The sequence below is a fragment of the Musa acuminata genome, chromosome BXJ3-11 (assembly GCF_036884655.1).
Source record: "Musa acuminata AAA Group cultivar baxijiao chromosome BXJ3-11, Cavendish_Baxijiao_AAA, whole genome shotgun sequence".
NCBI lineage: Eukaryota > Viridiplantae > Streptophyta > Magnoliopsida > Zingiberales > Musaceae > Musa > Musa acuminata.
In genome coordinates this window covers 14,038,330-14,182,508 of record NC_088359.1, presented here as the reverse complement: position 1 = coordinate 14,182,508, position 144,179 = coordinate 14,038,330, and the positions used below count along the sequence as shown (strand labels likewise).

The following is a 144,179-nucleotide window of genomic DNA, read 5'->3' as shown; positions in this document are numbered from 1 at the left end:
AGAGGGATGATGATGAGCTAGAGTAAATGAAGAACAAAACAGAATTTAAGAGCTTCTTAGAGAGTACCTTTGTGAAATCTTCAAGAGAAGGAAGGATTCTTGATGTTTTGCTCCGAAATGGGAGGTATTTGGAAGGCTTAGAGGAGTGAAATGGGAATGGAGGAGACTTGGAAGAGTAGAGGAGGAAATGGGAGTGAGTTGGGGTCGGTTCCATAGCCGGCCCTAGTGTGGGTTTAAAAAGGCAGAGTTGCGGGCGGTTGCACCTCTGGCTGGAGCGGTGCAACCTCTGGCAACTCGTGGCAGCCGGAGGTGCCACCGCCAGCTGGAGAGGTGCCACCGCCTGCAGCCAGTGAACACCTAATGTGTTTTGATCAGGGAGCCTTTGCCTTGAGGAGAGTTTGTTTCTTACGTGATTTCGTATGAGTTTTTATTTAAGGAAGAAGCTCTTGTATGATCAAAATAGATCTTTTAACGTGCATATGTCATATGTATGTTGATAGTTTGTTTGGTATCCCTTTTCAAGATCATGACATATTTAGTTTCTTCATGATACAAGAATTAATTCGTAGATGATAGTGTTGACGGGTTCGAAGATCAAAGGGATATGTGAATTTGGATATCATATGCTTCTAATAAGGTTGTATCCAAATCGTATTTGTGATTTCATAACTTCCACTTGTTACTTAAGCGTTGCGAGTTCCTTTTTGACTCTTGGTTTATGACTATCGAGAGTCAAGGAGCAGAACATTATTTCTTGCTCCAGCCTAAAATTTTAATGTTTTTATAGGAAGGGATGATTTTTAGGAACCCATTTGCTTTTGGGTGCCTCACAAATAGATCTATATTTTCTATCATGTTGCATAGAGTTTGTCATGGTTCCTTTAGGAACCCAAATCAATTTGTTTGGACTTATTTTCTTGAATGGACAACAATGTGTCTTGTGTCCAGATTTGCAACAAAAGTTGCACTTGGTTTGGTGTTGAACATGCAAGATGGGGCCTTTTATGAAGGTGGTTGGATTTTGGTGAGGACTTCTCACAAATCCAATTCCACTCCTTTTTGGAACGCGACCCTTGTTTGTAAGGATCATGTTCAATGACTTGCTACCAACCTCGAATTTCTTCAAGGTGTCCTTAAGTAGCAAGTTTTCTTTTTGGAGAGTTTCTAGATCATGGCATTTTATGTATGGGCTTAACTTATCATGATGTTCAGCATTTAACTTATCGAAATTACAAATAAGACTATCATGCTCCTTTTTTAGCAATTTGTATTTACTACTAATAGTCTTACACTCATCAAACAGTTCATGGAAAGCATTTAATAATTCATCGAAGGATAAATCTCCATCTATTGAATTTGTTACCTCATCTTCGATGGCCATTAAGGCGTAATGAGCAACTTGCTCGGTGTTGGACTTCTCTTCCTCAGATGCGCTCGAATCATCCCATGTTGCTTGGAGCGCCTTCTTCTTTGTTGTTCTTTTCTTGACTTGGGGACAATCACTCTTGTAGTGTCCCGGCTTTTTGCATTCATAGCAGATTACTTGGTCCTTTTTGGGTTCAAGTTTATTTTTTGCATCATTCTTAAACTTGTTTCTTTTAAAGAACTTTTTAAACTTTCTTGTTAGAAGTGCCAAGTCATCATCACAGTCCTCATCACTTGAGTTTTCTCTCAAGTGGCATTCTGAAGTTTTGAGTGCCATATCCTTCCTGTTCTTTGGAAGGATGTCTTCTTGCTCTTCATGAGCTTTACAAGTCATTTCGTAGGTCATTAATGACCCGATTAGTTCTTCAAGAGGGAAATTTCGCAGATCTTTTGCCTCTTGAATAGCGGTGACTTTAGGATCCCAACTCTTAGGAAGGGATCTTAGTATCTTATTAACAAGCTCAAAATCCGAAAAGCTCTTTCCGAGTCCTTTTAGACCATTGACGACATCCGTGAAACGGGTAAACATGTCGCCAATGGTTTCACTCGGTTTCATCCGAAAAAGTTCGAAAGAATGTAACAGCAAATTGATTTTTGACTCTTTTACTCTACTTGTGCCCTCATGGGTCACTTCGAGCGTGTGCCAAATATCAAACGCAGTTTCACAAGTTGAAACACGGTTAAACTCGTTTTTATCAAGTGCACAAAATAAGGCATTCATAGCCTTTGCATTAAGAGCGAAAGCCTTCTTCTCCAAATCATTCCAATCGATCATTGGAAGAGAAGACTTTGAAAAACCATTCTCGACAAGATTCCAAAGATCAATGTCCATAGAAATAAGAAAGATTCTCATTCGGGTCTTCCAATAGGTGTAGTCCGTCCCATTAAACATGGGTGGACGTGTAATGGAATGGCCCTCTTGGTTTCCGGCGTAAGCCATCTCTCTTGGGTTTTAATCCTTTTGAGAGTTAACCGGGCTCTGATACCAATTGTTAGGATCGAGAGCACTAAGAGGGGGGGGGGTGAATTAGTGCAGCGGAAATCTTACAACGATTTAAAGCCAAAAGCTGCGTTCGTTCAATAAAAACTATTATGATGCAAAAACTAATTCTCAGTTTGTATCTAAGTGCAGTTTGCGTCTAAGCGCAGATTGCGTCTAAGCGCAGTTTGCGTCTAAGCGCAGTTTGCGTTTAAACGCAGATTGACGTCTAAACGCAGTTTTACGTCTAAACGCAGTTTTACGTCTAAACTCAGTTTACGTCTAAAACGTCTAAACACAGTTTGGACAGTTTTACGTCTAAACGCAATTTTACGTCTAAACGCAGATTTACGTCTAAACGCAGTTTTACGTCTAAACGCAGATTTACGTCCAAACTCAGTTTACGTCTAAAATGTCTAAACACAGTTTGGACAGTTTTACGTCTAAACGTAATTTTACGTCTAGATGCAGTTTCAAAGGGAGCTGAACTTTAGAAACTGGTTCGTAAGAGCGCAGAAAACAGTTTTGCAGAATCAAGGCGTAAACGTAAACTGCAATGTAAATATCGTACGAAAACACTGGTTTACGTCTGAAAACAGATTCGGACAGATCAGCACTTAAAGACTTGTTCGTGAAGGCGTAGAAGACAGTTTTGCAGAATTACAACGTAAGCGTAAACTGTAATGTACGAAAACACTGATTTACGTCTGAATGCAGATTCGGAAAGAACAGCACTTAGAACTTGTTCGTAAAAGCGCAGAGAGCAGTAGTAATGAAGGAGGTTTGCAGTAAGGATAAAGTGCTCAAAAGTAAACGCAAACTAGAGATTTAGAGTGGTTCGGTCAGTCTTGACCTACTCCACTTTTGGCTTCCTCCACCGACGAGGTCACCGACGTCAACTAGGGGCCTTCCTTCAATAGGCGAAGGCCAAACTGCCCTTTTACAGTTTCTCTCCTTTTGACAGGCTTAGGAGACAACCTTTACAAACCTTTCTCTCCTCACTTTACAACTGAAAACTTGAAGAACAGAAGGAGGAGACTTAAAGGCTTTACAACACTTTTGAGCTCTTAGAATCACAGAAAAGATCAAGATTTCGGTGTAGGTCTGTATCTTTTCAGTGCTGAATGGGTGGGGAATTTATAGGCCCCAACCCAATTCAAATTTGGAGCTCAAAACAATCAAATCCCGAAATTCTGGGATCAGGCGGTTGCACCTCTTGACTGGAGAGGTTGCACCGCCTGGCAGAGCTCGAAGACCGAGCTCAGGCGGTGCCACCTCTCTGCCAGGGAGGTTGCACCGCCCAGTCTTGCTCGAAGACTGAGCTCAGGCGGTGCCACCTCTCTGTCAGGGAGGTTGCACCGCCCAGTCTAGCTCGAAGACTGAGCTCAGGCGGTGCCACCTCTTTGTCAGGGTGGTTGCATCGCCCAGTCTAGCTCGAAGACTGAGCTCAGGCGGTGCCACCTCTCTGCTGGGGAGGTTGCACCGCCCAGTCTCGCTGGAAGGCCTAGCCCAGGCTGTAATATCCCTCACTTTTGAAAATTATTAATAAAGATTTATTTATAAATCAGAGGACCTATATGTAAATATGGAAATTTCAAGGACTAAACTGTTAAGTTGTAAAAAGAAGAAAATAAAGAAAACCGAAAATTCGGTTTTATCCCACCGCCTCCCACGCTCTCTCTGTTTCTTCGAGAAACAGAGAGAAGCGGTGGGGCGTGGGGAGAAGAAGAAGAGAAGTAGAGGGAGAAGAGAAGAAGAGGGAAAAGAAGAGAGGAAGAAGAGGAAGAAGAGAAGAAAAGAAGAAGTAGAAGAGAGGGAAGATGGAGAGGAGAAAGAGAGGCAGCTGCAGCAACTAGGGCTGCAGCACCTCTGTTTCCCGTAGGTGGAAACAGAGGAGATGAAGTGTGGGGCGTTGAGGATAAAAAGGGAAGAGGAGAAGAAGAGAAGGAGAAGAAGAGGGAAAAGAGAGGGAAGACGGAGAGGAGCGAGAGGTGGCAGCAGCTAGGGCTGCAGCACCTCTGTTTCCTGCAGGTGGAAACAGAGGAGACGTGTGGGGTGTCGGGTAGGAGAAGAGCAGAAGAAGAAGAAGAGGAAGAGAAGAAGAAGTGGAAGCAGGAGAAGAGGTTGTGATACCTCTGTTCCCTGCAGAGGAAACAGAGGAGAGGGTGTGTGTGATGCCGGGAAGAAGAAGGGGAGGAAGGAGAAGAAGAGAAGAAGAAGAAGAGGAAGAAGAAGAAGAAGAAGAAGAAGAAGAAGAAGAAGAAGAAGAAGAAGAAGAATAGAGGAGGATAGCTGCGGCAAGGCTGCAGCGAGGAGATGTGTGGCCTTGGGGAGGAAAAGGGAAGAGGAGAAGAAGAGAAGGAGAAGAAGAGGGAAATCGGAGAGGAGCGAGAGGTGGCAGCAGCTAGGGCTGCATCACCTCTGTTTCCTGCAGGTGGAAACAGAGGAGACGTGTGGGGTGTCGGGTAGGAGAAGAGCAGAAGAAGAAGAAGAGGAAGAGAAGAAGAAGAGGAAGCAGGAGAAGAGGTTGTGATACCTCTGTTCCCTGCAGAGGAAACAGAGGAGAAGAAGAGAAGGGCAGGAAGGAGAAGAAGAGAAGAAGAAGAAAGGAAGGAGAAGGAAGAGGAGAAGGAGAGGCAGCTGTGGCAGTGGCAGTTGCAGCTGGGAAAGAAAGGAAAGGAAAGGGGGAAAAAGGGGCTGCGGACGGGATTGCGGCCGCAGCGGCAGCGACTGCGTATGCAGCAGTTATGTCTGCGAGAGAAGAGAGGAAGGAAGGTAGTGCGGTGGAAGGGGCTGCGATTGTGGCAGCGGCAGCGGCGGCGGCTGTGGCAGCTGCGTTTGGGAAAGAAAAAGAAGGAATGAGAGTAAGAGAGAGCAGGTGACTGTGCCTCGATGTTCGACACGTGGTGTAGTTGCGAAGAAAGGAAGAAAACGGGAGCACAAAACGAAACAGAGAGAGGACACGGAGGAAAAGTAGAAGGATTTGGGCTGGCACCTTCTTTGGATCTTCGGATCGAAATCTTTGAAAGGCAAGTTTCCCGCTTGTTTCGATCCTTTCTATTGCAAATGTTTCGATCCTTTCTATTGCAAGTTCCCTGATCGTTTCTCCTATAATTGCTCTGATATGTCTTATTGCAAGTATCCTGATCTTTCCTCACTGCCATTTTTATCTCTACATTTGCTTTGAATATGAGGAACTTTGAATTGTTCTAGCCTTGCATTTGTTATATCTCCTGTTTAGACGTAACGATTCGAATCTGTGCAACTTTTGAGATTCTGACCTTTTGATACCGAGCTGCCTATTAGTCTTTGTTGGAAACTCTGATTTGTTCAAAAGTGATTTCATTGGAAACTAAACTTGTAGACCTTTCTTTGATATATGGATTGAAAGATTTGGAATCCAAACACCTGGCCAGTTATCTGTTGAATCTGACATTATGAATTCTGCCAACAGAGATTTTGTTCTACGACTCTTGCTTACCAAATCATTTGTAACTCTCTCTGTTGGACAGCTCAATTCATATGAAGCCTGTCTTATCTGAAAGTATAATCCAATGATTATTTCTGAGTAAATTGGAGCACGATTGATAGTTTGAATCATTTGTTCAATGTGCCTTCTGTATTCTGCCAGAAATCGAGCTTTGGTCGATTTCTCATATTTTGGTTTCATTCCTTTGGAAATTGATATCCTTTAGCTTTCTCATTCAATTGAGCTTTATATTACTGCTTTGAATTCTTGTATGCTCTTGTCCTTAAAATTATTGCATTCTTGAAAACTGTTGTGTAACGTTTATGCTATATCGTATTGACTCATATAGGCACATGTATATCCTATTGTTCCGCATTTGCTTTCGATATGTGCCTATTCCAGTTTCATTCCTTTGGACATTGAATTCATCAAATCTTCTTATTGAATTGAGTTATATGTGATTGCTTGGATTCCATATGTGCCCTTGCTTTCAATTCCTTTCAAATCTGAATATACTTGTGAAAGATTATTGCTTACTTCGGATTGACTCGTAAAGGCACATGTACGCTTTGTTGTTCCGCGTGTGCTTCCGATATATGCTACTTATTGTTGAAATTGCCCTTTTGTACTCTGGTGTGTGGGATTGTCTGGACCTTTGCCAGAAATGGTAAAGGGTATGCGCTGATTTGCCCGCTTTGTGGGATATTCTGGTATGCGTTTATTTGCCCGCTTTGTGGGGTCCCGCTTTGTGGGATATTGCTTAGAGCCTGCGATGCTCTACCGGCCCCCTTTGACTTCACCTAGACGTGGGTGGATGGAGCTCCCAAACGTGGGAGACTTTTGTCAGGTGGTCATTCAGAAATGGATGAATCACATTCTGACTGAGATCCCACTACACCTTCTATATGTTTGATATGATATCCAGAGCTTTGGTTATGTGTTTCTGTACATGCTTTGGATAAGATTGATATGTTTGCAACGTCAAAGACGACGTTTGAGCTTCTGTACGATATTTGTTTTTGTTATGCTCTGAAATGCTTCATTCACTGATAATATGCTTCGAAATTTTCCATATGTCGTTGATATGCTCCGGAACATTTCATCTGCCAATGATATGCTTCAATTACCCTGTGCTCCATTTGCTATGAACTGATATGTTCTGAAATGTCCTATCTGCCATTGATAAGCTCCGATATGTTTCCTTTGTTACTGATATACTCCAATTACTCTGTGCTCCATTTGCTATGAACTGATATGTTCTGAAATGTCCTATCTGCCATTGATATGTTCCAATTACTCTATGCTCCATTCGTTATGGATCAAATATGTTTTGAAAGACATGATACGTATGATTTGGTATCTATTGAGATAGTATCCTTGAGAATTCTTGTATTCTGCCTTGCATTATGATACCTTACTCGTTTCAAACCATTCCTTTCGTTCTGAATATGCTTTGTCACTTGCTGAGCCGTTTTTGACTCACTCCGTTGTTATATAAATCTTTCAGGTCAGCTTGTCACTCTTCGAGATGTTTGATTTGGGCTGAGGCAGTGGATAGCTATTCAGAATGATGGGCAAGTCTGGTTGGTTATTATGATATTGTTGTATAAGTATGTTTTGTATGTAATGAAATGTTGTCGATGAACCGAAATGGATATACTGTGTCAAAGTGTTAGGAGATCTCTCTTATTTGGAATTTCTGAATGTTAAGTCTAATTTATGACGATATGAACTTGTGGTGAATAGTTGGAGTTCTGATTGTATAATTTATTTAGCTTGTGGATTTATAAATGTTGTTCGTGTTTGTCAAGTTGGCTTGGGTTGCCATAAATGTGAATTATCGAGTGATGTGATATATGATTTTAAAATGCACAGGTTTTATGGATGTGAATTTGATTGAATGTTTTTCAGTGTCCTCAAACGTTAGTTTGGATCCTGGCTGAATTGGTCCGTGATGAAAATTGTTTTTTTTTTAAATCATGGATATATTTGAGGGGCATGACAGAGGTGGTATCAGAGCATGGTTTGAGGATTACTGAAATATTTGATATGTTGACGTGCAAAATATTTCGAGGTCTAGTACACTATAGTGATCGGGAAGATTTTCCTTGATGTCTTTTAGGAATCTAGGATGACGGTGACATTTAGTCCACCTATTTCATCTGGTTTTGATTAATTAAGTGAGATGAAAGGATTGATTTGGGATATTGAATCAGAGTGGCGCAGCAGAAGCATGGTGGACCTAATTTCATTGGTGGCAAAAAAATGGATGATGCGAATAGAGAAGATATTCGATGTACAAAATTGTTCTGATGATCAAACGATTTCTTTTGCCACCTTATATTGGATGTAGAGGCTGATCATTAATGGGAAAAATGAAAAGAATTTTTGGAGATCAGTGGCAAGATGATAAGGACAAGTTACCAATAAAAATATGATTGGAAATGAATCAGAAAGTAATAACAAGAGGGTCAAGGCATTTGGATTTGAAATGGGAAATCACCATAAAAGACTTAATCATGTGTGAATTGCAGGTTAAATTATGAAACAAGTTTGTGTTTCCGGGTGACTAGAGTCTATTTTGCTTGTAGAAAGTTGGATCATGAAATAAAAGACTGCCCTTTGAACAAGAAGAAAGTGTCACTGCCTCATAAATCATCAGCCCATGTCAGAGTGTATGCTATCACTGAATATGATTCTGAAACTTATGAATTAGTGGTCAAAGGTATTATGCATGTTTATGAAAGAATGCAAATATTTGTTTGACCATGGGTCCCATCTATGATTTGATTCGGAATATTTTGCCTATCACTTGGGTATTCAACCTAGACCACTACATTATGTGCTATATGTAAGTACAATCATTGGAGATTCTTTGATAACGAACTTGAATCTGGTCCTCTTGTATGATTTTTGTTGGAGAACTTGAACTTTTGCTGATTTAGTTCTCCTAGAGATTTAGAGTTATGATATTATACTTGGTATGGATTGGCTATCTTCTTATCATACCAGTATGGATTGGTATATAACCAATGATCACTTTTTGCATATTTGATCAGCCGATCTTTTATTTTGAGAGTATTGGACATTATTTATCTCCTTGCCTAATGTATCCCAGGATGACTTGTTTGGATTATCTCCAAATGTGATCTTGCTTTTGATTTGGTCCTTGGGACAATCCCAATATCTAAGCCTCTCTACAGAAAGATATCATTTGAGTAAGTGGAATTGGAAAAGCAACTACAAGGATTATTAAATGAGGATTTTATTTGGCTTAATATTTCATCATGGGGTGCTCCGGTGTTAGTTAAAAAGATGTATGGAACATTGAGGCTTTGTAATGATTATAGACAATTGAATCAGGTGACCATAAAAAATGAGTATTTCCTGAAGTAACGAGTTGCTTGATTAACTGTAGGGTGCGCAAGTATTTTTAGAAATTGATTGAAGGTCGGGTTACCGTCTATTGAGGATCAAGGAGGAGAATATTTCGGTCACTCGTGGATAATTATGTAATTGTATTGTATTGATGAAACTATTTAAGAGCAGGAGGAGGAAATAAAGATATCATAATCCTCATCTTTTCATCGATTGAGCTATGATCAATTTAGAGGACTAAATTTTCTTTTAAGGAGGGGAGAGTGTAATATCCCTCACTTTTAAAAATTATTAATAAAGATTTATTTATAAATCAGAGGACCTATATGTAAATATGGAAATTTTAAGGACTAAACTGTTAAGTTGTAAAAAGAAGAAAATAAAGAAAACAGAAAATTCGGTTTTATCCCACCGCCTCCCACGCTCTCTCTGTTTCTTCGAGAAACAGAGAGAAGCGGTGGGGCGTGGGGGGAAGAAGAAGAGAAGTAGAGGGAGAAGAGAAGAAGAGGGAAAAGAAGAGAGGAAGAAGAGGAAGAAGAGAAGAAAAGAAGAAGTAGAAGAGAGGGAAGATGGAGAGGAGAAAGAGAGGCAGCTGCAGCAACTAGGGCTGCAGCACCTCTGTTTCCCGCAGGTGGAAACAGAGGAGATGATGTGTGGGGCGTTGAGGATAAAAAGGGAAGAGGAGAAGAAGAGAAGGAGAAGAAGAGGGAAAAGAGAGGGAAGACGGAGAGGAGCGAGAGGTGGCAGCAGCTAGGGCTGCAGCACCTCTGTTTCCTGCAGGTGGAAACAGAGGAGACGTGTGGGGTGTCGGGTAGGAGAAGAGCAGAAGAAGAAGAAGAGGAAGAGAAGAAGAAGTGGAAGCAGGAGAAGAGGTTGTGATACCTCTGTTCCCTGCAGAGGAAACAGAGGAGAGGGTGTGTGTGATGCCGGGAAGAAGAAGGGGAGGAAGGAGAAGAAGAGAAGAAGAAGAAGAGGAAGAAGAAGAAGAAGAAGAAGAAGAAGAAGAAGAAGAATAGAGGAGGATAGCTGCGGCAAGGCTGCAGCGAGGAGATGTGTGGCCTTGGGGAGGAAAAGGGAAGAGGAGAAGAAGAGAAGGAGAAGAAGAGGGAAATCGGAGAGGAGCGAGAGGTGGCAGCAGCTAGGGCTGCATCACCTCTGTTTCCTGCAGGTGGAAACAGAGGAGACGTGTGGGGTGTCGGGTAGGAGAAGAGCAGAAGAAGAAGAAGAGGAAGAGAAGAAGAAGAGGAAGCAGGAGAAGAGGTTGTGATACCTCTGTTCCCTGCAGAGGAAACAGAGGAGAAGAAGAGAAGGGCAGGAAGGAGAAGAAGAGAAGAAGAAGAAAGGAAGGAGAAGGAAGAGGAGAAGGAGAGGCAGCTGTGGCAGTGGCAGTTGCATCTGGGAAAGAAAGGAAAGGAAAGGGGGAAAAAGGGGCTGCGGACGGGATTGCGGCCGCAGCGGCAGTGACTGCGTATGCAGCAGTTATGTCTGCGAGAGAAGAGAGGAAGGAAGGTAGTGCGGTGGAAGGGGCTGCGATTGTGGCAGCGGCGGCGGCTGTGGCAGCTGCGTTTGGGAAAGAAAAAGAAGGAATGAGAGTAAGAGAGAGCAGGTGACTGTGCCTCGATGTTCGACACGTGGTGTAGTTGCGAAGAAAGGAAGAAAACGGGAGCACAAAACGAAACAGAGAGAGGACACGGAGGAAAAGTAGAAGGATTTGGGCTGGCACCTTCTTTGGATCTTCGGATCGAAATCTTTGAAAGGCAAGTTTCCCGCTTGTTTCGATCCTTTCTATTGCAAATGTTTCGATCCTTTCTATTGCAAGTTCCCTGATCGTTTCTCCTATAATTGCTCTGATATGTCTTATTGCAAGTATCCTGATCTTTCCTCACTGCCATTTTTATCTCTACATTTGCTTTGAATATGAGGAACTTTGAATTGTTCTAGCCTTGCATTTGTTATATCTCCTGTTTAGACGTAACGATTCGAATCTGTGCAACTTTTGAGATTCTGACCTTTTGATACCGAGCTGCCTATTAGTCTTTGTTGGAAACTCTGATTTGTTCAAAAGTGATTTCATTGGAAACTAAACTTGTAGACCTTTCTTTGATATATGGATTGAAAGATTTGGAATCCAAACACCTGGCCAGTTATCCTTTTGTTCCGCATTTGCTTTCGATATGTGCCTATTCCAGTTTCATTCCTTTGGACATTGAATTCATCAAATCTTCTTATTGAATTGAGTTATATGTGATTGCTTGGATTCCATATGTGCCCTTGCTTTCAATTCCTTTCAAATCTGAATATACTTGTGAAAGATTATTGCTTACTTCGGATTGACTCGTAAAGGCACATGTACGCTTTGTTGTTCCGCGTGTGCTTCCGATATATGCTACTTATTGTTGAAACTGCCCTTTTGTACTCTGGTGTGTGGGATTGTCTGGACCTTTGCCAGAAATGGTAAAGGGTATGCGCTGATTTGCCCGCTTTGTGGGGTCCCGCTTTGTGGGATTTTCTGGTATGCGTTTATTTGCCCGCTTTGTGGGGTCCCGCTTTGTGGGATATTGCTTAGAGCCTGCGATGCTCTACCGGCCCCCTTTGACTTCACCTAGACGTGGGTGGATAGAGCTCCTAGACGTGGGAGACTTTTGTCAGGTGGTCATTCAGAAATGGATGAATCACATTCTGACTGAGATCCCACTACACCTTCTGTATGTTTGATATGATATCCAGAGCTTTGGTTATGTGTTTCTGTACATGCTTTGGATAAGATTGATATGTTTGCAACGTCAAAGACGACGTTTGAGCTTCTGTACGATATTTATTTTTGTTATGCTCTGAAATGCTTGATTCACTGATAATATGCTTCGAAATGTTCCATATGTCGTTGATATGCTCCGGAACATTTCATCTGCCATTGATATGCTCCAATTACCCTGTGCTCCATTTGCTATGAACTGATATGTTCTGAAATGTCCTATCTGCCATTGATAAGCTCCGATATGTTTCCTTTGTTACTGATATACTCCAATTACTCTGTGCTCCATTTGCTATGAACTGATATGTTCTGAAATGTCCTATCTGCCATTGATATGTTCCAATTACTCTATGCTCCATTCGTTATGGATCAAATATGTTTTGAATGACATGATACGTATGATTTGGTATCTATTGAGATGGTATCCTTGAGAATTCTTGTATTCTGCCTTGCATTATGATACCTTACTCGTTTCAAACCATTCCTTTTGTTCTGAATATGCTTTGTCACTTGCTGAGCCGTTTTTGGCTCACTCCGTTGTTATATAAATCTTTCAGGTCAGCTTGTCACTCTTCGAGATGTTTGATTTGGGCTGAGGCAGTGGATAGCTATTCAGAATGATGGGCAAGTCTGGTTGGTTATTTTGATATTGTTGTATAAGTATGTTTTGTATGTAATGAAATGTTGTCGATGAACCGAAATGGATATACTATGTCAAAGTGTTAGGAGATCTCTCTTATTTGAAATTTCTGAATGTTAAGTCTAATTTATGACGATATGAACTTGTGGTGAATAGTTGGAGTTCTGATTGTATAATTTATTTAGCTTGTGGATTTATAAATGTTGTTCGTGTTTGTCAAGTTGGCTTGGGTTGCCATAAATGTGAATTATCGAGTGATGTGATATATGATTTTAAAATGCACAGGTTTTATGGATGTGAATTTGATTGAATGTTTTTCAGTGTCCTCAAACATTAGTTTGGATCCTGGCTGAATTGGTCCGTGATGAAAATTGTTTTTTTTAAAAATCGTGGATATATTTGAGGGGCGTGACACAGGCGGTGCCACCTCCTGGCCTGGGCGGTTGCACCTGCTGGTGCAATCAGGGTCCGAATGGTTCATTCCATTCGGCCCAATTTCAGTCTTTCAGGGGCCCAATTGCCCCAAGATTAAGCCAATGGGATCACCTCCCATTTTCCAACTTAATCAACGTGCTAACTACGATTAAATCTAAGACAATTTCTGCAGCTTTGCTTCGGTGCGTCAATCGCTCCTTCCGGCGAGTTTCCGGCGAACTTCCGTCGATCATCCGATGAACCCTCGGTGATGCTCCTGCGGACTTCCGGCAAACTCCTGGACTTTGCGACGATCCACTTGGCAAGTTCCGACGAGCTTCGCTTGGCAAGCTTCTGGACTTCTCGGATCTGTTCTCACAGAACCTCCGACGACCGTCCGAACTTCCGTCGAACTCTCGAACTCCCAACGTGATCATGAACTTGACTCCGGCGTAACTCCTGCTGCTTGTCTATCTTTCATCGTAGTTAATCCTGCACACTTATCTCAACACATAGATTAGACAACAAATGACAATTGACTTCATCATCAAAATCCGAGATTCAACAAAAGTAATCTTAGAATCGGCTTTCACACCGAAATCGCTTTTATCGTACGAACGCAGTTTTATTCGTAGAAAGATTTCCGCTGCACTAATTCACCCCCCCCCCCTCTTAGTGCTCTTGATCCTAACAATTGGTATCAGAGCGGGATTAACTCTCAAATGGATTAAAACCCAAGAGAGATGGCATACGCTGGAAACCAAGAGGGCCATTCTATTACACGTCCACCCATGTTCAATGGGACGGACTACACCTAGTGGAAGACCCGAATGTGGATCTTTCTTATTTCTATGGATTTTGAACTTTGGAATCTTGTCGAAAATGGATTTTCAAAGTCTTCTCTTCCAATGATCGATTGGAATGAATTGGAGAAGAAGGCTTTCGCTCTTAATGCAAAGGCTATGAATGCCTTATTTTGTGCACTTGATAAAAACAAGTTCAACCGTGTTTCGGTTTGTGAAACCACATTTGATATTTGGCACACACTCGAAGTGACTCACGAAGGCACAAGTAGAGTGAAAGAGTCAAAAATCAATCTTTTCTTACATTCTTTCGAACTTTTCCGGATGAAACCGAGTGAGACTATTGGCGACATGTTTACCCGTTTCACGGATGTCGTCAACGTTCTAAAAGGACTCGGAAAAAGTTTTTCGGATTTTGAGCTCGTAAATAAATTATAAGATCCCTTCCTAAGAGTTGGGATCCTAAAGTCACTACTATTCAAGAGGCGAAAGATCTAAACAACTTCCCTCTTGAAGAACTAATCGGGTCATTAATGACCTATGAGATGACTTGCAAAGCTCATGAAGAGCAAGAAGACATCCTTCCAAAAAATAGAAAGGATATGACACTTAGAACTTCAGAAGACCACTTGAGAGAAAACTCAAGTGATGAGGACTGTGACGATGACTTGGCACTTCTAACAAGAAAATTTAAAAAATTCATTAAAAGAAACAAGTTTAAGAATGACACAAAAAATAAACTTGAACTCAAGAAGGACCAAGTTATTTGCTACGAATGCAAAAAGCCAGGATACTACAAAAGTGATTGTCCCCAAGTCAAAAAGAGAACATCAAAGAAGAAGGCACTTAAAGCAACGTGAGATGACTCGAGTGCGTCCGTAGAAGAGGAGTCCAACACCGAGCAAGTTGCTCATTACGCCTTAATGGCCATCGGAGAGGAGGTAACGAATTTAATAGATGCAGATTTATCATTTGATGAATTATTAAATGTCTTCCATGACTTATTTGATGAATGCAAGATTATTAGTAGAAAATACAAATTGCTAAAAAAGGAGCATGATAGTCTTACTTATAATTTCGATAAGTTAAAAACTGAATATCATGATAGTTTAGGTTCATGCATAAAATGCCATGATCTAGAAACTCTCCAAAAGGAAAACTTGCTACTTAAGGACACCTTGAAGAAATTCGAGGTTGGTAGCAAGTCCTTGAACATGATCCTTGCAAACAAGGGTCACGTTCCCAAAAGAAGTGGAATCAGATTTGTGAGAAATCCTCACCAAAATCCAACCACCTTCATAAAAGGCCCCATTTTACATGTTCGACACCAAAGCAAACGCAACTTTTGTTGCAAACTTGGACACAAAACGCATTATTGTCCATTTAAGAAAATTAGTCCGAACAGATTAATTTGGGTTCCTAAAGGAACCATGATAAATTCTTTGCAACATGATAAAAAATGTAGATCTATTTTTGAGGCACCCAAAAGCAAATGGGTACCTAAAGATCATCCTTTCTTGTAAAGACATAAAACATCATAAGCTGGGAGTAAGAAATAATATCCTGCTCTTTGGATTTTCGATATTCATGACCCGAGATCCAAAAAGAAGTCGTGATGCTCTCTAGCCTAAACAACAGAAGGGGATTAGAAAATTAAAATTACAAATGCGATATAGATACAATCCTATTAGAAACCCATGATTCTCACTTCATATGTCCTCTGGATTTTCAAACCCATTGATGTCATCCGTTCGAATCCAACTATATCATGAACTTACTAAGTTTGTCATGAACTTGCAAGGCTTATCGACATGAACAATCTATCACAAACATGTGCACGACATTTAGAGTATGCACGTCACAAGATCTATCTTGATCATGCAAAATTTCTTATCTTACAATGAAAATTTTTACGTAATTACGTAAGTAAAGTTGATTGCTCTAAATGAAAATTCTTCTTAAGTCAAAAACATTCAAATCAGATCACATTGCAGTCAGAACAAGTGCTCACCGCCTGCAGGTGGTGGCACCGCCCCAGCTGGAGGTAGCACCTCCGGCTGTCACGTGTTGCAAGCGGTTGCACCGCCCCAGCCAGCGGTGCAACTGCCCGTAATTCTACCTCTTTTTAACCCGAGCTAGGGCCGGCGGTGGAACCGACCCCAACTCACTCCCTTCCCCTCTTTACTCTTCCAAAGCTTCGCCACCTCAATTTCACCCCTCATAGCATCCCAAATACTCCTCATTTTGAAGCAAAAGATCAACAATCTCTCCTTCTATTGAAGATCTCACTAAGGTATTCTCTAAGAACCCCTTAAATTCTGTTTTTGATTCATTTACTCTTGCTCATTACTATCCTCTTAAATAGCAGTAGTTATGGGATCTAGACGATCCTCAAGGGACAAAGGGAAGAGGAGATTAGTGGAAGATTTTGATCTTACCGTTTTCGATTCAAAATATCATGCTGAAAAGTTTTCCTCTTTCGAACTTAGGAGTGTCAATAAGGGAAAACATGTAGATTTAAATGAACTAAGAGACTTAGAGATAATCCAATGGTTTCCAAACTTAGATCTACTCCCTATTTTATAAATTAGTGAACCCATCTATCCAAGACTTGTTAGATTGTTTTACAACAATATACAAGTAGATGAAGAAGAAAGAATGTCTACCTATCTCTTAGGACAACACATCTCCATTACGGATAAATTCATTTACGACATGATAGGCATTCCCATAAAAAATAGATGACTTTACTTTAGAGGATCATGGGATGATGAAACTGTTGGGACAACATATGTTGAAGCCTTAGGAACAATTTTCGCCAATCCCAACTTAGCATTTGTTCCTAAAAGTTGTGAACATCTACTGCCACTAAACACTAAGGTACTTCATCATATCCTAACTAGCATCATTCTCCCTAACCAATACCATCATGATGAAGTAAGCCAATTAGAATTAGGAACTATGTATTGGATCATGAAAGGACATGATGCTTCCATATGGTGGTATAATCACTAGAATACTGAAAACCTACGATATTCCAATACCATCGGAAGAAGAAGTAATAAAAGTAGATATGTTTAGCATAATAAACAAAAATCTACTTCACCGATTAAGATGTGTTTATAGAAACGGTAACTGGGTTAGAATGCCTAGAAGAACCGATCCCCCTCAACCTGAACCAGAACCGGAAACACCAGTCTTTAGGGGTACTCAATCTCCTCCGATCTGTCTCTTTGAGGAAACACATTCATTTGAGCAAGCTATTACATCATCTGTCGAAGATATTGGGATTCAGATGGACCGATTTGAACAAAGACAAGAACGGCTTGAACATCGACAAGATCAAATCCTATCTGAGCTGCAGCAAATTCATCGACAATTTGACTCTTTATTTAGGCACTTTAATTTTCCACCCCTTGAATGAGCTTGTATGTGAACACAATCACCTATTGTTATTGTAAACTCTTTATATGCCCTTTGCCTTGATCCTTGATATGGTTACCTGATGTATTTATTTGTGAGCATATGCAGAGTTGCAGACATCTCTCATTGTTTAATCTAGTTATTCATTGTCGGATTTTACATTGAAACTAAATGTTTTTATAACTACTTTGAAAACCTTGTGCCTTGGTTTCCATGATAAATATGATTTGAGAAAATGATATACCAATGCAGTTGATGAGTCATGATATTGTCATGATATTATTATTGCCATAACACTAAACATCAACTAGCTGATATTTTTACAAAACCTCTAAGTGAAGAATAATTTGATTTCATAAGAAGAGAATTAGGAATGTTGATGTGTCCGAATACATAAACTTGTTGAAATTATTTTTCGGACTTTATTGATTGATTGATCAATTTCATTTAATTGCTATGATGATTTTACACAATTACATGTTAGAAATTATGTGTATGAATATAAAAATTTCTATGATGATAAGCATGTTTTGTCTTCATGATCATATTTGAAAATCAATAGCACAGTCTCGTCCGAATGCATGAAAGTCTTAATTTCGTTTTCGGATTCTCCTAAAAATCAGAGTTTCTCGATATATTATCCTCTTCCGGACTTAATAAAGCATATGTCATAACGAGTTTAATTATCATCATTGTTGACATATGAAATACATCTCTCATACACCCATGTAAAGAATATTATTTAAAGAAATGGATTTAATAAAATGATTCCTAATTATATGAATGATAGTGATTTTACTAACAAGGATTCATTTCTAATACATATCTTGATCCTTGTGAAAATGAAGCAAGATTTAATCTCTCATCAATTTTAACTTCATTTAAAGTAAACTCACAAATAGATGGTGGAGATGCGGGGTAAAAACAAAATTGATATCTCCATGTCATGGTTGCATAATTGACTCACTATTGAAAATGACATGAACCTAGTAAAGGCATCACACTTATGCTCAAAATTCGCTTTTATTGTTCTCCTAGTATCACAATTACCATGCTTTTTGTTGATGACAAAGGGGGAGAAATATATGAGTATTAATGCCATGCTTGCATCACCAAGAGATATATGAATTGATGCTATGATTGCTATAATTTACATTATGCCTTGTTTGTATCATTTAATGATATCAAAATCTTACTTCGCAATTTTACATGTTGATATATTACAATATGATGAATTGTTACTATTACCATAATTCAAACTTGTAATATAAAATTTGAAAATGAATGTCAAGCCTTGACATCATCTTCAGAGAGAAACATCATGATGGGAATCATGTGGGAGTATTGATAAGTTTAAATAATTTTAACTTATCAATATGTCTCTTGAATTCAAAGGTTTTGAATTCAAGAATGACTTATCTCAAGTGTGGCATATAGACAGGGGGAGTTAAGGTTAACTCCATTATCAATTGATTGTCATCATAAAAAAGGAGGAGATTGTTGAATCTCGGATTTTGATGATGAAGTCAATTGTCATTTGTTATTTAATCTATATGTTGAGATAAGTGTGTAGGATTAACTACGATGAAAATAAGATATGCAGCAGGAGTTGCGCCGGAGTTAAGACAATGATCAAGTTGGGAGTTCGAGAGTTCGACGGAAGTTCGGACAGTCATCGGAGGTTCTACGGGAACAAATCCGAGAAGTCCATGAGCTTGCCAAAGAAGCTCGTCGGAACTCGCCAAGTGGATCGTCGCAAGTCTAGGAGTTTGTCGGAAGTCCGTAGGAGCATCACCGAGGATTCATCGGATGATCGACGGAAGTTCGCCGGAAGTTCGCCGGAAGAAGCGATTGACGCACCGGAGCAAGTTGCAGTAAATATCTTAGGAAATATCATAGTTAGCACAATGATTAAGTTGGAAATGGGAGGTGATCCCATTAACTTAATCTTAGGGCAATTGGGCCTCTGAAAAACCCAAATTGGGTCGAATGGATCAACCCATTCGGACCCTGATTTCTGCTAGGCGGTTCAACCGCCTTGGTCAGGCGGTGGCACCGCCTGAGCTCAATCTTCGAGCTCTGGCAAGAGGTGCAACCACCCTTGACAAAGGTGGCACCGCCTGGGCTCGGTCTCCGAGCTCTGGCTGAGCGGTGCAACCGCCTCAGTCAGGCGGTGGCACCACCTGAGCTCGGTCTTCGAGCTCTGGCGGGAGTTGCAACCGTCCCTGACAGGAGGTGGCACCGCCCAAAGGCTCAGTCTTCGAGCTCTGCTAGGCGGTGCAACCGCCGCCCTAATCAGGCGGTGTAATCGCCAGATCCCGAAATTCCCAGAATTGACAGTTTTGAGCATCTTATCTTTGCTGCAAACCTCCTCAATAGATTACTGCCTTCTGTGCTTTTACGAACGTGTTTCAAAGTTCAATGCTTTCTGAATCGGCGTTTATACGCAAATCAGTTTTATCGTATTAACATCATATTTCTGTTTGCGCTTACGTTCTGATTTCCATCATAACTGCAAACTGCCTTTATATCTTTGCTTTAACTGCATCTCGCTTCATCTCAAGTCAAAGTGGTTTACGAATCGGCTTTCATATCGAAATTGCTTTTATCGTACGAATGTCGTATTTCAATTTGCGCTTATATTCTGATTTCCATCATAATTGCAAACTGCCTTCATAGATTTACTTTAACGTCATCTCGCTTGATCTTAAGTTAAAGTAATCTTAGAATCGGCTTTCACACCGAAATCGCTTTTATTGTACGAACGCAGTTTTTATCGTAGAAAGATTTCCGCTGCACTAATTCACCCCCCCCCCCCCCCTCTTAGTGCTCTTGATCCTAACACACACAAACTAATTTGGGTTCCTAAGGGAACCGTAAAGAACTTCATGCAAAATGATGAGTTGAGCTAATCGATTTTTGAGGTACCCAAAGTCAAATTGGTACATAAAAATTATCCTTTTTTTGTAGAAATAGTTACCATCACAAGCTAGGAGGAAGAGACGGTACTTTTGTTAGGATCGGAGTGGCATTAAGAGGCGGGGGGTGAATTAGTGCAGCGGATTAATATGTTGGTTTCGACAAATCTTTCATACGATAAAAATCGAACTTGAAAAGCTTAACTTGAATGCATGTTCGTAAAGGTGTGCAGCAAAGGTAATGAGGAAATAAAGCATGTAAGAAGGTTTGCAGTAATGTAAATAGCAATAAGAAAATGCAAACCAGAGATCAAGCCAATTTTAAAGTGGTTCGGTCAAATGACCTACATCCACTTGCGAGGCCCTCTTCGATGAGGCTCCCACCTTCCACTAGCAAATCTCTTACAACCTTTTACAAGCGTTTCACACTCTTACAAATTTTCAACAAGAAAGAAGGAGGTGAACACTCTAACAAATTGAAAACAAGACTTGCTAAGACTTTTCTAAGACCTTTTTCTCAATCTATTGCTTCTCAAAAAGTTGTAATCTCAGCTGAGAATTGAGGGGTATTTATAGGCCTCAAGAGGATTCAAATTTGAGCTCTAAATTTTGAATTCTCTTAGGTTTCCGAGGCTGGCGGTGCCACCGCCCAATCCGACGGTGCCACCGCCGGACCTCTCGGGTGCTGGGCGGTGCCACCGTTCAGTCTAGCGGTGCCACCGTTCAGGTCTCAGGTTCTAGGCAGTGCCACAACCTAATCTGGTAGTGCCACTGCCGACACTATTTCAGCTCACTAGTTGGGCTCCAAACTTGGCCCAAACCAGTCCGAACTCGGGCCCAATTGGTCCCTACTTAAGTTATAGGATTAACACCTAATCCTAACCCTAATTAACGTGCTAACTATGAATTTAAAGACATTTCCTAAGCCATTATAAAGTTCGCAAGTCAAGACTTCTTCCAGCGAGCTTCCGGCGAACTTCCGGCGGTCTTCCGATAAACTCTCGGAAACCATTCTGCGGACTCTCGGCAAGCTCCTAGACTTCACGATTTGATCATGGCGAGTTCCAACGAGCTTCTTCGACAAGCTCCGATCTTTCTCGGTGAGCTCCGCGAACTTCCCACGAACCTTCCGGTGAGCTTCCGAAAAACCCTTCGACAAGCTCCCTACTCATTCTCGGCTAGTTCCGACAGCATTCCCTACGAACCTTCGGACTTCCGTTGAACTCTTGAACTCCCAACGAATCCTTCGCGCTTGACTCCGGCACTTTGTTTTGCTTTATGTCTTCATCGTTTTTGTAGTTAATTGAGTCATTGCTCCTGTGGTATTCATTTGTCCGGAGTTCCAAATTCTTCCTGTTCTTTGGAAGGTGATTTTGTTCATCATGTTCATCATGTGCATTGTGCATCATTTTATATGTCATCAACGAACCAATTCGTTCTTCAAGTGGAAAAGTATTTAAATCTTTTATTTCTTTTATTGCGGTTATTTTAGGATCCCACCTTTTTGGAAGGGATCTTAAGATTTTGCTTATGAGATCAAAATTCGAAAAAGATTTACCAAGTACTCTTAGATTATTGACGACATCCGTGAAACGGGTGTACATGTCGCCTATAGTTGTCACGCCCCTCCCGAATTTAATTCTCATTCAGGAGGTGTGAACCTAACTCAAAATTGATAATATTATAATTCAACAAACAATCCAGGATCCAATCACACATTTGAGGTCACTAAGAAAAACATTCATGTCATTCACCTCTACAATCCACAATTCACAAAACTTGTACAGTTTATCATCATACATCATGTCATTAGATGATTCTTAAAATCCAAAGGCAACTTAACTAAACCATAACCACATCATAAATCCATAGTTGTGAGAATCTATACAATTACAAAACCAACATGTACCACATGTTTATATCATTCATTACATAATTTTAACTTAACATTCCCAAAATTATAACATGAGAGGTACTTTTCAAATATTTACAGGATACATCAATCTAGATTTGTCATTGATACACACAAAAGGAACTTATACAACATCAACATATCAAGTACGAAAGATTTGCCCAAAAATCTTCTAGCTTCCCACTGCCTCAACCCAAACTACATATTTTTGCGAGCGATAAGCTATCCTGAAAAATTTATATATCAACGGGGTGAGCATATAAAGCTCAGCAAGTGACTAACATATCCTTAGCAAAGAGGATAGGTTTCAAACAAATAAGGTATCAAAATACAAAGCAGAGATACAAGATGAAACAGTAGCATGTTTTGTTTGAATGCAGAATTACAATGTCATATCGTTCGAAGCACGTTTTGTTCATACAATTGAGAAAAGGTAATTGGAGCATATCATTGGCATAAGGAGCATATCGATGACATATGGTAATTTCAAGGCATAACAAAGACGTAAGGAGCATTTTGGATATCATGAATGCAGAATTACGATGTCATTTCGTTCGAAGCACGTTTTGTTCATACAATCGAGGAAAGATAATTGGAGCATATCATTGGCATAAGGAGCATATCGATGACATATGGTAATTTCAAGGCACAACAAAGACGTAAGGAGCATTTTGGATATCATGAATACAGAATTACGATGTCATTTCGTTCGAAGCACGTTTTGTTCTTACAATCGAGGAAAGATAATTGGAACATATCATTGGCATAAGGAGCATATCGATGACATATGGTAATTTCAAGGCATAACAAAGACGTAAGGAGCATTTTGGATATCATGAATGCAGAATTACGATGTCATTTCGTTCGAAGCACGTTTTGTTCATACAATCGAGGAAAGATAATTGGAGCATATCATTGGCATAAGGAGCATATCGATGACATATGGTAATTTCAAGGCATAACAAAGACGTAAGGAGCATTTTGGATATCAATGGCATATGAAACAGTTCGGAACATATCAATAGTGAATGAAATGCTTCAGACGTATCAATGGCATATGGAAATATTTCGGAAGCATAAGAAGCATTTCAGAACATATCAAAGAACAAATACGAAATAGAAGCTCAAACGTCGTACTCTAGCATAGTGCATATGAGGTTTAACTCAATGGTGGCTCCACGCCGTGATGAGTTCTCGACTCCATCCACGAGTAGCCCTTTCCTACTTGAGCCCTCTCACCCTGCCCAAGTGCTAGGTCGGCTCTGAATTTCATATCAAACAGATAGAAGGTGAAGTGGGATTCCAAACATAATATGGTCCATCCGTTTTTGAATGACCACCAAACATAATCTAGAGCATCGCGGGCTCTAAGCACATACCCTTTACCATTTCTGGCAAAGGTCCAAATAATCCCACAAACACCAGAGTATAAAAGGGTATTGTGAATAATGAATTGGGACATATCGGAAGCACATGCGAAACAACGAAATGTACATATGCCTTTCGAGTCAATACGATACAAACATAATCTTTCATAAATGTATTCGGATTTGAAAAAAAACAAAAGCAAGAGCATACAAGGATTTCAAGAAATCACATATAGCTCAATTGAAATAAGAAAGTTAGGTGAATTCAATGTCCAACGAAATGAAACTGGAAGAGGCACATATAGAAAGCAAATGCGGAACAATGGGATGCATGTGCCGAATCATTACGATGCAAACATGAACTTTAGATGATAGCTACAGATGTACAAATAAATAATGGACAAAAGTATACAGGAATTTATGATAATATTGTAAAGCTTAACTGAAGTAAGAGTTTTTGCCGAAATCGATTTCCAAAGAGAAGAAACAAGGAAAGCCGAAATCGACCAAAGCTCGATTCTAGCAGAATTTGATAGGAACATTGTATAAACTATTTGGATAACCAAGTATGCTCCAATTTATACAAAATAGGTATCATTAGAAAGCTTTATCAATCTAGTTTTAGGCAAATCAAGTTTTACAAGAATTGGAATTTACAATAGGGAGTTATAGATAATTTTGTAGCGAAAGGTCTGAAAATATTAGCTCTGTTTTACAAAAATTGGAATTTACAACAGGGAGTTGAAAACTATTTACCAATTGTTAGGATCGGAGCGGCACTAAGAGGGGGGGGGGGGGGGGGGGGGGTGAATTAGTGCAGTAGATTAAAATGTTGGTTTCGACAAATCTTTCAGATAATAAAAATTGAACTTAAAAAGCTTAACTTGAATGTGTGTTCGTAAAGGTGCGCAGCAAAGGTAATGAGGAAATAAAGTACGTAAGAAGGTTTGCAGTAATGTAAATAGCAATAAGAAAATGCAAACCAGAGATCACGCCAATTTTAAAGTGGTTCGGTCAAATGACCTACATCCACTTGCGAGGCCATCTACGATGAGGCTCCCACCTTCCACTAGCAAATCTATTGAAGGGGAAGGGCAAATACCCCTCTTACATCCTTTTACAAGCAGTTCACACTCTTACAAATTTTCAGCAAGAAAGAAGGAGGTGAACACTCTAACAAATTGAAAACAAGACTTGCTAAGAGTTTTCTAAAACCTTTTTCTCAATCTATTGCTTCTCAAAAAGTTGTAATCTCAGTTGAGAATTGAGGGGTATTTATAGGCCTCAAGAGGATTCAAATTTAGTCTCCAAATTTTGAATTCTCTTGGGTTTTCGAGGCTGGCGGTGCCACAGGCTGTCAGTGTCTGACATTGACAATATACTGGCAGTGCTACCGTTCAGTCCAACGGTGCCACCGCTTAGTTCTTGGGTTCTAGGTGGTGCCATCGCCTAATCTGGCGGTGCCACCGCCTACACTAATTCGGCTCACTGGTTGGGCTCCAAACTTGGCCCAAATTAGTCCGAACTTAGGCCCAATTGGCCCCTACTTGGGTTATAGGATTAACAACTAATCCTAACCCTAATTAACATTCTAACTACGAATTTAAAGATTTTTCCTAAGTTATTATAAAGTCCGCAAGTCAAGACTTCTTCCGGCGAGCTTCCAACGAACTCCCGGCGGTCTTCCGATAAACTCTCGGAAACCATTCTGCGGACTCCCGACAAGCTCCTAGACTTCACGATTTGATCTTAGCGAGTTCCAACCAGCTTCTTCGGCAAGCTCCGATCTTTCTCAGCGAGCTCCGCGAACTTCCCACAAACCTTCTGGTGAGCTTCCGAAAAACCCTCTGTCAAGCTCCCTACTCATTCTCGACTAGTTCCGACAGCATTCCCTACGAACCTTCAGACTTCCGTTGAACTCTCGAACTCCCAACGAATCCTTCGCACTTGACTCCGACACTTTGTTTCGCTTTATGTCTTCATCGTTATCGTAGTTAATCCTGCACACACAAGCCATGCATAAAATCATCAAATCATAGTATTAAAATATTAATATTTTCATTACAACTTTATGCATCATTAAGTATACAATTGTCAAGCATGACACTTCACTATTTCATATAAGCATGCCTATTTCATTTATGTCATTTCAAAACATACATCATTTTTTAAAGTCATTTTATGTCTAATCAAAAAATGCATCATTAAGCATGATCATTATGCATTACTTCAAATCAAACATGATTTCATTTATTTTCAAAATATTTATCATGATAGAGCATATAAGCCAAAGAAACTATTAAACATAAAGCATATTCATCAATGATGGTTTCATTGAGTATAAAGTATTTTCAACCAAAATCATTTGTTATTTGTTGTAGTCGTACACTTTTCTTTTTAGGTGAAGCTATCTTTTCATGCTTAGTTTGCATACAAAAGCCGTGCATCATTTTCGAAAGCAACTTTGATCATGGTATAAATCGATAATCCATAAATCATAAAAGATCATTATGGAAATCATCAATAATCAATAAACTATAAATTACCCAAAACTCATCATCATCATGCATAGCTTCAAAAAAAATAAATTTATTAGGCAAGATATCATATTTCATAAGGCATTTTTAATCAAAATCAATTTGTTTATCATAACATAAAATTTTCATGATTATTTTTATTAGAAAGATAAGCATGATTTCTAATTTTTTATTTTCATGTAATTTTTAAGAAAATTAATCCTAAACTAAATTAAAAATAACTCATAAAAAGTATTATGTAATTTCAAAATAATTCAAGAGATTGAGTTACTTACCTTGTAGTCGAGGCTTGTCAAAACCGAATTCGCCATTTCATCTTTGGAAGTTTTTGATTCATCCTTGGTTGCCTTCCTCTTCTTTGGCCTCTTCCTCCATTCAAGATCATTGTTTATTTTAGATTTTTGTTTAATAAACTTATTAAGATTTAGTGTTCGAAGTTCAAGTTCATCATTGTCCTCATCACTTGAGTCATTGCTCAAGTGGTATTCATTTGTCTGGAGTTCCAAATTCTTCCTGTTCTTTGGAAGGTGATTTTGTTCATCATGTTCATCATGTGCATTGTGCACCATTTCATATGTCATCAACGAACCAATTAGTTCTTCAAGTGGAAAAATATTTAAATCTTTTGTGTCTTGTATTGCGGTTATTTTAGGATCCCACCTTTTTGGAAGGGATCTTAAGATCTTGCTTATGAGATCAAAATTCGAAAAAGATTTACCAAGTACTCTTAGATTATTGATAACATCCGTGAAACGGGTGTACATGTCGCCTATAGTCTCGCTTGGTTGCATTCGAAAAAGCTCAAAATCATGCAATAAAATATTAACTTTCAAGTCTTTAACTCTACTAGTTCCCTCGTGCGTGATTTCAAGTGTTCGCCAAATATCAAAAGCTGTTTCGCACGAAGAAATCCGATTGAACTCATTTTTGTCCAAAGCGCAAAATAAGGCATTCATAGCCTTTGCATTTAAAGAAAAAAACTTCTTCTCTAAATCCGACCATTCATTCATCGGTTTAGAGGGAAGTTGAAAACCGTTTTCAACGATATTCCATAAATCCAAATTCATAGAAATCAAGAAAACTCTCATTCGAGTTTTCCAATAAGTGTAGTCCAATCCTTTAAACAACGGTTGACGAAAAACCTATAAGCCCTCTTGAAAGCCATGAAGAGCCATTTCTCTCGGGTGTAAATCCGAAATGAGAAATACCGAGTTTTAATACCAATTGTTAGGATCGGAGCGGCACTAAGAGGGGGGGGGGGGGGGTGAATTAGTGCAGCGGATTAAAATGTTGGTTTCGACAAATCTTTCATACGATAAAAATCGAACTTGAAAAGCTTAACTTGAACGTGTGTTCGTAAAGGTGCGCAGCAAAGGTAATGAGGAAATAAAGCACGTAAGAACGTTTGTAGTAATGTAAATAGCAATAAGAAAATGCAAACCAGAGATCACGCCAATTTTAAAGTGGTTCTGTCAAATGACCTACATCCACTTGCGAGGCCCTCTACGATGAGGCTCTCACCTTCCACTAGCAAATCTCTTGAAGGAGAAGGGCAAATACCCCTCTTACAACCATTTACAAGCGATTCACACTCTTACAAATTTTCAGCAAGAAAGAAGGAGGTGAACACTCTAACAAATTGAAAACAAGACTTGCTAAGACTTTTCTAAGACTTTTTTCTCAATCTATTGCTTCTCAAAAAGTTGTAATCTCAGTTGAGAATTGAGGGGTATTTATAGGCCTCAAGAGGATTCAAATTTGGGCTCCAAATTTTGAATTCTCTTGGGTTTCTGAGGCTGGCGGTGCCACCGCCTGTCAGTGTCTGACATTGACAATGTACTGGCGGTGCCACCGCCGGACCTCTCGGGTGCTGGGCGGTGCCACCGTTCATTCCAGCTGTGCCACCGCTTAGTTCTTGGGTTCTAGGCGGTGCCACCGCCTACACTAATTCAGCTCACTGGTTGGGATCCAAACTGGGCCCAATTGGCCCCTACTTGGGTTATAGGATTAACACCTAATCCTAACCCTAATTAACATGCTAACGATGAATTTAAAGACATTTCCAAAGCTATTATAAAGTCTGCATGTCAAGACTTCTTCCGGCGAACTTCCGGCGGTCTTCCGATAAACTCTCGGAAATCATTCTGCGGACTCCTGGCAAGCTCCTAGACTTCACGATTTGATATTGGCGAGTTCCAACGAGATTCTTCGGCAAGCTCCGATCTTTCTCAGCGAGCTCCGCGAACTTCCAACGAACCTTCCGGTGAGCTTCCGAAAAACCCTTCGTCAAGCTCCCTACTCATTCTCGGCTAGTTCCGACAGCATTCCCTACGAACATTCGGACTTCTGTTGAACTCTCGAACTCCCAATGAATCCTTCGCGCTTGACTCCGACACTTTGTTTCGCTTTATGTCTTCATCGTTATCGTAGTTAATCCTACACACACAAGCCAAAACTCTACTTCGATCTAGACAATTATTACAACGCGAATTGAGATTCTGTTGCCTGGCACATCATTGGTCGGCGCTTCGTCCGATTCTTCAGCGCATCGTCATCTCTTGTGGATTGTTGCCTAATCGATGGTTGACCTCCGTAACCCCGATATCCTTGGAGCTATTCCGCTCTCCTTGGCTCGATGCCCGATGCCCGACGTCCGAAGCCTTCTGCCGTCCAATATCCTAACATGATCTCCTCCGGCGCAATGTCAATTCCTCCTGCGTCAACTATCTAATCCTGATCGAGTAGACCTACATCACTCAAAATGTAGTTAAACATCTAAACACAATCAATTAGTTTCATCATCAAAATTTGAGATTCAACAACTTTGATAGTGGATGCTCAAGGCATATGATTGGAGATCCATGTTAATTCTGTAAGCTCACTAGCCTAGACGAAGGATATGTCACCTTCGGAGATAACAACAAGGGTAAAATCATTAGCAAAGGAACCTTAGGTAACACATCCAACTTTTTTTTTTTAAAGATGTGTTGTTAGTTGATGGCTTAAAGCATAACCTTTTGAGCATTAGTCAATTATGTGATAAAGGATATATTGTTAGATTTGAATCGAATGCTTGTATTATAGAAAAACTATACAAAAACATATCTATAACAACCCTAAAACAAAATAATGTATATACTATCAATATTGATGATCTTTATAATGAAATGTGTCTTTCAATTTTAAATGATGATGCTTGGCTTTGGCATAGGAGATTAGGTCATGCTAGTATGAAACTAATATCTCAAATCTCATCTAAAGAACTTGTAAAAAGAATTCCTCATAATAAGTTCATTAAAGACAATATATGTGATGTATGTCAATTAAGAAAACAAATAAAAAGTAGCTTTAAAACAAAGAACCAAATAAGCACCTCTAAACCATTGCAATTGATCCATATGGACTTGTTCGGACCAATTGCTACATCAAGCCTATAAGATAGCAAATACGCCTTTGTTATCGTGGATGATTATAGTAGATATACATAGACTTACTTTTTGACACACAAAAGTGATTGCTTTAGGTATTTCTCTAAGTTTTGTAAACTTATTCAAAACGAAAAGGGTTTTATGATTTCATCAATTCAAAGTGATCATGGTGGTGAATTTCAAAACCATGATTTCCAAGAATTTTGTGAATCCAATGGATACAACCACAATTTTTCAACTCCAAGAAATCCTCAACAAAATGAAGTAGTAGAAAGAAAAAATAGAAACTTACAAGAAATGACAAAAATCATATTAAATGAACATAGCCTACCTAAATATTTTTGGGCCAAAGTAGCAAATACGATATACTATGTCATGAATAGGGTTCTAGTAAGACTATTACTCTCCAAAACTCCTTATGAGTTATGGAACAACAAAAAACCCAACGTTTCATATTTTAAAGTTTCCGGATGTAAATGCTTTATCTTGAATGAAAATGATATCTTAGGAAAGTTTGATGCAAAATCCGATGAAAGAATTTTTCTTGGTTATCTTCTATTTCTAAGGCTTTTTGTATCTTTAATAAAAGAACCTTGATTATAGAAGAGTCTATTCATGTAGTTTTTAATGAAGTATTCATAACTAAGAAAAATAATTTTGATGATGATCTTAACTTTGATGCTTTAAATTTAAATAAAACCCTTTCTCCATCTAGTAACTTGGATGCATCTTCATCCAAAACATCCTTACCCAAGGAATGGAGGTATGTAGATGCTCATCTTAAGGAACTAATCATAGGAGACACATCAAAAGGGGGTTCAAACTTGTTCTTCTCTTAAGAAATTTTATGCCAATGTTGCTTTTCTCTCCCAAATTAAACCTAAATGCATTGACGAGGCCTTGAAAGATAATTCATGGGTTGTCGCAATGCAAGAAAAGTTAAATCAATTTGAGAAAAAAGAGGTATGGAAGCTTGTTCTAAGGCTAAATAACCATTTAGTTATCGGTACTAAATGAGTCTTTATAAACAAGCAAGATGAATTTGATATCGTAGTTAGAAACAAGACTACATTAGTGACCAACGGTTTCAACCAAGAAGAAGGTATCGATTATGAAGAAACCTTCACTCCTGTGACATGATTAGAAGCCATAAGGATGCTCATTGCCTATGCTTGTAGTAATAATTTTAAGTTGTTTCAAATGGATGTTAAAAGTTCTTTTCTTAATTACTTTATTTTCGAAGAAGTTTATGTTAAACAATCCCCCAGATTTGAGAATGATAAGTTCCCCAATCATGTGTGTAAATTGATTAAAGCTCTCTATGGTTTAAAACAAGCCCCAAGTGGTCGAGGAACCAATGACATGCCGGACAACATGATTAATGCTTAGTATTAATTATCTAGATCGAAGTATATTTTATATGTGCAGGAATAACTATGATAGTAAGACATTAAGCAAAATGAAGTCCTGGACTCAAGGACGCGATTTCATTGGGAGTTCGATAGTTCATCAGAAGTCCAAACGTTCATCGGATGTTCTGTCGGAACCAACCGAGAAGTCTCGGAGCTTGCTAGAGAAGCTCATCGGAACTCGCCAAGAAGATCGTCGTGAAGTCCAAGAGCTTATCGGGAGTTCGCCGGAACATTACCGAGAGATCGTCGGAAGAAACCAGACTTATCTTTCTTAGATTATGTCTTAGGAATCATAGTTAGCACATAATTAGAGTTATGATTGGGAGGTAATCCTATTACTCTGTTAGGGGCCAACTAGGCCCAAAGTTGGATTGGTTTGGGCCAGATTCAAGGCCCAACTAGGGTACTGAAACCCTGATCGACGGTGGCACCACCTAGGGAACAGCACCCCAGGAAACCTGGGCGATGGTACCGCTTGCAGCAATGCTGCCGATGGTGGTACTATCGATCACAACTCCTTGCCGATGGTGGTACTGCCGATGGTGGTACTGCCAATCACAACTCTTGCCGATCACAACTCCTTGTGATTCCCGTCCTGTTCGGCCTCCGAATCATCATGGCCTCAAGGGACTCGACCAACCATGATGCTAAGTTAAGTCAACACCTTCGTTACAAGATGAGTCTGATTTGATGATATACCCTCGAGGGACTCGACCAAGCATACCATGCCCTCAGGTCACCGGTGACATCTCTATGTCATAAGCAAGATAGCGAATTGCGATATAGGTGAGTCTCGAGGGACTCGACCAACTCAACCTACACCGGGAATCGGTTCCTACTTATAATGATGGAAGGCCACGTGGGTCAATCTAATTGCCTCACGTTTACCGACTCAATATTATCAAGAGATGTTTCTATGATTTGGTCTCCTAATATGACATGTCACACATATACATATTTAATATATATCTACATCGCATGCAAATATATATACATATCTAGTATGTGTAAAGCAATCACACCAGATGATCATGGACCACAACCTAATATGATTAGGCCCGAGCCAGTAGGCCTAATCACTCACATCAAGATCTATGTGTGCAACGGTGCATCTCCATGCCCTGTGATCGTCCATCTCGTCCTCGTCGGTTCCGTCGACATCTTGATGCATCTTCATGCATAACGATCGTCCGTCTCGTGGGTCCCGCTATCGCATCCACGCTCCCGCTGTGCCTCCTCATGTGATTACAACTTAATCATAGGCACGCAGGCCCGACAATAAACGAGAAATATAATGGAGGCACGCAGACCTCAATAATAATAATCATAAGTACACACATCACACGGTCCATGATCATTTGTCCACAAATCATACATCACATGTATAAATAATCATCATCATGTAGGACTACTAGATAATAATAAAAATAATAATCAACTAAACCTTTTAATTAATTAATATTTTCTGAAATCAGGGACATGTAGGGAATTTCTCAATTCCTAAGGGTATTTTCATAATTTAGATAAAAGACAGAAATTAGAATTTCTCAAATTCACAGGGGCAAAACTATCTTTTTGCCCAAAACCCTAATTCCCTCTTACTGCTGGCGCCGTCGCCACCCTGCTGGCGACGACATGTGCGGCGGGGCGAGGGCACTGCCCTCGCCTGCAGGCGGCACGCCCGCTGGCGGCACTACCGCTGCAGGTGGGCGCCCCCGCGAGCGGTTCTTCCGGTGGGGCAACGCCCGCAGGCGGTGCTGTCCCGCCGGGCGGCCGCCCCTATGGGGGGTTTCGCCCGCGGGAGCAGCGGTGGCAGGCGCCGCTGCCCTACGGCATCTCACCCCGCGGGAGAAGCGGCCGCAGGCGCCTCTGCCCGCGGGCTGCCAACCCCGCCGGATGCAAGCCTGTTGTAAGCAGGCCGCCGGCCGGCTGCTGCAAACGCAGCCTCTATGCTGCCCGCTTACGACTGCGCTGCACGCACGCAGATCGAGGGCAGCAACTGTTGCTGCCCTTCCTTTTTTTTGCGTTAACGATTTTGACGTCAAAATTATTCCTAAACACAACACACGCAGTTCAAAACCAATCATTCGCACGAACAACCTGGCTCTGATACCATTGTTGGGAAATCTTGGGGGCGACATCATATGCGCAGCGGAAGAACAAGAAAACAAAATCTCTGATTCCCAAAAAGATGTTCGTCGTCGTGCGAAGATTGGTGCGCAAAGTCTGCAAAACTTAAAACTGCGTATAGAGTAGATTGTGTTATCTAGGGAGATCGTATATCCCTGTTTCCTTGCAGATCCTTAGAAGAGGGTGAAGGAGGTCAAGCGTCCTCCTCTCTAGCGGTGATCCACACAGTAGGGTTGCGACGACGCTCCACAAAACTCCAGGCCTGCTCTGAGGTGGAGAGGGAGAGGAGAATAGGAAAGGCAAGCAAAGACTCTAGCCTATGAGGCTCTGAATCCCTCCTATTTATAGAGGTCCCCTGTCAAACCCTAATGGGTTCTCCCCTGGTGGATATTGGATCTGCATCCAATAAGACAAGGGCTCCGTCGGATATCTCATATCCGAACCTCTACTCATCGCAATGCCTACCATATGTGTGTGACCCTCTAGGCCTAATATCGAGCTGGTCGTGAGTCATACCTGTCAGAACTCCTTCTAACTCAATGAATTATTATCTCTGTAATAATTCACTCGACTCATCGACTACGGACGTACTAGGCCACTACGCCGTAGTGCCCAGACGATACAGGGGAATCCAATCCATTGGACCTGTCTGTCCTCAGTTACCGTGTACCTATAGTCCCTCATCCATATAATATCCCAGAGACCGTATATCGAGCATGGTGCTGTTAGACCCATACGGTTTCTACTCGAGTCTCGCTCTAATCGGATTCTTCCGGAGAACTCTTTCTCTCTTAACCCGAATGACCCTGGCCAGGGATTTGTCTGAGCAAGAACACATGGGATATTCCTCTCATGACGCTGAGTGGATGATCCTCTATCGACACTCAATAGCCCTCGTAAGGTCGACTACCACTCCCAATGACCAGCTGTACTAGATCTGGGACAAGCAAACCTATAAGTCTGGTATCAAAGAGTGGAGCACTTATACTGGACATCCTTGGTGTCTTAAGTCTAAGGATCAGATATACCACTAGGACTACGGAATCACTGTCTGACAATAAGGCATCATCAACCATCCAGCATTCCGTAAGCGGATCAATCAGTGAACTCATTCTCCAATGAGCACCTGTACTGTATCCCTAGTGTCCCTACATGAGCAGCTATGAGACCAGCTGCATTCATCATATGGACGGGTATACAGCACACTAGTCTATCCGGTTATCACGATGTCCCTCTCGAGTAACCTATGACCGGGATTATTTAGGATGTGTGTTTAAAGGTGAATCGATCTCATTATCGTGATCTTATCATGATCCGATTCCCATTGCACAAATCCAAGGACATCACAATATATATATGCACATATGCAATAGTTATAAAGTGATATACGCCAAAATATAATAAGCAAAAAGATTCTGTATCAAGTCACACGTGCCATCACTCACGTGATTGGCTTGCTGGGCACCTATGACTAGCACATAGATCCTACGACGGTAGTACTGCCTAGGAATGGTGGTGGTACCGCCAGTACCTAGGAAACCTGGGATGAGACCTTTTTAGGCTCCAAGTTTGAATCAACTTAAAGCCTATAAATACCCCTCTCATCCCTGGTTAAAAACACACAAGCACAGAGAATTCAAAAGTGAGAAAACGCTGTAATCTCTTTAGAAATTCCCTCCTCCACTCTAAGTTTAGAATTCTGTAAGAGATTGTTATGACCCTCTTTCTGAGCTTTTGAATAATGTTTATTGAGTTTGTTTAGTCTAGTTGTTATTGAGTCGGTTTGGTTCAGTTAGAGCCAAGTAGAGGTTTATTTAATATTTATTTATTATTAAAGTTCAAGTCATGATGGACTATGGGTGGAACTCTATAAATAAGGATGTAACTGCTTCTTTTCAGTTATCTATGAAAAATATTATTCTGTCTTTTGACAAACCCTAGGAGGCCAATCCTCTCGAAGCGATCAAGGAGGGTCGATCCCCTCGAAGCGATTAAGGAGGGTCGATCCCCTCGAAGTGATCAAGGAGGGCCGATCCCCTCGAAGTGATCATCCCCTTTCTCTTCTTCTTTTTTACGATAAGACTTTAGGGTCTTAAAATTTGGTAGCAGAGCGACGATAAGACTTTAGGGTCTTATCATTTGGTATCAGAGCATTCCCATTTCTTCCCTTTCTTCCACGATAAGACACCTAGGGTCTTATTATTTAGTATTAGAGCATCCCCATTTCTCCCCTTTCTTCTACGATAAGACTTTAGGGTCTTATCATTTGGTATCAGAGCGACGATAAGACTTTAGGGTCTTACCATTTGGTATCAGAGCGGCGATCCTTGGCGTTCTCGCTGTGTTGCTAGAGCTATCATTAAAAAAAAATATATATTTTTTTTTTTTGTGAGAAAGGGTGAAGCCAGTAGCCCCGCACGCTGTTCGTTCTCAACCGAGAAGGAACCTTTGCTTCCCTGCGCCGACCACCACTGCCTCTTCTCCACCGCCGGCGCTGCTTCCCGGCCGACGACCACTGCCGTCGCTGCTCCCTGCCCATCGCCCACCACAGCGGCTTCGCCCCGGCCAGCAACCTCCTCTCCTCGCTTCCCCATCTCGCCTTAGCAAGAAGGCCACGGCCGTTGTTTCCCAGCCAGCGGACCACTCCTCGTAGCCGTACGTCGGCGACGCTGCCCTAGCTAGACCGCCCCTCACCTCCCAGCCACCGCTCCCCCTTGCTCTACATCTTTCATAACCGAAACAGGGCAATCACGGGCAACTCACATCTGCTGCCCTTGTTTCCAGCCGCTGCTCCCCCATGCGACGTCCACCGCTCGCCTCCCAACCACTACTCCCGCTCGCTTCCCAGCTGTTGCTCCCCCTTGCTCTGCATCCGTGGTGACTGAAACAGGGCAGTTACCACCATCACAGTCACGGGTCCCCTTGCTGCCGCAGTCGCGGATCCCCTTGTTGCTGCGAACGCCGGTTGCCACCACCGTCGCCACTACTGCCCAGCCAGCGACGACGCCGCTCGCCGCCCAGCCTGCCACGACCCTCGTTGCCTCCTTCTCCACCACCGCCGTTGTGCTCCGGCCAGCAACGACTACTGCTACCAGCCACCGCAGTATTCACCTCAACCCCCTCGATCTACACTGTTGCTGCAGCCCCCTTGCTCTGCATCTTTGCCGCTGCCACCGCTTGCCACCACTGCAGCCTCAACCCCGGCCGCTTCAATGCCACCTCCCTCTTGTTCTGCCTCTGCTGCTGCAATTATTGGTTACCATCACCACAGCCTCAACCCGGCTGCTCGGCAATTGCTTCCTTGGGTCACAGTTGTCACAACCGTCGCCTTTCAGCCTCGGTGCTCTCATCTCACACAGTGACAAAAACACAGGGCAGCAACTCTTCCTCCATCGCAGCCACCGCAACGGTGAGTCCTTGCCGGCGTTGCCCCCAACCACACCACCATCACTGCCTCCCAGCCCTCAACAGCAACGATCCCTCCACACAGCGACTGCAACATGCATCGTTGCCTCTCACCAGCGCCTCCTTCCGCAGTGTGATAGAAACAGAGCAATGCTGCCTTCCATCCGCGCCATCACAGCCATCGCAGTGGTGAGCCCTTGGCGGTGCTGCCCCAACCGCACCACCATCGCTGCCTCCAAGCCCTCAGCAACAGCGATCCCTCTACGCAGCGACCGCAATAAGCATCGCTGCCTCCCACGTGGCGACCGCAGCTACATCCCCGCATCCTCGCAGCAACCCTTTATTCCCATAGTGTTGCCACCGAATGCATCACCATAGCAGCACCGAATAGGGTAGTGATTGATGCCCTTGACCAACACCAAAAATAGGAGTTGAGATTACAGATTTGCAGTCTTACGAAATGGCCACCGATAACTCAGTGAAAGTACAAATGGAAGCATTGGAAATTAGAATTGAGAACTGGTTGCAAGAAGTACTTAATGATTTCAAAAAGGACTTACTGGGGAGCCTTAGTAAATTTCAACGAGGTGAGAGCTCGAGTTCTACATTACACAGATCTGGAAATACTAGAAAAGGGGTATAAGATTGTGACACAATCTACTTGTACATGAAGGTGGATGGACAACTCGCCAAAATTTGTCAGACTTCTACAGTGTTGGAATATCAGAGCAGGTTTGAAAGATTGTCAAATCAAGCTAGAGATTGGTGGAACGATAACTTATGGATACATTTATTGAAGGGCTTATTCTAGAGATTCGGTGTGAAGTTAAGGCTCGTTAACCCCGCACTATGATAGTTGCGATCTCATTCGCACATCTACATGAGAAAAAAATCAACAGGGAAAATCATGGAAATAGAAGTGACAACAACCAGATGATTAGTAAGCCACTGGCCCCATCTATTCCCAACCAAAGCCTTGACACCTGAAGACTAACCCAAGGAGAACTCAATGAAAGATTAGCAAAGGGTTTGCACTATGATGAAAAGTGGAGTATGGAGCACCAATGTAAACAAGGGTAACATATGATGATTGAGCCAATTGGAGAGGAACCGAAAGCAGAAGAGTTGGACTCCGATTATGGTGTGGAAATTGATGAAGATATTGAAGCCATCACACATACAGTGCATGCATTGGCTAGCTATGCTAACCCACAAACTATGAAAATCAGAGGAACTTTGAAGCATCAGCCTGTCATTATGTTGATTGATACGTGCAGCACTAACAATTTTATGGATAGTGAGACTATTGACCGATTGGCCCACCACATTGAAGACTATGATAGATTCGAAGTAAAGATCGTTGATGGATGGATTTTTACTTATGATAGCAAAGGTTCAAAGATAAAATTGATTATACAGGGCCAGAAGTTTCATGCAACGATTACTACACTGAAAGATCGACCTGTTGCTTACACTATCAAAAAGTGGAGACCATACTTACTTGATCAACGGGTTGTGATACGTTGCAGATAGTCTATGGCTAAAGTGTTGAAAGAGAAGCTCCCCAAGATTGATGCTGCTCAGCCTTGAGGATAAGGCTGATTTGAAGAGGGAGGAAGGACCCTTTTTCTGAGCTTTTGAATAATGTTTATTGAGTTTGTTTAGTCCAGTTGTTATTGAGTTAGTTTGGTTCAGTTAGAGTCAAGTAGAGGTTTATTTAATATTTATTTATTATTAGAGTTCAAGTCCTAATAGACTATGGGTGGAACTCTATAAATAGGGATGTAACTGCTTCTTTTCAGTTATCTATAAAAAATATTATTCTGTCTTTTGACAAACCTTGGGAGGTCGATCCCCTCGAAGCGATCAAGGAGGGTCAATCCCCTCGAAGTGATCAAGGAGGGTCGATCCCCTCGAAGTGATCAAGGAGGGCCGATCCCCTCGAAGCGATCAAGGAGGCCGATCCCCTCGAAGTGATCATCCCCTTTCTCTTCTTCTTTTTTACGATAAGACTAAAGGGTCTTATCATTTGGTAGCAAAGCGACGATAAGACTTTAAGGTCTTATCATTTGGTATCAGAGCATTCTCATTTCTTCCCTTTCTTCCACGATAAGACTCCTAGGGTCTTATTATTTGGTATCAGAGCATCCCCATTTCTCCCCTTTCTTCTACGATAAGACTTTAGGGTCTTATCATTTGGTATCAGAGCGACGATAAGACTTTAGGGTCTTACCAGAGAGGAGTGAGTGCTTGTAACGGTTGTCTCCTAAACCCGTGAAAAAGGGAAGAGGGGTGTAAGAAGGAGGTTGATCTTCACCTATTAAATGAAGATCAATAGTGGATGCTGGTGGCCTCAACGGAGGAGGAATCGACGGAGTGGATGTAAGTCACGACGACCGAACCACTATAAAATTGGCATATTCTCTAGTTTGCATTTACTTCTTGCCATTTACATACTGCAAACTGAATCTTTACTTGCCTACTTTATTCACTTCATAAATGTACGCTTTCAAAGTTAAGTTTCCAAAATCGGTTTTCATCATAATCGGTTTTAATTGAAACGAAAAGTTTTGAAGACATTATTTTACCACTGCATTAATTCACCCCCACTCTTAGTGCTGACCCCGTTTTTAATTTAATTTAATTATTTTTCTTAAAAATTATATGTTTTATAATTAAATGAAAATGCTAAAAAAAATTAGGTTCATTCTTATCATTCTAGTAATTTTAAAAATGATCATGAAAATTACATGTTTTATGATAATGCAATAAAATGTTAGATATAAATCTAATGATTATACACCTAGTAAGATTAATCTTATGTATGTGCTTAAGAAGCAAGAATGCGTATTTTGATGATTTCTATATTGCTTTTCGATGACGATGCATGGCTTTTGTATGGAAGGCTTGATGATTTTTTTGATGAGCCTTGTCTTTGGTTTTCAACATGATGTATTGTTTTGACATAAGAACAAAAATTTGGGCATGATAATATACAGTCAATCATATAAATTAAAACTAAAGAAGTTTTATATATCTATAAGAATCATTCAAAATTATGTTTAATGAAACCTTGCTTGATGTTGTAATGAAAATATTGAAGTGTTAATACCATGCTTAATGGTTTTATACTATGGATGAGATTTCAAAATTATGCATGATAATTCTTGTAACTTATAGCTTATTGATATATGTCGAAATAAATCTTGCAATTTCGTTTTAAACAATGATATATGTTTTGATTTAGCATAAAAAAAAAGACAAAGGCATGCTTGTATGAAACAAACAACTAAAAAGAGGAAAGTTTTCTCCTTGAAATATTTCCCATTGAAAAAGGAGAGATTAACGAATTTATCTATATTTTTTTTATGAATCTCTTGAAAATGATTTTGATGTGACGATTTGAATTTGAATAAGCTTTATCTTGATTTTTCAAGATTTATAACATGAAATCTTTTATGAATCAAGATCTCTTATTTGATCTCCTATGTTTCTCTTCGTTATTTACTAAAGAGGAAAATAATTCAATTTATGATCTTGATTTCTCGATATTTGATACTTCAAACTTTTCTATGAATCAAGATTTTTCATACTATGATTCTTCTTGGTATTCATTAAAAAGGATGTATTCAAATTAACCATGATATGCCACTTGACATCTTGATAATTTATTACTTGAGTTTTGTTATGCATTATTCCCCCCTTCTTCCTTCTTATTTACAATGATAAAATAGGGAGAAGTTTTGATCATGCATGGTAGGATGTAATTTGACAAAATTAATATCATCATGATTTGAATTGCTATGATTTGTTACCAAAATGATATATTATGAATGCTTGAATATCATGTATGATATGCCAATAGTGATTTATTTATTTGTATAATGCATGAAGGATACAAATGTAAAGTTTTGGAATTGTGCATGTTTTAATTTAAAACTAGGATGATGCACAAACATATTGAAAAAGGATTAATACTTTACCTTTGTCATAATCTAAAAATTAATATAAAGGGTCTTCTCTTCTTTTTGACAATGAAAAAGGGGGAGATAAAAGATGCTAGCTCGTTCAATTCAAGAAAAAAAGCAACAATTGCACTTCTCAAAAGAGAAGAAAGAATTTGCTTCTTGAACATCTCAAATTGTTAGCTTTCATGTTGTAAAATAATGTAACATTTTGTTAGCTTGCGTTTTTGCAAAGGAAGCAAAAATAATTGCACTTCTCAAAAGAGAAGAAATTGCTATCTTGAATATCACCGAGAATTGCTAGCTCGAAATCTCGAGAAGATGCAAAAATATGCTATCTTGCACATCGCAAAGAAAAGCAAATTTGCAAACTTGCACAACTCTAAATTATTGCTAGCTTGTATATTGAAAAACTTGCTTTCTTTTTCAAACACTTGCTAGCTCGAACATTGCAAAACAAACATGCTGAATTTGCACATCTAGCAAAATTTACAAACTTGAATAACTCAAAATTTTTAGTAGCTTGCATGATGATAAAACTTGATATTATGTTTTTATTTATACAATGATTTGAACTTGTATATCCCAAACACTTGATAGTGGTACTTCTTCTTTTTGTTAATGACAAAGGGAGAGAAGGATGATCATGTTATGCATGATGACGTGTTGCAAATATTCATGATGAATATTGCAATGACTTGAATTCAGTTTGAATTCAAGGTTCTATCAATATAGCATATTAATAGGGGGAGTTTGGTTAAACTCCGGGAGTTTATTTTAACTCCATCATCAATTGGTTATCATCATCAGAAAGGGGGAGATTGTTGAATCTCGTATTTTGATGATGAAACCAATTGATAAGTGTTTATGATTTAATCTATATTTTGAGTGATGTAGGATGCTTCGATTAAGATGAGATAATTAAAGTAGGAAGAATCATGTTATGCTGGAGGAAAACATGTCCGAAGATTGGACGTCGAGCCAAAGGAACGGTTGACGTATCGATAGAAGGCTTCGGGCCATGGATGTGGACGTCAGGCCAAGAAGAGCATATATTGCGCCAAGGATATCAGAGTTGCAGAGTCAACTTGCCGATTGGGTAATAGGCCGCAAGAGAGGACGATGCACCGAAGAATCGGACGAAGCGTCGAGGGACCAATGACATACCGGACAACATGATTAATGCTTAGTATTAATTATCTAGATTGAAGTGTGTTATATTTGTGCAAGATTAACTACGATAGTAAGGCATGAAGCAAAATGAAGTCCCGGAGTCAAGGACGCGAATACGTTGGGAGTTCGAGAGCTCGTCGGAAGTCCGGACGTTCGTCAGAAGTTCTAGAGGAACCAGCCGAGAAGTCTCGAAGCTTGCCAGAGAAGCTCGTCAAAACTCACCAAGAAATCGTCGTGAAGTCCTAGAGCTTACTGAGAGATCATCGGAAGTTCACCGGAAGAATAAACTTACGGACTTGTTTAGCTCAGATTATGTCTTAGGAATCGTAATTAGCACATAATTGGGCTTGAATTTGCGCCAACCCAATTAAGGTTCAGCTAGGCCCATGTAAGAACTGTGTTGGGCCCACTAAAGGGCCCAAACAGTGCCCCAAGAAGTCTCACCATCATGGCACAGTCTTCGAGATTGTGTTAGGCGGTGGTACCACCAGTCTGGGCGGTTGTACCTCCCCTAGCAGGGTGCCAAGTGATGGTACCGCCAGTCTGGACGGTGGTACCGCCAGTCTGGATGGTGATATCGCCCAGCACTGGCCCCCAATCTGTGGTACCACCAGACCTGGTCTATGGCATCGCCCAGGGCAGTGTTAGTCAAACTGACACTGGGCAGTGGTACCGCCCAACGCAGGCGGTGGTACCGCCCGTGCTTGGAGAACCCAGGATTGGAAAGTTTTAAGCTTCAAGTTTGAATCAACTTGAAGCCTATAAATACCTCTCTCATCCCTGGTTAAAGTACACAAGCATAGAGAGCAAAAAAGGAAAGAAACGCTGTAGAAATCACTTTAGAAATTCCGTCCTCCACTCTAAGTTTAGAATTCTGTAAGAGGAGTGTGAGTGCTTGTAAGGGTTGTCTCCTAAACCCATGAAAAGGAGAAGAGGGGTGTAAGAAGGAGTTGGTCTTCGCCTATTGAAGGAAGACCTCTAGTGGACATTGGTGACCTCGTCGGAGGAGGAAGCCAAAAGTGGATATATGTCAAAATTGATCGAACCACTCTAAATCTCGGTTTGCATTTACATTCTGCTCTTTATCTTATTTGCAAACTACCTTCATTGCTTTACATCAACTATACTTCTATTTTGATCTTAAATTAAAGTTCTTTACGAAACGGCTTTTACTTCGGAATCGGTTTTCGTACGAAAGTCTTTTTAACCGATGAAAGTTATCCGCTGCACTAATACACTAGTTTTACGGATATTATCAATGATATAAAAGCTCTTGGCAAATGTTTTTTGGATTTTGAACTTGTAAACAAGATTTTGCAATCTCTTAATAAGAGTTAGAATTCAAAAGTAATAGCTTTACAAGAAACAAAAGATTTAAGTATTTTTTCACTTGAAGAACTTATCGGTTCATTGATGACATATGAAATGGTGCACAATGCACATGATGAACATGACGAACAAAACCATCTTCTAAAGAACAGGAAGGATTTGGGACATAGAACATTTGAAGACCACTCGAGCATAAGCTCAAGTGATGGTGAACTTGAACTCACTAAGAAATTTAAAAAGTTAATGGAACAAAAATTTAAGAACAAAAAGAATGGAACTACTTGCTTTGAACGCAAGAAGAAGAAAAAAAATTGGGATGAATAGAGCTCCTCCAAAGATGAGGAGAAAATCAAGAAACGCGAGGTGGTAAACTACGCATTAACCGCTTTCAATGATGGGGTAATCGAAATCCCCCTAATTTATTTCGAAATTACATAATGCTTTTCATGATGCATTTTTTTTTGTTTAGAAAATTTATTTTTTTAAAATTGCATGTTTAAAAATATAATAAAAATGCAAAAATTAGGATCATGCTAGTAATTTCGAAAATGATAATAAAAATTACATGTTTAATAACAAAATGATTTTGGTTGAAAATGCCTTATGCTCAATGAAACCATGATTGATGAATATGCTTTATGTTTAATGATTTCTTTGGCTTGTATGTCTTATCATAATGAATGTTTGAATCATGCTTGATGATTTTTATGCATGAGGACTTGAAGTAATAATTTAAAATCATGTCTTGGAATTGTGTTACACTTTTTGATCTTGATGATTTTTTTATCTTTCCGTTTTAAACGTTGATGCATGATTTTAATATAAGAACAAATATTTGAGCATGCTAATAGAAAATCTATAACACAAATTGAAACTAAAGAAGTTTAGATATCTTTAATAATCATTGAACATTATATTCAACGAAAACAAGCTTGATGTCTTAATGAAAATGTAACGATTGATTTAAAATCATGATTAATGAGTTTCTATTTCGAAATTATGCATGATGATTTTTGACTTATTTAATGATTTTAATGATTTGAATTTGAAATGAGTTTTATCAAAATCATGATCTTGATTTCTTGGAATAATATGAGATTTCATTTGATGATCATTTTGATTATTTAAAAGGAGATTTGTCGAAATGATTCATGGAATTTTGGATTCATGACTTGATCCTTCATTTGTTTATGAGATGGTTGAAATCTTTGAACCTTTGAATTTTTCCCTTCTCCTTTTGATTTTTGAAATTATGCATGTTATATGTGAAACATTTGAAACCATATTATGCATATATAAGAAATGTTGATTTGACAAATTGAAGGAGTTGAAAATGAATGATAATTTTTCCCTTGAATATAAATCATGATTTTTTTTTTATATGAATCATCATTTTGATTTCTTGTCATGTGATTGTATGAAATCATGAAATACTCATGATAGTGTGTTAATTTGACAAATTGAATAAGTTGAAAATTATGATGAATGTTTGGAAAATAAATGATTGTATCATGTTTAATGATTTTACATGTAGAAATTATGCATGATGAGTTGAAGTGATGATTTAAAAATATTTATTCAAATGCATGAATCGATAATCTTTTTGTCCAAATGAATCATGATTTTTTGGAATTATAATTTTTATGATTCATAATAAATTGAGAGATATTAAACATAAATCAAGATTGTTTATGTGTTCTCCCATGACATATTTTAAGGTTTATGACTTGAATTTTAAATTTGCATATCGCAAAGAAAAGTAAATTTACAAACTTGCATAACTCTAAATTATTGCTAGCTTGTATGTTGCAAAACTTGCTTTCATTTTCAAACACTTGCTAGCTTGAACATTGCTAAACAAACATGCTGAACTTGCATATCTAGCAAAATTTACAAATTTGTAAAACTCACAATTTTTGCTAGCATGCATGACTATAAAACTTGAGATTTGTTATGCAATGATTTGAAACTGTTATGTCAAACACCTAGAAAGTGGAACTTCTCCTTTTTGTTGATGACAAAGGGGGAGAAGTATGTTGATGTCATGCATGATTTGATCATGACATGTTACTTGGATTTTTCAATCCAAGAGTTTCTATCAATACGACATATAGGGGGAGTTTGTTTAAACTCCGGGAGTTAAGGATTAACTCCGTCGTCGATTGGTTATCATCATCAAAAAGGGGGAGATTGTTGAATCTCGGATTTTGATGATGAAACCAATCGATAAGTGTTTATGTTTTAATCTGCGTTTTGAGTGACGTAGGATACTTCAATCAGGATGAGACATTTAAAGCAGGAAAAATCATGTTGTGTCGGAGGAAAACATGTCAGACATGTTAGAAGATTGGACGTCGGGCCGGAGGAATGGTCGACGTATCGATAGAAGGCTTCGGGCCATGGATTCGGGCATCGAGCCAAGAAGAACGGATATTGCACCAAGGATATCGGAGTTGCGGAGTCAATTGGCCAATTGGGCAATAGGCTGTAGGAGAGAATGATGCGCCAAAGAATCGGACGAAGAGTCGAGGGACTAATGACATGCCGGACAACTTGGTTAATTACTTAGAATTTATTGTCTCGATCAAAGTTTTATTTTAAGTGTGCAGGATTAACTACGATGGAAGAAATACATGCAGCAGGAGTTGCGCCGGAGTCAAGACAATGATCACGTTGGGAGTTCGAGAGTTCGACGGAAGTTCGGACAATCGTTGGAGGTTCTGCGGGAACAAATCCGAGAAGTCCATGAGCTTGCCAAAGAAGCTCGTCGGAACTCGCCAAGTGGATCGTCGTAAGTCCAGGAGTTTGCCAGAAGTCCGCAGTAGCATCACCGAGGGTTCGTCGGATGATCGACGGAAGTTCGCCGAAAGCTCGCCGGAAGAAGCGATTGACGCACCGGAGCAAGTTGCAATAAATGTCTTAGGAAAAATCGTAGTTAGCACAATGATTAAGTTGGAAATGGGAGGTGATCCCATTAACTTAATCTTGGGGCAATTGGGCCCTTGAAAAACCCAAATTGGGCCGAATGGATCAACCCATTCGGACCCTGATTTCTGGCGGGAGGTACAACCGCCCAAGCCAGGAGGTAGCACCGCCTGGGCTAAGTCTCCGAGCGAGACTGGGTGGCGCAACTGCCCCAGCCAGGAGGTGGCACCGCTTATTTTGGCCTGATGCCCGAGTCCATGGCCCGAAGCCTTCTGTCGATACGTCAACCGATCCACCGGCCCGACGTCCAATCTTCTGACATGTTCCTTCGGCACAACATGAATTTCTTGCTTTAATTGTCTCATCCTGATCGAAGCATCCTGCATCACTCAAAACGCAGATTAAATCATAAATATATATCAAGTGGTTTCCTCATCAAAATACGAGATTCAACAATCTCCCCCTTTTTGATGATGACAACTACTTGATAACGGAGTTAACCTTAACTCTCGGAGTTTAAACAAACTCCCCCTATCAATATGCCATATTGATAGAATCTTGAATTCAAACTGAATTCAAGTCATTGCAATATTCATCATGAATACTTGCAATACGTCATCATCAAAATACGAGATTCAACAGATATTTTATTATGAATCAAAATTTCTTATTAATCAGTCTCCTACGATTCTTCTTGATATTTTCTTAAGAGGAGATTTTCTAAATGAATCATGATTTTTCCTTGTGAGTTCTTGGATTTATTACTTAATTTTCTTTTAAAACAAGATCTCTTTTGTGTGCTCCTATGATTTTTCTTGATATTTTATTTAAAGAAGATATTTACTATATGAATCATGTCGTTTGGTATTCAAATGATTTTATCCTTAATGACATGATTTCTTTGTATTTATGGCTTGCATGGCTTGAAATATTTTGGAATGATGCATGTAACACTATGATTTTTCCCTTAAATAAAAATGCATGCAATACTATGATTTTTCCCTTAGATAAAAATGCATGCAACACTATGATTTTTCCCCTAGATAAAAATGCATGCAACACTTTGATTTTTTTTTTTGAAATAATGTGAAAATCAATAATTATCATTTTCTGATAGAATGATGATTTGGAATCATGCATGTAATAATAATGTTATATTTTATATACATGATGATTTGGCATTATGCATGCAATACTTTAACTTATGATAATGATGTACATGATGTATTGCATATGATGTGTATCATGAATGCTTTAAATGATGAATGTTTGGTATCATGATCAACATGTTGATAAATGCTTAAAAATTTTAATGTCTGAGTATCATGTATGATATGCTCATTAATGATGATTGATTTATTTTTTGGTATCGTGCATGAAAAATAAGGTTTTTGAAATTGTGTATGTTTTAATTTGAATATATATGTTGGGAAAATCTTTGGGGGCGACATCACATGTGCAACGGAAGAACAAGAAAACAAAATCCCCAATTCCTAAAGAGATGTTCGTCGTCGTGCGAAGATTGGTGCGCAAAATCTGTGAAACTGAAAAAACTGCGTATAGAGTAGATTGTGTTAACTAGGGAGACCGTATATCCCTGTTTCCTTGTAGATCCTTAGGAGAGGGTGAAGGAGATCAAGCGTCCTCCTCTCTAGTGGTGATCCAAATAGCAGGGCTGCTATGACGCTCCTCAAAACTCCAGGCTGCTCTAAGGTGGAGAGGGGAAGGAGAATAGGAGAGACAAGCAAAGACTCCTATTTATAGAGGTCCCCTATCAAACCCTAATGGATCCTCGCCTAGTGAGTATTGGATCTACATCCAATAACCCAAGCCCTTTAGATTAGTGGATCTCTATGCAATAATCTCTCATGTGCTCTTATTGGATCTCGTTCATGGGATCCAATAATTCAGGGGCTTATTGGATATCCAATAAGACAAAGGCTCCGTCGGATATCTCATATCCGAACCTCTACTCATCGCAATGCCTATCATATATGTGTGACCCTCTAGGCCCAATATCGAGCTAGCCGTGAGTTATACCTGTCAGAACTCCTTCTAACTCAGTGAATTATTATCTCTGTAATAATTCACTTGACTCATCGACTACGGACGTACTAGGCCACTATGCCATGTTAGGATCGGAGCGGCACTAAGAGGGGGGGGGGGGGGGGGGTGAATTAGTGCAGCGGTAACGTACGATAAACTTTTGACGATTTAAACACTTTCGAAAACTTCATATGATAAAAGCAACGTTTCGTTTGAAACCGTTTCGATTGCATTTTAACTTGAAGGGATACGTAAGAAGGAGACAAAGAAGTAGAGCATCAAAGTGAAGATGGTTTGCAGTAATATAAATGACAATAAGATAAACGCAAACCGATTTATAGTGGTTCGGTCATGCGACCTACATCCATTTGCGAAGCCTTCTTCGATGAGGCTCCCAACTTCCACTAGCAAATCATTTTGAAGGGAAAAGACAAATACCCCTCTTACAACCTTTTACAAGTGTTTACTCTCTTACAAATTTTCAAAGAGAAAGAAGGAGGTGAACACTCAAGCAATTGAAAACAAAAACTTGCTAAAGACTTTGCTAAGACTTTTATCTCAATCTCTTACTTCTCAAAGGTTGTAATCTCAATTGAGAATTGAGGGGTATTTATAGGCCCCAAGAGGATTCAAATTTGGGCTCCAAATTTTGAATTCTCTTGGGTTCCCGAGGCTGGCGGTGCCACCGCCTATCACCGCCCGACCTCTCGGGTTCTGGGCGGTGCCACCGCCTACACTATTTCAGCTCACTGGTTGGGCTTCAAACTTGGCCCAAACCAATCCAAACATGGGCCCAATTGGCCCCTGCTTGGGTTATAGGATTAACACTTAATCCTAACCCTAATTAACATGCTAACTACGAATTTAAAGACATTTTCTAAGCTATTACAAAGTCCGCAAGTCAAGACTTTTTCTGGCGAGCTTCCGGCGAACTTCCGACGGTCTTCCGACGAACTCTCAGAAACCATTCTGCGGACTCCCGGCAAGCTCCTAGACTTCACGATTTGATCTTGGCGAGTTCCAATGAGCTTCTTCGGCAAGCTCCGATCTTTCTCGGTGAACTCCACGAACTTCCAACGAGCCTTCCGGCGAGCTTCCGAAAAACCCTTCGGCAAGCTCCCGACTCATTCTTGGCTAGTTCCGGTAGCATTCCCGACGAACCTTCGGACTTCCGTCGAACTCTCGAACTCGCAACAAATCCTTCGAGCTTGACTCCGACACTTTGTTTTGCTTTATGTCTTCATCGTTATCGTAGTTAATCCTGCACACACAAGCCAAAACTCTACTCCGATCTAGACAATTATTACAACGCGAATTGACATTCTATTGCCCGGCACGTCATTGGTTAGCGCTTCATCCGATTCTTTAGTGCATCGTCCTCTCTTGTGGCTTGTTGCCCAATCGGCGGTTGACCTCCGTAACCCCGATATCCTTGGCGCAATTCCGCTCTTGGCCCGATGCCCGACATCCGAAGTCTTCTGCCATCCAATATCCTAACGTGATCTCCTCCGGCGCAACGTCAATTTCTCCTGCGTTAACTGTCTAATCCTAATCGAGTAGACCTGCATCACTCAAAATGCAGTTAAACATCTAAACACAATCAATTAGTTTCATCATCAAAATCCATGATTCAACAATCTCTCCCTTTTTGATGATGACAACTAATTGATGACTAACGGAGTTAACCTTAACTCCCCGGAGTTTAACCAAACTCCCCGTATCAATATGCCATTGATAGAACACTTGGATTCAAGAATCCAAGTAACATGTCATTATAAACTTGTGCATAACATGTCATGTCATCATACTTCTCCCCCTTTGTCATCAACAAAAAGGAGAAGTTCCTACTTCTATGTGTTTAGAGATAAAAAGTTTAATATATTACATGAAAAACATAGTATCAAATTTTATCATCATGCAATCTAGCAATTAAAGATGTGTAAGTTTAGCATGTTTTCTTTTCTTGAGATAACAACTAATTGCTTCTCTTTAGACTACATGCTAGCAATTTTCATGATATGCAAGTTTCAAGCTAGCAAATTTTTGCTTCCTTTGCAATGTTTGAGCTAGCAATTTTGCTTCCGTAACTAGTTAGCATATTTTGTATTTTGAGATAGGCAAGATAGTGATGTTCAAGAAGACAACTTTTGCTTCTTGAAATAAGCAAGTTAGCAATCTTTGTTACTTAAGATAGGCAAGCTAGCAATCAAGTTTTTACATCTTCTTGACTTGTGCAAGCTAGCTATCTCCCCCTTTGTCATTGTCAAAAAGAAGGGAAGACCCTTTACATCAATTATGACAAAGGTAAGTATCAATCTTATTTGTGCATCATCATATTTTCAAATTAGAATATGCACATTTTCAAAAACCTTATATTCATTCATGCACGATATTGAATAAATCGATCAACATTATGAGGATATCATACATGATACTAAAATTTTTAACTATTTGTCAACATTTTGATCATGATACCAAACATTTATCATTTAGAGTATTCATGATACAAAACATTAAATCAATATTTATAATACATCATTTTAGCAACAACTCATAGTATTTTAAATCATGATTTACATCATATGTAATACATCACATCATAATTAGAAAGCACAAGTATTGTATACATCATTGCAAATCATAAATGTTTCATATCATGATGGTATCAATTTGTCAAATTATATCCTACCATGCATGATCAAAACTTCTCCCCATTTGTATTTCATGCATAATTTCACTTCATCACATTAGGAGTATCAAGAGGAATTAATTGGGTGATAAGATAAATATTTCACGAATAGATGGAATTGTATAAAAAATCATATCATAAGTGTTTCATACATTCATATCATCACATGAAGGAATATAAACAAAAATTAGTGATGAGATATTACTTCATGAATACAATAAAATTCATATAGCATATCATGGTTTATTAGAATTAGTCTTCCTTTTGGTGAATAGCAAAAATAATAGTAGGAGAGCAAGATCTCAATTCATGCACATCAAATATTCAATCATCAAAATCATGATTCATCTAGAAAATTCTCCTCTTTAAATATTCAAAGAGAGAATCATGATGAACATTCTTGGTTTACATAAAGTTTCAAAACATAATTATCAAGATCATGAATACTAAAAAACAAGGAAACATTTCGACAAATCTCCTTTTAAATAGAAAACAATCTTGATTCATAAAGGATTTCATGTTATAAATTTCAAGAGATCAAGATCGTAATTTCGATAAAAAATTATTCAAATTTAAATCATCAAAGTCATTATCAAAATCCAAGAGTTTCACAAAGATGATACAAATGGATTCATCAAAATCAATAAGATAGAGCAAAATAATTTTCAAGAATGTTTCCCTCTTTTCGATTGTTTAAAAACATATAATTTTGTTTCATTTATGCCAAATAAAAACATGTATCATGTTTAAAACCGAAAGAGTAAGATTTATTACAACAAAGATCAATAAGGTACTTTCATTATGGTAAAAATCAATAATCCATAAATTGTAAGATTCATCATGCATAATTTCAAGATTTATTAAGCATGATCAATATGCATGACACTAAAACATGGTTTCAAAATATTTAATATTTTTATTACACAATTTCATCATTATGCATCATTATATATAACTTTACAATGTCATGCATAAAATCATCAAATCATAGTATTAAAATATTAATATTTTTATTACAACTTTATGCATCATTAAGTATACAATTGTCAAGCATGACACTTCACTATTTCATATAAGCATGCCTATTTCATTTATGTCAAATCAAAACATACATCATTTTTTAAAGTCACTTTTATGTCAAATCAAAAAATGCATCATTAAGCATGATTATTATGCATTACTTCAAAAAATAAATTTATTAGGCATGATATCATATTTCATAAGGCATTTTTAATCAAAATCATTTTGTTTATCATAAACATACAATTTTCATGATTATTTTCAAAATTACTAGAATGATAAGCATGATTTCTAATTTTTTTTATTTTCATGTAATTAATCCTAAACTAAATTAAAAATAACTCATGAAAAGTATTATGTAATTTCAAAATAATTCAAGAGAGTTGAGTTACTTACCTTGTAGTCGAGGCTCGTCAAAGCCTAATTCGCCGTTTCACCTTTGGAAGTTTTTTATTCATCTTTGGTTGCTTTTCTCTTCTTTGGCCTCTTCCTCCGTTCAAGTTCATTGTTTATTTTAGATTTTTGTTTAATAAACATATTAAGATTTAGTATTCGAAGTTCAAGTTCATCATTGTCCTTATCACTTGAGTCATCGCTCAAGTGGTATTCATTTGTCCGGAGTTCCAAATACTTCCTGTTCTTTGGAAGGTTATTTCGTTCATCATGTTCATCATGTGTATTGTGCACCATTTCATATGTCATCAACCAACCAATTAGTTCTTCAAGTGAAAAAATATTTAAATCTTTTGTTTCTTGTATTGTCGTTATTTTAGGATCCCACCTTTTTGGAAGGGATCTTAAGATCTTGCTTACGAGATTAAAATTCGAAAAAGATTTACCAAGAACTCTTAGATTATTGACGACATCCGTGAAACAGGTGTAAATGTCGCCTATAGTCTCGCTTGGTTGCATTCGAAAAAGCTCAAAATCATGCAATAAAATGTTAACTTTCGAGTCTTTGACTCTACTAGTTCCCTCGTGCGTGATTTCAAGTGTTCGCCAAATATCAAAAGCTGTTTCGCATGTAGAAATCTGATTGAACTCAATTTTGTCCAAAGCGCAAAATAAGGCATTCATAGCCATTGCTTTTAAAGAAAAATACTTCTTCTCCAAATCCGACCATTCGTTCATCGGTTTAGAGGGAAGTTGAAAATCGTTTTCAACAATATTCCATAAATCCAAATTCATAGAAATCAAGAAAACTCTCATTCGAGTTTTCCAATAAGTGTAGTCCAATCCGTTAAACAACGGTGGACGAACAACCGATAAGCCCTCTTGAAAGCCATGAAGAGCCATTTCTCTCGGGTGTAAATTCGAAATAAAAAATACCGGGCTCTGATACCAATTGTTAGGATCGGAGTGGCACTAAGAGGGGGGGGGGGTGAATTAGTGCAGCGGTAAAGTACGATAAACTTTTGACGATTTAAATACTTTCAGAAAATTCGTACGATAAAAGTAACGTTTCGTTTGAAACCGTTTCGATTGCGTTTTAACTTGAAGGGATACGTAAGAAGGAGACAAAGAAGTAGAGCATCAAAGTGAAGATGGTTTGCAGTAATATAAATGACAATAAGATAAACGCAAACTAATTTATAGTGGTTCGGTCATGCGACCTACATCCACTTGCGAAGCCTTCTTTGATGAGGCTCACAACTTCCACTAGAAAATCACTTTGAAGGGGAAGGACAAATACCCCTCTTACAACCTTTTACAAGTGGTTCACTCTCTTACAAATTTTCAAAGATAAAGAAGGAGGTGAACACTCAAGCAATTGAAAACAAAAACTTGCTAAAGACTTTGCTAAGACTTTTATCTCAATCTCTTACTTCTCAAAGGTTGTAATCTCAGCTAAGAATTGAGGGATATTTATAGGCCCTAAGGGGATTCAAATTTGGGCTCCAAATTTTGAATTCTCTTGGGTTCCCAAGGCTGACGGTGCCACCGCCTATCACCGCCCGACCTCTCGGGTTCTGGGCGGTGCCACCGCTCAGTCTAGCGGTGCCACCGCTCAGTTCTCGGGTTCTGGGCGGTGCCACCGCCTACACTATTTCAGCTCACTGGTTGGGCTTCAAACATGGCCCAAACCAGTCTGAACTCGGGCCCAATTGGCCCCTACTTGGGTTATAGGATTAACACTTAATCCTAACCCTAATTAACGTGCTAACTATGAATTCAAAGACATTTTCTAAGCTATTACAAAGTCCACAAGTCAAGACTTTTTCCGGCGAGCTTCCAGCGAACTTCCGACGGTCTTCCGACGAACTCTCGGAAACCATTCTGCGGACTCCCGGCAAGCTCCTAGACTTCACGATTTGATCTTGGCGAGTTCCAACGAGCTTCTTCGGCAAGCTCCAATCTTTCTTGATGAGCTCCGCGAACTTCCAACGAACCTTCCGGTGAGCTTCCGAAAAACCCTTCGGCAAGCTCCCTACTCATTCTCGGCTAGTTCTGGCAGCATTCCCGATGAACCTTCAGACTTTCGTCAAAGTCTCGAACTCACAACAAATCCTTCGTGCTTGACTCTGACACTTTGTTTCGCTTTATGTCTTCGTCATTATCGTAGTTAATCCTGCACACACAAGCCAAAACTCTACTCCGATCTAGATAATTATTACAAAGAGAATTGACATTCTATTGCCCGGCACGTCATTGGTTGGCGCTTCGTCCGATTCTTCAGCGCATCGTCCTCTCTTACGGCTTGTTGCCCAATCGACGGTTGACCTCGGCAACCCCGATATCCTTGGAGCAATTCCGCTCTCCTTGGCCCGATGCCCGATGCCCAATGTCCGAAGCCTTCTGCCATCCAATATCCTGACGTGATCTCCTCCGGCGTAATGTCAATTCCTCCTGCGTCAACTGTCTAATCCTGATCGAGTAGACCTGCATCACTCAAAATGCAGTTAAACATCTAAACACAATCAATTAGTTTCATCATCAAAATCCGTGATTCAACAATCTCCCCCTTTTTTATGATGACAACTAATTGATGACTAATGGAGCTAACCTTAACTTCTCGAAGTTTAACCAAACTCCCCCTATCAATATGCCATAGATAGAACACTTGGATTATCCCAAATCCAAGTAACATTCATCACATGTTATGAAAAACATTTAAACCATCATGCAAATATATATAAAATATTCAATTCAATGCATGAAGTCATCAATATACTTCTCCCCCTATGTCATCAACAAAAAGGAGAAGTAGCTCTAGCTAATTTAAAAGATATTCAAGTTTTTGTAACATGAAGCTAGATTTTCATCACAACATATAAGCACAAAAGCATAGTAAGATTCTTAAGTTCAATCATGGAAATTCAACACTTGCTTCTTGTGCAAGATTGCACTTTGCTTTTCTTTGCATATTATAACAAGCAAAAGCTTTCTCCCCTTTGTTTTTGTCGAAAAGAAGGGAAGAGTACAAGCTAGCCAGCATTTGCCTTGAGCTAGCAATCTTTCTCCCCCTATGTCATTGCCGAAAAGAAGGAGAGGAACCAATGATTTATACTTTTACATAAATTATGAATTTGCATCAATCAATATTTCAATCATCACATGATATATACAAGACAAAAATGCAAAGAAATCATGTCATGAAAGACATCAATTGTTAAACATGATATGATAATAGTCTCAAAATTTTCAATTTGTAATACATGTGATACATTGCAATACTAAAAAATTTAATGCGATGCTTTTAAGGATATCAACCTATTTTTGATACAAAGCATGGCAAGAGCAATTATATTGCAAGTTTTCTTAGTTTTGCATTTTTTGCTTCTTTCGAGATAGCAATTCTTTACTTCTCTATAAGCTAGCAACTTTTATGATATGCATGTTTTACTACATACAAGCTAGCAAATTTAAAGATGTGCAAGTTGACATATTTGCTTTTCTTTGCAATGTGCATGATAGTATTTCTTTGTAATGTTCAAGATAGCAAATTGTACATCATGCTAGCTAGCATATTAAAGATGTTCGAGAAAGTAAGCTCTTTCTTCTCTTTTGAGAAGTGTCATTTTTGCTTCCTTAGCAAAATACCAAACTAGCAAGGGACCATGTTTTACATGAGGCAAGCAAACAATTTGGCAAGTGTTACATTTGTATCTTTTCTTTAGATGTGCAAGAAAGTAAGCAAGTTTTTACATTTTTTTGACTTGTGCAAGGTAGCTAATTTATCTTTGAGATTACCCTTTACATCAATTCAAGATAGCACATTAGCAACTCTTTCTCTCCCTTTGTCATTGGCAAAAAGAAAGGAAGATTCAAGTCATGAATATCAAAATAATAATTTTATCATGAATATTTCATCATTGTGTGCATCATTATTGGACATTAAAGTATTACATACATAATAACAAATCATCATATATATTTTTAAAGCATATAAACTCATCATTATATGCATGATTTCAAATCATCATTCATATTATTTCAATCATTGTTTCAATCATCACTATAACTCATCATGCACAAAATGTAAAATCATCTAACATGAGACAAACATTTATTTTCAAAATATTTATCACTATTTTCATGTATGATAATAAAGTATTCATGATACACATTATATGCATATATCATCACAATAAAAAGCAATTGCATGCATAATTTCAAATCATAAATGTTTCAAATCATGATGGTATTAACTTGTCAAATTTCATCCTACCATTCATGATCATAACTTTTCATTTGTATGCATCAAAATAATATCAAGAGTATTTCATGCATAATTTTATATCACCACATAAGGAATATAAAGAAGAAAGTTGGGTGATACGATAAACATTTCATGAATACAAGGAATTGCATAAAAATCATATCATGAAAGATTAGAACATGTGAATACCAAAAGGCATGATTTTTTTTGAAAAACCTACTCATAAATAATCAAAAGAAAATCTTAAGAGATCGATTAATGAAAAAATCTTGATTCATAATACATCTTAATTTGTAAATATCATGGAATCAAGATCATGAATTTGGATAAAACTCATTTAAATTCAAATCGTCCAAATCATCAAAATCTCAACATTTCTTTCAAGAGATTCAAAATGGCATAAATAAGTTTATTGGTCTCTTAGGTAGAAATCAATAAGATAGAGAAAAAGAAAATTTTTAATAAAAAATTCTTTCCTCCTTTTGTTTCAACTTATTGATTGATTCCATACATGCATCTTCTTTTTTTTTTTTTTTAAATCCATGCATCATCATTTAAAACGGAAAGATCAAAAATCATAAAAAAAGTGCAACACATAATTCAAAAAAAAATTATTTCAACTCATTACTTCAAGTCAAACATGATTTCATTTAATCAAAATTGAATAACTTCAAGACCAATAAATCATCATGTATAACAATCATCAAGTATGATACAAACTTTTCAAAACGTTTATCATGATAAGGCATATAAGCCAAAGAAACTATTAAATATAAAGCATATTCATCAATGATGGTTTCATTGGGCATAAGGCATTTTCAAACAAAATCATTTTGTTATTTGTTGTAGTCATACATTTTTCTTTTTCGGTGAATCTATCTTTTCATGCTTAAATTTTTTAATTTTTCAAAGATGCTAAAAAGAGAAAAACATGATATAATTTTTGAAAAACAATTTTTTATCCTATTCCTACTATCTAAATTAAGCACTCATGAAAAACTTCAAGTAATTTCAAAATAATTCAAGAGAGTTGAGTTACTTACCTTATAGTCGAAGCCCGTCAAAGCCTAATTCGCCGTTTCAACTTTGGAAGTTCTTGATTCATCCTTGGGTGCCTTCCTTTCCTTTGGCCTCTTCCTCTGTTCAAGTTCATTGATTATTTTAGATTTTTGTTTAATGAACTTATTAAGAGTTAGTGTTCGAAGTTCAAGTTCATCATTGTCCTCATCGCTCAAGTGGTATTCATTTGTCCGGAGTTCCAAATCCTTCCTATTCTTTGGAAGGTGGTTCAAGTGTTGATTGTGTTCATCATGTGCATTGCACACCATTTCATATGTCATCAATGAGCCGATAAGTTCTTCAAGTGGAAAAATATTTAAACCTTTTGTTTCTTGTATTGCCGTTACTTTTGATTCTCAAGCTTTAGAAAGTGATCGTAAAACTTTACTAACAAGTTCAAAATTCGAGAAACATTTGCCAAAAGCTTGTAAACCATTGACGACATCCGTAAAATAGGTGTACATGTCAACAATGGTTTTGCTCGGCTTCATTCGAAAAAACTCGAAATCATACATTTAAATGTTGATTTTTGAATCTTTAACTGTAGAAGTGCCTTCGTGTGTGATTTCAAGAGTGTGTCATATGTTGAAAGCCGTTTCGCACAAAGAAACCCGATTGAACTCATTTTTGTCCAAAGCGCAAAATAAGGCATTCATAGCCTTTGCGTTTAAAGAAAAATACTTCTTCTCCAAATCCAACCATTCGTTCATCGGTTTAGAGGGAAGTTGAAAACCGTTTTCAATAATATTCCATAAATCCAAATTCATAGAAATCAAGAAAACTCTTATTCGAGTTTTCCAATAAGTGTAGTCCAATCCGTTAAACAATGGTGGACGAAAAACCGATAAGCTCTCTTCAAAGCCATGAAGAGCCATTTCTCTCGGGTGTAATACCGAAATGAGAAATACCGGGTTCTAATACCAATTATTAGGATCAGAGCGGCACTAAGAGGGGGGGGGGGTGAATTAGTGCAGCGGATTAAAACGTCAGTTTTGGAAAATCTCAGCTGAGAATTGAGGGGTATTTATAGACCTCAAGAGGATTCAAATTTGGCTCCAAAATTTGAATTCTCTTTGGTTCCCGATGCTAGCGGTGCCACCGCCCGTCAGTGTCTGATACTGACAGTGTACTGGCGGTGCCACCGCCCAGTCTGGCGGTGCCACCGTCGGACCTCTTGGGTGCTGGGCGGTGCCACCGCTTGGTTCTCAAGTTATAGGCAGTGCCACCGCCTAATCTGGCGGTGCCACCGCCTACACTATTTCAGCTCACTGGTTGGGCTCCAAACTTGGCCCAAACCAGTCCGAACTCAGGCCCAATTGGCCCCTACTTGAGTTATAGGATTAACAGCTAATCCTAACCCTAATTAACATGCTAACTACGAATTTAAAGACATTTTCTAAGCTATTACAAAGTCCGCAAGTCAAGACTTTTTCCGATGAGCTTCTGGCGAACTTCCGACGGTCTTCCGACGAACTCTCAGAAACTATTCAACGGACTCCCAGCAAGCTCCTAGACTTCACAATTTGATCTTGGCGAGTTCCAATGAGCTTCTTCGACAAGCTCCGATCTTTCTCGGCGAGCTCCGCGAACTTCCAACAAACCTTCCAGCGAGCTTCCAAAAAACCCTTCGGCAAGCTCCCTACTCATTCTCGGCTAGTTCCGGTAGCATTCCCGACGAACCTTCGGACTTTCGTCGAACTCTCGAACTCACAACAAATCCTTCACACTTGACTTTGACACTTTGTTTTGCTTTATGTCTTTATCGTTATCGTAGTTAATCCTGCACACACAAGCCAAAACTCTACTCCGATCTAGACAATTATTACAAAGCGAATTGACATTCTGTTGCCCGACACGTCATTGGTTGGCGCTTCGTCCGATTCTTCAGCGCATCATCCTCTCTTGCGGCTGTTGAATCTCAGATTTTGATGATGAAGTCAATTGTCATTTGTTATCTAATCTATATGTCGAGATAAGTGTGCAGGATTAACGACGATGAAAGTAAGATATGCAGTAGGAGTTACGCTGGAATCAAGACAATGATCATGTTGGGAGTTCGAGAGTTCGACGAAAGTTCGGACAATCGTCGGAGGTTCTGCGGGAACAAATCCGAGAAGTCCATGAGCTTGCCAAAGAAGCTCGTCGGAACTCGCCAAGTGGATCGTCGCAAGTCCAGGAGTATGCCGGAAGTCCGCAGGAGCATCACCGAGGGTTCATCGGATGATCGACGGAAGTTCACCGGAAGCTCGCCGGAAGAAGCGATTGACGCACCGGAGCAAGTTGTAGTAAATGTCTTAGGAAATATCGTAGTTAGTACAATGATTAAGTTAGAAATGGGAGTTGATCCCATTAACATAATCTTGGGGTAATTGGACCCCTGAAAAACCCAAATTGGGCCGAATGGATCAACCCATTCGGACCCTGATTTCTGCCACGCGGTTGAACCGCCCCAGCCAGGAGGTGGCACCGCCTGAGCTCGGTCTTCGAGCTCTGGCAGGAGGTGCAACCACCTCAGTCAGGCAGTGGCACCGCCTGAGCTCGATCTTCGAGCTCTGGCAGGAGGTGCAACCACCCCTGATAGGAGGTGGCACCGCCTAGAGGCTCCGTCTTCGAGCTCTGCTAGGCGGTGCAACCGCCTCAGTCAGGAGGTGCAACCGCCAGATCCCGGAATTCCGGGAATTGACAGTTTTGAGCTCGAAATTCAAACTGGGTTTGGGCCTATAAATACCCCACCCTTTCAGTACTGAAAGAGCACCAAAAACACACCGAAATCCTGATCTTATTCTGTGATTTTTAGAGCTCAAAATTATTGTAATGGCCAAAAGTTCTTCTCCCTCTTTTCTTCCAAGTTCTAATCTTTAAAGAGAGGAGAGAAAATTCTGTAAGGGTTGTCTCCTAAGCCCGTCAAAAGGAGTGAAACTGTAAAAGGGTGATTGGCCTTCGCCTATTGAAGGAAGGCCTTTAGTAGACGTCGGTGACCTCATCGGTGGAGGAAGCCAAAAGTGGATGTAGGTCAAGATTGATCGAACCACTCTAAATCTTGGTTTGCATTTACTTTGAGCATCTTATCCTTACTGCAAACCTCCTTAATAGCTTACTGCTTTCTGCACATTTACGATCGTGTTTTAAAGTTCAGTATTTTCCGAATCGGCGTTTAGACGTCAATCAGTTTTATCGTACGAACACCATATTTTAGTTTACGCTTACATTTTAACTTTCATCATAACTGCAAACTACCTTCATAGATTTCCTTTAACTACATCTCGCTTGATTACAAGTTAAAGAGATTTACGAATCGGCTTTTCTACCAAAATCGCTTTTATCGTACGAACACCTTTTTAATCATCGAAAGTTTTCCGTTGCACTAATTCACCCCCCCCCCCCCTCTTAGTACTCTTGATCCTAACAATTGGTATCAGAGTGGGGTTAACTCTCAAACGGATTAAAACCCAAGAGAGATGGCATACGCTAGAAACCAAGAGGGCCATTTTATTACATGTCCACCCATGTTAAATGGGACGGACTACACCTATTGGAAGATCCGAATGAGGATCTTTCTTATTTCTATGGATTTTAAACTTTGGAATCTTGTCGAAAATGGATTTTCGAAGTCTTCTCTTTCAATGATCGATTGGAATGAATTGGAGAAGAAGGCTTTCGCTCTTAATGCAAAGGCTATGAATGCCTTATTTTGTGCGCTTGATAAAAACGAGTTCAACCGTGTTTCGGTTTCTGAAACCGCATTTGATATTTGGCACACACTCGAAGTGACTCACGAAGGCACAAGTAGAGTGAAAGAGTCAAAAATCAATATTTTGATACATTCTTTCGAACTTTTCCGGATGAAACCGAGTGAGACTATTGGCGACATGTTTACCCGTTTCACGGATATCGTCAACGGTCTAAAATGACTCGGAAAAAGTTATTCGGATTTTGAGCTCGTAAATAAGATTCTAAGATCCCTTCCTAAGAGTTGGGGTCCTAAAGTCACTACTATTCAAGAGGCGAAAGATCTAAATAACTTCCCTCTTGAAGAACTAATCGGGTCATTAATTGTTAGGATCAAGAGCACTAAGAGGGGGGGGGGGTGAATTAGTGCAGCGAAAATCTTTCTACGATTAAAACTACGTTCGTACCATAAAAGCGATTTCGGTGTGAAAGCCGATTCTAAGATTACTTTAACTTAAGATCAAGCAAGATGACGTTAAAGTAAATCTATGAAGGCAGTTTGCAGTTATGATGGAAATCAGAATATAAGCGCAAACTGAAATACGACGTTCGTACGATAAAACTGATTTACGTTTAAAGGCCGATTCGGAAAGCACTGAACTTTGAAACACGTTCGTAAAAGCACAGAAGGCAGTAAGCTATTGAGGAGGTTTGCAGTAAAGATAAGATGCTTAAAGTAAATGCAAACCGAGATTTAGAGTGGTTCGGTCAATCTTGACCTACTCCACTTTTGGCTTCCTCCACCGACGAGGTCACCGACGTCAACTAGAGGCCTTCCTTTAATAGGCGAAGGCCAACTATCCTTTTACAGTTTCACTCCTTTTGACGGGCTTAGGAGACAACCCTTACAGAATTTTCTCTCCTCTCTTGAAAGCTCAGAACTTGGAAGAAAAGAGGGAGAAGAACTTTTGGCCTTTACAACAATTTTGAGCTCTAAAAATCACAGAACAAGATTAGGATTTCGGTGTATATTCAGTGCCCTTTCAGTGCTGAATGGGTTGGGTAATTATAGGCCCCAACTCAGTTTGAATTTGGAGCTCAAAACCGTCAATTCTCGGAATTCCGGGATCTAGCGGTTGCACCTCCTGACTAGAGCGGTTGCAACGCCTAGCAGAGCTCGAAGACTGAGCCTCTGGGCGGTGCCACCTCCTGTCAGGGGTAGTTGCACCTCCTGCCAGAGCTCGAAGATCGAGCTCAGGCGATGCCACCTCCTGACTAACGCGGTTGCACCGCTCAGCCAAAGCTCGGAGACCGAGCCCAGGCGGTGCCACCTCCTGTCAGGGGAGGTTGCACCGCCTAGTCTCGCTCGGAGATTGAGCCCAGGCAGTGCCACCTCCTGGCTGGGGCGGTTGCACTGCCCAGTCTCGCTCGGAGACTTAGCCCAGGCGGTGCCACCTCCTGGCTTGGGCAGTTCAACCGCTTGGCATAAATCATGGTCCGAATTGGTTGATCCATTCGGCCCAATTTGGGTTTTTCAGGGGCCCAATTGCCCCAAGATTAAGTTAATGGGATAACCTCCCATTTCCAACTTAATCATTGTGCTAACTATGATATTTCCTAAGACATTTACTGCAACTTGCTTCGGTGCGTCAATCGCTTCTTCCGGCGAGCTTCCGGCGAACTTCCGTCGATCATCCGATGAACCCTCGGTGATGCTCCTGCGGACTTCCGACAAACTCCTGGACTTGCGACGATCCACTTGGCGAGTTCCGACGAGCTTCTTTGGCAAGCTCATGGACTTCTCGGATTCGTTCCCGTAAAACCTCCGACGATTGTCCGAACTTCCGTCGAACTCTCGAACTCCCAACGTGATCATTGTCTTGACTCCGGCGCAACTCCTGCTGCATATCTTACTTTCATTGTAGTTAATCCTGCACACTTAAAACAAAACTTCAATTGAGACAATTAATCCTAAGCAATTAACCAAGTTGTCCGGCATGTCATTGGTCCCTCGACGCTTCGTCCGATTCTTCGGCGCATCATCCTCTCCTGCAGCCTATTGCCCAATCGGCCAGTTGACTCCGCAACTCCGATATCTTTGGCACAATACCCGTTCTTCTTGGCCCGATGCCCGAGTCCACGGCCTGAAGCCTTCTGTCGATACGTCGACCGATCCACCGGCCCGACGTCCAATCTTCTGACATGTTCCTCCGGCACAACATGATTTTCCTACTATAATTGTCTCATCCTGATCGAAGCATCCTGCGTTACTCAAAACGCAGATTAAATCATAAACATATATCAAGTAGTTTCATCATCAAAATACGAGATTCAACAATCTCCCCTTTTTGATGATGACAATCACTTGATGACGGAGTTAAACTTAACTCCCGGAGTTTAAACAAACTCCCCCTATCAATATGCCATATTGATAGAATCTTGAATTTAAACTGAATTCAAGTCATTGCAATATTCATCATGAATACTTGCAACACATCATCATGAACTTATGCATAAACTTATGCATAACATCATACTTCTCCCCCTTTGTCATCAACAAAATGGAGAAGTCCAACTATTCTTGTGTTTAGAATATTAGTTTGACTTATTGCATGAAAAACATAATATCAAGTTTTATCATCATGCAGTTTTTAAGCCAGAAAATTTAGCAAATGTTACATCATGCTTAGAACATTCAAGCTATCAAGTTTTAGATATGCAAGTTTTACAGCATACAAGATAGCACTTTTAGGACATGCAAGCTAGCAATGTTACAATATTTTAGAACTTGCATGCTAGCAATTTAGAGATGTTCAAGAAGGCAACTCTTGCTTCTTGAAATATGCAAGTTGCAAGCTAGCAAATTTTTGCTTCCTTTGCAATGTTTGAGCTCGCAATTTTGCTTCTATTGCAAGGTGTAAGTTTAGCATGTTTAATTTTCTTGAGATAGCAACTATTTGCTTCTCTTTATACTACAAACCAGTAATTTTTACGATATGCAAGTTTTACTACATACAAGCTAGCAAAAATTTCGAAAGCAAATGCAAGATAGCTTTCTTGTGTAAGCTTATGATTCTTGCTTCCTATTGCAATGTTGAAGTTGCAAGTTTTGCTTCTTGAGATAGGCAAGATAGCACTTTTGCAATTTTTGTTTGGCAAGCTTGTGATGTTCAAGATAACAAGCTCTTTCTTCTCTTTTGAGAAGTGTCATTTTTGCTTTCTTTGCAAAGTGCAAGCTAGCAAAATGCCAAACTAGCAAGAGATAATGTTTTACATGAGGCAAGCAAACAATTTGGCAAGTGTTACATTTGCATCTTCTCTTTAGAGGAGTGTAATTTTTGCTTTTATCTTGAATTGTGTAAGCTAGCTAGTTTGCCTTTTTTCATGATGTCCACGCTAGAAATTCTTGCTCCCCCTTTGTTATTGTCAAAAAAAAGGGAAGACCATTTTTTTTCAATTTTCAGATTATGACAAAGGTAAGTATCAATTTTATTTGTGCATCATTATATATTCAAATTAAAACATACACAATTTCAAAAACCTTATTTTTCATGCACGATACCTAAAAAATAAATCAATCATCATTAATGGGTATATCATACATGATACTCAAACATTAAAATTTTTAAGTATTTATTAACATGTTAATCATGATACCAAACATTCATCATTTAAAGCATTCATGATACATATCATATGCAATACATTATGTACATCATTGTCATAAGTATTGCATGCATCATTTCAAATTCATGAATATTTCATCATTGCATGCATCATGCCAAATCATAAAATATACAATCATCATTAATGCATGATTCCTAATCATCATTTATTTTGCAACATGATGGTACCAAATTTGTCAAATTACATTCTACCATACATGATCGAAACTTCTTATTTGTATACATCAAAACAAATTAATGAATATTTCATGTATTCTTATCATCACATAAGGAATATCAAGAAGAATTATTAGGTGATGAGATAAACATTTCATGAATACAAGGAATTGCATAAAAATCATATCATGAAAGATTAGAACATGTGAATACCAAAAGACATGATTTCTTTTTGAAAAACCTACTCCATAATTAATCAAAAGAAAATCTTAGGAGAACGATTAACGAAAAAATCTTGATTCATAATAAATCTTAATTTGTAAATATCACGGAACCAAGATCATGATTTTGGATAAAACTCATTCAAATTCAAATCACCAAAAATCATTTTTATGGTTCACAAAATTCGTAATATACTTTTCCCTTTTTTAAGTATTTCATTTTAAGTGATTGATTTCATGTTAGCATGCTTTTTCATTTACGTTAAACATACATCAACGTTTAGGATCGAAAAATGAATTTCATCATAAAACCATCAAGATCAATAGATTCTCAAAAATGAACTATTATGATCAAGAAAATCCGAAAATGAAATTTAACACTTTCATGCATTCGGACAAGATTTTGCTATAGATTTTCAAGTTCAATCATGAAGATAAAATATGCTCATGATCATAAAAAATTTTGTATCCAAAACACATAATTTCCAACATGTTATTAAGGCATGTAATAGTGTAAAATCATCATGGCAATTAAGTAATTTGAACATTGAATCAAGAAAGTCCGAAAAATAATCTTAACAAGTTCATGCATTCAAGTACATTTTTGCCATAGTTTTTCAAATACACTCATGAAAATAACACATGCTTATCATCATGTATAGCTTAAAATCTCATGCATAAAATTGTTAATCAAAATATTTAATTTCATCATTATGCATTTCTTCAAATCAAACATGAATTTTTTTTTTAAATCAAAATTGAGAAATAACAATGGAAATCAACGTAATACACATTATTACTTCTTAACAATGATTTCATATTTTCAATCAAGATCATTTTATTTGTTTATCATAAAATATGCAATATTATCATTTTTGAAATTACTTAGCATGATCATAAATTATTTTTTTTTTGAAACATGTAATTTTTAAGAAAATTAATTCTAAACTAAAAAAGAAAATACATCATAAAAGCATCAAGTAATTTCTAAATAAATTAGGGGGATTTCGATTACCTCATTATTGAAAGCGGTTAAGGCGTAGTTTGCCACCTCGCTTTTCATGATTTTCTCCTCGTCTTCGGAGGAGCTAGATTCATCCCACTTTATTTTCTTCTTCTTTGGCCTCTTCCTTCGTTCAAGTTTATTGTTTATTTTATATTTTTGTTTAATAAACTTATTAAGATTTAGTGTTCGAAGTTCAAATTCATCATTGTCCTCATCACTTGAGTCATCGCTCAAGTGGTATTCATTTGTCTGGAGTTTCAAATCCTTCCTGTTCTTTGGAAGGTAATTTTGTTCATCATGTTCATCATGTGCATTGTGCACTATTTCATATGTCATCAACGAACCAATTAGTTCTTCAAGTGGTAAGTTGTTTAGGTTTTTAGCTTCTTGTATTGCAGTTTCTTTTGAATCCCACTTCTTAGAAAGAGAACGCAAAATCTTGTTTACGAGTTCAAAATCCGAAAAACATTTTCCAAGAGCTCTTAAACTATTGACGACATCCGTGAAACGGGTGTACATGTTGCCTATAGTCTCGCTTGGTTGCATTCGAAAAAGCTCAAAATCATGTAATAAAATGTTAACTTTCGAGTCTTTGACTCTACTAGTTCCCTCGGGCGTGATTTCAAGTGTTCGCCAAATGTCAAAAGCCGTTTTGCACGTAGAAATCCGATTGAACTCATTTTTGTCCAAAGCGCAAAATAAGGCATTCATAGCCTTTGCGTTTAAAGAAAAATACTTCTTCTCCAAATCCGACCATTCGTTCATTGGGTTGGAGGGAAGCTGAAAATCGTTTTCAACGATATTCCATAAATCCAAATTCATAGAAATCAAGAAAACTCTCATTCGAGTTTTCCAATAAGTGTAGTCCAATCCGTTAAACACCAGTGGACGAACAACCGATAAACCCTCTTGAAAGCCATGAAGAGCCATTTCTCTCAGGTGTAAATCCAAAATGAGAAATACCGGGCTCAGATACCAATTGTTAGGATCAAGAGCACTAAGAGGGGGGGGGGGTGAATTAGTGCAGCGAAAATCTTTCTACGATTAAAACTGCATTCGTACGATAAAAGCGATTTCGGTGTGAAAGCCGATTCTAAGATTACTTTAACTTAAGATCAAGCGAGATGACGTTAAAGTAAATCTATGAAGGCAGTTTGCAGTTATGATGGAAATCAGAATATAAGCGCAAACTGAAATACGATGTTCGTACGATAAAACTGATTTACGTCTAAACGCCGATTCGGAAAGCATTGAACTTTGAAACACATTCGTAAAAGCACAGAAGGCAATAAGCTATTGAGGAGGTTTGTAGTAAAGATAAGATGCTCAAAGTAAATGCAAACCGAGATTTAGAGTGGTTCGGTCAATCTTGACCTACTCCACTTTTGGCTTCCTCCACTGACGAGGTCACCGACGTCAACTAGAGGCCTTCCTTCAATAGGCGAAGGCCAACTATCCTTCGAAGTCTTCTCTTCCAATGATCGATTGGAATGAATTGGAGAAGAAGGCTTTCGCTCTTAATATAAAGGCTATGAATGCCTTATTTTGTGCGCTTGATAAAAACGAGTTCAACCGTGTTTCGGTTTGTGAAATCGCATTTGATATTTGGCACACACTCGAAGTGACTCACGAAGGCACAAATAGAGTGAAAGAGTTAAAAATCAATCTTTTGTTACATTCTTTCAAACTTTTTCGGATGAAACCGAGTGAGACTATTGGCGACATGTTTACCCGTTTCACGGATGTCGTCAACGGTCTAAAAGGACTCGGAAAATATTTTTCGGATTTTGAGCTCGTAAATAAGATTCTAAGATTCCTTCCTAAGAGTTGGGATCCTAAAGTCACTGCTATTCAAGAGGCGAAAGATCTAAACAACTTTCCTCTTGAAGAACTAATCGGGTCATTAATGACCTACGAGATGACTTGCAAAGCTCATGAAGAGCAAGAAGACATCCTTCCAAATAACAGGAAGGATATGGCACTTAGATCTTCAGAAGACCACTTGAGAGAAAACTCTAAGTGATGAGGACTGTGACGATGACTTGGCACTTCTAACAAAAAAATTTAAAAAATTCATTAAAAGAAACAAGTTTAAGAATGACATAAAAAATAAACTTGAACCCAAGAAGGACCAAGTTATTTGCTATGAGTGCAAAAAGCCGGGACACTACAAGAGTGATTGTCCCCAAGTCAAAAAAAGAACATCAAAGAAGAAGGCGCTCAAAGTAACATGTGATGACTCGAGCGCGTCCGAAGAAGAGGAGTCCAACACCGAGCAAGTTGCTCATTACGCCTTAATGGCCATCGGAGAGGAGGTAACGAATTTAATAGATGCAGATTTATCATTTGATGAATTATTAAATGCCTTCCATGATTTATTTGATGAATGCAAGATTATTAGTAGAAAATACAAATTGCTAAAAAAGGAGCATGATAGTCTTACTTGTAATTTTGATAAGTTAAAAGCTGAATATCATGATAGTTTAGGTTCATGCATAAAATGCCATGATCTAGAAACTCTCCAAAAGGAAAACTTGCTTCTTAAGGACACCTTGAAGAAATTCGAGGTTGGTAGCAAGTCTTTGAATATGATCCTTGCAAACAAGGGTCACGTTCCCAAAAGAAGTGGAATCGGATTTGTGAGAAGTCCTCACCAAAATCCAACCACCTTCATAAAAGGCCCCATCTTACATGTTCGACACCAATGCAAATACAACTTTTGTTGCAAACTTGGACACAAAACTTATTATTATCCATTCAAGAAAATTAGTCCGTACAAATTAATTTGGGTTCCTAAAGGAACCATGATAAATTCTATGCAACATGATAAACAATGTAGATATATTTTTGAGGCACCCAAAAGCAAATGGGTACCTAAAGATCATCCTTTCTTGTAGAAACCTATACCATCGCAAGCTAGGAGCAAGAGATGGTACCTTGATAGTGGATGCTCAAGGCATATGACCGGAGATCCATCTCAATTCTCTAAGCTCACTAGCATAGACGAAGGCTATGTCACCTTCGGAGACAACAACAAGGGTAAAATCATTGGCAAAGGAACCATAGGTAAAAAATCTAACTTCTTTATTGAAGATGTTTTGTTAGTTGATGGTTTAAAACATAACCTCTTGAGCATTAGTCAATTATGTGATAAAGGATATATTGTTAGATTCGAATCTAATGCTTGCATCATTGAAAAACCACACAAAAACACGTCTATGATTGCATTAAAACAAAATAACGTATACATTATTGACATCAATGATTTGTGTAATAAAATATGTTTTTCGGTTTTGAATGAGGATGCTTGGCTATGGCATAGAAGATTAGGTCATGCTAGCATGAAACTAATCACTCAAATATCATCCAAAGAACTTGTAAGAGGAATTCCTCATATCAAGTTCATCAAATATAATGTATGTGATGCTTGTCAATTAGGTAAACAAATTATGGGTAGTTTCAAATCTAAGAATCAAATAAGCACCTCTAGGCCCTTACAATTAATCCATATGGACTTGTTCGGACCAATCTCTACATCAAGCTTAGGAGGTAGCAAATACGCCTTCGTCATTGTGAATGACTATAGCAGATATACATGGACTTACTTCTTAAAACAAAAAAATGAATGCTTTAGATATTTTACTTCTTAAAACATCAATTAGAAGTGATCATGGTGGTGAATTTCAAAACCATGATTTCCAAGAATTTTGTGAACTCAATGGATACAACCATAATTTCTCTACTCTTAGAAATCCTCAACAAAATGGAGTAGTAGAAAGAAAAAAGTGAAATTTACAAGAAATGGCAAGAACCATGTTGAATGAACATAGCCTACCCAAATATTTTTGGGCCGAAGCCGTAAACACTGCATGTTATATTTTCAATAGAGTTCTTGTAAGACCCTTACTCACAAAAACTCCCTATGAGTTATGGAACAACAAAAAACCCAATGTTTCATATTTTAATGTCTTTGGGTGTAAGTGTTTTATCTTGAATGAAAAAGATAACTTAGGAAAATTTGATGCTAAATCCGATGAAGGAATCTTTCTTGGTTATTCTTCGGTTTCTAAATCTTTTCGTATCTTCAATAAAATAATTTTAATTATTTAAGAATCCATTCATGTTGTTTTCAATGAGATTTCTGAAATAAGGAAAAACGATTTTGATGATGATGTTAATTTTGATTCCTTGAATTTAAATGAAACCCCATCTTCAACTAGCAACTTGGATGCATCCACTTCCGAAACATCCTTACCCAAGGATTGGAAGTATGTAGATGCTCATCCTAAGGAGCTAATCTTAGGAGACACATCAAAGGGGGTTCAAACATGTAAAGGCAGTGATATAAAGGCAGTTTGCAGTTATGATGAAAATCAGAATGTAAGCGTAAACTGAAATATGATGTTCATACGATAAAACTAATTTTCGTCTTAACGCCGATTCGGAAAATACTTAACTATGAAACACGTTCGTAAATGAGCAGAAGGCAATAAGCTACTGAGGAGGTTTGCAGTAAAGATAAGATGCTCAAAGTAAATGCAAATCGAGATTTAGAGTGGTTCGGTCAATCTTGACCTATATCCACTTTTGGCTTCCTCCATCGACGAGGTCACCAACGTCCACTAGAGGCCTTCCTTCAATAGGCGAAGGACAACCACCCTTTTACAGTTTCACTCCTTTTGACGGGCTTAGTAGACAACCCTTACATAATTTCTCTCCTCTCTTGAAAGCTCAAAACTTGGAAGAAAAGAGGGAGAAGAACTTCTAGCCTTTACAACACTTTTGACCTCTAAAAATCACATAGTAAGATTGGATTTTCGGTGCCTTTAGGTTCCCTTTCATGCAGGAAAGGGTGGGGTTTATATAGGCCACAAACTGGTTTGAATTTGGAGCTCAAAAGTGTCTTTTCCCGGATTTCCGGGGTCTTGGCTGTACTACCTCCTGATTGGGGCGGTACAACCGCCTGGCAGCTCGGAGACTAAGCCTCTGGGCAGTGCCATCGCCTGACAGGGGCGGTTGCACCGCCTAGTCTCGCTCGGAGACTGAGCCCAGGCGGTGCCACTGCTTGACTGGGGCGGTTGCACCGCCTAGTCTCGCTCGGAGACTAAGCCTAGGCGGTGCCACCACCTGACCTAGGCGGTTGCACCGCCCAGCTCTCCTGGGAGACCATCTCCTGGGCGGTGCCACCGCCGACCCTAGCGGTGCCACTGCCTGGCAGGAATTCTAGTCCGAATGGGTTGATCCATTTGGGTCTATCAAGGGCCCAATTGCCCCTTTGAGTCTATCAAGGGCCCAATTGCCCCTAGATTAAGTTAATGGGATCACCTCCCATTCCTAACTTAATCTACATGCTAACTACGATATTTCTTAAGACATTTACTGCAGCTTGCTCCTATGCGTCAATCGCTTCTTCCGATGAGCTTCCGGCGAATATCCGATGAACCTTCGGCGATGCTCCGGCGGACTTCCGACAAACTCCTGGACTCATGACGATCCACTTGGCGAGTTCCGACGAGCTTCTTTGGCAAGCTCCTGGACCTCTCGGATTTGTTCCCGCAGAACCTCCGACGACCGTTCGGACTTCCGTCGAACTCTCGAACTCCCAATGTGATCATAGTCTTGACTCCGGCGCAACTCCTATTGCATGTCCTTTTTCCATCGTAGTAAATCTTGCACATGTAAAATAAAACTTCGATCGAGACAATTAATCCTAAGCAATTAACCAAGTTGTCCGGCATGTCATTGGTCCCTCGATGCTTCGTCCGATTATTCGGCGCATCGTCCTCTCCTACGGCCTATTGCCCAATCGGCCAGTTGACTCTGCAACTCCGATATCCTTGGCACAATACTCGCTCTTCTTGGCCTGATGCCTGAGTCCAAGGCCCGAAGCCTTCTATCGATACGTTGACCGATCCACCGGCTCGACGTCCAATCTTCTGACATGTTCCTCTAACACAACATGATTTTTCCTACTTTAATTGTCTTATCCTGATCGAGGCATCCTACGTCACTCAAAACGCAGATTAAAACATAAACACAATTATCAATTGGTTTCATCATCAAAATACGAGATTCAACAGTACTGCCCGTGCCCGGAGAACCCGGGATGAGATGTTTATAGGCTCCAAGTTTAAATCAACTTGAAGCCTATAAATACCCCTCTCATCCCTGGTTAAAGCACAAAAGCACAAAGAGCAAAAAAGGAAAGAAACACTGTTGAAATCACTTTAGAAATTCCCTCCTCCACTCTAAGTTTAGAATTCTGTAAGAGGAGTGTGAGTGCTTGTAAGAGTTGTGTCATAAACCCGTGAAAAGGAGAAGAGGGGTGTAAGGAGTTGGTCTTCGCCTATTGAAGGAAGACCTCTAGTAGACATCGGTGACCTCATCGGAGGAGGAAGCCAAAAGTGGATGTAGGTCAAGATTGACCGAACCACTCTAAATCTTGGTTTGCATTTACATTCTGCTCTTTATCTTATTTGCAAGCTGCCTCCGTTGCTTTACATCAACTATACTTGCATTTTGATCTTAAGTTAAAGTTCTTTATGAAACGGCTTTTACGTCAGAATCGGTTTTCAACGTACGATAGATTTGACGAAGTTGATGTTTTATTCGCTGCACTAATTCACTCCCCCTCTTATTGCCGACCCTGATCCTAACAATTGGTATCAGAGCCTCATGATTTCTCAGTTGGTTTAACATCCAAGAGAAATGGCTCTTTTCAGCTTTCAAGAGAGTCACTCTCTCATTCGTCCTCCCTTTTTCAATGGGACAAACTACACTTATTGGAAAACTCAAATGAGAGTTTTCTTGCTTTCGTTGGATTTAAATTTATGGAATATTATTGAAAATGGTTTTCGAATGTCTTCTCTTCCAATAAATCATTGGAATGATTTGGAGAAGAAGATGTTTTCTTTAAATACTAGAGCTATGAATGCTCTATTTTGTGCCTTAGATAAAAACGAGTTTAATTGGGTTTCTATGTGCGAAACGGCTTTCGACATTTGGCATATTCTTGAAACTACTCACGAAGGCACAAGTAGATTAAAATATTCAAAAATTAACTTTTTAATGCATGATTTTGAACTTTTTCATATGAAACCAAGCGAAACTATTGTTGACATGTACACCCGTTTTACGGATATTGTCAATGGTTTAAACGTACTTGGTAGAAGTTTTTCAGATTTTGAACTTGTAAACAAGATTTTGCATTCTCTTTCTAAAGATTGGGATTCAAAAGTAACTTCGATACAAGAGGCTAAAAACCTAAACAACCTACCAATTGAAGAACTAATTGGTTCATTGATGACATATGAAATGGTGCACAATGCAATGATGAACAAAATCACCTTCTAAAGAACAGGAAGGATTTGGTACATAGAATAATTGAAAACCACTTGAGCATAAGCTCAAGTGATGGTAAACTTGAACTCACAAAGAAAGTTAAAAAGGTAATGAAACAAAAGTTGAAGAACAAAAATAAATTTAAAAAGAACGCAACTACTTGCTATGAACGCAAGAAGAATGAAGCAATCTTGGACGAAACAAGCTCCTCCGAAGACGAGGAGAAAATCAACAAAGGCGAGGTGGCAAACTACGCCTTAATGGCTTTCAACGATAAGGTAATGAAACTCCCTTAATTTATTTCAAAATTACATGATGCTTTTTATGGTGCGTTTTCTTTTTTTATTTAGTTTAAAAAAATTATTTTTTGTAAAATTGTATGTTTGAAAATATAATGAAAATGTAAAAATTAGGATCATGCTAGTAATTTTGAAAATGATAATAAAAATTACATGTTTAATAACAAAATGATTTTGGTTGAAAATGCGTTATGCTCAATGAAACTATGATTGATGAATATGCTTTATGTTTACTGATTTCTTTGGCTTATATGAATTTTTTGAAAATAAATGAAATCATGTTTGATTTGAAGTAATGCATAATGATCATGCTCAATGAGTTTTATTTTTGAAATTATGCATGATGAATCTTGCGATTTATGGATTATCAATTTTTACCATAATGAAAGTCGCTTATTGATCTTTGTCATAATAAATCTTACATTTTCATTTTTAAACGATGATATATATTTTCAATTGGAATAAATGAAAAAAGACATACTTGAGTGAAATAAATCACATGAATAGAAACAATTAAAAAGAGGAAAGGTTTCTCCTTGAAAAATTTATTTTTTTGATTTTATAGATTTTTCCAAAAAGGAGATTAATGAAAACATGTATATTATGCTTTTATGAATCTCATGGATTATGAAAATGATTTGAATTTAATGGGTTTTATCGAAATCATGATCTTGATTTCTCATAATTTATAAATTGAAATCATTTATGAAACAAGATCTCCTATTATGGGTTCTTGTATCTTCTTATTGAAATTTATCCATATGATTCATTGTTTTTATTATAATTTTTATGATTCATAATGAATTGAGACATTTTATATGCATGAATTAATATCTTGTTCTCCTACAAGATTGAATGAATTCTATCTATATCATGATCTTCTAAGAATTCTTTTCGTTATTTATTTAATAGGAGATTTGTTAAAATGAATCATGCTTTCTCTTGAATTCTCAAAATTTTAACGTGAAAATTCTTTTTATTAATCAAGATTATCTACTATGATTCTTTCTTTTCACTATTTGAGATATTAAAAAAGAATCATAATATGTCTATTGATACTCATGATTTATCTTCACGATCTTTGATATTTTATCTTTCATGATATGATTTTTATGTACAATTCTTTATATTCATGAAATATTTATCTCATCACCCAATTAATTCTTCTTGATATTCTTTATGTGATGATATGAATGCATGAAATATTCATGAATTTATTTTGATACATACAAATGATAAAAGAGGGAAAAGTTATAATCATGTATGGTAGGATGCAATTTGACAAATTAATACCATCATGATTTGAAACGTTTATGATTTGGAATGATGCATATGCTTTTTATTGTGATGAAATGAAATTATGCATGAAATACAAATGAGAAGTTAATGATCATGTATGATAGGATGTAATGAACTTTGACATTTAGATACCATCATTTGAAAAGCTATGATCATGTTGCCAAAATGATGTATCATAAATGCTTGAATATCATGTATGATATACCCATAGTGATGATTGATTTATTTGTGTTATGCATGAAAAATGAAATGTATGGTTGTGCATGTTTTAATTTGAAAATATAATGATGTACAAATAAGATTGATACTTACCTTTGTCATGATTTAGAAATTGATGTAAAGGGTCTTCCCTTCTTTTTGACAATGACAAAGGGGGAGATAACTAGCTTGCACAATTCAAGAAGAAAGCAAAAATTGCACTTCTCAAAAGAGAAGAAATTGTCATTTTGAACATCACCGAGAATTGCTGACTTGAAATCTCAAGAAAATACAAAAATATGCTATCTTGCACATCACAAAGAAAAGCAAATTTGCAAACTTGCATAACTCTAAATTATTGCTAGCTTGTATGTTGTAAAACTTGCATATCTACAACTTGATAGCTTGAATATTCTAAGCAATATTTAACACTTGCTAAATTTTCTAGCTTAAAATTGCATGATGATAAAATTGGAGATTATGTTAATCATGCAATGATTTGAATTTATTTTTAAACACATGAGAATTGTACTTCTCCTTTTTGTTGATGACAAAGGGGGAGAAGTATGTTGTTGGTATATCATGATTTGATCATGACATGTTGCTTGGGTTTTTGAATCCAAGAGTTTCTATCAATATGACATATTGATAAGGGGAGTTTGGTTAAACTCCGAGAGTTAAGGTTAACTCCATCATCGATTGATTGTCATCATAAAAAAGGGAATGATTGTTGAATCCCATATTTTGATGATGAAACCAATTGATATGTGTTTATATTTTAATCTATGTTTTGAGTGATGCAAGATTCTTCGATCAGGATAAGACAATTAAAGCAGAAAAAAATCATGTTAGGCCAAAGGAATATGTCAAAAGATTGGACGTCGGGCCGATGGATCGGTCGACGTATCGACAGAAGACTTCGGGTCATGGATTCGGGCATCAGGCCAAGAAGAGCGGACATTGCACTATGGATATCGGAGTTGCGTAGTCAATTGGCCGATTGGGCAATAGGCCGCAAGAGAGAACGTTGCGCCGAAGAATCGGACGAAGTGTTGAGGGACCAATGACATGCCGAACAACTTGATTAATGCTTAGTATTAATTGTCTAGATTGAAGTATATTTTACATGTCCAGGATTAACTATGATGGCAAGGCATAGAGCAAAATGAAGTCCAGGAGTCAAGGACGCGATCACGTTGGGAGTTCGAGAATTCGTCGGAAGTCTGGACATTCGTCGAAAGTTCTGGAGGAACTAGTCGAGAAGTCTCGGAGCTTGCTAGAGAAGCTCATCGGAACTCACCAAGAAGATCGTCGTGAAGTCCAGGAGCTTACTGGGAGTCCACCGGAACATTGCCAAGAGATCGTCGGAAGTTCGTCAAAAGATAGCCGGAAGCTCGCCGGAAGAATAGACTTACGGACTTTGTTTAGCTTAGAATATGTCTTAGGAATCGTAGTTAGCACGTAATTGGGCTTGGATTGGGCCAACCCAATTATGGCTAGCTAGGCTCATGTAAGAACTATGTTGGCCCCAATAAGAAGCCCAAACAGTGCCCCAAGGAGTCTCACCATCGTGGCACAGTCTTCGAGACTATGTCAGGCGATAGTACCGCTAGTCTGGGCGGTGGTACCACCTAGCATTGCCCCCCAAGCAGTGGTACCGCCAGACCTGGGCGGTGTCTCACCGTCGTGGCATAGTCTTCGAGACCGTGTCAGGCGGTGGTACCGCCCAGCACTGCCCCCCAAGCGGTGGTATCGCCCATGGCAGTGTCAGCCAGACTGACACTGGGCGGTGGTATCGCCCGTGCTTGGGGAACCTCGGATGAGATGTTTTTAGGCTTCAAGGTTGAATCAACTTGATGCCTATAAATACCCCTCTCATCCCTGGTTAAAGCAAACAAGCACAAAGAGCAAAAAAGGAAAGAAACACTGTAGAAATCACTTTAGAAATTCTCTCCTCCACTCTAAGTTTAGAATTCTGTAAGAGGAGTGTGAGTGCTTGTAAGAGTTGTTTCCTAAACCCGTGAAAAGGATAAGAGGGGTGTAAGAAGGAGTTGGTCTTTGCCTATTGAAGGAAGACCTCTAGTGGAGGTCGGTGACCTCGTCGGAGGAGGAAGCCAAAAGTGGATGTAGGTCAAGATTGATCGAACCACTCTAAATCTCGGTTTGCATTTACATTCTACTCTTTATCTTATCTGCAAACTGCCTCCATTGCTTTACATCAACTATACTTCCGTTTTGATCTTAAGTTAAAGTTCTTTATGAAACGGCTTTTACGTCGGAATTGGTTTTCAACATACTAGAGATTTGATGAAGTTGATGTTTTTATCCGCTGCACTAATTCACCCCCCCTCTTAGTGCCGACCCTGATCCTAACAATCAGCCCAATAGCGAGGTGCTCCCTCGTAGCCTTATCGGTGCAGTGGTAGGTGACGCCGAACTAGCCGCGACCGAGCACCTGCCCCGGCTCGTACCGGTTGCCGATGTCGCGGCCGGTAGGGTTCATGAGGACGATAAGGCCGGGGACCAGCCCACGATGGTAGTCAATCGAGAAGGGGTTCGACCTAGTCAGCTTTTTATTCCTCCATGCCTTCCTTTTCCTCTCCGGATCGGCAAGCGCCGCACAACAGGTGCCCATTGGAATTCAAGATGTTCTACGACCAAGATCCGATCTTGCCTTCAAGAACCAACCTAAAGAACCAAGCACTTCTGAAAACTGCTAGATCCAACAACAAGATAAGATCTTTTCGTTAATCCTTGACGATGCAAGTTTAAAAATTAGTTTAATTGTCTAACTAAGATTTTTGAAAAAAAATTAGATTATCGTAATAAAAGTGCATTTAATCTCTTTTTTTTCCCAAATAACTCAATTTAAGGCATTATTTTATTCGATACATCATAATAAATAATAATAATGATGATGATGATGATTATTATTATTATTATTATAACAAAATTCAGTGCTACTGCATTCATCAACAAAAGAACCGAGCTGCATTCAGAAAATAAAGGAACTTCTTTTAACTTGTATATCAAGAAATTTATGTTTTCTAAGGATAAATATTCTAAAATAACACCATTATGATAAAAATATATATATAATAGAGAAAGATTCATATATTCACAATCATAAACAATTCGATGATGTAAAAATTTTTAATTATTACCTAATATTGATCCTCCTCCATGATCAAGATCCTTTATTGTTGATCCTAAAATGATATCATCTTTTCAAATGGAGATGTTTTCTTCTCAAGAGCAACGAAAGAGGAGTCCCTTGGAAGAAAAATAGATATGATATACTAAAATATCTTAATATCTTCATTTTTCAAAGTATTTGTAATATTCATTATGCTCTAAGTCTTGAAGTAAATCTTATGAGTATTATAATATTTTCCTTCCAAAGAAAAAATCTAATCCTCTAAATTTAATATATCTGAATAAAAAAATAATTGAGGATAATTGATCTTTATTATGACTCGACTACAACTTAACATATGATATTATTCTTAGTATTAAAATTTGTCTTTTTCCATTAACATTGTGAATAGCTTGCTCCTCATGTATCATGTCTTTTCCTGCTGAATTGATGCATATTTGGTTACACGATATGGATCCTCAATATATTTTCTAAATATTATCGCATGAAATATATCATGGGCTTCAACATTTTTAAAATCTCACATGATCAAGTACATCTATCACTCGATTTGTCAACTACTCTAAATCTCGTGATAATTTTGTTTGAAAAAAAATTAGTAATAATGATTTCGGTCTAAAATTTCAATCAACATAAATCCTAGTTGCTTTGAGTTGCATGCGTTATCTAATCAATTTAATCTTTCAAATGTTTCTTCAATTTATAAGTGAGATTTTCTTTCAATTATATCATCAAAATTTATAAGTGTGATTAGTGAGATTATATTAGGGATCGGGAATGAAATGCTTATGGAAATATCTCATTCAATTAATTAATAAAAAGATTAAGTTATCAAGAATGAAATGCTCATCCATATAACATATCTTATGTCATTAAAGAGTAATTTTATCCTGACCACAAAACTCAAGATTATTAAATGCATTCCTGATAATTTCAAAGAAAAACACTCATAAACCATTAACTTCACATAAATATTTATACAATACTTATAATCTAGGATAAATACATTAAAAAAATATTTATGTTCTTCGATTTAAAGGTTGGTTTCTCTGGATGTCTCCTAAACCCGGAAAAATGAGAAAGCACTATAAAAGGTGGTTGGCCTTCGCCTATTGAAGGAAGGCCTTTAGTGGACGCCGGTGACCTCGACGGAGGAGGAATCCGAAGTAGACGTAGGTCTCATTAACTGAACCGCTCTAAATTCTGGTTTTCTTTTCATTTTATGCAATTTACTTTACTGCAAATCTCATTGAGTTTTTCCTTACATTCTTACGAATGTTTTAAGTTCAACATCATTCATAAACGATTTGAATCGAGACGAACTTTCTACGAAATCGAAGAATTTTTCACTATACTAATTCACCCCCTCTCTTAGTGCAGCTCTTGATCCTAATAATTTTTATCAGAGCAAGGTTCACTCTCATTTGGTTTAAAACCCAAGAGAGATGATATTTGCCGGCAACCAAGAGCGTCATTCAATTACACGTTCGCCTTTGTTCAATGGGATGGATTACACATATTAGAAGACTAGAATGAGGATCTTCCTATTTTCAATGGATTTCAAATTATAGAATTTTGTTGAAAATGAGTTTCAAAAGTCTTTTGTTCCAATGAATGATTAGAATGAGTTGGAGAAGAAGACTTTTGCTTTAAATGTCGAGGCTATGAATGCTTGGTTTTATGCGTTAGATAAAAACGAGTTCAATCGTGTGTCTATTTATAAAACTGCTTTTCATATTTAGCACACACTCGAAGTGACTCATGAAGGCACTAGTAGAGTAAAGGTGTCAATGATTAATCTTTTAGTGCATACTTATGAGTTGTTTCGGATGAAACCGAGTGAGACCATTAGAGACATGTACACCTGATTTATGGATGTCGTCAATAGTCTAAAAGGACTTAGAAAGGTTTTTCGGATTTTGAACTTGTTAATAAAATTCTAAGATCCCTTCTAAAGAGTTGGGATCCTAAAGTCACAGCCATTCAAGATGCCAATGATTTAAAAAACTTTCCTCTTAAAGAACTAATCGGGTCACTAATGACTTATGAGATGACTTGTAATGCTCATGAAGAGCTTAAAAATAATCTTCTAAAGAACAGGAAGGATATGACACTAAGAACTCAAGAAGACTACTTGAAAGAAAATTTATGTGATGAGGACTTTGATGAAGACTTGGTACTCTTGACAAAAAAGTATAAAAAATTCATAAAAATAAATTTGAACCTAAGAAAGAACAAGTGATATGCTATGAATGCAAAAAGCCAGGACACTACAAGAGTGAATGTCCCCAAGCAAAGAGGAAACAACTGAAGAACTAGAAGGCTCTTAAAGCAACTTGGGATGACTCAAGTGCATCCGAAGAAGAAGAGCCAACCAACGCCGAGCAAGTTACTCACTATACGCTAATGGTTATTGGAGATGAGGTGAGTAGTTCCTTTTATGTAAATTTATCCTTTGATGAACTATTAAATTTATTTTCATGATTTATTTGATGAATATAAATTAATTAGTAAAAAATATAAATTATTAAAAAAAGAGCATGCTTCTCTTGTTAGTGATTTCGATAGATTAAAAGTTGAGCACAATGATAGTTTAGCTCCATGTACGAAATGTGATGAACTAGAAATACTTCAAAAGGAAAACTTGCTACTCAAAGAAACCTTTGAAAATTTTGAGGTTGGTAGTAAGTCCTTGAACATGATTCTTGCAAATAAGGGTCACGTTTATAGAAAATGCGGAATCGGATTTGTGAGTAGCTCTCACCAAAATCCAACCACCTTTGTTAAAGGCCCTACTTTGCATGTTTCACCCCGAACCAAATGTAACTTTTGTTGCAAATTTGGACATTTAACTTATCATTGTCCATTTAAGAAATATAGTCCACGCAAACTGATTTGGGTTCCTAAAGGAACCGTAAAAAACTTCATGCAAAATGATGAGTTAAGCCAATCGATTTTTAAGGCACCCAAGGTCAAATGGGTACATAAAAATCATCCTTTTTTGTAGAAATGGTTACTATCACAAGCTAGGAGGAAGAGATGGTACCTTGATAGTGAATGCTCAAGACATATGACTGGAGATCCATGTCAATTCTCTAAGCTCACTAGCCTAGACGAAGGATATGTCACCTTCGGAGATAATAAAAAGGTTAAATCATTGGCAAATGAACCATAGGTAACACATCCAACTTTTTTTATTGAAGATGTGTTATTAGTTGATGGCTTAAAGCATAACCTTTTGAGCATTAGTCAATTATGTGATAAAGGATATATTGTTATATTTGAATCGAATGCTTATATCATAGAAAAATCATACAAAAACATATCTATAATTACCCTAAAATAAAATAATATATACACTATCAACATTGATGATCTTTTTAATGAAATGTGTCTTTTGATTTTAAATGATGATGCTTGGCTTTGACATAGGAGATTAGGTCACGCTAGCATAAAACTAATCTCTCAAATCTCATCTAATCAACTTGTAAAAGGAATTCCTCACATTAAGTTCATTAAAGACAATATAAGTGATGCATGTCAACTAGGAAAATAAATAAAAAGTAGCTTCAAACCAAAGAACCAAATAAGCACCTCTAAATCATTGCAATTGATCCTTACGGACTTGTTCGGACCAATTGCTACATCAAGCCTAGGAGGTAGTAAATACGCCTTTGTTATCATGGATGATTATAGTAGATACACATAGACTTACTTTTTGGCACACAAAAGTGATTAGTTTAGGTATTTCTCTAAGTTTTGTAAACTTGTTCAAAACGAAAAGGGTTTTATGATTTCATCAATTAGAAGTGATCACGATGGTGAATTTCAAAACCATGATTTCCAATAATTTTGTGATTCTAATAGATACAATCACAATTTATCTACTTCAAGAAATTCTCAACAAAATGAAGTAATAGAAAGAAAAAATAGAAACTTACAAGAAATGACAAGAACCATGTTAAATGAAGATAGCCTACCCAAATATTTTTGGGCCAAAGCCGTAAATACGACATGCTATATCATAAATAGGGTTCTAGTAAGACCATTACTATCCAAAACTCCTTATGAGTTGTGGAACAACAAAAAAACCCAACGTTTCATATTTTAAAGTTTTTGGATGTAAATGCTTTATCTTGAATGAATTAGATATCTTAGGAAAGTTTAATGCAAAATCCGATGAAAGAATTTTTCTTAGTTATTTTTCTATTTCTAAGGCTTTTTGTATCTTGAACAAAAGAACCTTGATTATAGAAGAGTCTATTCATGTGGTTTTTAATGAAGTTTTCGTAACTAAGAAAAATGATTTTGATAATGATCTTAACTTTGATGCTTTAAATTTAAATAAAACCCTTTCTCCATCTAGCAACTTGGATGCATCTTCTTCTGAAACATCCTTACCCAAGGAATGGAAGTATGTAGATGCTCATCCTAAGGAGCTAATCATAGGAGACACATTAAAAGGGGGTTCAAACTCATTCTTCTCTTAAAAAATTTTGTGCCAACGTCGCTTTTCTCTCCCAAATTTAACCTAAATGCATTGACGAGGCCTTGAAAGATGATTCATGGGTTATCGCAATGCAAGAAAAGTTAAATCAATTTGAGAGAAATGAGATGTGGAATCTTGTTCCAAGGCCAAATGACCATTTAGTTATTGGTACTAAATGAGTCTTTAAAAACAAGCAAGATGAATTTGGTATCGTGTTTAGAAATATGGCTAGATTAGTGACCAACGGTTTTAACCAAGGAGAAGATATCGATTATGAAGAAACCTTCGCTCCTGTGACACGATTAGAAGCTATAAGGATGCTCATTGCCTATGCTAGTAGTAATAATTTTAAGTTATTTCAAATGGATGTTAAAAGTTCTTTTCTTAATGGCTTTATTCCGAAGAAGTTTATGTTGAACAATCCCCTGGATTTTAGAATGATAAGTTCCCCAATCATGTGTGTAAATTGACTAAAGCTCTTTATGGTTTAAAACAAGCCCCAAGAGCTTGGTATGGGAGACTTAGCTCTTTTCTTATTCAAAATAATTTCTCTAAAGGCAAGGTCAATACTACATTGTTTATCAAAAATTTTGAAAATAATTTTTTTATTGTTCAAATTTATGTTGATGCTATTATTTTTTGTTCTACAAATGAATCCTTTTGTGAATCATTTGCTAAAAGCATGAGTCTAGAGTCTGAAATGAGCCTAATGGGGGAACTAACCTTCTTTTTAGGGTGTGAAAAGTGTTATAAAAGTGAGAAGAGTTCGCCTCCTCTCTCTCTTTGCCTTGTAACCATCCAAGAAAGAGGAGTGAAACTTATAAGGGTTGTCTCCTAAACTCGAAAAAAGGAGAAAGCGCCGTAAAAGGTGGTTGGTCTACGCCTATTGAAGGAAGGCCTTAAGTGGAAGCCGGTGACCTCGACGAAGGACGAATCCGAAGTGGATGTAGGTCTTATTGACCGAACCACTCTATATTCTGGTTTGCTTTTCATTTTATGCAATTTACTTTACTGCAAATCTCATTGAGCTTCTCCTTACATTCTTATGAAAGTCTTAAGTTCAACATCTTTCCGAAATGATTTGAATCGAGATAAACTTTCTATGAAATCGAAGAATTTTTCGCTCAACTAATTCACCCCCCCCCCCCTCTTAGTACCGCTCTTGATCCTAACAATTAGTATCAGAGCAAAGGTTCACTCTCATTTTGATTTAAAACCTAAGAGATATGACATTTGCCGGCAACCAAGAGGGTCATTCAATTACACGTCCGCCGATATTCAATAGGATGGATTACACATATTGAAAGACTAGAATAAAGATTTTCCTAAGTTCAATGGATTTCAAATTATGGAATATTATTGAAAATGGGTTACAAAAGTCTTCTCTTCCAATGAATGATTGGAATTTGTTGGAGAAGAAGACTTTCGTTTTAAACGCAAAGGCTATGAATGTCCGGTTTGATGCTTTAGATTAAAACGAGTTCAATCGTGTGTCTATTTATGAAGCCACTTTTGATACTTGGTACACACTCGAAGTGACTCATGAATGCACTAGTAGAGTGAAGGAGTTGAAAATTAATCTTTTAGTGCATACTTATGAGTTATTTCGGATGAAATCGAGTGAGACCATTAGAGACATATACACCCGATTTACGGATGTCGTCAATGGTCTAAAAGGACTTGGTAAAGGTTTATTGGATTTTGAACTTGTTAAAAAAATTCTACGATCCCTTCCAAAGAGTTGAGATCCTAAAGTCACAGCTATTCAAGAGGCCAAAGATTTAAATAACTTTCCTCTTAAAGAATTAATCAGGTCACTAATGACTTATGAGATGACTTGTAATGCTCATGAAGAGTTTGAAAATAACCTTCTAAAGAATAGGAAGAATATGGCACTAAGAACTCAAGAAGACCACTTGAAAAAAAATTCAAGTGATGAGGACTTTGATGAAGACTTGGCACTCTTGACAAGAAAGTTCAAAAAATTCATAAAAAGAAATAAATTTAAAAATGATACAAAAAATAAATTTGAACCTAAGAATGAATAAGTGATATACTATGAATGCAAAAAGTCGGGACACTTCAAGAGTGAATGTCCCCAAGCAAAGAGGAAGTTACCGAAAAAGTAGAAGGCTCTTAAAGCAACTTAGGATGACTCAAGTGCATTCGAAGAAGAGGAGCCAACTAACACCGAGCAAGTTGCTTACTATGCGCTAATGGCTATTGGAGATGAGGTGAGTAGTTCCTTTGATGCAAATTTATCCTTTGATGAACTATTAAATAATTTTCATAATTTATTTGATTAATATAAATTAATTAGTAAAAAGTATAAATTATTGAAAAAAGAGCATACTTCTCTTGCTAGTGATTTCGATATATTAAAAGTTGAGCACAATGATAGTTTAGCTCCATGTATGAAATGTGATGAACTAGAAATACTTCAAAAGGAAAACTTGCTACTCAAAGAAACCTTAGAAAAATTTGAGGTTGGTAGCAAGTCCTTGAACATGATCCTTGCCAACAAGGGTCACGTTCATAGAAAAGGCGGAATCAGATTTGTGAGTAGCTCTCACCAAAATCCAACCACCTTTGTTAAAGGCCCTACTTTGCATGTTTTACCCCGAAACAAATGTAACTTTTGTTATAAATTTGGACATATATCTTATCATTGTCCATTTAAGAAATGTAGTCAACAAAAATTGATTTTGGTTCTTAAAGGAACTATAAAGAACTTCATATAAAATGATAAGTTAAGCCAATTGATTTTTGAGGCATCCAAGGTCAAATGTATATATAAAAATCATCCTTTTTGTAGAAACGGTTACCATCACAAGCTAGGGGCAAGAGATGGTACCTTGATAGTGGATGCTCAAGGCATATGACTAGAGATCCATCTCAATTCTCTAAGCTCACTAGCCTAGACAAAGGATATATCACCTTTGGAGACAACAACAAGGGTAAAATCATTGGCAAATGAACCACAGGTAACAACACATCCAACTTTTTTATTGAAGATTTGTTATTAGTTGATGGCTTAAAGCATAACCTTTTAAGCATTAGTCAATTGTGTGATAAAGGATATATTGTTAGATTTGAATCGAATGCTTGTATTATAGAAAAACCATACAAAAATAGATCTATGATTGCCCTAAAACAAAAAAATGTATACACTATCAACATTGATGATCTTTGTAATGAAATATGTCTTTCGATTTTAAATGATGATGCTTGGCTTTAACATAGGAGATTAGGTCATGCTAGCATGAAACTAATCTTTCAAATGTCATCTAAAGAACTTGTAAGAGGAATTCCTCACATTAAGTTCATTAAAGACAATATATGTGATACATGTTAATTAAGAAAATAAAATAAAAAATAGCTTCAAACCAAAGAACCAAATAAGCACCTCTAAACCATTGCAATTGATCTATATGTACTTGTTCGAACAAATTGTTACATCAAGCCTAGGAGGTAGCAAATATGCCTTTGTTATCGTGGATGATTATAGTAGATACACAAGAAATTACTTTTTGGAACATAAAAGTGAATGCTTTAGGTATTTCTCTATGTTTTATAAACTTGTTTAAAACAAAAAGAGTTTTATGATTTCATCAATTCGAAGTGGTCACAGTGGTGAATTTCAAAACCGTGATTTCCAAGAATTTTGTAAATCCAATGGATACAACTACAATTTCTCTACTCCATGAAATCTTCAACAAAATGGAGTAGTAGAAAGAAAAAATAGAAACTTACAAGAAATGGCAAGAACCGTGTTAAATGAACATAGCCTACCCAAATATTTTTGGGTTGAAGCCGTAAATACGACATGCTATGTCATGAATAGTGATAGGGACAAAAATGGCAATGTGACACGCCATCCCCCTGAGTAACACACTGCCCGAGGCTCGCCATACCCTACAGCAGCTCAGCCTCCCACGCAACCAAAGGTACAGTCCTGCCTTGCATCAGGTAACATCAAACCTCCTCTATAAATACCCCCGAGCCCTTGGCAAAAAGGGGGGGGATCACACACTCAACAGACGGAGGTTTCTCCTCCTCCTAAACCCCCCCTCCACATCTTTCTCTAACTTGATCGTCGGAGGGGTCGGGTCGAGCACCCCGGCCCGACCTGTGTGCAGGTGCGAGACGGTGTCGCCTCTTCCTGGCGCTGTGGCGGAGCTTCTTCCCGACCCGACCTACCGACCCGACCTCCCGACCCGAACCACCGGGAAGACCCGACCTCCCGACCCGAACCACCGGGAAGACCCGACTTACCGACCCGACCTCCCGACCCGAACCACCGAGCTCGGCAGCTGGGAGACCCCGAGGGACGTCGCCCGAGATCCCCGACATCCGGACCCCCGAACCGAGCCGCGACGGCCCCGAGGCCACGGCTTAAAAAGTTACTGACCGTAACAGATTGGCGCTAGAAGGAGGGCCCGGAATGACGGTACGTTAGTCTTCTCCTTGGTTGCTCCACTACAGCCGACCTGCACCAGCAGCAGCGACTTCCGGGGCTGTTCTCGGCTCCTCGGCCCCGAGCGCCTCGGCCCCGCGCGTCTCGCCCGCGTCGGCCCCGAGCGCCTCGGCCCCGCGCGTCTCGCCCGCGTCGGCCCCCACGCCTGCGGCTCGGCCCTGCGCAACCACCCGCGCGAACGGCCCGCGCGCCTCGCGCGACTTGGCCCCATGCGCGCGACCACCCCGCGCGCTTCGGCTCCGCGACTGCGTGTTGACCCCTCGGTCCCACGTGCGCGGTCAGCCCGCCTCAGCAGCTTGCTGCCTCGGCCTCACGCGCGCGACCAGCCCGCGCACCTCGGCCACTCGGCCCCACGCGCGCGACCAGCCCGCGCACCTCGGCCACTCGGCCCCACGCGCGTGGCTCGGCCCCGCGCGCCTCGCCCACGTCGGCCCCACGCGCGCGACCAGCCTCGCTGCCTCGGCCACTCGGCCCCACGCGCGCGGCCAACCCCCGCGCCTCGGGCCCCTCGGTCCCATGCGCGCGGCCAGCCCGCCTGCGTCCCACGCGCGCGGCCAGCCCGACCGTGTCCCACGCGTGCGGCCAGCGCGACCGCGCCGAGCGCCTCGACGCCTCGGTCCCACGCGCGCGACCAGCCCGCGCGCCTCGACCTCTCGTGGGCCCCTCGGTCCCACGCGCGCAGCCAACCCGCGTGCCTCAGTTCCTCGGCTACAGCCGAGATCTTTGCGCAGCTTCGGCGCCTCGGCCCCTCCCGTAGTTCTCAGAGCCTACCTCGCCTTCTCCTCTAGACCTCCCTGCTCGGCTTCTCCTTCCTGCGACCAAGCTCTAGTCTCCCTCTTCTCCTCCTCTTCTTATAGAGCGGTTGCACAACCAAAGGAAAGTACGCTGCAACGACGGCCGGAGGTCAGCTCCAAGTGCTCGGGGCACTCGACCTTGCCAAGACGCGGTGGTATCACTTCACGGCCACCGTCATTACTGGCATGGGCTTCTTCACCGACGCCTACGATCTCTTCTGCATCTCCCTCGTCACGAAGCTCCTTGGCCGCATCTATTCCTTCGACCCCAACTCGAAATCACCCGGGACGCTCCCAACGTGTCCGCTGCCATCACCCGCGTGGCCTTCTGTGGTGCCCTCTCCGGCCAGCTCTTCTTCGGGTGGCTCGGCGACAAGCTCGACCGCAAGAAGGTGTATGGCATGACGCTCATGCTCCTGGTCATCTGCTCCATCGCGATCGGCCTCTCCCTCGGTCACACCGCCAAGGGCGTCATGGCCACCCTCTGCCTCTTCCGCTTCTAGCTCGGCTTTGGTATCGGCGGCGATTACCTGCTCTCCGCCACCATCATGTCGGAGTACGCCTACAAGAAGACCCGTGACGCCTTCATCGCAGTCGTTTTCACTACGCAAGGCTTCGGCATCCTCACAGGTGGAATCGTCTCCATCATCATCTCCGCCGCCTTCAAGGAGCGCTTCGACTATCCGGCCTACAGGGACGACCGCACCAGCTCCACCGTCCCGGAGGCCGACTACATCTGGTGCACAACTCTCATGCTGGGCGCCCTCCCGGCTGCCTTAACCTACTACTGGCGGATGAAGATGCCAGAGACCGCGCGGTACACTGCTCTTATTGCCAAGAACGCGAAACGGGCGGCCCCCGAATATCGAGGTATTATCCGACAGACTCAAGCGTGCTCCCCACTTACCTCGGGATCGATCGGCCACATGCGCAGCCAACACGCTGCCTCGCGGCCTCGGCCACTCGGCCTCATGCGCAGCCGGCAAGCAGCATCGTTGCCTCGGCCACTTGGCCACATGCGCAGCCAACACGCTGCCTCGCTGCCTCGGCCACTCTGCCTCATGCGCAGCCAGCACGCAGCCCCGCTGCCTCGGCCACTCGGCCCCATGCGCAGCCAACACGCTGCTTCACTGCCTCGGCCACTCGGCCTCATACGCAGCCAGCACGCAGCCTCGCTGCCTCGGCCACTCGGCCACATGCGCAGCCAACACGCTGCCTCGCTGCCTCGGCCACTCGGCCTCATACGCAGCCAGCACGCAGCCTCGCTGCCTCGGCCACTCGGCCTCGTGCGCAGCCAGCAAGCAGCATCGCTGCCTCGGCCACTCGGCCCCATGTGCAGCCAACACGCTGCCTCGCTGCCTCGGCCACTCGGCCTCGTGCGCAGCCAGCAAGCAGCATCGCTGCCTCGGCCACTCGGCCACATGCGCAGCCAACACGCTGCCTCGCTGCCTCGGCCACAAGGCCTCATGCGCAGCCAGCACGCAGCCTCGCTGCCTCGGCCACTCGGCCCCATGCGCAGCCAACACTCTGCCTCGCTGCCTCGGCCACTCGGCCTCATGCGCAGCCAACACGCTGCCTCGCTGCCTCGGCCACTCGGCCTCATGCGCAGCCAGCACGCAGCCTCGCTGCCTCGGCCACTCGGCCCCATGCGCAGCCAACATGCTGCTTCACTGCCTCGGCCACTCGGCCTCGTGCGCAGCCAGCAAGCAGCCTCGCTGCCTCGGCCACTCGGCCTCATGCGCAGCCAGCAAGCAGCCTCGCTGCCTTGGCCACTCGGCCTCACGCGCAGCCAGCAAGCAGCCTCGCTGCCTTGGCCACTCGGCCTCATGCGCAGCCAGCACGCTGCCTCGGCCACTCGGCCTCATGTGCAGCCAACACGCTGCTGCCTCGGCCTCATGCGCAGCCAACACGCTGCCTCGCTGCCTCGGCCACTCGGCCTCATGCGCAGCCGGCAAGCAGCATCGCTGCCTCGGCCACTCGGCCTCATGCGCAACCAACACGCTGCCTCGCTGCCTCGGCCACTCGGCCTCATGCGCAGCCAGCACGCAGCCTCGCCGCCTCGGCCACATGCGCAGCCAACACGCTGCACGCTGCCTCGGCCACTCGGCCACATGCGCAGCCAACACGCTGCCTCAGCCCCTCAGCCCCATGCGCAGCAAGCAGCTTGCTGCCTCAGCCCCTCGGCCTCGTGCGCAGCAACACGCTGCAGCCAAACACGCTGCCTCGGCCAACGCGCTACACGCTGCCTCGGCCCCTCGGCCCCATGCGCAGCAGCCAGCCCGTCTGAGCAGCGCCTGCGCGGTCACCCCGCCTGCGTCGTGCTCCTTGGCTCCATGTTCCCGAGACAGACCAGTGCCGCCAGTACGCCCGCATCGTGCCCCTCGGCTCCATAAACCCCGAGACACGTCTGCGCGGCCAACCTGCCCGCGCCGAACTCCACGGCCCTATCCACCTGGTTCACACCCCTCGGCCGCGACTTGCCTGCGCCGAATGCCTCGGCTCCATGCTTGCCGAGCCCACCACCTCGGTCGCACCTGCCTGCACTGAGCACCTCGGCCAATCTCTGCCGAGACCTACCTCGGCGCGGCCCGACCGCCTGTCGTGTTCCTCGGCCGCGTGGTGCCCGAGGCCACGTCCTCGCGTCCTGCCCGCCTGATCGTGCTACTCGGCCGCATGGCCCTCGCGACCACGCCTGCGCGGTCTGCTCGCCTGCGTCGTGCTCCTCGGCAGCATGATGACCGAGACCACACCTGCGCGGCCTGCCCGCCTGCGTCGTGCTCCTCGCTTCCATCATCCCCGAGACACACCTGCGCGACCAGACCGCCTGCGTCGTGCTCCTTGGCTCCATGTTCCCGAGACAGACCAGCGTCGCCAGTACGCCTGCGTCGTGCCCCTCGGCTCCATAAACCCCGAGACACGCCAGTGAGGCCAGCCTGCCCGTGCCAAACTCCTCGGCCATATCCACTACCTTGCCCACCTGGGTTACGTCCCTCGGCCGTAGCCTGCCTGCGCCGAGTGTCTCGGCTCCATGCTTGCCGAGGCCACCACCTCGGTCGCATAATGCCCGAGGCATCCTCGGTCGCTTAATGCTCGAGGCCACCACCTCGGTCGCGTAATGCCCGAGGCCGCCACCTCGGTCGCATAATGCCCGAGGCCTCCTCGGTCGCTTAATGCTCGAGGACACCCCCTTTGGCTTCACACCACCTGAGACACGCCTGCGCGGCCTGCCCGCCTGCGTCGTGCTCCTCGGCTCTCTGGCTTTACGCCACCCGAGACCACGCCTGCACGGCCTGCCCGTCTACGTCGTGCTCCTCGGCTCTTCGGCTTTACGCCACCCGAGACCACGCCTGCGTGGCCTGCCCGCCTGCGTCGTGCTCCTCGGCTCTTCGGCTTTACGCCACCCGAGACCACGCCTGCACGGCCTGCCCGCCTGCGTCGTGCTCCTCGGCTCTTCGGCTTTACGCCACCCGAGACCAGGCCTGCGCGGCCTGCCCACCTGCGTCGTGCTCCTCGGCTCTTCGGCTTTACGCCACCCGAGACCACGCCTGCGTCGTGCTCCTCGGCTCTTCGGCTTTACGCCACCCGAGACCACGCCTGCGCGGCCTGCCCGCCTGCGTCGTGCTCCTCGGCTCTTCGGCTTTACGCCACCCGAGACCACGCTTGTGCGGCCTGCCCGCCTGCGTCGTGCTCCTCGGCTCTCCGGCTTTACGCCACCCGAGACCACGCCTGCGCGGCCTGCCTGCGTCGTGCTCCTCGGCTCTCCGGCTTTACGCCACCCGAGACCACGCCTGCGCGGCCTGCCCGCCTACGTCGTGCTCCTCGGTTCTTCGGCTTTACGCCACCCGAGACCACGCCTGCGCGGCCAGCCCGCCTGTGCCGGGCTCCTTGGCTCTTCGGCTTTACGCCACCCAGCTCACCTGCGTAGTGCTCCTCGGCCCTCATCGGCTCCATTTCTCCCGAGTCCTACTCTGCCGGGCTTCCTGACTGAATTGCGCACTCCGGCCTCGTGCTGCCCGAGACGCGTTCGCGCGACCGACCCGTCTGCGTCATGCCCCTCGGATCCGCAGGAACAGCCGACTTGAAGTAAGAAGCCATGCATCGGACTCCCTGCATGTAAAAACTGACGCATAGCTCCTTTCGGGGGGGGCATATGATAGGGACAAAAATGGCAATGTGACACGCCATCCCCCTGAGTAACACACTGCCCGAGGCTCGCCATACCCTGCAGCAGCTCAGCCTCCCACGCAACCAAAGGTACAGTCCTGCCTTGCATCAGGTAACATCAAACCTCCTCTATAAATACCCCCAAGCCCTTGGCAAAAAGGGGGGGGGATCACACACTCAACAGACGGAGGTTTCTCCTCCTCCTAAACTCCCTCCACATCTTTTTCTAACTTGATCGTCGGAGGGGTCGGGTCGAGCACCCCGGCCCGACCTGTGTGCACGTGAGAGACGGTGTCGCCTCTTCCTGGCGCTGTGGCGGAGCTTCTTCCCGACCCGACCTACCGACCCGACCTCCCGACCCGAACCACCGGGAAGACCCGACTTACCGACCCGACCTCCCGACCCGAACCACCGTGCTCGGCCACCGGGAGACCCCGAGGGACGCCGCCCGAGATCCCCGACATCCGGACCCCCGAACCGAGCCGCGACGGCCCCGAGGCCACGGCTTAAAAAAAAAGTTACTGACCGTAACAAATAGGGTTTTAGTAAGACCATTACTCTCCAAAACTCCTTATGAGTTGTGGAATAACAAAAAAATTAATGTTTCATATTTTAAAGTTTTCGGATGTAAATACTTAATCTTGAATGAAAATGATGCCTTAGGAAAGTTTGATGCAAAATTTGATGAAGGAATTTTTATTGGTTATTCTTTTATTTCTAAGGCTTTTTGTATCTTTAACGAACGAACTTTGATTATAGAAGAGTCTATTCATGTGGTTTTTAATTAAATTTTCATAACTAAGAAAAATGATTTTGATGATGATCTTAACTTTGATGCTTTAAATTTAAATAAAACCCTTTCTCCATCTAACAACTTGGATGCATATTCTTCGAAAACATCCTTACCCAAGGAATGAAAGTATATAGATGCTCATCCTAAGGAGCTAATCATAGGAGACACATCAAAAGGGAGTTCAAACTCATCTTCTCTTAAGAATTTTTGTGCCAACATCGTTTTTCTCTCCTAAGTTGAACATAAATGCATTGACGAGGCCTTGAAAGATGATTCATGGGTTCTCATAATACAAGAAAAGTTAAATCAATTTGAGAGAAATGAGATGTGGAAGCTTGTTCCAAGACCAAATGACCATTTAGTTATTGGTACCAAATGGGTCTTTAGAAATAAGTAAGATGAATTTGGTATCATAGTTAGAAACAAGGCTAGATTAGTGGCCAAAGGTTTCAACCAAGAAAAATGTATCGATTATGAAGAAACCTTCGCTCCTGTGGCACGATTAGAAGCCATAAGGATGCTCGTTGCCTATGCTAGTAGTAATAATTTTAAGTTGTTTCAAATGGATGTTAAAAGTGCTTTTCTTAATAGCTTTATTTCCGAAGAAGTTTATGTTGAACAACCCCCCGGATTTGAGAATGATAAGTTCTATATAAATTGACTAAAGCTCTCTATGGTTTAAAACAAGCCCGAAGCGCTTGGTATGAGAGACTTAGCTCTTTTCTAATTCAAAATAATTTCTCTAAAGGCAAGGTCGATACTATATTGTTTATCAAAAAATTTAAAAATAATTTTCTTATTGTTCAAATTTATGTTGATGATATTATTTTTGGCTCTACAAATAAATCCTTATGTGAATCATTTGCTAAAAGCATGAGTCTAGAGTTTAAAATGAGCTTAATGGGGGAACTAGCCTTCTTTTTAGGCTTATAAATCAAACAACTTAAGGATGATATTTTTATTAGTCAAACAAAATATATATTAGACTTGCTAAAATGATTTAATATGAAAAGTTCAAAGGCTATCAATACTTCTATGAGTACCTCCACTAAGTTAGATATTGATGAAGGTGGAGAAAGCTTTGATAAAAAAACCTATAGGGATATGATAGATAGTTTGCTATACCTCCCGCAACTAGACTGGATATCATGTTTATTGTAAGACTTTGTGCTCGATTTCAATCTAACCATAATCAATCTTATTTAAAAGCTGTCAAAATGATTTTTAGATATCTAAAAGGAACTCCTAAATTAGGACTATGGTATCCAAAATCTAAAAATTTTGAATTGCTTGGTTATGCCGTTATTGATTTTGCTAGGTGTCGAATATATAGAAAGAGCACATCTGGAACTTGTCAATTCTTAGGACACGCACTTGTCTCTTGGTTCTCAAAGAAACAAAACTCAGTTGCACTATCCACAACCGAAGCCGAATACATTGCGGCTAGTGCATGTTGTGCACAAGTTGTATGGATGAAAAATACATTAGAAGATTATAAAATTTATCTTAAGAATATTCATATAAAATGTGACAATACAAGTGCAATATGTTTAACTAAAAATCCTATTCAACACTCTAGAACTAAACACATTGACATTAAGCATCACATTATATGAGACCTTGTTAATAATCATGATGTAATCTTATAGTTTATTGATACGAAATATCAATTGGCCAATATCTTTATAAAATCCTTAGATAAAGAATAATTTAATTTTATTAGAAGGGAATTAGGGATGTTAAATTGTCTGAATACATAGTTTGTTGTATTTCTTTTCCGGACTTGGTGCCTTCTCTTAATGTATTTCATGAATGGAGCTTTCATGAATTTATTTTGGTATTATCTTCCTTGATATCAACTTTACTTCATATCCTTGCTCCATCACTTAATGATGTTTAACATATGGAATTCATTGACAAATGCATCTCTCACGGATTTCACTCTTATGAATCTTTAAATGAGAAATGGATTTGATTTATGAAGGTTTATTCATGGAATTTCCTTTATCCTTCAACTGGTGCTTCTTTCCCATGAATTCCTCCTTATTCTTCTCATGGAAGATGAATTTTATGAATTCCAATGGATATCTTGATTCTTGAAAGATGAATTTTCGTGTGAGATGATTACTTGCAAGAATGGCGATTTGATTTCAAATGATATTTTGATTCAAATCATTTCACAAATTAGATTCTTATTGGATTCCCTCCTTACCTTCCTTCTTTACGCAAAGTTTTTGATGACAAAGGGGGAAAAGTTGATGAAATCTCTCTTTAAAATTGAGAACTTTCGAATGTTACCATGCAACGATGCAATATTGATTGAATAAATTACTGTGAAATTTGCATGAATTTTTACCATATTTGTATTGTTGAATTGTTCTCCTTTTTATTGATGACAAAGGGGGAGAAATAATACCAAAAAGTGGTAAATTGATGACTAATTGGCATTGTAAATGTATGCAATATATCTTATCATAAATGCTTATCATAAACACTTGTATACTTTATGAATGCTTGATAAATGTCTTTCATTATGATAAGATAACTTGAGCTTAGCTTGCTATTTTACAATTGATATCTTGTCATGAAATGATGAATTGTTATCTTTCTCATCTTGCTATGTTTCATATTTGAAATTCGTATCATACTTACAAATGATGAATGTCTATGATTGGACTTGAAAATGGATGTCATGCCTTGACATCATTTTCATTGATAAATACATGACATCGTATTATGAGAATGTTAAATCATGATAGGAATCATGATGTGCATGTTGATAAGTTTAAATGAACTTAACTTATTAGTTTGATACTTGAATTCAAAGGCCTTGAATTCAAGAATGTATTTTCTCAAGTATGGCATATAGATAAGGGGAGTTAAAGTTAACTCCGTCATCAATTGATTGTCATCATCAAAAAGGGGTAGATTGTTGAATCTCAGATTTTGATAATGAAATCAATTACAAATTATTTAAACTAATATATATGTTGAGAAAAGTGTGCAGGATTAACTACGATAGTAGTAAGACATAAAGCAGGTATTGTGCTAGAGTCAAGATCGAAATCTCGTTGGAAGTTCAAGAGTTCATCGGATGTCCGGACATTTGTCGGAAGTTCTGCCGGAACCAATCGAGAAGTCCAGGAGTTTGCCAAAGAAGCTTGTCAGAACTTGCTAAGAAGATCGTTGTAAAGTTTGGGAGCTTGCCGGGAGTCCGTCGGAATATTGCCGAGAGTTCATTGGAAGATTATCGGAAGTTCGCCGGAAGAGCAATTGAGGTACCAAAACAAGAAGTGCTTTAATTATGTCTTCGTTATTGTAATTAATTAAAAATGGAGTTAGGATTGGGGGATAATCCCATTGACTTAGTTAGGGGCCAACTGGGCCCTTAACAGTGTTGAATTGGGCCAAATTGAACAGCCCATTCAGCCCCTGAAAACATGGCCGACGGTGGCACCGCTTGGGAAACCCAATCTCCCGGGTGGTCTAGGTAGTGGTATCGTTGGAAATCAATACTGCCTGTGGTGGTACCGCTCCTGTCAGGCAATAGTACCGCCAAAGCTCGGTCTCCGAACTTTGTTAGGCGGTGGTATTGCCCATTAATTGCGATGGTACCGCTTGCATCCCGAAATCCAAGGATTTGAATTTTTGGCTCCAACTTTTAAAACCATTGGGGCCTATAAATACCCCAACCTTTTCTGCATGAAAGGGTAACAAAGTGCTGTCATATGTGTGAAAAATTCTAAGTGTTTGGAGTATGAAAAGTGTTGTAAAAGTGAGAAGAGTTCTCCTACTCCCTCTCTTAGCCTTGTAACTATCCAAGAAAGAGGAGTAAAACTTGTAAGGGTTGTCTCCTAAACCCGGCAAAAGGAGAAAATGCTATAAAAGATGGTTGGTCTTCGCCTATTGAAGGAAGGCCTTTAGTGGACGCCGGTGACCTCGCCGGAGGAGGAATCCGAAGTGGACGTAGGTCTCATTGACTAATCCACTCTAAATTCTGGTTTGCTTTTCATTTTGTGTAATTTACTTTACTACAAATCTCCTTAAGCTTCTCCTTATATTCTTACAAAAGTTTTAAGTTCAACATCTTTCCGAAATGATTTGAATCGAGATGAACTTTTTATGAAATCGAAGAATTTTTCGTTGCACTAATTCACTGCCCCCGCCCCACGCCCCCCGCCCCCCCCCCCCCCCCCCCTCTTAATGCTGCTCTTGATCCTAATAGTCAGTTCAAAATTTTGTTTCGATTAAACCTGTTTTGGAAAGATATTAACTTGAAAGCATATGGGAGCATACGGAAGGGTGTGCAACAAAAGTAATGAGGAAGTAAAGCAGTTTTCAATAAAGATAAATAGCAAAACAAAACTATAAACTATTTTATGGTAGTTCGGTCATCGTGACCTAATCCACTCCATCGATTCCTCTTCCGTCGAGGTCATCGGCATCCACTAACAATCTTCGGTCAATGGGCGAAGATCAACTACCCTTTACACCCTTTTTCTCTTTTTCATAAGTTTACGAGATAACTTTTTACAACCTTCGTTTACAAGGTATCCCTCACACACCTCCCTTAGAACTCTCTTTAAGCTTTAGGAGAAGGGAACTCAACTTTCTAATCGGGTTTACAACTTTGGAATCACAGAGTTTTGCTCAACTTTCTTGATACTCCATGCAGGAATAGCTAGGGTATTTATAGACCCCAAATGACTTCAAAACTTAGAGCCAAAATTCAAATCCATGAGATTTCGAAGTACAGGTGGTATCACCGCCCAATCTAACAGTACCATCGCCTAGAAGATTATGTCTGGGCGTTACTACAGCCCAAACTAGCGGTACCACCGCCTGATAGTCTCTCGGAGATTGTGTCACGAAGATTCTACTTGTTAGGTCACTGTTTGGGCCTTTTCACTTAGCCCAACATAGCCCAAACTTGGGCCCAATTAACTCCTAATTGAGTTGGCCCAATTCCAACCCAATTATGTGCTAACTATGAATTTTAAGGCATACACTAAGCTAAATAAGTCCGATAAGTCTATGTTTTTTCTAGTTGAATTGATGCATATTTGGTTTCATGATATGGATCCTCAATATATTTTCTTAATATTATCGCATGAAATATATCATGGGCTTCAACATTTTCAAAAACTCTAATGATCAAGTACATCTATCACACGATTTGTCAACTACTCTAAATTTTGTGATAATTTTGCTTGAAAAAAATTTAGTAATAATGATTTCCGTCTAAAATTTCAATCAACATAAATCCCTGTTGCTTTGAGTTGCATGCGTTATCTAATCAATTTAATCTTTTAAATGTTTCTTCAATTTATAAGTGAGATTTTCTTTCACGTATATCATCAAAATTTATAAGTGTGACTAGTGAGATTATATTAGGGATCGGGAATGAAATGCTTATGGAAATATCTCATTCAATTAATTAATCAAAAGATTAAATTATCAAGAATGAAATGCTCATCCATATAACATGTCACATGTCATTAAAGAGTAATTTTATCCTGACGACGAAACTCAAGATTATTAAATGCTTTCCTAATAATTTCAAAGAAAAACACTCATAAACCATTAAATTCATCTAAATATTTATACAATACTTATAATCTAGGATAAATATATGAAAAAAAATGTTTATGTTCTTCGATTTAAAGGTTGGTATAGAGCTCTGGATGTCTCCTAAACCCGGAAAAAGGAGAAAGCGCTTAAAAGGTGATTGGTCTTCGTTTATTAAAGGAAGGCCTTTAGTGGGCATCGGTGACCTCAACGGAGGAGGAATTCGTAGTAGACGTAGGTCTCATTGACCGAACCACTCTAAATTTTGGTTTGCTTCTCATTTATGCAATTTACTTTACTGCAAATCTCATTAAGCTTCTCCTTACATTCTTACGAAAGTTTTAAGTTCAACATCTTTCCGAAACAATTTGAATCGAGATGAACTTTCTATGAAATCGAAGAATTTTCCGTTGTACTAATTCACCCCCCCTCTCAGTGCCGCTCTTGATCCTAACAATTTGTATCAGAGCAAGGTTAACTCTCATTTGGTTTAAAACCCAAGAGAGATGGCATTTGCCGGCAACCAAGAGGGTCATTCAATTATACGACCGCCTTTGTTCAATGGAATGAATTACACATATTGGAAGGCTAGAATGAGGATCTTCCTAATTTCAATGAATTTTGAATTATATAATATTATTGAAAATGGGTTTCAAAAGTCTTCTCATCCAATGAATGATTGGAATGAGTTGGAGAAGAAGACTTTTGCTTTAAACGCCGAGGCTATGAATGCCTTGTTTTGTGCTTTAGATAAAAATGAGTTTAATTGTATGTCTATTTATGAAACCGCTTTTGATATTTGGCACACACTCGAAGTGACTCATGAAGGCACTAATAGAGTGAAGGTGTCAAAAATTAATCTTTTAGTGCATACTTATGAGTTGTTTCGAATGAAACCGAGTGAGACCATTGGAGACATATACACCCAATTTACGGATGTCTTCAATGGTCTAAAAGGACTTGGTAAAGGTTTTGTCGGATTTTGAACTTGTTAATAAAATTCTAAGATCCTTTCTAAAGAGTTGGGATCCTAATGTAACAACTATTCAAGATGCCAAAGATTGAAATAATTTTCCTCTTAAAGAATTAATCGGGTCGCTAATGACCTATGAGATAACTCATAATGCTCATGAAGAGCTTAAAAATAACCTTCCAAAAAATAGGAAGATATGATACTAAGAACACAAGAAGACCACTTGAAAGAAAATTCAAGTGATGTGGACTTTGATGAAGAGTTTGCACTCTTGATAAGAAAGTTCAAAAAATAAAAAAAAAATTTAAAAATGATACAAAAATAAATTTGAACCTAAAAAAGAACAAGTGATATGCTATGAATGCAAAAAGCTGGGACACTTCAAGAGTGAATGTCCCCAAGCAAAGAGGAAGCAACCAAAGAAGTAGAAGACTCTTAAAGCAACTTGGGATGACTCAAATGCATCCGAAGAAGAGGAGCCAACCAACATCGAGCAAGTTGCTCACTATGCGCTAATGGTTGTTGGAGATGAGGAGAGTAGTTCCTTTTATGCAAATTTATCTTTTGATGAACTATTAAATGATTTTAATGATTTATTTGATGAATGTAAATTAATTAGTAAAAAATATAAATTATTAAAAAAAGAGCATGCATCTCTTGCTAGTGATTTCGATAGATTAAAAGTTGAGCACAAAGATAGTTTAGCTCCATGTACGAAATGTGATGAACTAGAAATACTTCAAAAGGAAAACTTGCTACTCAAAGAAACCTTAGAAAAATTTGAGGTTAGTAGTAAGTCCTTGAACATGATTCTTGCCAACAAGGGTCACGTTCATAGAAAAGGCGGAATCAGATTTGTGAGTAGCTCTCACCAAAATCCAACCACCTTTGTTAAAGGTCATACTTTACATGTTTCACCCCGAAACAAATGTAACTTTTGTTACAAATTTGGACATTTAACTTATCATTGTCTATTTAAGAAATATAGTCCACACAAACTGATTTGGGTTCCTAAGGGAACCGTAAAGAACTTCATGCAAAATGATGAGTTAAGCTAATCGATTTTTAAGGCACCCAAAATCAAATTGGTACATAAAAATCATCCTTTTTTTGTAGAAATAGTTACCATCATAAGCTAGGAAGAAAAGATGGTACTTTTGTTAGGATTGGAGCGGCACTAAGATGGGGGGGGGGGGTGAATTAGTGCAGCGGATTAAAATGTTGGTTTCGACAAATCTTTCATACGATAAAAATCGAACTTGAAAAGCTTAACTTGAACGCATGTTCGTAAAGGTGTGCAGAAAAGGTAATGAGGAAATAAAGCATGTAAGAAGGTTTGCAGTAATGTAAATAGCAATAAGAAAATACAAACCAGTGATCACGCCAATTTTAAAGTGGTTCGGTCAAATGACCTACATCCACTTGCGAGGCCCTCTTCGATGAGGCTCCCACCTTCCACTAGCAAATCTCTTGAAGGGGAAGGGCAAATACCCCTCTTACAACCTTTTACAAGCGGTTCACACTCTTACAAATTTTCAGCAAGAAAGAAGGAGGTGAACACTCTAACAAATTGAAAGTAAGACTTGCTAAGACTTTTCTAAGACATTTTTCTCAATCTATTGCTTCTAAAAAAGTTGTAATCTCAGCTGAGAATTGAGGGGTATTTATAGGCCTCAAGAGGATTCAAATTTGGGTTACAAATTTTGAATTCTCTTGGGTTTCCGAGGCTGGCGGTGCCACCGCCTGTCGGTGGTGGTGCCACCGCCTATCAGTGTCTGACACTAACAATGTACTGGCGGTGCCACCGCCGGACCTCTCGGGTGCTGGGCGGTGCCACCGTTCAGTCCAGCGGTGCCATCGCTCAGTTCTCAGGTTCTAGGTGGTACCACCGCCTAATCTGGCGGTGCCACCGCCTACACTATTTCAGCTCACTGGTTGGGCTCCAAACTTGGCCCAAACTAGTCCGAACTCAGGCCCAATTGGCCCCTACTTGGGTTATAGGATTAACACCTAATCCTAACCCTAATTAACGTGCTAACTATAAATTTAAAGATATTTCCTAAGCTATTATAAAGTCCGCAAGCTCTCGGAAACCATTCTGCGGACTCCCGGCAAGCTCCTAGACTTCAGGATTTGATCTTGGCGAGTTCCAACGAGCTTCTTTCACAAGCTCCAATCTTTCTCGACGAGCTCCGTGAGCTTCCCATGAACCTTCCGGTGAGCTTCCGAAAAACCCTTCGGCAAGCTCCCTACTCATTCTCGGCTAGTTCCGACAGCATTCCCTACGAACCTTCGGACTTCCGTTGAACTCTCGAACTCCCAACGAATCCTTCGTGCTTGACTCTGGCACTTTGTTTCACTTTTTATCTTCATCGTTATCATAGTTAATCCTGCACACACAAGCCAAAACTCTACTCCAATCTAGACAATTATTACAATGCGAATTGACATTCTGTTGCCTAGCACGTCATTGGTTGGCGCTTCGTCCGATTTTTCAGCGCATCGTCCTCTCTTGCGGCTTGTTGCCCAATCGACGGTTGACCTCGGCAACCCCGATATCCTTGGAGCAATTCCGCTCTCCTTGGCCCGATGCCCGATGCCCGATGTCCGAAGCCTTCTGCCGTCCAATATCCTGACGTGATCTCCTCCGGCGTAATGTCAATTCCTCCTGCGTCAACTGTCTAATCCTGATCGAGTAGACCTGCATCACACAAAATGTAGTTAAACATCTAAACACAATCAATTAGTTTCATCATCAAAATTTGAGATTCAATAATCTCCCCCTTTCTGATGATGACAACTAATTGATGACTAACGGAGTTAACCTTAACTCCCCGGAGTTTAACCAAACTCTCCTATCAATATGCCATTGATAGAACACTTGGATTATACCAAATCCAAGTAACATTCATCACATGTTATGAAAAACATTTAAACCATCATGCAAATATATATAAAATATTCAATTCAAAGCATGAAGTCATCAATATACTTCTCCCCCTATGTCATCAACAAAAAGGAGAAGTAGCTCTAGCTATTTTAAAAGACATTCAAGTTTTTGTAACATGAAGCTAGATTTTCATCACAACATATAAGCACAAAAGCATAGTAAGATTCTTAAGTTCAATCATGGCAATTCAACACTTGCTTCTTGTTCAAGATTGCACTTTGCTTTTCTTTGCATGTTCTAACTAGCAAAAGCTTTCTCCCCTTTGTTTTTGTCGAAAAGAAGGGAAGAGTACAAGCTAGCCAGCATTTGCCTTGAGCTAGCAATCTTTCTCCCCCTAGGTCATTGCCGAAAAGAAGGAGAGGAACCAATGATTTAGACTTTTACATAAATTATGAATTTGCATCAATCAATATTTCAATCATCACATGATATATACAAGACAAAAATGCAAAGAAATCATATCATGAAAGACATCAATTGTTAAACATGATATGATAATAGTCTCAAAATTTTCAATTTGCGATACATGTGATACATTACAATACGAAAAAATTTAATGCGATGCTTTTAAGGATATCAACCTATTTTTGATACAAACATGGCAAGAGCAATTTTGTTGCAAGTTTTCAAAGTTTTACACTTTTTGCTTCTTTCGATAGGCAATATCTTTCTTCTCTTTTTGAGAAGTGCAAGCTTGAAAGTTTTACTTCCTTAGCATGCTAGGAAGTTTACTTTCATTTTCAATGCACAAGCTAGCAAAACCTTCTCCCCCTTTATCAAAGTCGAAAAGAAAGGGAGGACTCAATGGCTAAAAATTTCAACCATTCAACAAGCTAAATATGCAAAGAATTCATGAAATATATCAATAAGGATCAATTCATGAATACCAAAGATATGATTCATGGTTCATTTGAAAAGATATAGCACAAAGAGCAACCTGAAACATTCTTATCAAGATCAAATTTTAAAATATTCCAAGTATCAAGAGGAATTAATTGGGTGATGAGATAAATATTTCACGAATATATGGAATTATATAAAAAATCATATCATAAGTGTTTCATACATTCATATCATCACATGAAGGAATATAAACAAAAATTAGTGATGAGATATTACTTCATGAATACAATAAAATTCATATAGCATATCATGGTTTATTAGAATTAGTCTTCCTTTTGGTGAATAGCAAAAAGAATAGTAGGAGAGCAAGATCTCAATTCATGCACATCAAATATTCAATCATCAAAATCATGATTCATCTAGAAAATTCTCCTCTTTAAATATTCAAAGAGAGAATCATGATGAACATTCTTGGTTTACATAAAGTTTTAAAACATAATTATCAAGATCATGAATACTAAAAGACTATGAAACATTTCGACAAATCTCCTTTTAAATAGAAAACAATCTTGATTCATAAAGGATTTCATGTTATAAATTTCAAGAGATCAAGATCGTGATTTCGATAAAAATTTATTCAAATTTAAATCATCAAAATCATTATCAAAATCCAAGAGATTCACAAAGATGATACCAATGGATTCATCAAAATCAATAAGATCGAGCAAAATAATTTTCAAGAATGTTTCCCTCTTTTCGATTATTTCAAAACATATGATTTTGTTTCATTTATGCCAAATAAAAACATGTATCATGTTTAAAACCGAAAGAGTAAGATTTATTACAACAAAAATCAATAAGGTACTTTCATTATGGTAAAAATCAATAATCCATAAATCGTAAGATTCATCATGCATAATTTCGAGATTTATTAAGCATGATCAATATGCATGACACTAAAACATGGTTTCAAAATGTTTAATATTTTTATTACATAATTTCATCATTATGCATCATTATATATAACTTTACAATGTCATGCATAAAATCGTCAAATCATAGTATTAAAATATTAATATTTTCATTACAACTTTATGCATCATTAAGTATACAATTGTCAAGCATGACACTTCACTATTTCATATAAGCATGCCTATTTCATTTATGTCAAATCAAAACAAACATCATTTTTTAAAGTCACTTTTATATCAAATCAAAAAATGCATCATTAAGCATGATCATTATGCATTACTTCAAATCAAACATGATTTCATTTATTTTCAAAATATTTATCATGATAGAGCATATAAGCCAAAGAAACTATTAAACATAAAGCATATTCATCAATGATGGTTTCATTGAGTATAAAGTATTTTCAACCAAAATCATTTGTTATTTGTTGTAGTCATATATTTTTCTTTTTAGGTGAATCTATCTTTTCATGCTTAGTTTGCATACAAAAGCCGTGCATCATTTTCGAAAGCAACTTTCATCATGGTATAAATCGATAATCCATAAATCGTAAAAGATCATTATGGAAATCATTAATAATCAATAAACTATAAATTACCCAAAACTCATCATCATCATGCAAAGCTTCAAAAAAAATAAATTTATTAGGCATGATATCATATTTCATAAGGCATTTTAGGATCCCACCTTTTTGGAAGAGATCTTAAGATCTTGCTTACGAGATCAAAATTCGAAAAATATTTACCAAGTACTCTTAGATTATTGACGACATCCATGAAACGGGTGTACATGTCGCCTATAGTTTCGCTTGGTTGCATTCGAAAAAGCTCAAAATCATGTAATAAAATATTAATTTTTGAGTCTTTAACTCTACTAGTTCCCTCGTGCGTGATTTCAAATGTTCGCCAAATATCAAAAGCCGTTTCGCACGTAGAAATCCGATTGAACTCATTTTTGTCCAAAGGGCAAAATAAGGCATTCATAGCCTTTGCGTTTAAAGAAAAATACTTCTTCTCCAAATCCGACCATTCGTTCATCGGTTTAGAGGGAGGTTGAAAACTGTTTTCAATGATATTCCATAAATCCAAATTCATAGAAATCAAGAAAACTCTCATTCGAGTTTTTCAATAAGTGTAGTCCAATCCGTTAAACAACGGTGGACGAAAAACCGATAAGCCCTCTTTAAAGCCATGAAGAGCCATTTCTCTCGGGTGTAAATCTGAAATGAGAAATGCCGGGCTCTGATACCAATTATTAGGATCGGAGCGGCACTAAGAGGGGGGGGTGAATTAGTGCAACGGATTAAAATATTGGTTTCAACAAATCGTGTTAGGATCAAGAGCACTGAGAGGCGGGGGGGGGGGGTGAATTAGTGCAGCGGAAAACCTTCTACGATTAAAAAAAAACTGCGTTCGTTCGATAAAAGTGATTTCAGTAAGAAAGCCGATTCGTAAATCACTTTAACTTTTGATTAAGCGAGATGCAGCAAAGATATAAATGCAGTTTGCAGTTATGGTTCAAATCAGATAGTAGGCGCAAATTGAAATATGATATTCGTACGAAAAAACTGATTTACGTCTAAATGCTGATTCGTAAATCACTTGATTAAGCGAGATGTAGTTAAAGCAAGGATATAAAGGTAATTTGCAGTTATGATAGAAATCAAAACGTAAACGCAAATTGAAATATGATGATCGTACGATAAAAATGATTTACGTCTAAACGCCGATTCGGAAAGTGCAAAGCTTGAAACCCAATCATATATGCGCAGAAAGCAGTAAGCTTTTGAGGAGGTTTGCAGTAAAGATAAGATGCTCAAAGTAAATGCAAATCGAGATTTAGAGTGGTTCGGTCAATCTTGACCTACTCCACTTTTGGCTTCCTCCACCGACGAGGTCACCGACGTCAACTAGAGGCCTTCCTTCAATAGGCGAAAGCCAACCACCCTTTTACAGTTTCACTCCTTTTGACAAGCTTAGGAGACAACCCTTACAGAATTTCCTTTCCTCTCTTAACAGATTAGAACTTGGAAGAAAAGAGGAAGAAGAACTTTCAACTCATACAACACTTTTGAGCTCTAAAAATCACAAAGTAAAATCAGATTTTCGGTGGTTTCTGGGTGCCCTTTCAGTGCTGAAAGGGTGGGGTATTTATAGGCCCTACCCCAGTTTGAATTTGGAGCTCAAAATTGTCAATTCCCGGAATTCCGAGATCTGGCGGTTGCACCGCCTTGTCATGGACAAACTTCTCAACAAGACGTTGGATGTAATGCTTATGTGTGTCCGTGTCTTTTGGCATGTTCATGCCCTGTACAGAATGTAAAGGGGCGGCCGAAGGCTTAATAGTCCCATTTTAGTTGGGTTGGTGGCCTCTTTAGGCTTGTAAATAAAGGTTGTGTCATGTGGACACGTGCGAGAGCTTTTCGGTCTGTAATGGACCATTTTACCCTTTGTTGTGCCACTGTTCAGAGCTTGTAAAGTCTGTTTGTAATTTGCATTGTCTATGAAGTGTTTTTCGGAGATGTTTGCTTGTGGATCCCGATTCAGGCGTTCTCTCTTGCCCGTTCTCTCTTTTGTTGGTCCTAAGGGACAATGGGAGTCTTCGGGGAGGCTGACCTTTGCGGACGGACACGCAAGGGTGCCGCACGACTTAGGCAAAACCAGCTAAGTCCGTGTCATATGGTATTGGAGCAGGACAAGCACCCATAGAAACACTTGACATGCAAACGTGGGGGACCTAGCAGGGCTGCGTTGAGGGCAGTCAGCACACGCGCGACCGTTTGAGGGAAAACGGGCATGGAGATGTAGGGAAAAGAGTCGCTCAGAGGAGCGGGCATCTGAGATTGGCATTCAGAGGAATGGCCAACCCTTCGCGCAAGAGGTACCACGAGAACAGGCAAGCTTGGAAGAATCTGGAGCGCACAAAGGTTGGGATGGCTGAGTTTGAGCTACGGCTCAACGTTGACAACTATACTTGATGGTGCTCTAGGCAAGCGAGGCGCTTGGCAAGAATGAGACCATGTAAGGCGGAATGAGTTGCTCAACGACCAAAAGAGTTATGCAAAGCTCACAGAGGTGAGGGGAATTGCTAACTCGAAGAATTTGGTACTCATGCATGGGCTTGTATGCGGACGATGGAATGTTCGTGGCCATTCTAAGGCGACCGAGACTCGGCGCCATGGAGCATTGAAACTTTCTCTTCGGCATGTGAAGGATACGTCCGTAGGAGGCTGAAGTGCGCAATGAGTTCAGCATGTTGCTAGGCCTTGAGGGGTGCAGCGGGGGCTGTATTGACGGGGAGTCGCAATCTAGCAAGTGCGTTTGCAGGAGGCAGAACAATGCATAGTTTGCTCAGCAGATCGGAGTAGTCCAAGGGGATGGTGGTCTCCGAAACGAAGAGAGATGTTGCTCCAATAGGACAGTTATCCAGGAGGGATAAGTCTCAGCTCTCCAGAGAGAGAATCATGTGAGACGGACTTCACATGTTGAGGAGGAGTACCTCAATAAACAACAACTCCACGAAGCTCGATGGACTGAGCAAGCGGCGAGGAGTCGCCGCATGATCTCGCTTGAGAGAATGCATTGGTGGATGCATTGCGAGATCAAGTGGGGGAGCAACACAAATGAAGGCACACTTGGAGTCGATGTGGAGATCGGACTCAAGGGAGGGCTGACCCGTGGAATGGTGGGAGCGAGGGCCACCATCGACTCAATGCGAAAACGAGGAGCGGAGCAACTTGGGTGTAACTTGGCGAAATTCCCAAGCCGCATGAAGGGAGCCAGCATAGAAGTTGGAACATGGAGCAGAGGCACAGTGCTTTTCTTAGACAGAGGTCAAGGACATGAACTCTTGCAGAGGCAAGAGTAGGATCATGTTGTTCCATGGGTCCTTCTTTCTGTCAGAGTGGACTCATCTTGCATGGTGCCAAAAACGAAGGGAGCTTCTGGGCACATGCACCTTATCTCGGAGGTGCATTTGATGGAGGAACTAAGGCGACTCAATTTGCAGAGGCGAAGTTGAGTTCAGAAGACCTTAGCACGGGGCAAGAGGACGCAGAGGCGGGTACTCTTGAAGAATATGCCACAGTGTTACCATTCAAGTTGCCATGAAGGAAGCAGTGCGCAGCGGAGATTGTGCTGGTAGGGGCAGAGGCCCAGGATCCAGACAATGGTGCACAAATTACAGTGAAGTCGATGGACTTCGGGAGCTACTAGGCGACGGACTGTCCTAGAGCGGTGCTTCATCTAGGTGTGACCCAAGAGTGGGTGGATGAAGGTCGATTGCCAAAGGAGCGAACAAAATCGAAGGTGGAGGAGACCCTACGATGTATTGGCAAAGGCCACACATGGAGGGTTCACAATTCGAGTTTATTCCACAAGGATCAGAATGCAATGGAGATGTCACCAGGAGGCGACATGGTGCAGCGGATCGTGGTGGAACAGTTCGTGGCAATGCGACACACACGACATAGTCCCGTGAGGGATGAGATCATATGGAGGTATGATCGGGAGCTACTGGGAGCTCCGCTTTGGTGAACAACACGACGGCAAGAAGGGCTATGGATTCAAGGAGTGAAGGCCATGGTACCGCAGAGGCGGGTCTTCCGGGCGTGCACCGAATTTTGCATCGGATGAAAACCTTGGTCATCAGCATATGGGGGCTGGGTTCCACCAAGGGAAAAGTTCAAATGCAAGTACCAGTGAGTTCCATGGGAGGGACTTGATCATGCAGAGGTATGATCGAAGCAGCTAGAGAGTTGGACTGCTCCAGAGCGAATATTCGCTTAAGGGAGCCCGACAAGTCAGAGGACAAGGTCGAGTAAGTGAACGTTGCTACCAAGGAAACTAAGGAGAACAGAATTGGTGCAAACCCTACAACGCGATGGCAGAGGCCATGCATGGGAGTTGCAGTCTGTCTTTCCATCGACCAAACAGACTGCTTGGAGAACACAGAGGTGTTAAAGCAGGGATCGAAAGGGGCGAGGAAGTGACGACGAGTCCAGAGGGACTTAGCTACCCAAAATCAAGCATTAGTTAGAATGGAGGTGGACTCAGAGGAGTGTCACGGAGACATATCTACTGATTGTGAAGAAAGGGGATACAGAGGCGAGGCGACGGATAGTAGTGCCATGGGCATGGCAGCGCCATGGTACCGCAGAGGCGGGACTTCTGTGAAAGTCACTGATCCCTTGCTCTCATGGAGGGAGAGCGTTTGGTCGTGAAAGGGGCCGAGGAGGTGGAGCATGCAGAGGCAATCTCCAAGTACTGAGACAAGGCTGAAGGGCAGAAGCCAAGAAACTTCGTAAGACCGGTGTCAACAAGTTTCTCATCAAGATAGCCGTAAGTGAAGGACTTCGGGTCATGCAAGAGTGCACGACCAAGGAACGAAGCAGGCAGTACGCGGTGCTGTACCTTTGCTACTCAGTGGAGTAGGCGGCAGGGTTGATGGAGAAGACGGTACAATCCCAGAGGCGACCTCATCTATCAGAGAATTACTCCAAGTTGGGGTGAAAACTTCCTGCATTCCAGAAGTTCAATGGCATTGAGAAGGTGAATCACAGTAGCTAACTCAACGCAAGGAGTGCAAACACTTCAAGTGCTTCAGAAGTGTGAGCAAAGAGCAGGCGATGGCCAGTAACCAGCTCGATGCGTGAAGTACAACCTCGAGGAGGCGGGCGAAGTCAAGTAACCTTTGCCTTCTCAACTCTTAAGAGAATGGGCGAAACCGAGTACCCCAGTTCTCTTATCTATCCAGCAGAGGAGCTCTGCACAAGTTCAAAGACCCTGCGAAGATAATGGAAGACGATAGTTGTCAAATCCTCACCAACGGTGATCAGTGCTACTGAGAGTAGATTGTCCGCGTCATTTCCCAACGAAATGCCAATCGAAAGCGGAAGTGATGCGAACCTACTTGGATGCGACAACTAACTGAAAGAAGAGTCAATGAGCAGATTTTGTGGAGGAAGAACCCAAAACTTCAGAAGTTTACGAGGCGATGCTCATTAAAGCTCCAACAAGCATCCACCCAGTTCAAGCAGCATGTGGAAATTTTGAGAAACTGGCGCAGTAAGGATGGTCTTTTCCTTCATTTGGTGGATCCGCAGGAATCAACGAGGATCAACACAACTTAGCCAACCCCACACCAGAGTCAGAGTCATTGGTGAGTTGAAGCAGCATGGCGGATCAAAGGTTCGACTACTCAAAAACAGCAACGGAGAGCAGTTGGGAGCCAGGAGGCGCATTGCAGCTGGAGCAGAAGATTGAAGACTCAGTAAAGGCGAAGAGTTGCAGTGTTCACAAAGGCTTCGACGAGGACGTCGAAGGGATAAGTGAGGGAGAATGTCACGGACAAACTTCTCAACAAGATGTTGGATGTAATGCTTATGTGTGTCCGTGTCTTTTGGCATGTTCATGCCGTGTACAGAATGTAAAGGGGCGGCCGAAGGCTTAATAGTCCCATTTTAGTTGTGTTGGTGGCCTCTTTAGGCTTGTAAATAAAGGTTGTGTCATGTGGACACGTGAGAGAGCTTTTCGGTCTGTAATGGACCATTTTACCCTTTGTTGTGCCACTGTTCAGAGCTTGTAAAGTCTGTTTGTAATTTGCATTGTCTATGAAGTGTTTTTCGGAGATGATTGCTTGTGGATCCCGATTCAGGCGTTCTCTCTTGCCCGTTCTCTCTTTTGTTGGTCCTAAGGGACAATGGGAGTCTTCGGGGAGGCTGACCTTTGTGGACGGACAGGCAAGGGTGCCGCACGACTTAGGCAAAACCAGCTAAGTCTGTGTCAGCCTGGCAAAGCTCGATGATTGAGCCTCTAGGCGGTGCCACCTCCTGTCAGGGGCGGTTGCACCTCCTGCCAAAGCGCGAAGATTGAGCTAAGGCGGTGCCACTGCCTGACTGAGGCGGTTGCACCGCTCAGCCAGAGCTCGGAGACCGAGCCCAGGCGGTGCCACCTCCTGTCAGGGGCGGTTGCACCTCCTGCCATAGCTCGAAGACTGAGCTCAAGCGGTACCACCGCCTGACTGAGGCGGTTGAACCGCCTGGCAGAAATCAAGGTCTGAATGGGTTGATCTAGTCGGCCCAATTTGGGTTTTTCAGGGGCCCAATTGCCCCAAGATTAAGTTAATGGGATCACCTCCCATTTCCAACTTAATCATTGTGCTAACTACGATATTTCCTAAGACATTTACTGTAACTTGCTCCGGTGCGTCAATCGCTTCTTCCGACGAGCTTCCGGCGAACTTCTGTCGATCATCCGATGAACCCTCGGTGATGCTCCTGCGGACTTCCGGCAAACTCCTAGACTTGCGACGATCCACTTGGCGAGTTCCGACATGCTTCTTTGGCAAGCTCATGGACTTCTCGGATTTGTTCCCGTAGAACCTCCGACGACTGTCCGAACTTCCGTCGAACTCTCGAACTCCCAACGTGATCATTGTCTTGACTCCGGCGCAACTCCTGCTGCATATCTTACTTTCATCGTAGTTAATCCAGCATACTTATCTCAACATATAGATTAGATAACAAATGACAATTGACTTCATCATCAAAATCCGAGATTCAACAATCTCCCCCTTTTTGACGATGGCAATCAATTGATAATGGAGTTAACCTTAACTCCCCCTGTCTATATGCCATACTTGAGATAAGTCATTCTTGAATTCAAAACCTTTGAATTCAAGAGACATATTTATAAGTTAAAATCATTTAAACTTATCAATACTCCCATCATGATTCCCATCATGATGTATCTCTCTGAAGATGATGTCAAGGCTTGACATTCATTTTCAAATTTTACATTACAAGTTTGAATGATGGTAATAATAGCAATTCATCATATTGTAAGATATCAACATGTAAAACTGCGAAGTAAGATTTTGATATCATTACATGATACAAACAAGGCATAATGCAAATTATAGAAATCATAGCAAATTATGGCAATCATAACATCAATTCATATATCTCTTGGTGATGCAAGCATGGCATTAATACTCATATATTTCTCCCCCTTTGTCATCAACAAAAAGTGTGGTAATTGTGATACCAGGAGAACAATATAAGCGAATTTTGAGCATAAGTGTGATGCCTTTACTAGGTTCATGTCATTTTCAATAGTGAGTCAATTATGCAACCATGACATGGAGATATCAATTCTGTTTTTACCCCGCATCTCGACCATCTATTTGTGAGTTTACTTTAAATGAAGTTAAAATTGATGAGAGATTAAATCTTGCTTCATTTTCACAAGGATCAAGATATGTATTAGAAACGAATCCTTGTTAGTAAAAAATACTATCATTCATATAATCAGGAATCATTTTATTAAATATATTTCTTTAAAGAATATTCTTCACATAGGTGTATGAGAGATGTATTTCATATGTCAACAATGATGAGAATTAAACTCGTTATGACATATGCTATATTAAGTCCGAAAGAGGATAATGTATCAAGAAACTCCGATTTTTAAGAGAATCCGAAAACGAAATTAAGACTTTCATGCATTCGGACGAGACTGTGCTATTGATTTTCAAATATGATCATGAAGATAAAATATGCTTATCATTATGGAAATATTTATATTCATACACATAATTTCTAACATGTAATTGTGTAAAATCATCATAGCAATTAAGTGAAATTGATCAATCAATCAATAAAGTCCGAAAAATAATTTCAACAAGTTTATGTATTCGGACACATCAAGATTCCTAATTCTCTTCTTATGAAATCAAATTGTTCCTCACTTAGAGGTTTTGTAAAAATATCAGCTAGTTGATGTTTAGTGTCAATGAACTCTATGATTACATCATGATTAGTAACATGATATCGTATAAAGTAATGTCTAATATCAATATGTTTTGTTCTTGAGTGTTGTATAGGATTCTTTGTTAAACATATTACACTTGTGTTATCACATTTAATGGGAATATTTTAAAGATGAACTTTATAATCTTCTAAGGTGTTTTTCATCCATACAACTTGTGCACAGCATGCACTTGCTGCAATATATTCAGCTTCGGTTGTTGATATCTAAGTATTCTTTTAACTGCTTTGAGATGAGATATCTTAGGGTTTCATTGAAATCTAGCACAAAGTCCTACACTGAACATGATATCTAGTCTAGTTGCAGTGAGGTAAAGTAAACTTCCTATTATGCCCCTATAAGTTTTTTTATCGAAGCTTTCTCCACTTTCATCAATTTCTAACTTAGTGGAGGTGTGTTGAATCTCGTATTTTGATGATGAAACCACTTGATATGTATTTATAATTTAAACTGCATTTTGAGTGATGCAGGTCTACTCGATCAGGATTAGATAGTTAACGCAGGAGGAATTGACGTTGCGCCGGAGGAGATCACATCAAGATATTGGACGGCAGAAGGCTTCGGGCGTAGGGCATCGGGCCAAGGAGAGCGAAATTGCGCCAAGGATATCGGGGTTACGGAGGTCAACCGCCGATTGGGCAACAAGCCGCAAGAGAGGACGATGCATCGAAGAATCAGACGAAGCGCCAACCAAAGACATGCCAGGCAACAGAATGTCAATTCGCGTTGTAATAATTGTCTAGATTGGAGTAGAGTTTTAGCTCGTGTGTGCAGGATTAACTATGATAACGATGAAGACATAAAGCAAAACAAAGTGTCGGAGTCAAGCACGAAGGATTCATTGCGAGTTCGAGAATTCGACAGAAGTCCGAAGGTTCGTCGGGAATGCTGCCGGAACTAGCCGAGAATGAGTAGGGAGCTTGCCGAAGGGTTTTTCGGAAGCTCGCCGGAAGGTTCGTTGGAAGTTCGCGAAGCTCGCCGAGAAATATCGGAGCTTGCCGAAGAAGCTCGTTGGAACTCGTCAAGATCAAATCATGAAGTCTAGGAGCTTGCCGGGAGTCCGCAAAATTGTTTCTGAGAGTTTATCGGAAAACCGTCGGAAGTTCGTCGGAAGCTCGCCGGAAGAAGTCTTGACTTACGGACTTTGTAATAGCTTAGAAAATGTCTTTAAATTCGTAGTTAGCACATTACTTAGGGTTAGGATTAGGTGTTAATCCTATAAACCAAGTAGGGGCCAATTGGGCTCTAGTTCGGACCGGTTTAGGCTAATTTTGGAGCCCAACCAGTGAGCTGAAATAATGTAGGCGGTGGCACCGCCTAGCACCCGAGAGCCAGGCGGTGGCACCGCCCAGCACCCGAGAGCTAGGCGGTGGCACCGCTAGCATTGGGAACCAAAGAGAATTGAAATTTTGGAGCCCAAATTTGAATCCTCTTGAGGCCTATAAATACCCCTCAAATCTCAACTGAGATCACAACCTTTTGAAAAGCAATAGTTTGAGTTAAGAGCCTTAGAATAGTCTTTGCAAGCCTTGTTTTTCATATTGCTTAAGTGTTCACCTCCTCCCATCTTGTTGAAAAGAATTGTAAGAGGGTGAACCACTTGTAAAGGTTGTAAGAGGGGTATTAGTCCTTCCCCTACAAGAAATTTGCTAGTGGAAGTTGGAAGCCTCTTCGAAGAAGGCTTCGCAAGTGGATGTAGGTCATTGTGACCGAACCACTTTAAAAACTGCTGCATTATCTAGTTTGCATCCTTCTCTTGCCATTTACATACTGCAAACTTCTCTACTTAGTTACTACGCTTCCATACGTTTCTAAGTTATCAAGCTTCTAAAATCGGTTTCCATTGATATTACGATTTCATCATACGAAAGATTTATCAAAACCAAAGTTTTAATCCGCTGCACTAATTCACCCCCCCCCCCTCTTAGTGCCGCTCCGATCCTAACAATTGGTATCAGAGCCCGGTATTTCTCATTTCGGATTTACACCGAGAGAAATGGCTCTTCATGGCTTTCAAGAGGGCTTATCGGTTTTTCGTCCACCGTTGTTTAACGGATTGGACTACACTTATTGGAAAACTCGAATGAGAGTTTTCTTGATTTCTATGAATTTGGATTTATAGAATATCATTGAAAACAGTTTTCAACTTCCCTCTAAACCGATGAATGAATGGTCGGATTTGGAGAAGAAGTATTTTTCTTTAAACGCAAAGGCTATGAATTCCTTATTTTGCGCTTTGGACAAAACTGAGTTCAATCGGATTTCAACATGCGAAATGGCTTTTGATATTTGGCGAACACTTGAAATCACGCACGAGGGAACTAGTAGAGTCAAAGACTCGAAAGTTAACATTTTATTATATGATTTTGAGCTTTTTCGAATGCAACCAAGCGAGACTATAGGCGACATGTACACCCGTTTCACGGATGTCGTCAATAATCTAAGTGTTCTTGGTAAATCTTTTTCGAATTTTGATCTCGTGAGCAAGATCTTAAGATCTCTTCCAAAAAGGTGGGATCCTAAAATAACCGCAATACAAGAAACAAAAGATTTAAATATTTTTTCACTTGAAGAACTAATTGGTTCATTGATGACATATTAAATGGTTCACAATACACATGATGAACATGATGAACAAAATCACCTTCCAAAGAATAGGAAGGATTTGGAACTCCGGACAAATGAATACCACTTGAGCGATGACTCAAGTGATGAGGACAATGTTGAACTTGAACTTCGAACACTAAATCTTAATTAGTTTATTAAATAAAAATCTAAAATAAACAATGAACTTGAACGGAGGAAGAGGCCAAAGAAGAGGAAGGCAACCAAGGATGAATCAAAAACTTCCAAAGGCGAAACGGCGAATTGGGCTTTGACGGGCTTCGACTACAAGGTGAGTAACTCAACTCTCTTGAATTATTTTGAAATTACTTAAAGCCCTTCATGAGTGCTTAATTTAGATAGTAGGAATAGGAAATAAAAAAATTATTTTCAAAAATCATATCATGTTTTTCTTTGTAGCATCTTTGAAAAATTAAAAAATTTGATCATGAAAAGTATATTGCAAAGGTTTCATGCATGTTATGTTTTGAAATGTTGAATGATGCAATATTAGGGATGATAATATGATATGTGATAATGTTTAGGATTAATTCATACATATGTATACGTCATGCATGAGTTTGTGAAGTAAATGTTGATTTGAACCTCTCATTTTAGATTAATATGCTTTTGGTCTAATCGTTTTTATGATGAATTAAGATGACATTCTCATGACATATTAAGATGACATAGTGCATGTACATCTATGTTTGAATTTCTTGATAGTCTTTTGATGATAGACGTGATATCATGATGTGTTTTAACGGCTTCATGACGAAACTTATGTTTCAATTTTAAAAGATGATACTTGTTTTCACAAAAAGACTTGAATACCCTCACATGAAATCAATTGTATGAAATGGAAATAATTTTCTATCCTATTGAGATTATTGAATTTATTTTACCAATCTTGTGAATCTCATGAAAATAAACATGATGAATATTTTATAAATGAGTTGTCTTACAAGATTTTGCCTTTACGTCTTGAACTGTCATGCTTCTATTTATTTGGCATATAAAGACTAAGGCATGCTTAGATGAAAAAGAATCACTTAAAAAATACTTTTCCCATCTGATCGAGATTAATGATTTCATGATATTTTGTGAAACTCGAAATTGATTTTGATGACTTGATTATGAGTTTCAAGTTACCGATTTGATTTGAATAAGTTTTATTTAAATCATAATCTTGATCTTGCAAAATTGGAATCATAAATAATATCTTTTGAAATTCATGAATTGAAACTCATAATATGAAAGTATTGGTATTCATGACTTGAATTTGATTGAAACATTGCATGCTTAAATTAATCATTCTCCTATGTTTCAAAAATTCTTTAAAAGCCTTATGAGATGATTGAAAATTAATTTGCTTTATAATGAATCACGAATCATGACTTGATCTATGATATTGATATATTGGTTGTATAATTCTTTTGCTCTATTAAAAGGATTTATTGAATGACTCATGTCCTTCTTGAATTTTCTTGATATCATGACATGATTTTGTAAGTTGGCTTATATAATGATTAAAATCTTTTGGCCATTGACAAAGGGGGAGAAATATATGAATTGATACTATGAGTACCATATTTGAATGATAAATATATGAATTAATGCTATAAGTGCCATATTTGAATTTGAATTATGTTAAGATATCAAAAGAAGCTTGCATCGAAATATATGGTAAATTGATAATCGAAATGCTATGATTGCCATATGCCATGTTTGCATCATATTAAGATATCAAGAACTTGCATTGTAATTTTACTTGCTGATATCTTGTCATGTGATGAAATGCTACGATTCGTTGCTAAAATGATGCATGCAATACTTATGCTTTTTATGTGATATATTACATATGATGTGAATCATGATTAATATTGCCTTAATTTGAATTCAAGGTTTATCTCAATTATGGAATTTTTAAATAAGAATGATTACTCACCTTTGTCATGATTTAGAAATTGACATAAAGGGTCTTCCCTTCCTTTTGACAATGACTAAGGGGGAGATAGCTAGCTTGCACAATTCAAGAAGAAAGCAAAAATTGCACTTCTCAAAAGAGAAGAAATTGCTATCTTGAACATCACCGAGAATTGCTAGCTTGAAACATCAAGAAAGTACAAAAATGTGCTATCGTGCCTATCTCAAGAAAAGCAAATATGCCAACTTGCATATATTTGAATTTGCTAGCTTATAAAACTTGCATATTTCAAGAAGCAAGAGTTGCTTTCTTGAACATCTCTAAATTGCTAGCTTGCAAGTTCTAAAATGTTGTAAAATTGCTAGATTGCATGATGATAAAAATTTAATATTATGTTTTTCATGCAATGAGTTGAACCTATATAACAAACACTTGATTGTGGTAGTTCTCCTTTTTGTTAATGACAAAGGGGGAGAAGTTTGTTGATGACATGACATGTGATGCATAAGTTTATGCATATGTTCATGATGATGTGTTGCAAGTATTCATGATGAATATTGCAATGACTTGAATTCAGTTTGAATTCAAGGTTCTATCAATATGACATATTGATAGGGGGAGTTTGTTTAAACTCCGGGAGTTAAGGTTAACTCCATCATCAAGTGGTTGTCATCATCAAAAAGGGGGAGATTATTGAATCTCGTATTTTGATGATGAAACCACTTGATATGTGTTTATAATTTAAACTGCATTTTGAGTGATGCAGGTCTACTCGATCAGGATTAGATAATTAACGCAGGAGGAATTGACGTTGCGCCGGAGGAGATTACATCAAGATATTGGACGGCAGAAGGCTTCGAACGTCGGGCATCGGGCCAAGGAGAGCGAAATTACGCCAAGGATATCGGGGTTGCGGAGGTCAATCGTCGATTGGGCAACAAGCCGCAAGAGAGGACGATGCACCTAAGAATCGGACGAAGCGCCAACCAATGACGTGCCGGGCAACAGAATATCAATTCGCGTTGTAATAATTGTCTAGATCGGAGTAGAGTTTTAGCTTGTGTGTGCAGGATTAACTACGATAACGACGAAGACATAAAGCAAAACAAAGTGTCGGAGTCAAGCACAAAGGATTCATTGTGAGTTCGAGAGTTCGACGGAAGTCCGAAGGTTCGTCGGGAATGCTGCTGGAACTAGCCGAGAATGAGTAGGGAGCTTGCCGAAGGGTTTTTCGGAAGCTCGCCGGAAGGTTCGTTGGAAGTTCGCGGAGCTCGCCGAGAAAGATCGGAGCTTGCTGAAGAAGCTCATTGGAACTCGTCAAGATCAAATCGTGAAGTCTAGGAGCATGCCGGGAGTCCGCAGAATGGTTTCTGAGAGTTTATCGGAAAACCGTCGGAAGTTCGCCAAAAGCTTGCCGGAAGAAGTCTTGACTTACGGACTTTGTAATAGCTTAGAAAATGTCTTTAAATTCGTAGTTAGCACATTACTTAGGGTTAGGATTAGGTGTTAATCCTATAAACCATGTAGGGGCCAATTGGGCTCTAGTTTGGACTGGTTTGGGCCAATTTTGGAGCCCAACCAGTGAGCTGAAATAGTATAGGCGGTGGCACCGCCTGGGCTGGGCGGTGGCACCGCTTGGCTGGGCTGTGGCACCGCTTGGCTGGGCTGTGGCACCGCCAGCATCGGGAACCAAAGAGAATTCAAATTTTGGAGCCCAAATTTGAATCCTCTTGAGGCCTATAAATACCCTTCAAATCTCAACTGAGATCACAACATTTTGAAAAGCAATAGTTTGAGTTAAGAGCCTTAGAATAGTCTTTGCAAGCCTTGTTTTTCATATTGCTTAAGTGTTCACCTCCTCCCATCTTGTTGAAAAGAATTGTAAGAGTGTGAACCACTTGTAAAGGTTGTAAGAGGGGTATTAGTCCTTCCCCTACAAGAAATTTGCTAGTGGAAGTTGGAAGCCTCTTCGAAGAAGGCTTCGCAAGTGGATGTAGGTCATTTTGACCGAACCACTTTAAAAACTGCTGCGTTATCTGGTTTGCAACCTACTCTTGCCATTTACATACTACAAACTTCTCTACTTAGTTACTACGCTTCCATACGTTTCTAAGTTATCAAGCTTTTAAAATCGGTTTCCATTGATATTGCTTTTCATCATACGAAAGATTTATCAAAATCGAAGTTTTAATCCGCTGCACTAATTCACCCCCCCCTCTTAGTGCCGCTCCGATCCTAACAAGGTGCTCATAGGAGTGTTAATAGCTTTTGAGCTATTCATATTAAACTTTTTTAGCAAATTCATAGCATATTTGGTTTGACTAATAAAGATGCCATTGCTTAGTTATTTGATTTGTAAGCCTAAGAAGAATGTTAACTCTCCCATTAAACTCATTTCGAATTCAAGACTCATAGTTTTAGCAAAAGATTCACAAAGAGATTCATTCGTAGAACCAAAGATAATATCATCAACATAAATCGGAACAATGAGAAAATTATTTTCAAAATTCTTGATGAACAATGTAGTATCAACCTTGCCTTTTGTGAAATTATTTTCAATAAGAAAGGAACTAAGTCTCTCATACCAAGCCCTCGGAGCTTGTTTTAAACCATAGAGAGCTTTAGTTAATCCAAACACACGAATAGGGAGGCTATTATTTTCAAATCCAGGAGGTTGTTGAACATAGACTTCTTCGGAAATAAAGCCATTAAGAAAAGCGCTTTTAACATCCATTTGAAACAACTTAAAATTATTACTACTAGCGTAGGCAAGGAGCATCCTTATGGCTTCTAATCGAGCCACAGGAGCGAAGGTTTCTTCGTAATCGATACCTTCTTCTTGGTTGAAACCTTTGGCCACTAATCTAGCCTTGTTTCTAACCACGATACCATATTCATCTTACTTGTTTCTAAAAACCCATTTAGTACCAATAACTAAATGGTCATTTGGCCTAGGAACAAGCTTCCACACCTCATTTCTCTCAAATTGATTTAATTCATCTTGCATTGCGATAATCCATGAATCATCTTTCATGGCTTCGTCAACACATTTGGGTTCAATTTGGGAGAGAAAAGCGGCGTTGGAACAAAAATTTTTAAGAGAAGAACGTGTTTGAACCCCCTTTGATGTGTCTCCTAAGATTAGCTCCTTAGGATGAGCATCTACATACTTCCAATCCTTGGGTAAGGATGTTTCGGAAGTGGATGCATCCAAGTTGCTAGTTGGAGACGGGGTTTCATTTAAATTCAAGGAATCAAAATTAACATCTTCATCAAAATTGTTTTTCCTGATTTCGGAAATCTCATTGAAAACAACATGAATGGATTCATCAACAATTAAAGTTCTTTTATTGAAGATACGAAAACACTTACACCCAAGAAAGATTCCTTCATCGGATTTAGCATCAAATTTTCCTAAATTATCTTTTTCATTCAAGATAAAACACTTACACCCAAAGACTTTAAAATATGAAACATTGGGTTTTTTCTTATTCCATAACTCATAGAGAGTTTTGGTGAGTAAGGGTCTTACTAGAACTCTATTCAAAATATAGCATGTAGTGTTTACGGCTTCGGCCCAAAAATATTTGGGTAGGCTATGTTCATTCAACATGGTTCTTGCCATTTATTATAAATTTTGATTTTTTCTTTCTACTACTCCATTTTGTTGAGGATTTCTAGGAGTAGAGAAATTATGGTTGCATCCATTGAGTTCACAAAATTATTGGAAATCATAGTTTTGAAATTCACCACCGTGATCACTTCTAATTGACGAAATCATAGAACCCTTCTCATTTTGAACAAGTTTACAAAACTTGGTAAAATATCTAAAGCATTCATTTTTCTGTTTTAAGAAGTAAGTCCATGTGTATCTACTATAGTCATCCACAATGACGAAGGTGTATTTGCTACCTCCTAGGCTTGATGTAGAGATTGGTCCGAACAAGTCCATATGGATCAATTGTAAGGGCCTAGAGGTGCTTATTTGATTCTTAGATTTGAAACTACCCTTAATTTGTTTACCTAATTGGCAAGCATCACATACATTATCTTTGATGAACTTGATATGAGGAATTCCTCTTACAAGTTCTTTAGATGATATTTGAGTGATTAGTTTCATGCTAGCATGACCTAATCTTCTATGCCATAGCCAAGTATCCTCATTCAAAACCGAAAAACACATTTCATTACACAAATCATTGATGTCAATAGTGTATATGTTATTTTATTTTAATACAATCATAGATGTGTTTTTGTGTGGTTTTTCAATGATGCAAGCATTAGATTCGAATATGACAATATATCCTTTATCACATAATTGACTAATGCTCAAGAGGTTATGTTTTAAACCATCTACTAACAAAACATCTTCGATAAAGAAGTTGGATTTCTTACCTATGGTTCCTTTGCTAATGATTTTACCCTTGTTGTTGTCTCCGAAGGTGACATAGCCTTCGTCTATGCTAGTGAGCTTAGAGAATTGAGATGGATCTCCGGTCATATGCCTTGAGCATCCACTATCAAGGTACCATCTCTTACTCCTAGCTTGCGATGGTATAGGTTTCTACAAGAAAGGATGATCTTTAGGTACCCATTTGCTTTTGGGTGCCTCAAAAATAGATCTACATTGTTTATCATTTTGCATAGAATTTATCATGGTTCCTTTAGGAACCCAAATTAATTTGTTCGGACTAATTTTCTTGAATGGACAATAATGCGTTTTGTGTCCAAGTTTACAACAAAAGTTGCATTTGCTTTGGTGTCGAACATGTAAGATAGGGCCTTTCATGAAGGTGGTTGGATTTTGGTGAGGACTTCTCACAAATCCGATTCGACTTCTTTTGGGAACGTGACCATTGTTTGCAGGGATCATGTTCAAGGACTTGCTACCAACCTCGAATTTCTTCAAGGTTTCCTTAAGTAGCAAAATTTCCTTTTGGAGAGTTTCTAGATCATGGCATTTTATGCATGAACCTAAACTATCATGATATTCAGTTTTTAACTTATCGAAATTGCAAGTAAGACTATCATGCTCCTTTTTTAGCAATTTATATTTTCTACTAATAATCTTGCATTCATCAAATAAGTCATGGAAGGCATTTAATAATTTATCAAATGATAAATCTGCATCTATTAAATTCGTTACCTCCTCTCCGATGGCCATTAAGGCGTAATGAGCAACTTGCTCGGTGTTGGACTCCTCGTCTTCGGACGCGCTCGAGTTATCCCACGTTGCTTTGAGCGCCTTCTTCTTTGATGTTCTCTTTTTGACTTAGGGACAATCACTTTTGTAGTGTCCCGGCTTTTTGCATTCGTAGCAAATAACTTGGTCCTTCTTGGGTTCAAGTTTATTTTTTGTCATTCTTAAACTTGTTTCTTTTAATGAATTTTTTAAATTTTCTTGTTACAAGTGCCAAGTCATCATCACAGTCCTCATCACTTGAGTTTTCTCTCAAGTGGTCTTCTGAAGTTCTAAGTGCCATATCCTTCCTGTTCTTTGGAAGGATGTCTTCTTGCTCTTCATGAGCTTGGCAAGTCATCTCGTAGGTCATTAATGACCTGATTAGTTCTTCAAGAGGGAAGTTGTTTAGATATTTTGCCTCTTGAATAGCAGTAACTTTAGGATCTCGACTTTTAGGAAGGGATCTTAGAATCTTATTTATGAGCTCAAAATCCGAAAAACTTTTTCCGAGTCCTTTTAGACCGTTGACGACATCCGTGAAACGGGTAAACATGTCGCCAATAGTCTCACTCAGTTTCATCCGGAAAAGTTTGAAAGAATGTAACAAAAGATTGATTTTTGACTCTTTCACTCTACTTGTGCCTTCGTTAGTCACTTCGAGTGTGTGCCAAATATCAAATGCGGTTTTACAAACAGAAACACGGTTGAACTCGTTTTTATCAAGTGCACAAAATAAGGCATTCATAGCCTTTGTATTAAGAGCGAAAGCCTTCTTCTCCAATTCATTCCAATCGATCATTGGAAGAGAAGACTTCGAAAATCCATTTTCGACAAGATTCCAAAGTTCAAAATCCATAGAAATAAGAAAGATCCTCATTCGGGTCTTCCAATAGGTGTAGTTTGTCCCATTGAACATGGGTTGACGTGTAATAGAATGGCCCTCTTGGTTTCCGGCATATGCCATCTCTCTTTGGTTTTAATCTGTTTGAGAGTTAACCCCGCTCTGATACCAATTGTTAGGATCAAGAGCACTAAGAGGGGGAGGGGGTGAATTAGTGCAACGGAAAACCTTCTACGATTAAAAAAAAACTGCGTTCGTTCGATAAAAGTGATTTCAGTAAGAAAGCCGATTCGTAAATCACTTTAATTTTTGATTAAGCGAGTTGCAGCAAAGATATAAATGTAGTTTGCAGTTATGGTTCAAATCAGATAGTAGGCGCAAACTGAAATATGATATTCGTATAAAAAAATTGATTTACGTCTAAATGCTGATTCGTAAATCACTTGATTAAGCGAGATGCAGTTAAAGCAAGGATATAATGGCAGTTTGCAGTTATGATAGAAATCAAAACGTAAACGCAAACTAAAATATGATGATCGTACGATAAAACTGATTTACGTCTAAACGCCGATTCAGAAAGTGCAAAGTTGAAACCCAATCGTATATGCGTAGAAAGCAGTAAGCTTTTGAGGAGGTTTGCAGTAAAGATAAGATGCTCAAAGTAAATGCAAACCGAGATTTAGAGTGGTTCGGTCAATCTTGACCTACTCCACTTTTGGCTTCCTCCACCGACGAGGTCACCGAGGTCAACTAGAGGCCTTCCTTAAATAGGCGAAGGCCAACCACCCTTTTACAGTTTCACTCCTTTTGACAGGCTTAGGAGACAACCCTTACAGAATTTCCTTTCCTCTCTTAACAAATTAGAACTTGGAAGAAAAGAGGAAGAAGAACTTTCAAATCATACAACACTTTTGAGCTCTAAAAATCACAAAGTAAAATCAGAATTTCGGTGGTTTCTAGGTGCCCTTTCAGTGCTGAAAGGGTGGGGTATTTATAGGCCCCAAACCAGTTTGAATTTGGAGCTCAAAACTGTCAATTCCCGGAATTCCAGGATCTGGCGGTTGCACCGCCTGGCAGAGCTCGATGACTGAGCCTCTGGGCGGTGCCACCTCCTGTCAGGTGCGGTTGCACCTCCTGCCAGAGCTCGAAGACTGAGCTCAAGCAGTGCCACCGCCTAACTGAGGCGGTTGCACCGCTCAGCTAGAGCTCGGAGACCGAGCCCAGGCGGTGCCACCTCTTGTCAGGGGCGGTTGCACCTCTTGCCATAGCTCGAAGATTGAGCTCAAGCGGTGCCATCGCCTGACTGAGGCGGTTGAACCGCCTGGCAGAAATCAGGGTCCGAATGGGTTGATCCATTCGGCCCAATTTGGGTTTTTTAGGGGCCCAATTGCCCCAAGATTAAGTTAATGGGATCACCTCCCATTTCCAACTTAATCATTGTGCTAACTATGATATTTCCTAAGACATTTACTGCAACTTGCTCCGGTGCGTCAATCGCTTCTTCCAGCGAGCTTCCGACGAACTTCTGTCGATCATCCGATGAACCCTCGGTGATGCTCCTGCGGACTTCCGGCAAACTCCTAGACTTGCGACGATACACTTGGCGAGTTCCAACGAGCTTCTTTGGCAAGCTCATGGACTTCTCGGATTTGTTCCCGCAGAACCTCCGACGACTGTCCGAACTTCCGTCGAACTCTCGAACTCCCAACGTGATCATTTTCTTGACTCCAGCGCAACTCCTGCTGCATATCTTACTTTCATCGTAGTTAATCCTGTACACTTATCTCAATATATAGATTAGATAACAAATGACAATTGACTTCATCATCAAAATCCGAGATTCAACAAATCTTTCATACGATAAAAATCGAACTTGAAAAGCTTGACTTGAACGCGTGTTTGTAAAGGTGTGCAGCAAAGGTAATGAGGAAATAAAGCACGTAAGAAGGTTTGCAGTAATGTAAATAGCAATAAGAAAATGAAACCAGAGATCACGCCAATTTTAAAGTGGTTCGATCAAATGACCTACATCCACTTGCGAGGCCCTCTTCGATGAGGCTCCCACCTTCCACTAGCAAATCTCTTGAAGGGGAAGGGCAAATACCCCTCTTACAACCTTTTACAAGCGGTTCACACTCTTACAAATTTTCAGTAAGAAAGAATGAGGTGAACACTCTAACAAATTGAAAATAAGACTTGCTAAGACTTTTCTAAGACATTTTTCTCAATCTATTGCTTTTCAAAAAGTTGTAATCTCAACTGAGAATTGAGGGGTATTTATAGGCCTCAAGAGGATTCAAATTTGGGCTCCAAATTTTGAATTCTCTTGGGTTTCTGAGGCTAGCAGTGCCACCGCCTGTTAGTGTCTAACATTGACAATGTACTGGCGGTGCCACCGCCCAGTCCGGCGGTGCCACTGCAGGACATCTCGGGTTCTGGGCGGTACCACCGTTCAGTCCAGTGGTGCCACCGCTCAGTTCTCGGGTTCTAGGCGGTGCCACCACCTAATCTGGCGTTGCCACCGCCTACACTATTTCAGCTCACTGGTTGGGCACCAAACTTGGCCCAAACCAGTCAGAACTCGGGCTCAATTGGCCTCTACTTGGGTTATAGGATTAACACCTAATCCTAACCCTAATTAATGTACTAACTACGAATTTAAAGATATTTTCTAAGCTATTACAAAGTCTGCAAGTCAAGACTTCTTTCGGCGAGCTTTCGGCGAACTTTCGGCGGTCTTCCGATAAACTCTCGAAAACCATTCTGCGGACTCCCGACAAGCTCATAGACTTCACGATTTGATCTTGGCGAGTTCCAACGAGCTTCTTTGGCAAGCTCCGATCTTTCTCGGCAAGCTCCGCGAACTTCCCACGAACCTTCCGATGAGGTTCCGAAAAACCCTTCGTCAAGCTCCTTACTCATTCTCAGCTAGTTCCGACAGCATTCCCTACATACCTTCGGACTTCCGTTGAACTCTCGAACTCCCAACGAATCCTTCGCGCTTGACTCCGGCACTTTGTTTCGCTTTATGTCTTCATCGTTATCGTAGTTAATCCTGCACACACAAGCCAAAACTCTACTCCGATCTAGACAATTATTACAACACGAATTGACATTCTGTTGCCTGGCACGTCATTGGTTGGCGCTTCGTCCGATTCAGTGCATCGTCCTCTCTTGCGGCTTGTTGCCCAATCGACGGTTGACCTCCGCAACCCCGATATCCTTGGAGCAATTCCGCTCTCCTTGGCCCGATGCCCGACGTCCGAAGCCTTCTGTTGTCCAATATCCTAACGTGATCTCCTCCAGCGCAATATTAATTCCTCCTGCGTCAATTGTCTAATCCTGATCGAGTAGACCTGCATCACTCAAAATGTAGTTAAACATCTAAACACAATCAATTAGTTTCATCATCAAAATTCTCGATTCAACAACTGTGATAGTGGATGCTCAAGGCTAGACGAAGGATATGTCACCTTCAGAGATAACAACAAGGGTAAAATCATTGGCAAAGGAACCATAGGTAACACAACCAACTTTTTTTATTAAAGATGTGTTGTTAGTTGATTGCTTAAAGCATAACCTTTTGAGCATTAGTCAATTATGTGATAAAGGATATATTGTTAGATTTGAATCGAATGCTTGTATTATAGAAAAACTATACAAAAACATATCTATGATAGCCCTAAAACAAAATAATATATATACTATCAATATTGATGATCTTTGTAATGAAATGTGTCTTTCGATTTTAAATGATGATGCTTGGCTTTGGCATAGGAGATTCGGTCATGCTAGCATGAAACTAATATCTCAAATCTCATCTAAAGAACTTGTAAAAAGAATTCCTCATAATAAGTTCATTAAAGACAATATATGTGATGTATGTCAATTAGGAAAACAAATAAAAAGTAGCTTCAAAACAAAGAACCAAATAAGCACCTCTAAACCATTGCAATTGATCCATATAGACTTGTTCGGACCAATTGCTACATCAAGCCTAGAAGGTAGTAAATACGCCTTTGTTATCGTGGATGATTATAGTAGATACACATAGACTTACTTTTTGACACACAAAAGTGATTGCTTTAGGTATTTCTCTAAGTTTTGTAAACTTGTTCAAAACGAAAAGGGTTTTATGATTTCATCAATTTAAAGTGATCACAGTGGTGAATTTCAAAACCATGATTTCCAAGAATTTTATGAATCCAATGGATACAACCACAATTTTTCTACTCCAAGAAATTCTCAACAAAATGAAGTAGTAGAAAGAAAAAATTGAAACTTACAAGAAATGACAAAAATCATATTAAATGAACATAGCCTACCTAAATATTATTGGGCCAAAGCCATAAATATGACATGCTATGTCATGAATAGGATTCTAGTAAGACTATTACTCTCCAAAACTCCTTATGAGTTATGGAACAACAAAAAACCTAACGTTTCATATTTTAAAGTTTCCAGATGTAAATGCTTTATCTTGAATGAAAATGATATCTTAGGAAAGTTTGATGCAAAATCCGATGAAAGAATTTTTCTTGGTTATTCTTCTATTTCTAAGGTTTTTTGTATTTTTAATAAAAGAACCTTGATTATAGAAGAGTCTATTCATGTGGTTTTTAATGAAGTATTCATAACTAAGAAAAATAATTTTGATGATGATCTTAACTTTGATGCATTAAATTTAAATAAAACTCTTTCTCCATCTAGCAACTTGGATGCATCTTCTTCCAAAACATCCTTACCTAAGGAATGGAGGTATGTAGATGCTCATCTTAAGGAACTAATCATAGGAGACACATCAAAAGGGGGTTCAAACTTGTTCTTCTCTTAAGAAATTTTGTGCCAATGTCGCTTTTCTCTCCCAAATTAAACCTAAATGCATTGACGAGGCCTTGAAAGATAATTCATGGGTTGTCACAATGCAAGAAAAGTTAAATCAATTTGAGAAAAATGAGGTATGGAAGCTTGTTCTAAGGCTAAATGACCATTTAGTTATTGGGACTAAATGGGTCTTTATAAACAAGCAAGATGAATTTGATATCGTAGTAAGAAACAAGGCTACATTAGTGACCAACGGTTTCAACCAAGAAGAAGGTATCGATTATGAAGAAACCTTTACTCCTATGACACGATTAGAAGCCATAAGGATGCTCATTGCTTATGCTAGTAGTAATAATTTTAAGTTGTTTCAAATGGATGTTAAAAGTTCTTTTTTTAATTACTTTATTTTCGAAGAAGTTTATGTTAAACAATCCCCCAGATTTGAGAATGATAAGTTCCTCAATCATGTGTGTAAATTGATTAAAGCTCTCTATGGTTTAAAACAAGCCCCAAGTGGTCGAGGAACCAATGACAAGCCGGACAACATGATTAATGCTTAGTATTAATTATCTAGATCGAAGTATGTTTTATATGTGCAGGATTAACTATGATAGTAAAACATTAAGCAAAATGAAGTCCCGGACTCAAGGACGCGATTTCGTTGGGAGTTCGATAGTTCATCAGAAGTCTAAACGTTCATCGGAAGTTCTATCGGAACCAATCGAGAAGTCTCGGAGCTTGCTAGAGAAGCTCATCGGAACTCACCAAGAAGATCGTCGTGAAATCCAGGAGCTTGTCGAGAGTCCGCCAGAACATTGCCGAGAGATCGTCGAAAGATCGCCGGAAGAAACCAGACTTATCTTTCTTAGATTATGTCTTAGGAATCGTAGTTAACACATAATTAGAGTTATGATTGGGAGGTAATCCTATTACTCTGTTAGGGGCCAACTAGGCCCAAAGTTGGATTGGTTTGGGCCAGATTCAAGGCCCAACTAGGGTACTGAAACCCTGGTCGACGGTGGCACCACCTAGGGAACAGCACCCCAGGAAACCTGGGCGATGGTACCGCTTGCAGCAATGCTGCCGATGGTGGTACTGCCCCTGTTCGGTGGTGGTACTGCCTAGCCGCAGATCCTACGGCGGTAGTACTGCCTAGGAACGGTGGTGGTACCACCAGTACCCAGGAAACCTGGGATGAGACCTTTTTAGGCTCCAAGTTTAAATTAACTTGAAGCCTATAAATACCCCTCTCATCCCTGATTAAAAACACATAAGCACAGAGAATTCAAAAGTGAGAAAACGTTGTAATCTCTTTAGAAATTCCCTCCTCCACTCTAAGTTTAGAATTCTATAAGAGAGTGTTAGAGTTTGTTTAGTCCTGATGGACTATGGGTGGAACTCTATAAATAGGGATGTAATTGCTTCTTTTCAGTTATCTATGAAAAATATTATTCTATCTTTTAACAAACCCTAGGAGGCCAATCCCCTCGAAGCGATCAAGGAGGGTCGATCCCCTCGAAGCGATCAAGGAGAGCCGATCCCCTCGAAGAGATCAAGGAGGGCCGATCCCCTCGAAGTGATCATCCCCTTTCTCCTCTTCTTTTTTACGATAAGACTTTAGGGTCTTATCATTTGGTAGCAGAGCGACGATAAGACTTTAGGGTCTTATCATTTGATATCAGAGCATTCCCATTTCTTCCCTTTCTTCCACTATAAGACACCCAGGGTCTTATTATTTGGTATCAAAGCATCCCCATTTCTCCCCTTTCTTCTACGATAAGACTTTAGGGTCTTATCATTTGGTATCAGAGCGACGATAAGACTTTAGGGTCTTACCAGTTGGTATCAGAGCGACGATCCTTGGCGTTCTCGCTGTGTTGCCATAGCTATCATTCAAAAAATATATATATTTTTTTTTGTGAGAAAGGGTGAAGCCAGTAGCCGCGCACGCTGTTCCTTCTCAACCGAGAAGGAACCTTTGCTTCCCTGCGCCGACCACCACTGCCTCTTCTCCACCGCCAGCACTGCTTCCCAGCCGACGACCACTGCCGCCGCTGCTCCTTGCCCAGTGCCCACCACAGCGGTTGCGCCCCGGCCAGCAACCTCCTCTCCTCGCTTGCCCATCTCGCCCGAGCAAGTAGGTTGCGGCCGTTGTTTCCCAGCCAGCAGACCACTCCTCGTAGTCGTTCGTCGGCGACGCTGCCCTAGCCAGACCGCCACTCACCTCCCAACCGCCGCTCCCCCTTGCTCTGCATCTTTTGTAACCGAAATAAGGCAATCACGGGCAACTCACATCTGCTGCCCTTGTTTCCAACCGCCGCTGTCGCCTTCCAGCCGCTGCTCCCCCGTGCGACGTCCGTCGCTCGCCTCCCAGCCACTGCTCCCGCTCGCTTCCCAACCGTTGCTCCCCCTTGCTCTGCATCGGTGGTGACCGAAACAGGGGAGTTATCACCGTCGTAGTCGTGGGTCCCCTTGCTGTCGTAGTCGCGGATCCCCTTGTTGCTGCGAACGCTGGTTGCCACCACCGTCGCCACTACTGCCCAGCCAGCGACGACGCCGCTCGTCGCCCAGCCTACCACGACCCTCGCTGCCTCCTTCTCCATCGCCGCCGCTGTGCTCCGGCCAACAACGACTACTGCTGCCAGCCACCGCAGCATTCACCTCAACCCCCTCGATCTGCACCGTTGCTGCAGCCCCCTTGCTCTGCATCTTTGTCGCTGCCGCCGGTTGCCACCACTGCAGCCTCAACCCTGGCCGCTTCAACGCCACTTCCCTCTTGTTCTGCCTCCGCTGCTACAGTTATTGGTTACCATCACCATAGCCTCAACCCGGCTGCTCGGCGATTGCTTCCTTGGGTCACAGTAGTCACAACCATCGCCTTTCAGCCTCGGCGCTCTCATCTCACACAGTGACAAAAACACAGGGCAGCAACTCTTCCTCCATCGCAGCCACCGCAGCGGTGAGTCCTTGCCGGCGCTACCCCCAACCACACCACCATCACTGCCTCCCAGCCCTCAGCAACAGCGATCCCTCCACGCAGCGACTGCAACAAGCATCGTTGCCTCTCACCAGCGCCTCCTTCCGTCGTGTGACAGAAATAGAGCAACGCTGCCTTCCATCCGCGCCATCACAGCCATCGCAGTGGTGAGTCCTTGGCGGTGCTGCCCCAACCGCACCACCATCGCTACCTCCAAGCTCTCAGCAACAACGATCCCTCTACGCAGCGACCGCAACAAGCATCGCTGCCTCCCACGTGGCGACCGCAGCTACATCCCCGCATCCTCGCAGCAACCCTTTATTCCCATAGTGTTGCCACCGACTGCGTCACCATAGCAGCACCGAATAGGGAAGTGATTGATGCCCTTGACCAACACCAAAAATAGGAGTTGAGATTACAGATTTGCAGTCTTACGAAATGGCCACCGATAACTCAATGAAAGCACAAATGGAAGCATTGGAAATTAGAATTGAGAACTGGTTGCAAGAAGTACTTAATGATTTCAAAAAGGACTTACTGGGGAGCCTTAGTAAATTTCAACAAGGTGGGAGCTCAAGTTCTACATTACACAGATCTGGAAATACTAGAAAAGGGCTCCAAGATTGTGACACAATCTACTCGTACATGAAGGTGGATGGACAGCTCGCCAAAATTTGTCAGACTTCTACAGTGTTGGAATATCATAGTAGGTTTGAAAGAATGTCAAATCAAGCTAGAGATTGGTCGGAACGATAACTTTTGGATACATTTATTGAAGGGCTTATTCCAGAGATTCGGTGTGAAGTTAAGGCTCATCAACCCCGCACTATGATAGCTGCGATCTCATTCACACATCTACATGAGAAAAAAATCAATAGGGAAAATCATGGAAACAGAAGTGACAACAACCAGATGATTAGTAAGCCACTAGCCCCATCTATTCCCAACCAAAGCCTTGACACCCGAAGACTAACCCAAGAAGAACTCAATGAAAGATTAGCAAAGGGTTTGCACTATGATGAAAAGTGGAGTATGGAGCACCAATGTAAACAAGGGCAACATATGATGATTGAGCCAATTGGAGAGGAACCGAAAGCAGAAGAGTTGGACTCCGATTATGAAGGTTTGGAAACTAATGAAGATATTGAAGCCATCACACATACAGTGCATGCATTGGCTAGCTATGCTAACCCACAAACTATGAAAATCAGAGGAACTTTGAAGCATCAGCCTGTCATTATGTTGATTGATACGTGCAGCACTAATAATTTTATGGACAGTGAGACTGTTGACCGATTGGCCCACCACATTGAAGACTATGATAGATTCGAAGTAAAGATCGTTGATGGACGAATTTTCACTTGTGATAGGAAAGGTTCAAAGGTAAAATTGATTATACAGGGCCAGAAGTTTCATGCAACGATTACTACACTGAAAGATCGACCTGTTGCTTACACTATCAAAAAGTGGAGACCATACTTACTTGATCAACGGGTTGTGATGCGTTGCAGATAGTCTATGGCTAAAGTGCTGAAAGAGAAGCTCCCCGAGATTGATGTTGCTCAGCCTTGAGGACAAGGCTGATTTAAAGAGGGAGGAACTGTTAGGACCTTTTTTCTGAGCTTTTGAATAATGTTTATTGAGTTTGTTTAGTCCAGTTGTTATTGAGTCGGTTTGGTTCAGTTAGAGTCAAGTAGAGGTTTATTTAATATTTATTTAATATTAAAGTTCAAGTCCTGATGGACTATGGGTGGAACTCTATAAATAGGGATGTAATTGCTTCTTTTCAGTTATCTATGAAAAATATTATTCTGTCTTTTGACAAACCCTAGGAGGCCGATCCCCTCGAAGCGATCAAGGAGGTCGATCCCCTCGAAGTGATCATCCCCTTTCTCTTCTTCGAAGTGATCATCCCCTTTCTCTTCTTCGAAGTGATCATCCCCTTTCTCTTCTTCTTTTTTACGATAAGATTTTAGGGTCTTATCATTTGGTAGCAAAGCGACGATAAGACTTTAGGGTCTTATCATTTGGTATCAGAGCATTCCTATTTCTTCCCTTTCTTCCACGATAAAACTCCCAGGGTCTTATTATTTGGTATCAGAGCATCCCCATTTCTCCCCTTTCTTCTACGATAAGACTTTAGAGTCTTATCATTTGGTATCAAAGCGACGATAAGACTTTAGGGTCTTACCAGAGAGGAGTGAGTAGGGTTGTCTCCTAAACCTGTGAAAAAGGGAAGAGGGGTGTAAGAAGGAGGTTGATCTTCACCTATTAAATGAAGATCAATAGTGGATGTCGGTGGCCTCAACGGAGGAGGAATCGACGGAGTGGATGTAAGTCACGACGACCGAACCACTATAAAATTGGCATATTCACTAGTTTGCATTTACTTTTTGCCATTTACATACTGTAAACTGAATCTTTACTTGCCTACTTCATTCACTTCATAAATGTATGCTTTCAAAGTTATGTTTCCAAAATCAGTTTTCATCAGAATCGATTTTAATGGAAACGAAAAGTTTTGAAGACATTATTTTACCACTGCATTAATTCACCCCCTCTCTTAGTGCCGACCCCGTTTCTAACAATTGGTGTCAGAGCCTCATATTTCTCATTTGGTTTAACACCTAAGAGAAATAGCTCTTTTTAGCTTTCAAGAGGGACTTTCACTTATTCATCCTCCCTTTTTCAATGGGACGGACTACACTTATTGGAAAACTCGAATGAGAGTTTTCTTGCTTTCGATTGATTTAAATTTATGGAATATGGTCGAAAACAGATTTCAAAGGTCTTCTCTTCCGATGAACGATTGGAATGATTTGGAGAAGAAGACGTTTTCTTTAAATGCTAGAGCTATGAATGCTTTATTTTGCACCTTAGATAAAACTAAGTTTAATCGAGTTTCTTTGTGCGAAACGGCTTTTGATATTTGGCATATTCTTGATGTTGGGTTGATAGCCTATATTCAGCCCATGTGGGCTAGGGCAGCCCACAGCCCACACCCCCTCTTTACCTAACCCTAATTAAAATTAGGGGGGTGTGGTGGCTGCGTTTTAGAAGCAGAAAAAGGCTATAAAAAGGTAGCAACGAGGCAGATCTTGAGAGCTACGGGATTCCAAAGAGAAGAAGGAGAACAAGGTAGAAAAGGAAGAGAAAGAAAGGGAAGAAGACAAGGACAACGCAGAGAGACTGTTCTCAATCATCTAGCAGTGTTCTCATCTCAGGTTAGATCAAATCTACAGTAGACTCTTGCTGTGATTACTTAGGGAGGTTTTAGATATTGTGGGCAGTGACGTGATCCTTGTATCCCAGTTATTCTCTTGTGGTTGTTGCTTGGGTTTAGGGCAAGAGATTGAGATTTGTATATTCATTATTCTCATAGTAGATTATCTCTAGTTTGCCCCGTGGTTTTTACCCTTCACATTGAAGGGGTTTTTCACGTATATCTTGGTGTTCTGTTTGATTGTGCTTCTATTTAATTCCGCTGCGTATTATGGTCTTCTAGTATTTGTTCATATACAAAGGTTATTCCTCTTTATATCCCCATCAACTGGTATCAGAGCGGGGTTTTGGTGATTTAATTTTTGTATTTGAACATGGAGGCCAATAATATTTCTCGCATGATTAGTTTGAATGGAAATAATTGGATGATATGGAAACCAAGAATGGAAGATCTTTTGTATTGCAAAGATTTGTATGGACCTTTGCAGGGGGATAGTGCAAAACCTACAACTATGACAGATGATGACTGGAAGAGGTTAGATCGAAAAACAATTGGGTTTATTAGACAGTGGCTTGATGATAGTGTCTTTCACCATGTTTCTACTGAAATTTCTGCATATTCTCTTTGAAAAAAATTGGAAAGTCTCTATGAAAGAAAAACAGCTGGCAACAAAGCTTTTTTGATCAGAAAACTTATGAACCTAAAATATAAAGAGGGTGCTTCTATTGCTGAGCATTTGAATGAAATGCAGAGTATTACTAACCAGTTATCCTCTATGAAAATGTCTCTTGATAATGAGTTGCAGGCATTGTTACTTCTCAGTTCATTACCAGAAAGTTGGGAGACACTAGTGGTTTCCCTTAGTAATTCTGCGCCAGATGGTATTGTCACTGTGAGTCAAGTAACAAGCAGTTTGTTGAATGAGGAGTTGAGAAGAAAGAGTTCAGCAACATCTCAGAATGATTCACAGGCACTTATCTTAGAGAACAGAGGAAGGACAAAGTCTAGAAGCAGTTCACGTATGGGTAGGAGCAAGTCAAGATCAAGAAAAAATATTGTTTGCTATAACTATGGTGAGAAAGGACATTACAAGAACCAATGTAAGCAACCTAAGAAGAACAAGAAAAAGGGAAAAGAAGTGGAGTCTACAGAGTCAAAGGATAATACTACAGCTACAGTGCAGGGTGGTGATTATTTGATTTTGTCTCCTTCTGATGATATTTTTTCTTGTGTGTGTTAGGATCTTGAGTGGGTGATTGACACAGGTGCTTCTTATCATGCTACACCACGGAGGGAGTTTTTTGCTACATACAGATCTGGAAACTTTGGTGTTGTCAAGATGGGCAACTATGTCACAGCAGACATCATTGGCATGGGTGATATCCATTTAAAGACCAACCTTGGCTGCAAGTTGGTGCTTAAGGATGTGAGGCATGTGATTGACTTGAGGCTGAATTTAATTTCAGTTGGAAGATTAGATGATGAAGACTATGAAAGCAGATTTCACAGAGGGCAATGGAAGCTCAGTAAGGGTTCTCTTGTTATAGCTAGTGGAAAGAAATGTCATACTTTGTACAGGTTGCAGGCTAAAGCTTATGGTGAGCAGTTAAATGCTACAGAGAAAGACTTTAGTATGGAGTTGTGGCATAGGCGATTGGGACACATGAGTGAGAAGGGGCTGCAAGCTCTTTCCAAGAGAGAAGTATTACCAGATCTCAGAGGTATACATCTGAACCCTTGTATTGATTGTTTGGCTAGTAAACAACATAGAGTTTCATTTGCTAGTGCTGCTTTGTCTAGAAAAATACATGCCTTAGACCGTATTTATACAGATGTACGTGGTCCTTTGAGGACAAAAACTCTTGGTGGATCTGTTAATGTTCTTGGTATAAGTGGTGCACTTTATTTTGTCACTTTTATAGATGATTTTTCCAGGAAAGTTTGGGCCTATGCTTTGAAGACCAAAGATCAGGTTATTAATGTCTTCAAAGAGTTTTATGCCAGGGTTGAAAGGGAGACAGAAAGGAAATTGAAATGCATAAGATCAGATAATGGTGGTGAGTATACAGTATTGTTTAATGACTATTGCAGGTCACATGGGATCCAACAAGAGATGACAGTTCCTGGTACACCTCAGCATAATGCAATTGCAGAGAGGATGAACCGCACCATCATGGAAAAAATTAGATGTATGCTTTCACATGCCAAGCTACCCAAAAGGTTTTGGAATGAGGCTTTGAGGACTGCAGTTGATGTGATCAACTTATCACCATGTACAGCCCTAGATGGTGATGTTGTAGAGCATGTATGGTCAGAGAAAGATGTTTCCTACAAGCATTTGAGAGTATTTGGTTGTTGCGCATTTGCACATATTCCAGACAATGAGAGGTCCAAGCTGGATGGTAAGTCTAAAGAATGTATTTTTCTTGGTTACTCACATGATCATTTTGGTTACAGGCTTTGGGATCTAGAAAAGCAGAAGGTATTCAGAAGCAGAGATGTAGTCTTCTTTGAGGATCAAACCTTTGAAGATTTGAAGAAGAAGACACAGGCCAAGACTTCTGCAGAAGGATTAGCAGATTGTGACCCAGTTATTCCTCCAGTATATCATGGTGATGGGGGAGATGTGCAAGAAGATAGTGTAGAGCCTGATGTTGATCTACCTGCAGGACATGTTGAGCAAGAAGAAGTAGGAGAGCAAGTTCCAACAGAACCTCAGTTGAGAAGATCTTCTAGACAACGTCAACCTTCCAGAAGATACTCTACAGATGAGTATGTGATGCTTACTGATGCAGGTGAACCAGAGAGTTACTAGGAAGCAGTTGAAAGTGAGCAGAAAGAGAAGTGGTTAGTTGCTATGCAGGAAGAGATTGATGCTCTTCAGAAGAACCACACTTATAATTTGGTGCTGCTACCAAATGGAATGAATGCCTTAAAGAACAAGTGGGTTTTTAGGTTGAAGACTCAAGAATATTGTTCCCAACCAAAGTACAAAGCTAGATTGGTTGTGAAAGGCTTTGGTCAAAAGAAATGTATTGACTTTGAAGAGATTTTCTCTCCTGTTGTTAAAATGTCTTCTATTCGTGTTGCTCTTGGTATTGCTGCTAGCCAAGACTTGGAGGTTGAGTAGTTAGATGTGAAGACAGCTTTCCTTCATGGTGATTTGGAGGAGAAAATTTATATGGAGCAACCAGAAGGTTTCAAAGTCAAAGGTAAAGATAATTTTGTCTGCAAGTTGAAGAAGAGCTTGTATGGGCTAAAGCAAGCTCCAAGACAGTGGTACAGAAAGTTTGATTCATTTATGATAGAAAATGGATACAAAAGAACGGCTTCAGATCATTGTGTGTACATCAAATGGTTTGGTGAGGATTTTATTATTCTCTTACTTTATGTTGATGATAAGCTTATTCTTGGGAAAGATATGTCTAAAATTGACAGGTTGAAGAAGGAACTGAGTGAGTCTTTTGCAATGAAGGATATGGGGCCAGCAAAGCAAATACTCGGCATGCAGATTTCCCATGACAGGAAAAACAAGAAGATTTGGTTATCACAGGATAAATACATTGAGAAGGTATTGGAAAGATTCAGTATGAGCAACGCAAAACCAGTTGGTTCTCCTCTTGCAGGTCACTTCAAGTTGTGCTCAGAACAGAGTCCGTTAAGTGATGAGGAGAAGGAGAAAATGCAAAAGGTTCATTGTGCTTCAGCAGTTGGAAGTTTAATGTATGCAATGGTATGTACGAGGCCGGACATCGCATATGCAGTGGGTGTTACTAGCAGATTTCTTGCAAATCCAGGCAAAGAGCTCTGGGCAACAGTGAAGTGGATTTTTAGATATCTCAGAGGGAGTTCTAAGGTTTGTTTAAGCTTTGGAGGTGGACCACATGTGTTGACAGGTTACACAGATGCAGATATGATAAGAGATATAGATACGAGAAAGTCTACTTCAGGTTATGTACTTACTTTTGCAGGGGTAGCTGTGTCATGGCAATCCAGGTTGCAAAGGTGTATTGCTCTCTCTACCACAGAAGCATAATATATTGCTGCTACAGAGGTATGCAAAGAAATGTTATGGATGAAAGAATTCTTACAAGAATTGGGGCTGAAACAGAAAAATTATGTGGTGCATTGTGATAGCCAGAGTGCCATCCATTTGTGTAAGGACCCAATGTTTCATTCCAAATCAAAGCATATAGATGTCAGATACCACTGGATTCGAAATGTATTTGAAGAGAAGCAGTTGCAGCTTCAGAAAATTCATACAGATGATAACGGAGCAGACATGTTGACGAAGACCTTACCAAAAGAAAGACAGAAGATATGCCGACAGTTGGTCGGCATGGCTTCACATTGAGGAGTCATAGGACAGCCTCCCTTATGGGCTGAAGGGGGAGGTTGTTGGGCTGATAGCCCATGTGGGCTAGGGCAGCCCACAGCCCACATCCCCTCTTAACCTAACCCTAATTAAGATTAGAGGGGTGTGGTGGCTGCGTTTTAGAAGCAGAAAAAGGCTATAAAAAGGCAGCAACGAGGTAGATCTTAAGAGCTACGGGATTCCAAAGAGAAGAAGGAGAACAAGACAGAAAAGGAAGAGAAAGAAAGGGAAGAAGACAAGGACAATGCAGAGAGACTGTTCTCGATCATCTAGCAGTGTTCTCATCTCAGGTTAGATCAAATCTACAGTAGACTCTTGCTGTGATTACTTGGGGAGGTTTTAGATATTGTGGGCAGTGACGTGATCCTTATATCCCAGTTATTCTCTTGTGGTTGTTGCTAGGGTTTAGGGCAAGAGATTGAGATTTGTATATTCATTATTCTTATGGTGGATTATCACTAGTTTGCCCCATGGTTTTTACCCTTCACATTGAAGGGGTTTTTCACGTATATCTTGGTGTTCTGTTTGATTGTGCTTCTATTTAATTCCGCTGCGTATTATAGTCTTCTAGTATTTGTTCATATACAAAGGTTATTCCTCTTTATATCCCTATCATGATACATGATTTTGAACTGTTTCATATGAAACTAAACAAAACCATTGGAGACATGTACACCCATTTTACGGATGTCGTTAATGGTCTAAAAGCACTTGGTAGAAGTTTTTCGGATTTTGAACTTGGAAACAAAATTTTACGTTCTCTTTCTAAAGATTGTGATTCAAAAGTAACTACCATACAAGAGGCTAAAAAACCTAAACAACCTTCCACTGGAAGAAATAATTAGGTCTCTAATGACTTATGAAATGACGTGTAATACACGTAAAGAACTCAAGAACAACCTTCCAAAGGATAGGAAGGATTTCGGACTAAGATCAATCGAAGACCACTCAAGCATAAGCTCGAGTGATGGTGAACTTGAACTACTCATGAAATTTTAAAAGTTCATTAAACAAAAATTAAAGAACAAAAAGAATGGAACTAATTGCTATGAATGCAAGAAGTAGTTGCCAAAAGACGAATCGAGCTCCTCCGAAGACAAGAAGAAAATCAACAAAGGCGAGATGGCAAACTACGCCTTAACGGCTTTTGATGACGAGGTAAACAAAACTCCCTTTGTTTATTTCGAAATTACATGATACTTTTAGGAGTTATTTTTAATTTAATTTAATTATTTTTCTTAAAAATTATATGTTTTATAATAAAATGAAAATGCTAAAAAAAATTAGGATCATTCTTATCATTCTAGTAATTTTAAAAATGATCATGAAAATTACATGTTTTATGATAATGCAATAAAATGTTAGATATAAATCTAATGATTATACACCTAGTAAGATTAATCTTATGTATGTGCTTAAGAAGCAAAAATGCGTATTTTGATGATTTCTATATTGCTTTTCGATGACGATGCATGGCTTTTGTATGGAAGGCTTGATGATTTTTTTGATGAATCTTGTCTTTGGTTTTCAACATGATGTATGGTTTTGACATAAGAACAAAAATTTGGGCATGATAATATACAGTCAATCATATAAATTAAAACTAAAGAAATTTTATATATCTATAAGAATCATTCAAAATTATGTTTAATGAAACCTTGCTTGATGTTGTAATGAAAATATTGAAGTGTTAATACCATGCTTAATGGTTTTATACTATGGATGAGATTTCAAAATTATGCATGATAATTCTTGTAACTTATAGCTTATTGATATATGTCGAAATAAATCTTGCAATTTCGTTTTAAACAATGATATATGTTTTGATTTAGCATTAAAAAAAAAAGACAAAGGCATGCTTGTATGAAACAAACAACTAAAAAGAGGAAAGTTTTCTCCTTGAAATATTTCTCATTGAAAAAGGAGAGATTAACGAATTTATCTATATTTTTTTTACGAATCTCTTGAAAATGATTTTGATGTGACGATTTGAATTTGAATAAGCTTTATCTTGATTTTTCAAGATTTATAACATGAAATCTTTTATGAATCAAGATCTCTTATTTGATCTCCTATGTTTCTCTTCGTCATTTACTAAAGAGGAAAATAATTCAATTCATGATCTTGATTTCTCGATATTTGATACTTCAAACTTTTCTATGAATCAAGATTTTTCATACTATGATTCTTCTTGGTATTCATTAAAAAGGATGTATTCTTCTTGATATATTATGAATGCTTGAATATCATGTATGATATGCCCATAGTGATTTATTTATTTGTATAATGCATGAAGGATACAAATGTAAAGTTTTGGAATTGTGCATGTTTTAATTTAAAACTAGGATGATGCACAAACATATTGAAAAAAGATTAATACTTTACCTTTGTCATAATCTAAAAATTAATATAAAGGGTCTTCCCTTCTTTTTGACAATGATAAAGGGGGAGATAAAAGATGCTAGCTCATTCAATTAAAGAAAAAAGCAAAAATTGTACTTCTCAAAAGAGAAGAAAGAATTTGCTTCTTGAACATCTCAAATTGTTAGCTTTCATGTTGTAAAATAATGTAACATTTTGTTAGCTTGCATTTTTGCAAAGGAAGCAAAAATAATTACACTTCTCAAAAGAGAAGAAATTGCTATCTTGAATATCACCGAGAATTGCTAGCTTCAAATCTCAAGAAGATGCAAAAATATGCTATCTTGCACATCGCAAAGAAAAGCAAATTTACAAACTTGCACAACTCTAAATTATTGCTAGCTTGTATATTGCAAAACTTGCTTTCTTTTCCAAACACTTGCTAGCTCGAACATTGCAAAACAAACATGCTGAATTTGCACATCTAGCAAAATTTACAAACTTGCATAACTCAAAATTTTTACTAGCTTGCATGATGATAAAACATGATATTATGTTTTTATTTATGCAATGATTTGAACTTGTATATCTCAAATACTTGATAGTGGTACTTCTCCTTTTTGTTAATAACAAAGGGAGAGAAGTATGATCATGTTATGCATGATGACGTGTTGCAAATATTCATGATGAATATTGCAATGACTTGAATTCAGTTTGAATTCAAGGTTCTATCAATATAGCATATTAATAGGGGGAGTTAGGTTAAACTCCGGGAGTTTATTTTAACTCCGTCATCAATTGGTTATCATCATCAGAAAGGGGGAGATTGTTGAATCTCGTATTTTGATGATGAAACCAATTGATAAGTGTTTATGATTTAATCTATATTTAAGTGATGTAGGATGCTTCGATTAAGATGAGATAATTAAAGTATAAAGAATCATGTTATGCTGGAGGAAAACATGTCAGAAGATTGGACGTCGAGCCGGAGGATCGGTTGACGTATCGACATAAGGCTTCGGGCCATGGATGTGGACATCAGGCCAAGAAGAGCATATATTGTGCCAAGGATATCGGAGTTGCAGAGTCAACTTGCCGATTGGGTAATAGGCCGCAAGAGAGGACGATGTACCGAAGAATCGGACGAAGCGTCGAGGGACTAATGACATACCGAACAACATGATTAATGCTTAGTATTAATTATCTAGATTGAAGTGTGTTATATTTGTGCAAGATTAACTACGATAGCAAGGTATGAAGCAAAATGAAGTCTCGGTGTCAAGGATGCGAATACGTTAGGAGTTCGAGAGCTCGTCGGAAGTCCGGACATTCGTCGGAAGTTCTAGAGGAACCAACCGAGAAGTCTCGAAGCTTGCCAGAGAAGCTCGTCAAAACTCACCAAGAAATCGTCATGAAGTCCTAGAGCCTACTGAGAGATCATCGGAAGTTTGCCGGAAGAATAAACTTACGGACATGTTTAGCTCAGATTATGTCTTAGGAATCGTAATTAGCACGAAATTGGGCTTGGATTTAGGCCAACCCAATTAAGGTCCAACTAGGCCCATGTAAGAACTGTGTTGGGCCCAATAAAAGGCCCAAACAGTGCCCCAAGAAGTCTCACTGTCATGGCACAATCTTCGAGATTGTGTCAGGCGATGGTACCACCAGTCTGGGCGGTTGTACCTCCCCTGGCAGGGTGCCAAACGATGGTACCGCCAGTCTGGGTGGTGATACCGCCCAGCACTGGCCCCCAATCGGTGGTACCACCAGACCTGGTCTGTGGTACCGCCCAGGGCAGTGTTAGTCAAACTGACACTGGGCAGTGGTACCGCCTAACGCAGGCGGTGGTACCGCCCGTGCCCGGAAAACCCAGGATGGGAAAGTTTTAAGCTTCAAGTTTGAATCAACTTGAAGCCTATAAATACCTCTCTCATCCCTGGTTAAAGTACACAAGCACATAGAGCAAAAAAGGAAAGAAACGCTGTAGAAATCACTTTAGAAATTTCCTCCTCCACTTTAAGTTTAGAATTCTGTAAGAGGAGTGTGAGTGCTTGTAAGGGTTGTCTCCTAAACCCATGAAAAGGAGAAGAGGGGGGTGTAAGAAGGAGTTGGTCTTCGCCTATTGAAGGAAGACCTCTAGTAGACATTGGTGACCTCGTCGGAGGAGGAAGCCAAAAGTGGATATAGGTCAAAATTGATCAAACCACTCTAAATCTCGGTTTGCATTTACATTCTGCTCTTTATCTTATTTGCAAACTACCTCCATTGCTTTACATCAACTATACTTCCGTTTTGATCTTAAATTAAAGTTCTTTACGAAACGGCTTTTACTTGGGAATCGGTTTTCGTACGAAAGTCTTTTTAACCGATGAAAGTTATCCGCTGCACTAATTCACCCCCCCCCCCTCTTAGTGCCGACCTTGATCCTAATAATTGGTATCAGAGCCATGGTTTTCTAATTTGGTTTAACACCCAAATAGAAATGGCTCTTTTCGGCTTTCAAGAGGTTCGCTCTCTCATTCGTCCTCCCTTTTTCAATGGGACATACTACACTTATTGGAAAACTCAAATGAGAGTTTTCTTGCTTTTATTAAATTTTGATTTATACCACATAGTCAAAAACGGATTTGAAATGTCTTCTCTCCCGATGAACAATTGGAATGATTTGGAGAAGAAGATGTTTTCTCTAAATGCAAATGCTATGAATGCCTTGTTTTGCGCCTT

At 39.9% G+C, this 144,179-nt stretch overlaps 1 pseudogene; it reads left to right on the top strand.

Annotated features, from left to right (window-relative positions):
- The first annotated feature begins 42,098 nt into the window (after positions 1–42,098).
- LOC104001004 (probable inorganic phosphate transporter 1-4) lies at positions 42,099–122,596 on the top strand (annotated as a pseudogene).
- Positions 122,597–144,179: the final 21,583 nt, after the last annotated feature.